This window comes from Phyllostomus hastatus, unplaced genomic scaffold, assembly GCF_019186645.2.
Source record: "Phyllostomus hastatus isolate PE091 unplaced genomic scaffold, TTU_PhHast_1.1 phas_contig_98, whole genome shotgun sequence".
NCBI lineage: Eukaryota > Metazoa > Chordata > Mammalia > Chiroptera > Phyllostomidae > Phyllostomus > Phyllostomus hastatus.
Genome location: NW_025333999.1, coordinates 9,175,330 through 9,292,735, shown reverse-complemented (window position 1 = coordinate 9,292,735; position 117,406 = coordinate 9,175,330). Strand labels below are relative to the sequence as shown.

Sequence of the window (117,406 nt, the reverse complement as noted above, 5' to 3'; positions counted from 1 at the left end):
TTCTGCCCAGAGTTTCTCAAATCCTCACGGTCAGCCTGCCCAGCTCTGCGATCTCTGACAACGTACCCAGACAGAAGTCAACAGATGGGGTGAAGACTCCCTCAGGCTCCCTCTCCTCATTTCCTCCCGGTTTTCCCCCAGTCGGCTTGGCATCTTTGAGGCCATCCTGAGCTCTTGACCCAGTGCAGTAAGACCCGGATTTGCTGGTGCTCAGCCAAGCCTCCTGCCAGTTTGTGCCTGACCCTCAAAGGGGACCTCCACCATCTCCTGCCCGCTCCCATTTTACAGACAGGAAACGAGGCAAAGGGGGAGGCCCGTGAAGAGCCCCGGAAACTCTGGAGTCCAAATCTTCGCTTCCTCCACCTTCTCCTCCTCCTCACCCCATTCTGTTTGTTGCCGCTTCCCACCCCCTCATCTTTCCTATTAGGCCAGCTTCCTTACCATCCGGCCCCACCCGCGAGTCCCAGACGCCCCGCCCCTTAAGGTGAGGGACACTCGCGCCCGGATCTCGCCCCGCCCCCTTCGGGCCGCACTGCGCCTGCGTCACGCGGCGGAGCCCTGGGGTTGGGCAAATCCAAGTTCCGTGCAACTTTCAAGTGAGTTGCAAACTCCGCCCCGAGGCCTGGCGCCTTGGAACCTGGAGAGTCGCAGGAGCGAAGGCCACGACCCGCCCCCGCCCCCAGCCGCCTGGTACCCGCAGCAGCGCCGCAGCGAGGGCCGAACTCCTGGTTCTTCGCGGCAGGAAGCACAGGTCGGAGCTCTAACTGCCCGGGCAGCGCGGCGTGGCGGAAGAGTGCGCCTTCCGGCACCCGCTGAGTCGGGGCCTCAGTGCCCCCGCCTCCTCGCCCGGGTCAGGTGGTCTCATTGCTCTGCGGAGTCAGGGGGGGCGGGCTCCCACTCCGCCACGGGGCAGGACGAGCGCCCGTCTGGTTCCCGTACCTCCGCTGATTACCCCCGTTCCAGCCCCGCGTGAGCGTGTTTCTGGGCGTCTTCTTGGGGGTCACCCTTCGCCCCTGAGGCTGCAGGATGGTGTCCAGGATGATCTGTAGCCTGGTGGTGTGAGTATGACAGCTCTCACCCTCCCCTCTTCTCCCCGGGTGCCAGCCCGTCGCCCCTGGGGTAGAGCCTAGGGACATCTGATGGGAAAGGGGACTTTCTGGGCTCTGTCACACCAGCCCCTCCCCCGCCTCCTCCTTCCAACACTCTCCGCAATAGTTAACGGATCTGTGGGACTGCACGAGGCATCGAGCGCCTCAGGCTTATCGCCCCAGCCCCCAAAACCTCCTTGACTGATAGCGACCCCTCTAGGACTCACACACACTGCAAACAGGTGCGTGGGGTGGAGGACCACAGGCTGGCTCTAAGCCCCTTGGCAAACACAAGGTGTTATGGCATGGTGTGGGCAGAGAATCCAGGTGCCTGCTTCTCATCTGAGTAGTCACATGACTCACCACCCTGGCCTCACCTCCCTACTGTGTCCTACTCATCACCTTTCAATATACTTCAGTACCTGGCTTGCAGATCCCTGTCTGCAGCCTGGCAGTGCCAGATCTGGTGGCCCTGGGCCTGACTGCATGTCCATGGGAGGGGGCAGCCTGGTGCTCTCATCAGCTCAGAGGGCTGCCTCCCGCCCATCCACCTTGTTCAGTGGCTGTGTGTGCTCTTGTACCCATGGGCCACTGGACGGGCCTGGACAGGCTGGGGATGTTTGTAAACAGCAGGGTGGGGAGGTGGCCTCCAGGGCACTGACTCAGATGCAGGTTGTGCAAGCCAAGCGGGAAGAACAGGGTAGGCACTGTCACCTCAAACCCGTGGGGGAGGTAGCCACCTATGTGGGGTAGGGCATGGTGCTCCTGACACTCCCCCTCTGCTTTTCTGCCTGCGCTTCCAGGCTGGTGTTTGGGATGCTGTACCCAGCTTATGCTTCCTACAAGGCTGTGAAGACCAAGAACATTCGTGAATATGTGAGTGTGACATTTGGCTAGGGTGGGGTGGGAGGTATGGTAGGGTATGGTAGGACTTGGGGAGGTGGGGAGGGTCTGAACTGGCCTCCCCCTCCTCCAAGGGCATCATTGGCTGGCAGATCCTGAGTGCGGTGAGTGTGGATGGAGGGCAAGCTATTGAGATGCCTCAGTAGGAACTTGGGGGGTGAAGCCTGCTGGGGCTGGGTGCAGGAATGAGTGGCAGTTTCTCAGAGGCAGCTCTCTAGGGCCATCCAGGTGCCAGGGGAATGCAGCAGGACAGGCTCTCTGGCATCTTGGGGCTGGGTCAACCAAGGACAGGGGAGTTGCTTGGCAGGCTCAGCCTCTGACCTCTCTGCACGACCCCCACCCCAGGTCCGGTGGATGATGTACTGGATCGTCTTTGCACTCTTTCTGGCAGTGGAGACCTTCACAGACATCTTCATTTCCTGGTATGGGTCCAAGGGCTCTGTGGGCCATGGGAGGGGATGCCCCACCCTCACACTGGCTCTCTGGCTGACCTTGTCCCCCTATGCTCTGACAGGTTCCCTTTCTACTACGAGATCAAGATGGCCTTTGTGCTATGGCTGCTCTCACCCCACACCAAAGGGGCCAGCTTGCTTTACCGCAAGTTCGTCCACCCGTCCTTGTCTCTCCATGAGAAGGTACCTAAGGGGATGTGGGGAGAGAAGCACAGGGGTGGGTGTGAGGGAAAGGGCCCTGGAGCTTAAGGCATGGGGGGGGACACCTGGGTTCTAACCCTGGTCTGTGGGATCTCAACAGCCTGTTCTTCTTCCTCTCCTGGGATAAGCACATGTGAATGGCCTTTTGAATATGTGAAAAGTCAGCTAGAAGTTGGTTTGCGAATGGGGGCGGGGCGTGGAACATGGCTGTTCATTGAAGTGTGTGACTTGGGGGGCAAGGGGGCACTGTTCTTGGTGTGGTTGGAAGCCCACTGTGGGTGGGCTGGGAGGCGTGGTACCCAGTGACTTCTATTGGTCTGCAGAGGAGGAGCGACTCAGACTGTCCCCTGAACTCTCTGTGCCCTGCTCCATAGGAGATTGACACCTACATTGTGCAGGCCAAGGAGCGCAGCTATGAAACGATGCTCAGCTTTGGGAAGCGGGGCCTCAACATCGCCGCCACAGCTGCTGTGCAGGCTGCCACCAAGGTACCCTAGGACCCAGACCTCCATCAGACCCCAACCCCAGTGCCTTTTGGGCAAGTCCAGCTCTCTCTGTCAGTGCAGTGGCAGATAACAGCTGTCCATACCAGGGAACAGGGGTAAGAGGTGACAGGTGGGGTGCTGGCAGGAATGTGGAGCTGGAAGTTCACACTTCTCGGGCTCTGACACTGGCTGTGAACAGCTGCTCCCGTTCTCTGGGCTTTAGTTTCCTGTTGTTACCACAAAGACCCAGAGCTAGAAGGTTGCTGAGTCGCTCTCAGTTCTGAAACCTTTGCCCAGTGAATACCTGCAGGTCTACAGCGCTTGACTTCCCTGGGCGGCTGCCCTGGCTAAGGCCTCTTTCTGCTAGGAGCCTGTCCCTCCAGCAGGTGATGCAGCGTCCCCCTTCCTTGCAGAGTCAGGGTGCACTGGCTGGAAGGCTGCGTAGCTTCTCCATGCAGGACCTGCGCTCCATCCCCGACAACCAGGCCCCTACCTATCAGGATCCCCTCTACATGGAGGACCAGATGCCCTGCCACAGACCACCCATTGGTGAGTGAGCAGAGGGACCTAGAGCTGTCCTGAGAGGGCTGGCTTCTTCCACGTGAGCTGTGGCTTCCCCCAGAGTTCAGCCCCAGGCCTGCAGACTGAATGCCCTGCTTTGCCTCCTCTACCTCCTTCTTCTCAGGGTACAGAGCAGGGGGCCTGCCAGGCACTGACACTGAGGATGAGTGCTGGTCAGATACAGAGGTAGTGCCCCAGGGGCCACCCAGGCCCCGAGAGAAGCCTCTGAGCCGCAGCCAGAGCCTGCGAATGATCAAGAAGAAACCACTAGTGCGAGAGGTCAGTGGCAAAGAAGGCACGAGAGGGGGGCTGCCGTGGCCCTTCAGCCTGGACCTCTCATGGTGTGCCCACTCTCTCCCACAGGGCACCTCGCGCTCCCTGAAGGTCCGGACAAGGAAGAAGACAGTGCCCTCAGACATGGGCAGCTAGGGTCTGCACAGCCTGCCCAGCTTTACCTCGTGTCCTGGGGGCTCTGGGACCTGTGGGAGGGGCCCCCTGGCTGCACGTCGGGCCTGCCTGCACCAGCTGCCCAGGCTCTGCCCTGCTGGCACCTGCTGTTGGTTAAGAGCCATGCACAGAGATGACCTGAAATGTACCAAAGCCGGCTGGGCCGAGGGTTCTATTTATTGTCTTTCCCATCCTTCTACCTTTGCAGGCGTGGGACCAGAGCCCTCCCCAGACCCCTGTGAATGAAACCAAAGCCCGCTCGGTTGTGTTCATTCCTTCCTGTCCTTCAAATTACTTGACAGCCTTCTCCAAGGCCTTGTGTGTGTGCCCTGGTTGTGTGTTTTGTGTTGGTGAATGAGGTCAGGTTTGTGCAAGTTTTGATAAATAAATACATGAAAGTATTCTGTTTTCTTCTGGTTTGTATTCCCAGTCCTCACAGCACACATTATTAAACAGCTTAGGTTGAGGGCTAAAGGACAGACTTCCAGAAAGGCCCAGTCTTCAGGGGGGGGACACTCATTGACAAATAAGTGTGATGTGGCAAGTGCTGTCACAGAAAGTTCTTGGGGACCCTTGAGTTTCTGTACACAGGTAACGTGGGGAGCATTGCACATCTGCAGAGTGGCCGCAAGAGGGCAGCAGGTGCCAGGGTCTGGGCTGCCCCCAGCTTCCAGGTCAAGGAGGGCGGGGTTCAGAGAGGCTGGCCAGAGCCAGTGCCCTGCAGGGACCTGGCTGCTGGTTGGCTGGAGGGAAGATAAGGAACTTGGGTCTAGTCTTGGACAGCCCTCCGAGCTGCTTATGGTCATTGGTCCTCAGCCTGCCCCATCCACAGAGTCTCCTGTGTTGGCCTGCGACTCAGGCTCTGTGCCTGGGTTGGCTCCACCCACCTACCCTAATCTTGGGGTAGCCAGTTAGGCTCTGCCCTCTCCTGCCCCTGGATGCTTGTCTCCCTGCAGTGTCCCAGGACTGCTCCCTTCTCCCACCCCTATGCCTGATTTTCTTTTCCTTTTTTGATTAAATGAAGAAGTGGGGAAGAGTGTCAGGTGGACAGGGCTGGGCAGTAACCCGCAGTGACCTGAGGAGCATGGATTAACTTTTGGTGTGGGATTAACTGGGTTTTATTTGGGAAGGCGCTTAATCTTCAGGGGGTGGGGGATGGCTCCTCACATCTTGGTGTTCCCTTGCATCATGGTGTTGCCTTATCTCTTCATTTATTTATTTTTAAAAAAATCTGTATGAAGCATCTACCAGGCACCAGGCACGTTGCTAGATACTGGGGACGCAAACCCAGTAATGGCTAGCGCCTGGGATCCCACCACCCCAGCAGGGGCTGCTCTAAGCCCCCAGTGTGTTAACTTGACCCTCAAAGGAACCCCTGTAGGTACGGGCTATTACTATAATCTCCATTTTACAAATGAGAAACCAGGCACTGAGAGGGCAAGTTAATTTGCCTGAGGCCACACAGCCAGTAAGTGGCAGAACTGGGCTCCAAACCAGGCTGCCTGGCTCCAGAGTCAGTCAGCGTACTGAAAACGCAGTGTGGAACTAAAGCAAATGAGATGCTTCTTGCCTGGGAAGCAAGGAGGAGACTAGGATGTATCGAACACTGGTGTGCCCCTGACCTTGTACTGCACACTTGACAGAGATTACGTCCTTGAATCCTCCTGTCAAGCCCGAGGTCGTAGGTTGCACCGATTTTACAGATGGAAAAACGAAGACTTGGGGAGGTGAAGCCACTTGTGCACATAGTTGTGCTGCCCATGGGTGGGGGTCCCGTGTCCTGAGGCAGGCCTGCCCAGAAGTGGCCTTGGTAGAGGTAGAAGGGCAGGATCCAACTTCTGAGCTGAGGGAGCACAACAGAGGAGCATGTGATGAACAGAGGAAAATGAAGCAAAAAATTCCAAGGGAAGGGGAGCTGGGGGGACCCAAAGTTGTGGGGGCGAGGGAGCTCACATGGGACCTGTCCTTCGCCTGACTCTGTCCCTAGGATGGGGCCTTGGAGTGAGCTGGTGATGCTGTTGAAGTCTCCTTGCCCCACAGCCGGTGGCCCTGGGGCCCCTCAACTCCGGCCCTCGGCCCCTTGCTCCCATTTCCGTGGGTGAGCACACCGAACTCAGCATAGCAAATGCCAGCCTCCAGGCCTTTGCTCCTGCTGCATGGATCGCTGGCCCTCCCAGCAGTCTCTCTTTCCTGGCCTGGCATGACCTTCCTTCCAGCCCTGCTTTTTCTGAGAAGCCTTCCCTGACTTGCCAGCCCTCCTCCAGCTCCTGAGGCTCCCAATCTCGGCCTGCTCACGCTGTCCTGGGCACAGGACGCTGGGGGCTGTGCTGGTGCACCTTTGCCTTCCCCTCCCCTCCTTCCCAGCTGGCCTCCCCTGCACACAGATTGCTCTGAGTCCCCCACCTCTGTCAACCTGGACTGTTGCGTGGCTCCATGCTGTCCCCTCGATGTGCTCTCCCTCCCCCACCCCACTCACTATTCTGTCACTGTTTGCCCTTTGAGGCCCACCCAGTCCTTACTGCCTCCCCCAGGCCCTCTGTAGGCTCTCCCCCACCCCTTGGTCTTGAGTGTGCCTCTGGACCACACCACCTCTGCTCTTGTACTGGCCTCTGTTTTTGCCTTGAGCACATTGTACTTCCCCCCACCCCCACAACACTGTGACTTCATAGAGGAGAATAGGCTGGCATGGTACCTGCTTCTGTATCCCAGCCAAGGACAAATGGCGGTTTAGCCAAAGTGAAGCACCATGAAGTTCCACTTATTCTCCGACGTCTGCGCTTGAGTGTCGCCTCCCTTGGGAAGTTCTGCTGACCTCCCCACGGTGGGACTAGGAGCGTCTTGTAGCCATCAGGTGGGTGTTTGCCGGGAAAGGAGCAAACGCAGGCACTGAGTGTGAGGTCCCCGAGGTCCAGACGGCCTCACTTTTGCCTCTACACCCTGCGTCTCTGCAAGGCCCATCCCCAGAGCCTTGAGAATGCCCGGGTGTCTGTGACACGCGGCTGGCAAACGGCGGCTGCAGTCGCATGGGTTCCAAGACATCTCGGGGCCAGAGGGGAAAGATGAAGAGAATTCCAGGTTCCGGGGCACTTTTGGCCAAGTCCACGAGTGCTCCTGGGACTGGGGTGTGGCGTGTGGGCTGGACTTCCCTCGGAGCCTGTTCCGTTCTCTCTGAGGGTCATTAGACATCTGCCAGCCCTGCCTCCCTCTGCGTGGGGCTCCTGGCCCGTCCTTTGCCCTCTTTGGCCTTGCCCCCAGAGGAGGGCTAGCTAGGCTGCGCTCTGGCCTGCCCATGACCCCCAGCCTTCCGTTACCCAGCAGTCTGCCCACGGCCTCCCCAGGCAGGAGGATTAGGGCTGGGCTGCGCTCCCAACTGGCCTGAAGCACAGATGTGCGGGGCTCCGTGCGGGGCACCAGGTGGGAGGATGCAGCGGCCTAGTTCAGCCCCCTCAGAAGCACACAACTCTGCTTGGCGCAGGTACCAGCCCCGCTGGGTCAGGGTCCTGCCCTTGCTCCCTAGCCTCTTCATCTACCCTGCCTGCCTCTGAGAGCCTCCTCCATTGCCACCCAAGCCCCCAGGCTCAGGAGCCTCTCCCCTTCCTGCCTCCCTAGTGCTTCACCATCCCTTGGACCTTCCGGGTGGCTGCTCTGTCCCCCTGCCTCTCCACCCATCTCTACCTTCATCCCCACCCCGCCCCGTGTCGGTCCCCCTCCCGACTGTGGCCTCCATAGGCATGTCCCCACTGCTGTATTTTCAGCTGCCACTCTGTGTGGTGGCCTTGTGGTTAACCCCTTGTTTCCACACAACTGTGGCCCAGGAGTTGAGTTGGGGAGCCCCGGTTGGCACTGCCCCACCCTTGAGGGGGGTGGGAGAGGAGCACTTAGGCCCTTGCACCTTGTCTCCTTGTCCAGTGCCAAGCATCAAGGGCTGGGACCCCCAAAACTGGGGAGGGACAGAAGTCTGGCAGGAGGCCCAGGAGTTCCTGGGGGACGGAGCTGAAGTTGCTAAGGTCCTGAGCAGGGGCAGACTAAGGTAGCTCTCTCTACCAGGTGGTTAGATTGCCCCAAGGGAAGGTTGGGGGAGAGGGGGAGGGGTGCCGGGGAGGCAAAGACTGGGAAGAGGAATTGGGTCAGGGATGTGGGTGGGTGGGTGAGAGGGGACGCCGGCATCTGTTACAGAGCTTCCTCCTGGCTCCCAAAGCATCACCACACTTCCCTTCCTCTCCCCTCCCCCCAGGTCCTGGGAGAATTCACCCTGGTATTCCCCCTCCCCCATGCCCCCGCCCCAGGCGTTGCCACAAGGGGGGGTGGGGGGTGGGGGGAGGCCAGCCTCAGCTGTCTGAAGGATGGAGGGGCTGGGGAAGTAGGGCTAGGTGCCCAGACGGCCGCGTGTGTGGGAGGGGATGTCCTCAGATGCCCTCCACCCGGCAGTCCCCGCTCTGACGTGGGTGCCCCCCCTCTCCCTGCCCGGATTAGTGGCAGCTTGGCCTGACTCTCCGGGGCTTCTTCCCCCGCCCCCGCCTGCTGCCCTCCCCTTGGCAGGGGGCTGCTCCACCCGAGGGGCACTGTGCTTGCCCAGGTAAGGAGCTCTGGGGACAGTGTGAGGGCAGCTGGCTTGTGAGTGCTGCTGTGCTTGTCAGCATGAATGTGTGTCTCAATGCGTGTGTGCGTGTGTCAGTGTGTGAGGGGTTACCGTGGGGCCGGGTGGGCCCACATGCGTCTGGGTGTGCTGGTCAGCTTGCCTTTGTCCACGAGCCCAGCATTGTGTCCACGCATTGTGTGGCTTTCCCTCTGTGTTTGTGTCTTTTGTATGTCTCCTCAGCTCTGCTCCGTCCTCAGGCACAGAAGAGCCGGCTACCAGGGCTCTGTGGGCCTGTGGCTTGGGCCGTGGAGCAGGATGGGGAGCTGGGTGAGGGTGGAAAGGGGCTCCTTCCCCCACCCCATCCCTCTGACCCCCTGGGCACTTTTGGAGTCCTGACCCCCTGTCCTGAGAGTCCTGGCCTAATCCGGAGTCTGTGACCTGACAAAGCAGACATGACAACTGGGGTGGGGTGGCGGGAGGTGCCCATTCCCGCTCCTCTAGGACAGTCCCCATCCCCTGTAGGGATGGCAGTGACAGGCCCTTAGGGCCCTGGACAGTCCAGGCTCCCACCCTGCCCTGCGCAGCCTCTTCTAGGCCCCGAGCCGCAGGAGCCTCCCCCCAGACTCTCCCACAATCTCCGGCTGCCAGAGGACACAGACGGGGGACCACAGGCACACCCCAGCCCCCATCTGCACCCTGGAGCCAGCTTGGGAGTGGGAGGCCGGGGCCTGGGTCTTGGGATTGCAGTCCGTGGCAGACCCTGCACAACCACTGCCCCTGGCACACTCAGGTCTGGCCACCCCTCAGGGCAACTGGGGGAGGAAGGCAGTGTTAATAACTCAGTCAAGTAAACAACCCCTACCAGCTTGCCCAGCCACAGAATTGGCCTCTGGGGGGAGGTGACGGGCCAGAGGGGATCCGCTCCAACCTGACCCAGGTCCTGCCCAGGGTGGCCCCTTCAGACCTCCTCTTCTCCCGGACCCTGCTCTTTCCCTTAGCTGGTGAGAGGACCCCCAGCTCCCCTCCGGTCTTGTGGAAGGAAGGCTCCCTCCCTCCGGGCTCTCCTGGCTCCCCTCTCCAGGGATGGCGCTGTGACCCGGGACCCAGCTGGGCACCAGAGGACTCCTCCCTGCCACGGGATGGGGTGGGTGGGGTGCCGCTGCCTCAGTCAAGTCACGGGCTGGGTGACAGCAGGCCAGGATAGCTTCCACAGGGAGGCAGGGGAGTCTCGGGGTGGGAGGTGGGCGCCTGAGGGGAAGGGAAGCGCCCGTTGGGCGTGTGGGTTTCTGTGTGTGTCTGAATCTGTCTGTGTGTGTTTGAATCTGTCTGTTTGTGTCTGTGCTCTGGAACCACCCCCGCGGAGGAGCCGGGATGCTTCCTCGGGTGGAGGGTGCCCTGCTTTCCCATTTCCTCTCCTCCTCTCTGCTCCCTCCCAGGAGCCACTCCCATGGGCTCCTCTCCAGGGCTGGGCCCGGAGCACTAGGAACAGGCATGGGGCAGACCCCCAGAATGTGAGGCCAGAGCAGGTGGTGGAGCTCAGCTGGTCCCACCAGACACTTGGTGAAATCCAGGCCCCTAGAGCAGGGACAGGTCAGAGCCCAGGCCTCCTAGAACCGTGAACACGGAAACCGCACCGTTGGGCCTCAGGAGGGGGCTTGGGTCAGAAGGTGAAGAGCAGCTCGCACAGGTGAGGAAGGGGCAGGACGGACACGGCCAGCGAGGTGTGCCCGTGTGCCAGAGCTGGAGAGGACCAGGAGCGAGTGGTCCAGCAGGCACAGGGCCGGCTGGCGTCGGTCAGAGCGCCCATCACTGACCCGTGAGAACCCGACTGCCCCTGCCAGCTCTGGCACTGTCCCCTCCCAGCCGCCTGCTCTAGCACCCCAGGGGGGCACCCCGCCCCACCGTGGCCTGGTCCGGCCCCTCCCGCCCTTTGCTCCAGTTCCCGGGCTTGGCACCTAGAGTGGGGGTGCTGCCCGCCTGCTAGGCTCCGGGGCCGGGCCCACGGGAGGGTGGGGCGGCTGGGAAGCTGGCACGCTGCCCCCGGGGAGCCTCTCTCGGCAGGCGCCCGGGTGCCGCGGGGGGAGGGGGGAACAAAGGGCTCATTCTCCCCGTGCGCAGCCGGTGGCATCGCCGGGGCGTTGGCGGAAGCCCCCGGGGCCTGGGAGGGGGCAGGCCCAGGCGGGGCCGCCGAATCACGGGCTCCTGTTTCCCGCAGGGTGCTGGAGGAGGAAACCGGCGGAGCAGCTTCCCCACTCTCAGTTGCGCGTCTGGCGATGGCGATCAGAGGTCCTGCTGCGCTCTCTCTCCATTAGCAGCGCTGAGACGCTTTGCGCCCTCGCTGGTGCCTCTCTCCTGGGTCCCGGGATCGGCGCCTCCTTCCAGGCACGACCCCCTCCCCCGGCCCCTCGGCCTTTCCCCCACTCGACTGTCTCCGACCCGGGGCGCGTGTTCCCCCCGGCCCGGCTCCCACTCTCCCTCCGGGGACACCGCTCCCTAGCCCCAGCCCGGCCCTCCCCGCGGCGCAGCACGGAGTCTCCGCGTCCCATGGCGCAACCCACGGCCTTGGCCCAGAAGCTGGTGCGGCCGATCCGCGCCGTGTGCCGCATCCTGCAGATCCCGGAATCTGACCCTTCCAACCTGCGGCCCTAGAGCGCCCCCGCCGCCCCGGGGGAGAGAGAGCGCCCCCGCGCTGAGCACGGAGCGCCGGGGAACCAGGCCTCGCCCGCCGGCCGGGAGGCCCCGGAGTCGGCCCATGGGGAGCGGGCGCCCGGTGCCGGCCCCGACGCCTGCCGCCGCCGGAGCCGCACCTGCCTTGTGAAGCCCAGGTAAGTGCCGAGAGGGGGCGCCAGGAGCGCACCTTCGGGCACTCTGAGCTGAACCCGAGCCGCAACAGGGAATGAGCTCACTGTGCTCCTCTAGGCTGGGTTACACATCCGAAAGTTAGGGTGCCGGACGGGGCTGGACCTCGTGGGAGCGGTGGCCCCAGAAAACCACCTGCCTCCTGGGGCTTCGTCTGGTCGGCCCAGGGGGCCGCGAAGAGGGAGTGCTGTGGCTCTGGTGCCACCTGTCATCCTGATCTTGTGCGCGCACGTTCAATTTTCCCTCCTTCGCCTCCCTCCGGGGCGCAGCCCGCTTTCCCCGCCTCCTGCCCTCTCCCCGCCGGCCTGCAGTGACTGCGGGTCGCCGGCGGCCCTGGAACTGCCGGCAGCACGGGGTAGCTTGACCCATCGCAGCTGAGGCCTCTCAGCGCCCCTCTCTGTGCTGGCTCTCTCCTTCCCTTGGGGGCGCGGGGCAGTCCTCTGGGACTCAGCCTCAGAAGCAGAGAAACGGTGGAGCGCTGGGAAGAGGCAGAGATGCGCTGCCCAGGTTTGGGAAGAAATACCAATCCGCAGCCTGGCCCCGTGGTTCCCCGTGACTCCAGCCTGCCCAGCCCATACTTCCCACCACTATAAGCCTGGATGAGACTAGGGTGGTGGTGGGGGCAAGCAGCACCCCCAGAAACAGACTGCAATGTGGGAAGAGGCCTCTGAGACCGCCACATTCCAAGCCCTGTTTTTCACAGTGGCACACTGCAGTCCGGAGGAGTGACATGACTTGCCCAGGGTGACACAGCAGGTGACTGAGTCAGGGCCAGGATCCAGTCTTCTTGTCCCCAGTCCAGCGCCTTCCACCAAGCTCATCTTTTGGGGTCTTGTCCCCATCCTTCCTCATGCCTTGTGACCAGCTTGTAGGCTCTTCAAGCCGTGCCACCCTAGAAACAGCAGTCTCTGCTGAGGGGCTGTTGCCCAGGAAGCTATGGATTCCCAGGTGTCTGGGGAAGAGGTGACCTTTTGCACTTCAGCATCCCACCCAGGCGGGTCCTCAAGCCACATGTGGGCTGGCAGTGTGGAGCCCAGCTGTGGGTTGGCACTTGCCTCACTGGTTTGAGCCGCCTTGATGTTGCCAGGGCGGTGCCCACTCTGTACCAGGCAGTAGGGTGCTTGGGGCAGGTGCCTAAGAGTCTCATGTTTTGGTGGTTATGCTCCAGGGACCCCCTCTGGGAGAGCCCCATGAGGGCAGAAGAGTGATGGAGAGTACGCCCAGCTTCCTGAAGGACAGCCCAGCCTGGGAGAAGACAGCCCCTGAGAACAGCATCGTGGGACGGGAGCCGAATGCCCTGCCACCAGAGGGCCTGCGCCATGGGGCGTTGTGCCTGGGAGAGTCCGCTCCTTTCTGGAGGGGTGTCCTGAGCACCCCAGACTCCTGGCTTCCTCCTGGCTTCCCCCAGGGCCCCAAGGACACACTCCCAACAGTGGAGGGTGAAGGCCCCCGGAATGGGGAGAGCAAGGCCCGCTGGCTGAGCAGCAAGGAGGGGCTGCGCTGGAAAGAGGCAATGCTCACCCACCCGCTGGCATTCTGTGGGTCAGCATGCCCGCCTCGTTATGGCTCCCTGATTCCTGAGCATAGCAGTGACCATGCCAAAAGTGACCCTGTGGCCTTCCGGCCCTTGCACTGCCCCTTCCTTCTGGAGACCAAGATCTTTGAACGAGCTCCCTTCTGGGTGCCCACCTACTTGCCACCCTACCTAGTGTCCAGCCTGCCCCCAGAACGTCCATGTGACTGGCCCCTGGCCCCGCATCCCTGGATGTACTCAGGGGGCCAGCCCAAAGTGCCCTCTGCTTTCGGCTTAGGAAGCAAGGTGAGTGCCGAGCAGGCCATGCAACGCAGCTCACGGGCCCTCAAGCAGCTTTGTCAGGGTCGAGTCACACTGCCCCTCCGTTCTGATGAGAAGACCCAGATGCCGGAGCCTGTCAGCTTAGACAAAGTCAATGCCAAGCAATTCTTCTAGGCCTCCCCTGCCTTCAGGCTGTTTCCAGGGTTGACTCATCCAATGTCCACTCAGAACAAGGCCCTGGGGATTGGGCCTCGGAATATGTGATCTTGTTCTGAGAAAGGGGGACAGACAAAGCCCTCTGTTGGGGAGAAGGATGTGCAGGCAGCCCCGTGGCCCGAGTCCAGGACCCCTCCCCCACAGGCAACTCCCATGCCCAGGGTTGAGCTCTAAACTGCTTTCAAACCAGTGTGGTACAGGGCGTCCAGCAGTCTGGCTGGGTCCTGGCCGCCCATTTGGCAGTGGCAGACAGTACCCCTTCAGTTGCTAGATTGTGGGGAGGTCTAAGAATTCCTGGGGGGTGACCTGGGGGTGACCAGGGCAGGGGGTAGCACGTGGGAGCAATGACTATTAACCAGTATGTGTGTTCTTCCGGATCTTCACAACCCTTAAGGCCACCTGATGGTGGTCAGTTTGCTTGTGTTTTGTTTTGTTTTGTTTTTTTTAAGCACTGGAACCAAAGTCAGCACTAGCTTAATCCTTTTTCCTCTCTTCAGGGTTTTTACCATAAGGATCCGAGTATTCTCAGGCTGGCGAAGGAGCCGTTGGCAACTGTGGAACCAGGGTTGCTAGGCTTAGCCCCTGGTGGGCCTCTCCAAAGAAGTGGGGAGGCAGAGTGCCCCCCACTCCACCAGCGGGATGGAGAGACAGGCCTCGGCCGGCATCAGAATCTTTGCCCCCTTCTCCTGGGACATCCAGACATCGGTCCCCGGGCCCCCTGGCCTACTTGCCCTCCAGGCCTGGTTCATACTCTTGGCAATGTCTGGACTGTACCGGGGAGTGGGGGCCTTGGGTACCAGCTGGGGCCATCAGCCACACCAAGGTGCCCCTCTCCCGGGCCTCTTACTACCCAGAGGGCCTGTTGCTCGTCCCACCCACCTGCTGGAGATGGAGGCCTTGGCCCCTGTGGGAAGTGCCAGGAAGGCCTGGAAGGGGGGAGCAGGGGAGCCAGTGAATCCAACGAGGAAGCAAACAGGGTCTCTGGTCCCAGGGCCTGCCTGCCCAGCCACCACACCAAGCTGAAGAAGACATGGCTCACAAGACACTCTGAGCAGTTTGGGTGCCCTGGTGACTGCCCCGGGGACGAGGAGAGCCCAGCCGCCCCTCTCCGGGCCCACAAGCGGGCAAGCAGCCCTGAGGTCCAGGGAGTGGCGGGCAGCCCCGCTGCCAAGCGCCCCCCTGACCCTTTCCCAAGCAGTGCAGGGCAAAGGGCCAGAGATCAGCAGGATGTCCCGGACTTGTCATTGGGGAACAAGGTGGAGGCCCAACAGCGTGAGGACCACAGAGGTAAGGGGGCAGGGGAGGGGCTGCCGGGGACCTCCTTGGGAGGGGGCAGCTAGTCTGGGAGCTTTGCAAGGAGGTGGGGTCAGCATGTCCTTCAAGAGCGGACTGTTCCAGCATCTGTTGGGAGTTCTTCAGCATCTCCAGGCCAGAGCCTTCAAGCAAGTGGCTTCTATTTCTGTCAGCCTCCTCCCAAGCCATGGTGCAGGCGGCAGTGTAATGACATGGTTCAGAGCCTGGGCTCTGGAGTCCCAGTGCCCGGCTCCTGACTCTGCTGACTGGTGGCTGCATGACCTTGATCTTGGGCTGGTTGCCTCGCCTCTCTGTGCCTCAGTTTCTTCATCTGTAAAAGGAGATAAAGAGGACACCCACGTCATAGACTGCCACAAAGATTAAATGATATCATCCATAGAAAAGGCTTTGAAGAGTTCCTGGCAGGGAACGCCCCATCACCATTCACCTTTACGGTTGTCTACCCCACAAACCCCGCCTGGAGGGCTGCCTCTCCAGAAGGGGCCCTGTCCTGCCTCGGGAACAAACAGCTGCTCTCCTAGCCAGCTGGGTCATGGATGCTCAGTCGGGACTCTGCCAGTGCTAGGGCCGTGGGCACATCCTGTGCCCCTCTGTCACCCTGTGCCCTTTGCAGGGGGTCCTGGCGCTGCAGGCCTTGGCCTTGGTTCTTCGGGATCACCTTAGGTTCTTGGTTCCCCGGAGAGTCCCCTGGACTCTCAGCTCTGGATGCCGACTCACAGCAGCCTTGCCCCAGCACCCTGCACCTGGCTGTGGGTCTGTCCACGCTCCCCTAGGCCTGTGCCTGGACTGGGAAGTTGTTGGTCTCTTAACCGTCTTGGGTTACCGCACCTGTGGCCTATGTTGAAACTCTCCGGCCTTCTCACCTTCTGGTGCCCTCCGTCCACGCTGGGATTGTCTCCTCACATTGTCACACAGCCAGCAGCATTGCTAAGCCCACAGCGGAGCTGTCCAAAGTCTACACTGGCTGGACCCCGCACCTGTGTTAGGACCATCGCCGCTCCTGCCCTGGCCCCGGGCTCAGGGCCCCTGACGCTCCTCGAGGCCTATCAGTCACGTCAGGCTGTTGCCAAGCTCCTCTTGCAGGCTTTTTCTGTGAAGCTTCTAGCTGCCTGGTCCACTCTCACTGGTTCCAAGTCAGGCCTCGTGGGCCTGGATCTAAGGACTGGGCTGGTTCTACATGGGGACAGCTGGGTGCCAAGGCAGGGCCTGGGGTTTAGCATGAGCCCAGGTAGGTCCAGACTCCTGACCAGCTGCCTTGTCCCCTCAGGACCCCGAGAAGGCAGGGCCAACCTCCAGGACTCAGGACATCAGGATGCACCCTGCTCCGCACCCCCTGCAGGCGCTGCCCAATGCCCGAGCTGTGCCCAGGCAGCAGGAGAGGTGGGAAGGTTGGCCAGCCACTCGCGGCAAGTGCCCAGGTGAGCCCTTGCCCGTGGAGGTCCCCGCACCCTCCCACTCAGGGCTCCCTCCTCACCTTCTGCCTCCCTGTCTCCAGATGGTCTCAGGGAGGGGAGCAGCAGCAGGAGGAGGATACGGCAGCGGGCTCCGAGGAGGGAGGAGGATCTGACTCAAAGGCCGGGCTCAGCGTAGGCCTCGCCAAGCACCTGCTGAGTGGTTTAGGGGACCGGCTGTGCCGCCTGCTGCGGAGGGAGCGGGAGGCCCTGGCCTGGGCCCAGAGGGAAGGTGAGCAGCACCCGCAAGGCACTGGGGGCCCTGGTAGAGCCTGCTGCTTTCACAAGGGGCATGGAGACCTCTGAGTGCGAGCCCCTCCCTCCCACCAGCACTGTCGGTCCTGCTTTGCCCTTATCCCGGCTAAGGCTCTCAGGCACCATGTTTTCTGAAGTTTCTGGCTTGGTGGGGAAGGTTGGGAGGGTGTAAAACCTGGTCCAGCCCAGCTGTCTAAGAGCTTCGGGGCTTGATATGAAACAAGACTGAGTGCCTGGTGTCTGTAAGAACACTCGAAGGTGGGGGTGCATAAGGAAGGCCTGCTGGGTGGCAAGGCTCAGGGCCGGGGGCTGCTGGGCTTTGGGCTGCTGTTTGAGACTGCAGAGCCCCTCTGGCCCCAGGCTCTACCTCCTGCATCCATTTCATGGCACCTGGAGGGCAATGTGTTTGGGAAAACACGACCCGTTGTCTGTCCCTCACTTCTGGGTGGAGGCCTATTGGTGGCTCCTTATTGTCCCAGATAGTCCAGTCCCCATCCTCTTCCGTCAGCCCCTGCCACTCCCTGAACCCGGATTCCCGACAGACCACATCAGCGTCCGGCCTGCGCGTCCTTCCCAGCTCACGCGGGCTTGTCCACTCCCTCTGGCCTCGGTGCTCTCTGTTCCTTCTGCCTGGAAGGCCCTTCCCCTCCCTTTCCACCCAGTGAATGAAAACTTACTCATCACTCAGGCCCGTTTGTGGGCCTCACACCCCACCCTCGGCCTTCCGTTTCATTCTCACGCCCCAGCACCCACCCTGTGGTGCTTCGTCGTTGCTGTGTTTATGGGTCCGTCTGCCCTTCGAATGTGAGCGCCGGGTGGGCAAGCCCCAAGTCCCAAGTAGGCTAGCCCAGGACAGGACGTGGTGTTTGTTGAATGAATAAGTGAACATTGGCTCACTGGTATCCTTGGGCCTACCAATAAGAGCCCAGTTGGAAACTCTGGTTGAGGGAAGGCACGACCTTGTAAGCTTTCCTCTCCTGATGCAGAGTCCCCTGAAGAAAGCCAGCTCGGGAGGGACGGGGTGGGTGCAGAAACGTGCTGGATGTGGTGTGGGTTGGTAATTTGGGGTCGGAGGGGAAATCCATGGGGCAGGAACTGGCTAGGCGGGGCCTGCACCTTCCCTGAGAGGCTTGTCTGGACCCAGTGGTGCTTCTGGGAGGTTCTTGACAAGGGCTGTCACATCAGGGGCTATCTGTGAGGGGCCTGGCTCCCTTCTGGGATGGCGCTCAGAGAAACCGCTCCTGCTTCTCGCCAGCCCTGCCTGCAGGCCTGCCACACAAGGACCTCAGATGGGGCCTGTGGCGTGAGCCCTCTCTGACCCTGTTCTCTCCCTGTTCATGGGCAGCAGGCCAGGGGCCAGCCACGACAGAGGACAGCCCAGGCATTCCAGGTTGCTGCAGCCGCTGCCACCATGGACTCTTCAACACCCATTGGAGATGCCCTCGCTGCAGCCACCGGCTATGTGCAGCCTGTGGTCGCATGGCGGGTGCTGGGAGGGCCAGGGAGAAAGCAGGTAGGGAAGGAGCAGGGCCCGAGGGTGGGAGGGCAGGGACTGGGGCTTGGAAGGGCTGCTCTAAGGTCTGTGGCCGTTGCTGGCTGCTTCTCTCCTAGAAAGCCTCCCTCCCCAGCCCCAGCATCAGCGCCCGCCCAGTGCCCCCTAGAGCAGACCTTTCCCTCTCCCCAGATCACAGGGCCACGCCTGTGTCCTTGCCCACCCTTAAACGGAGTCGAGTGCCTACTCTGTGCCTCCCATTCTGTCCGCTTGCACCTCTTTAACCCTTACAGCGCTGTGAGGTGGGTATTTTTGCCTCCATTTTCCAGATAAGAAAACTCAGGGAGGTTAAGTCACTCGTCCAAAGTCACAACTTCCAAGCTTTGGGCTCAAGATTTAGGCTCAGGGCTCCTGATTCCAAGTCCTTTTCTCTTCATGGTTCTCAGGTTTCTCTTCCTTGGCTCTACTGGGCCACCTGAGGGCTTGAAATTTCCCATTGTTCTAATAGACATGGCCAAAAAGAGTTCCAGGGTCAAAACGTTCAGAACACTCTATGTTTCTATGTATTCTACGTTTTGGAGTTTTACAACTCATTTCAGCATATTAAAGTCTTTGCGTTCCACAAGCAAAGGATCCTGTGTCACTTGAACCCACATGTCCCAGAAAGGCCATGTTTTATCGATTGTCAAGCCCCCTGATTAGATATCAGTGCTCTTGCTCTTCTTCCCTGACCTGCCCCTGGGCTTGCCTTGGCTTCCAGACCTTCAACTTTGCCCTTTCTCCCCGCAGGCTCTCCGGAGCAGTGCGCAGAGGAGTGTGCCCCCGAGGCTGGGCACCGTGCCTCTTCCTTGATGCTCGCTCAGTTTGTCTCCAGCCAGGGTGAGCCATCTCGGAGGGCCAGAGGCGAGCAGGGGCAGATCCTGGGGGAGACCAGGTTCCTGCTGGGATGTCCCTCAGTCCAATGTCGTGCCCTCATGAGTGGCAAGCTCAAGCAGCACAGAGCTGCCTCCTGCCTGTGCTCACAGACACACTCCATCTCCCCTCCCACCTCCAGCATTGGCAGAACTGAGCACCGCGATGCACCAGATCTGGGTCAAGTTTGACATCCGGGGCCACTGTCCCTGCCAAGCTGATGCCCAGATGTGGGCCCCTGGAGATGGGAGCCAGCAGGTAAGAAGCATGGGACAGATCACAGAGTACTAGCCCCAGGTGGACTCCAGGATGCAGTGTGTCTGCAAATTCCTCGCCTTGGCGGGGTTTGGCCCCTTTCTTTCCATACAGATGAAACGGGACGTCAGGCTACTTCCCACCCTCCCCTGGGGGTGAGGCTCCACGGCCCAGTGCCAGCATCTGTCCCACTTCCCCCCAGCCTGCATCCTGCCCAGCAGGAGTCCTCACTGTGCCCCGGAGCTCCTACCCGCTTTGTGCGTGTACCAGCCTAGCACCTGCCATGTCATGCTACAGCTGCTTGCTTTCCTGTCCCGTCTCCCCACGTCCCAGGCACATGCCCCTGTCAGTGAAGCGCTGGTTCAGCTTCTCAGTATCCCTGCACCTAACATGTAGCAGGTGCTCAATGTGCATTTTGCAAAACTTTTATGAAGCTCGTGTTTTTGATATACAAGTTAGTTACTCAAGAAATAGTTTGTTGAATGCATTTTACATGCCAGACACCATGCTACGTACCCATGGTGGAAAATTTGGAAAACACAGACAAGTATAAGAAAGAAAAGGACAGTGGCCTATAATGCCACCGTGGTCATTTTGCCATCAGTGGTTTGCCTGCCTGTTCGTTCAAGTCTGTTCTAGTGTACTTTAGACCACACCGCATGTAGAATTCCACGAGCAACTTCTTACCACCTAACGTTCTACCATATAACCTTTTACTCCTTGTAAATGCAATTTAAGACTTACAGGAGCCCATTGTTAATACATGTGTGTTGATTTGGATTGAGTTGCGTTTGCCATTTTTTAATCTCTGGTTGGATTGGGGGTGGTGGATGGCTTTAACAGAAGGAGCCGACAGAGAAAACCACCCCAGCTCCACAACCTTCCTGCAACGGGGACACCAACAGGACCAAGGACATCAAAGAGGGTGAGTGGCCCCCTGCCCCTCTTTCAGCCTGGGTTGGGGGTGCTGGGCCAGGGCGGGGAGCCTCGGAAGAGATTGGGCTTATTTTAACTGCCCCTCTCCCCACATTGCCATCACTTGTCTCAAGGTGTTCCGGAGAAAGTAAGTCTAAATCAGATCTAGGGCAAGCTTCCCAATCTCCCTCCAGCCAGACCCCTTTTCGGGCCCTCTTTTGGAGTGGTTCTGGCTGCCCGAAGGAGAGCTGGGGGTGGGCGTGGGGGAGCACAGTGCATCCAGATTGGGGCGGCCTGGTTGGGAGGAAGCAAGTGTGGCCAGGAGATGGGGGGATGCAGGAGAGCGTCTGGGCCAGAGAGCCTCCAGATGAAGGCCAGCCTGTCCTCTCCTCAACAGAGACCCCGGACTCCACAGAGACCTCTGCAGAGGGCCGAACCAGCCGAGGGTCCCTGCCTTGTCCCTCTCTCTGTGAGCTGCTGGCCTCCACTGCTGTCAAACTCTGCCTGGGGCATGAGCGGATACACATGGCTTTTGCCCCTGTCACTCCAGCCCTGCCCAGTGTGAGCAAGGGTCTGGGGGAGGGGCTGAGGGGTGGGGATGGACAGTGGCTGGGCCGGTCCTCCATGTGAGTCCGCAGGTCCTGAGCCCCTCTGTCCCTGTTGCTCCCTGCCCGCAGGATGACCGGATCACCAACATCTTGGACAGCATCATTGCGCAGGTAGTGGAACGGAAGATCCAGGAGAAAGCTCTGGGGCCTGGCCTGCGGGCGGGGCCGGCCCTGCGAAAGGGTCTGGGCCTGCCCCTCTCGCCAATTCGGTCCAGGCTGCCTCCACCAGGGGCTTTGCTGTGGCTGCAGGAGCCCAGGCCTCGGTGGCGAGGCTTCCACCTGTTCCAGGAGCACTGGAGGCAGGGCCAGGTGAGGCTCTTCCCCTCCCCACTCCCAGCTCTCCCGGCCTTGCTCAGCCTCGGGACTCTATCCCCAGGCCCAGACAGACCTGGCCCGTTGCTTACAGGGGTGGCCTGGCAACCTCTGAGAGACACCCCAGCTCCACTGTGTTGGCAGCCCCTGCATTCTCCTGTGTCCCCGTTTCCCCCCACGACAGCCTGTGCTGGTGTCAGGGATCCAGAGGACGTTGCAAGGCAGCCTGTGGGGCACAGAGGCTCTTGAGGTACTCGGAGGCCAGGTGAAGGTGATGGCCCCCCTCGGGCCCCCTCAGCCCACAAACCTGGGCAGCGCGGCCTTCTGGGATGGATTCTCCCGGCCTGAGAGTAAGTATCTTGGGTGTGGGGTGGAGGGCACTGGGAGCCAGAGCGGGGTGGCGGTGGAGTTCCCAGGAAACTTGGGGGCAGCTGGAAGCAGAGCCTAGGGCAAACACAGGGCTGTGTTGCTGTGCAGGGGGCAGGGCCTCTGGGCAGTGGGCTGTCTGTGTCTCCCCTTAGTTCGACCCAAGTCATCCGAGGGCTCGGTCCTCCTGCTGCACAGAGCTCTGCGGGACGAGGACACCAGCAGGTGTGTGTGGTACCTCAGGCTGGCCCACCCTCCCTCACTCCCACCTGCCACTGGCCCCTCACCACCCCTTCTCTCCCGCTTACCCCCACCTGTGACCGTAGGCACACTGTGCTTGCCTCTGGCAGTTGCCCAGTAGTGGGAGCCTTTGATGGGGTCTCTGGTGCTTGGGTTGAGCCTGCTGGGCATGACCTCCCTCACAGGCTGGAGAACCTGGCTGCCAGTCTGCCCCTTCCAGAGTACTGTGCCCTACACGGGAAACTCAACCTGGCTTCCTACCTCCCACTGGGCCCCGCCCTGTGTGCACTGGAGCCCCAGCTGTGTGCAGCCTACGGTAAGTGTCCCCTCCGCTCCTTCCCATTCCTGCTCCCATTCTCCTCCTCTCTGTGTCTGTACATCTGTGCCAGGGCTCTAGGACCTGTTCCCAGTTGTCCTTTCTCTGCCTCCGTGCAGGTGTGAGCCCACACCGTGGGCACCTGGGGACCAAGAACCTCTGCGTGGAGGTGACAGACCTGGTCAGTGTGCTGGTGCGTGCTGAAGCCCCACTGCCTGCCTGGCATCGTGCACAGAAAGGTGGGCCCTCAGCTCGAAGCAGGGGCGGGGACAAGCTGCAGGTGGGGGGTTCTGTGTCTGCCTGCCCTGGGCACCCCTGAGCCGGCTTTCTCCCTCAGACTTCCTCTCAGGCCTGGATGGGGAAGGGCTCTGGTCTCCTGGCAGCCAGGTCAGCAGCGTGTGGCACGTGTTCCGGGCACAGGACGCCCAGCGCATCCGCCGTTTTCTCCAGATGGTGAGGAGGGAGCCGGGAGCCCGTCCCTTCCCCTGTGCGGGCCCCCTGCTCTCTGGCAGCGGGGACTCCAGCCCCAGACACTCTCCCTGTCTGTGTTCGTCCCCTGCTCCCCACCCCCTCAGGGGAGCAGGCAGGTGCAGAGCAGGGGGGCTGAGGGCCGTGTGGTGGGGCGCATGGCAAGAGGGGGTGTTGGGGAGGAGCCAGTGATGAAACGAAAGTGGGTGTGGCCGTAGGCTGGGCACTGTGCTGGGGCCCTGAAACGAGTTACCTCAGCCAGTCGTCACAACTGCCCCGAGAGGTAGGTTCTGCTGCTTTCTCATTTTTCAGATGGGAAAACTGAGGCTGAGTGGTGGAGCTGGGCCCTGAGCTTCCGGTTGTTCCCACCCCAGACTACCACCGTGTGCTCCTCCCTGGGGCAGGTAGCCTCCCCTTCATGGGCAAAGGGAAGCCCGTCTGAATTGCCTACCTTCTGCTCACCCTTAAGTCATTGACATCTCACGAGCAGTGTTAGCTTCTTGGGGTGTTAGCAAGTAAGGGCTGAGGGAGGCCATGAGTATGGCAGGGAGAGACTGGACCAGGCTGAGGGGCAGGAAGGTCCAGGGGGCTGGGGCCAGTGTTGAGGTTAGGGCGGGTACAGGGCTTCTGAAGTCCAGCTGAGCTCTGATTGTCCTGGGGAAAGATGTCCACCAAGTATCGCCCCTGCTAAGGCACATGTCACACACAGTCATGCAGACGTCAGTGTGGCTGTCACCACTGCCCCACCCACAGGTGCACAGGTCTGTGGATGCACACGCAGGTGCTGGAATGCATCTGCAGAGGGGAGCAAACAGGGGCGCCCCTTCATACACATGTGGCCTCGTCTGGCCTGGGTGTGGCCAGCTCTGGGCAGTCCCATATGGCCACACCCCATGACTCATGGGGAAGGTCTGAGGGATGTATTCTCACTGGGTGGCCTGGGAAACACTCTTCTACCCCCAGGATGGACTTGAACTTCGGGGAGCAAAGGAGCCTTAGCACTTGCCTGGGGCTACCCTTGGGTCCAACAAGGCTCAGCAGCCTCCCCTCTTCCCATGACCGTCTTAGAGCCCTGAGCCCTAAGCCCTGAGCCCAGGGACCATTGCTGGGGTCCTAGCTGGAGGTGGCCAGTTGGAGTGTGATGCTGGCGGTCACCTCAGCAGGTGTGCCCTGGGCATCTCCTTCTCTGGCCTCTGCCAGTCCTTGTCTGTCCACGGAGCTCCCTGCTGTGGTTTAATTGGTAAAGTGCCCCCCACCCCTGCCCCAGCTGTGCCCACCCACACCCACTGGGGATCAGGACTTCTTGTGGTCATGCCTCTTCTGAATCTGGGGTCTTAGAAGAATTTGGAAGGTCTCTCCAGGAACATGCAGCTGCCTAATCACCTACAATTTAGGACACAGTTCAGGATGCTCACTAGAATCCAGCTCTCAGTGTAGGAAGTTCATGAGCTGGACTATGCAGGGTGTCTTCCTGGGTTTTGGAGAAGGGGGTATGTCTGAGGGAGGACGGTGCCCGGGGCCTGGGACACGGGCTCTTCAAGGTTCCTGGCCTCAGGAAAGCAGAGATTTAGATCCCCTGACCTCAGAGCCTTAATCCTTTCCTCTAAGCTCCTTTCAGCCCAGTCTCCAGTCCACCAGCCCCTCACCTCCCAGCCCCTTTCTTTCCCTCCCAGGTCCTCCCCTGCTTGCCCTTCTAGACTTGAACACTCAGCTCTTCCCAGCACCCTCGCAGTTTGGGAAGTCCACACCCCGTCCTACAGCCCTGCTCTCACCACCCCTCACTCACTCACTCCCCTTTCTCTTCTTTGAGGTGTGTCCGGCTGGGGCAGGCAGCCTGGAGCCTGGCAGCCCAGGCAGCTGCTACTTGGATGCAGGGCTGCGGCGGCGCCTGCGGGAGGAGTGGGGTGTGAGCTGCTGGACCCTGCTGCAGGCCCCGGGAGAGGCTGTGCTGGTCCCTGCGGGGGCCCCCCACCAGGTGCTTCCCCGGTGGGCCGCCGGACCCTGTGGAGAGCTCAGTGTCAGGAGCAGCAGGAACAGTAGCACAGTGACACCCATCCCCCCACCTGTTACAGCCTTATTCCTTTCAGGGGACACGGAGAGCTAGGCAGGGCAGGAAGCCACGCTTCCATTGTGGCAGTCTTCTTGAACTGGCTTTGGGTCCCTGGGTGCCAGCTTGGTGCCATCTCTGGCATCCCCTTGGCCTGGTTTTGACCATGCCCTTTGGGATGCTGGTGTTGGATCCAGCTGTTTTCTGAGAGCTGGGTGGGGTCATTATGTGAAGGGCCAAGCTGGGCAGTGGGCAGGGGTGTGATCCCAAGTCTCCACTGACCCTCCTGCTTACCTCCTTCCTGGCACAGGTGCAGGGCCTGGTAAGCACAGTGAGTGTCACTCAGCACTTCTTGTCCCCGGAGACCTCTGCCCTCTCTGCTCAGCTCTGCCACCAGGGACCCAGCCTGTCCCCTGACTGCCGCCTGCTTTATGCCCAGGTGAGTATGAAACTAGCCAGGAAGCCAGTGTGCCCAAGTCCACCCGTGGCACAGGTGGCGTAGCAAAGCAGACCTAGCCTTGCGCTAAGCAAGCAGCTAGGCTTGGCCCGGGAAGGGTGTTCTGGGTGGGGAGAGCCTCCGACTGTGGCTGTGAACTCCTTGTCCTCTCTCTTTCTCCTAGATGGACTGGGCTGTGTTCCAAGCAGTGAAGGTGGCTGTGGGAACATTGCAGGAGGCTAAATAAGGGCATCCCAGGTGTCTGGGGTAGGGGAGGGGGCAGGTAGACCAGGTGCTCAGCTCAGGCACAGCATAAGGAGAGAATGACAATGGGAACTTGGGGACTTTTGGTCAATTCCACAAGCACCACTCTGGGCACTGGCAGGGCACTCTGTTCCCCGCCCCTGGCCTGGGCCCTAAAGCCAACAACCACAGTGCCACCAAAGCTCCCACCTGCCCTTCGCAGGCTGGCATCTGCTCTGCCCTTTTGCCCTTCTTCATAGCACCAGGCCCACGTTGGGGGCGACAGAGTCCCTCCGACCCCTGCTTCTCAGCCCAGGAGACAAACAGCCCTTCCTTGGGGTACTTTGGGAATCACTCTGGCTTAAGCAACACCTTCTGCTGCCTCATCCCCTGCCGTCCCACCTGTGCCAAGCTCTTTTACACCACCCACCTCCTCACACGGCTCTGGGCGCCCACTGCACTGCAGGCCTGCTGGACAAGGGGCCCCTCCGAGCGCCTGCCCTCTTGCCCGAGGGAGAGCCCTGAAGTGTGGGGAGGGGGCGCCTCAGGACGATACCTAGGTTTGGCCAAAGGGAATGACGGGGGTGAGGCCCTGTCGCCGCTGCCTCCGCTCACTTGCTCACGTTCCCATTTTCCATTAAAGTCTGTTGTTTTGTGAAAGCTCCCAGCGTGGTTGGCCCTGCTCTTGCAGGCCCGTGGATTGGGAGGGAAGGGGGACATGCAAGTGGAACCCGGTGGGCAGAACTGGGGCTGTCCCTGAGGGAGTATGCACAAACACCCCGCCCGCTCTTCTTCCCTGGGCCTGGGCCCCTCCCTCGCACTGAGGAGCAGATGAAGCCTTCTGGGGAGCTGCCCCTGAGGATGCTCCTGATGCCACCATGACAGCGAGGCAGAACCCTGAGGCACAGCCACAAGGTGCCTAGAGTCCTAGCCCTCCCCAGAGACCTCTGGGCAACCCGATCTCTCCCGTCTGATCTGACCTGCAGCTCCGGGAGTGTGGTCTGGGAGAGCCCTTGCCCAGGGCATGGCCTGCCACGGAGACAGTTGGCAGCCCCGCCCCCTCCTCAGCCTGCTGGCTGGTTCTGCCCTCACTCCCCTCCCCTGGTGCATCTCGGCCCCAGCATGCTCCTGCTCGTCATACCTAATTTTTCTGCAGTGGTTCGGGAAATGTGTTTTTTTTAATGAAATAAAAATTTTTTAAATAAATTTAATATACTTTCAGAACATTTAGAAAATAAGAAAAGTCACCTGTAAGCCCACCTCCACTCACCCCCAACTCAACCATTGGTAATATTTTGGTGTATTTCCTTCTAGAATTTTCCCCAAGGATCTGTTTTACACATAGTTGAGTTGGTATGCTTTTATTTGTTTTGTTTTCTTTTAACAAGCACTGTTGCGATCATTTTCTGTGTTGCTACCTAACCTTCATTATTAATGACTGCTTATATTTCTTTAAGTGGTTTTGCCGTGATTTACATAGCCACCCCTCATTTTTAAAAAAATTAGATTTCTCCATTGTCTGCAAAACTAGGTTATTTCCATTTTTTCCATGTGATAGAAAAACAAAAACAAAAACAATTAAGACACTCCTACACTTTAGCATGCCACTGTTTGCATGTAAGTGACCTCATTTAACCCCTGATCATGACTTTGAGGGAGCTATTCTTTATTTCCATTCTACGGAAGAGGAAACGGGCAGGCTGGGGGTAAATGAGTCACCCAAGGTCACACTGCAATTTCAGTGGCAGAACTGGGATTCGGACCAAGTGTCCTGACTCCGGCCGCCTCATCTGCATTAGAGTCTTAGGGAGCAACGGCCTCTGCAGACGGCTTTGTTGTCTTCTCTGTGCTCTTCCCAGTATAAGCACTTTATAGCTCCTCCTGTTCCAAGTGGCACTGAGTGACCCTGACTACACTTCACCCTCTATAGCCTTGTCCTGATATCACCCCAGAGCACCCAACACAGGGTCCCTCTTCCAAGAAGACAAGGAAGGAAGGAAGGGGGCCCTGTTGCTGGGCCCCTTTGTTCCCCACAGTCCTTCCCGGCCCTTCCCCCTTCATGGCAGATCCCAGCACCCTCCAGGTGGACCAAATGTCCCAGGTCTGGACCAGGAGTCAGGTCGGTTCAGGTGAGGACTGGTCCTGAGACTTGAGGCACTCGGTGGCCCTCTTCCTCTTGGAGCTCAGCTGGTCCCCCACCTCACTTCGTGCAGCCCTGCCCTTCGGGTGCCTGCTTTTCCCAGCAGCCCCACTGCCCCCCTTTCCCCGCAGCCCCGCTTCCACCCTGACAGCACAGAGGCACACCCTTAGTGTTGGAAGTGACCTTGGGTGTATATATTCAATGTTGCTTTTTTCTTTTTTCTGATGAAGTACATTTTTTAGGCTCATGATTTTGAGATGACTGTAGATTTACAGTCAACTCACAAAGTACAGGCGGTTCCCAGGGACCCTCCAGTGGCTTCCTCTGGTGTCGACATGGTGCACAACCACGACACAGTGATCGGAACTGAACACTATTAAGTAAGCAGTACTCTATGGGGATTCACCAGTGTTCAGTGAATGTCCCTTCTCTGTTTCAGGATCTAGTTATGCCTGCAACTTACTATGACCTAGAGGGTAGATGTGGTTCCCCCAAGGGCACGGCAAGCTGGTGGCAGAGTGCAGGTTGGAACTCCCTACACCTCTCCACACCTGCAGCTACTGCCCTCCTTACCTTTCCCACCGTGACAAGGGACAGGGTTTGCTGCTCTGTGACCAACTCTAGCATCACAGACACCCTTGCCCCAGCCTGCCTGCCTGTCCCTGTTTCCGAGACGGCCCACACTGCCTTTCCACACACAGACTCACAAGCACATGTGGGCCCACATGGCCTGGAATGGCTGGCTCAGGTCTTGCTTCTGTGGCCACTATACTATGTGGACACTCTGGTCCACGCCACTGCACAGCCACCCCCATCAACCAGCTATCTTTCCTCTCTGGAAATGGAGGGAGCAGAGCAAACTTGACGGGTTTCTGTCTCAGCCCTGTGGAGTTCCTCAGCTCTTCCCATTCTGCCTCAGGGCCTTTCCACCTCCATCTGGGGTGTGCTCTCTTCCTCCCAAAGACTACAGAACGTTTGCTTTTGGTTGTCTCCCTCAGCTCTTGGGAAGGGCTGGCACACCTGCCCGTGCGTCCTTCACAGTTGACGGTTGGCTGTCATGTGGGCACATGTACTCCTCATGGCAGGGGTGACTGGATCCACTTCAGGGGAGAGGAGTGCTTTCCCCAGTGGTCATGGGGGAGTGGAGCTGCGGCTGCTTGCAGTCTTCGCTCTGCTAGGTAGTCGGGCCGTCTGGTGTTTATCTTAGGCTGCCTCTGAGGCGCTCAGAGCCTTGCCCAGACATGACCTCATTCTCTCTCAAATCATCCCCGGGAGGCAGAAAGCAGTCTGGGACCAACCCTGTCCCCACTTCACAGATGGGAAAATTAGGGGACACACACACACAGAAACTATGTTGACAAGGTGCTCTGTAGTCCTGGGGTCCTGACTCTGAGCCCCATGAGCTCAGCTGTTTGAGTGGCAAGAGGACTGGGGCTGGGGGCTGCCATGCTTACCACATGTCTCAGAAGATGGTGGGTCCCTGGGAGTCCCCCACAGCCTAACCCTGGGCCCTGCCTTCAGGGATCTTGTCGTTCAGTGTGTGAGAAGGAAGGGCCTCAGCAGGCAGACCTGGTGCGGCTGGGTTTCCTGAGCGTAGTCCAGTTCTACGGCAGCTCTGAAGGCACATTTCATGAGAGTGAGCCTTTGTGTTGTGGCAACAAATGCTGTGGCCAGGGCTGCCCACGGGGGGTTGCTGGGCTGCCTGGGGAGGTGACTTATGCTGACCAACCCACGGAGCTCCTCCCATGATGTTTCACCTCCCAACAACCCTGTGAAGGGAGAGCTGTTGTGAGCCTACCCTACAGATGAGGAAACTGAGGCCCACCACTTATGCAGGGACACAGAACCAGATAGTGAGCAGAGGCCTGGCATCTGGCTCCAAATCCAATGCCCTGTCTGCTCCACCAAGCGACTGTCCCCTAGAAAGGGAGGTACATGAAGCCAGCAGGAGGGAAAGGGGAGGCCTGAGGAGGATCCCAGACTTGGCTGACTTCACAATTTCACTCCAGCTGGCCCTGCCTTCCTGTCCTGAGAGGAGGTCAAAGGAAGCCCTGAGGAGGAAAGGTCAGGCTGGGAGAGAGCCGGGAGCTTGCCAAAACCCACACCCTGCTCTCCGTGCAGCGGGCCCAGCCAGCTGGGTGTGGGGGCAAGAGAGATGACAGAGCAGGACCTGGCCCCTGCCCTCCCAGGGTTCTCAGGACGTGGGATAGAGGGCCTGCAACTGCAGGGGAAATGCTGTGGGCAGGGAGCCGGCACACTGTTCCCAGTGCTCTCTCTGCCCCAAATACCCATCCTCCCATCGCCAGCCGCACCTTGTCATTCCAGATCCTAGCCCTGATCCCTCCCTCCTGTGAGCGCTACTACATCTCCTGTCCAATCAGTTAGCACTTGGCTTATAATCCTGAGTTGACTTTTTATTATAACTTTACTTTCCTAACTAGATCAGAATCTCCTCCACGGCAAGAGCTTGTGTGCCCCTGCTACTGTGACATTCAGTACAGTTCTGGTGAAAAACGAGGTTATTTGGGAAGTGATCATTTCGGGCAATGAACTGGTATGTTTATGACAAAAGCTGGACAATGGGCTTCAGCGGGGGCCCCAGGCCTCCTTGACGTTATCAGGCTTGTTGTGACATCACCGTCGCTGGCCACCGTGGAGCTCCACAGCCTGCAGGCAGGATGACGTAACCGTAAGAACCAGCGCAGGCCTGTGCTCGCTGGAGAAAGTAGAGAGGCTGGCGGCTGCAGAGGGCGAGGAGAAACAGGGAAGCCAAAGCCTGGCGGGTCCAAGTTGCCTGGCGCTGCGTGCGGTCCCCTTAGGGATTGGTCCCGCCTCCGCGGTGACCAGCCAGGCTAGCCAATCCCGACAAGCCGCGGGGACGCGCAGCCTATCAGCGGCCGGGACTCGGCTGGCGCTTCCGTGTTCGCAAGCACGCCCGGTGCGAGTCCTCGGGGGCCAGGCCACGCACCACTGGCTGCCCCACGTCGCATCTTATCTGGCTCGGCGGGTCTGTGGACCACGGCCGCCGCCTTCCAGGGCACCAGATGGCCTCGGAAGGCCTGGAGGGGGAGCTGGCGGCGGTGCTGGGGGGCCAGGGTCTGTGCGTGCACAACTGTGACTCAGAGCCGGCTGGGGAGCTGCTGGCACCCGTGCGGCTACGGAGGAACGTCTGCTACGTAGTGCTGGCCGTGTGTCTCAACGAGCAGGTGAGCGTCCACCCGCCAGCCCCCACCTCGGAACGCGCAACCAGGCCGTGGGGACAGAGGACCTACCGGCAGCTGCCACCAATTATTTGTGGGCGGCGTTTCCCAGTTTTGCAAAGCACTGTCACACTGACATCTGAGCCTGGTGCGCCCAACCCTGTGATTGCCAGATGCACAGAGGAGAAACCCTGTCCAGGAGCCTGTCTGTCTCATCCCACTAGGCCTCAGTTCCTTGTGGGGAGGGCTTACTCCCTCTCCTTTTTCCCAGAATCTAGCTAGCACTGTGCCTGCCTTGGTAGAGTGGTCTCTCTTAAAGATCAGTTAAGCATTGCAGAGACCTACTCTGTGACCCACGGGCAGTGATGGCACAACCTGCACATACACTCAGATTTTCTCACCCCTGTGCAATGCTCTTTTTGATGCTGATTTTAGCACAAGTTGCTGTGACAACAGCTAGAAGGGGCCAAGGGCGTAGGTAGGAGTCTTATGGGGTGGGGGCACATTTCAAAGCCCAGACTCCAGTGTGAGGACAGGCCACAGCACTTTATAAACCACAGGGGAGGTGAGAGATACGGTGACATATGCAGACAAAGCAGAACGCACGGCCCTGACTCGAGGGCCGGATCCCCAGCCCTTGAAGCAGCTCCCAGGATTATTAGCCCCTTTCTGCAATGAAGTCTGAATGCAAAGGGGTACTTTGCAGAGAGGGACAGCTGCAGCTGGCAGCCATGCAAGGGCAGGTCCCCAGGAGAGCTCAACAGTTTGAGGGTGTCCACCAGTAAGGGGGAACTGGGTGACTGTGTTTAATATATGACCTGGCCCCGGGCAAGGAAAGGCTGCCGGCTGTGCCCCCCGCTTTGGAGCTCCCAGCCTGGATGTGTGGGGGTGTGGATCCTCTCTCTCCCCTCAGGATGAGGTGCTGCTGATCCAGGAGGCCAAGAAAGAGTGCCATGGGTCGTGGTACCTGCCGGCAGGGAGAATGGAGCCTGGGGAGACCATCGTGGAGGCACTGCAGCGGGAGGTGAAGGAAGAGGCTGGGCTGCACTGCGAGCCTCTGACTTTGCTGTCTGTGGAGGAGCGGGGCCCCTCCTGGATCCGCTTTACGTTCCTCGCTCGCCCCACAGGTACAGCACACCTAGTGGCAGTGTGGGCAGGCAGCAATTGACACCGCTCCCCCAGCTCGTTTTCAGGCGAGATGAGCCCCTATTCTGGCTGATACAAGCCTGACATCTCCTGATTCCAGCCTGAGTGTCGGGTTAGAAGGCCTGGGTGGCTGTTTCCTTGGCCAGGCCCAGCACTTCTCTCTGTGCAGACCCTTTCCTCACCCCGTCCTCACGTCTCCCCCAGGTGGAGTTCTCAAGACTTCCAAGGAGGCAGATGCAGAGTCCCTGCAAGCTGGCTGGTACCCACGAACCTCCCTGCCCACTCCACTGCGAGCCCATGACATTCTGCACCTGGTGGAGCTGGCCGCCCAGTACCGCCATCAGGCCAGGCATCCCCTCATTCTGCCCCAAGAGCTTCCCTGCAGTCTGGTCTGTCAGCGGCTTGTGGCCACCTTTACCAGTGTCCACACGGTGTGGGTGTTGGTGGGCACAGAGGGGGTGCCTCACTTGCCTATTGCTGCCTGTGGCTTCACCCCCACGGAGCAGAGGGGTGGCATCAAGGTGGCCGTCTTGCGGCTGCTGCAGGAGTGTCTGACTCTGCACCACTTGGCAGTGGAGACCAAGGGGTTGCTTGGACTGCAGCACCTGGGCAAGGACCACATGGATGGCATCTGCCTGAATGTGCTGGTGACAGTGGCTTTTCGGAACCCAGGTATCCAAAATGAGCCCCCAAAGGTTCGGGGTGAGAACTTCTCTTGGTGGAAGGTGATGGAGGAAGACCTACAAAACCAGCTCTTACGGAGGCTCCAGGAAACATCTGTTGTCCCCGTCAATAGATAGGAAGGTGCCATCAGTGGACAAGGAGCTGGCTGTCTGTGCTCCCTACACCGTGGCTTCACCTCCCCCAGGGAGGCAGGAGGCTGGCAACTAGGGGTCTCATTATATTGCAAACAGGGGAAGTCTTCCCATGGGGACTTCCATCTCTCCTCGTCAAGGGGCAGGTCCCTACATTGCACCAAAAGGGACAGTGCCTTTACCAAGGAAGGAGTCCAAAGCTCAAGAACCCAGTTGTCCTGAGGCACAACGAGGGCACTGCTCCCTAAGGGGATGTGAGAACTTTGTGGGCACGACATCTCATCATTTTCAGTGCCGGATTCTTGGGCACCTAGAACATGGAAGGAGTGCTGGGGGAGGTCACTCCACAGGAACGGGCCCCTTGTTGATTAAACAGGTTATTGCTTACTTTGCCTTCTGTCCTAAATGTCTCTGTGGGGGAAAAGTGGGCAGGAAGGGGCAGGGGACTCCACTCAGAAGAGAAGTTCCTGCCCTCATCCCACTGACAGGCACCCAGGCCATCCCAGACAATAGGCTGACACTGCAGAGGCCGGCCTACTGGGTGCTGGGGCCTGGGCAGGCAGGCTCCTACTGTGCTGTCCACTGTAGCCTGTCTCAGGCCCACTAAGAACCTCTTCAACTTGCCTGCCTGGGTAGGATGTGACCATATCCCCTCCAGGTTTTGAGCAGTGAGACCACCAGGGAAGCTTCAGGTAGGCCAGGACTCAAAAGAGCTGCCCTGCCTGGGTTTCCTTCTGTTTGAGCTGATTCCTCCCAGTCACGCTGCCGGCCCCTGGCTCTTGCCTCTGCCCTTTTATAACTCCAGCCCAACCCAAGCCCTTTATTTCCCCTTAGCCCAGCCAAATCATACTGTGTGCTCCTCACTGCCTCTCAAATCCCGATCCGACTCTGAGCTGGGATGATGGGCTTCCCTTCTGAAGTAACTACACTCTGGCACTGAAGGGAAGGACCGGGACCCTCAGAGCCCCCTCCCACCCCAGTACCCTCCACCCCCACCCAGGCCCCTCCTGGCCACTATCCTGTCTTTCTGGCTTTGGGTAGAGAGTCCTCCTGTCTCCCCAGAGGACTAGTGTCCCCTAAATGGTGGAACCAAACCCTTTCACTCTAACTCGCTTCTCTCAGTATACAAGGGATGCCCCAGTCCACAGCCACATCCATGGGCAGTGATCTTTGCTCCCAGTATTTAGCCTGTGGCAGTTTTGAACCCTGGGTGCCCGTCAGGTTTACCCGGAGAGCTTTAGGAATAGTTCTGGGCCACCCCCAGATAGTGATTTAACTCATAGAAGGTGGGGCTGGGGCACTGGTCATTTAAAAAACCACCCAAGCAATTTGAATGTGCACTGAGGTGGGGCACACTGACCAGCCCTCTCAAGCCTTTTGCTTTCCTTGTCCCAGCATGCACTTGGTGACTCCCGCAGAGGATCCACGGCACATGTACATTTAGGGACAAGCGTCTTAAACCAGCAGGCCCACTGTCCACCACTAAAGCAGTCACACAACACACAGCCTAAGCCCCTGACATGAGACCTGCATGCAGATCCTGCAGATGGCTGGCTCCTCGCCGTGTCCTGAGGCGAGCCAGCCCTCAGTCGTGGGCAAGCGGAGCAGAAAGTGTTGCCCAGCCAAGAGAGGCCGTTCCTGGCAGACGCTGAGGAAGGGCAGACGTGCATTGCCAGAGCCTGTCTGTTTACTACCCTCCCCCTCCACTCCAGTGCTGAAAAAGGAACTTAATTTGTCTTCCTTGGGGAGGAAGATGGGCCCAAATTAGCAGTGGAGCCTTGGGCAGAAGGACGTGAAAGGTGGAGAACAGGGCGGCTGTGTCCACGCAACCACACTGTTTATTGCCATGGTGTCTGGGGTGGGGGAACACTGCAGGAGTGCCGAAGTGCATCAAGGAGGGGAGTATCTGTGACTCCTGGACACTTGAACATCTTCAGAATCGGAGAGTCCAGACCTAGTTTGCCCACTGAGCTCTGCTCCCGTCTCACGCTGACACCCATGTGTGCGTGCATGCCTGCACACACACGCCCAGTGTCCTTCACCACAGCAGTTCAGCCCTCTCCAGCTGGGAGGAATGCGGGAGAGGTAGAGGTCACTGAGTTTCCTCCTCTTTCATGTCACCTCTTGGCAACCTGTGGCTGGCTTCTAGAAGCAGCATGGGCAGGAAAAGGAAGCGCAAGGGGCTCTGGCCTGCTCCTCCTTGCCCAGGAGCAAAGCCAGCAACTGCAGTCCTGCTGTGAGGTAATGCCTGGCGCCGCCTGTGTGTTCCTGCAGGTTGAGGCAGATTCGGGCCGGGTGGGGTGGCAGCCCCAGCCTCAGAGGGCACGCAGGGAGAAGAGCGCCGGGGCTGCTGCCTGGACCCCAGCCCCTCCCTGCCAGGCCTCGGGGGGCCTGCCACCAAGTGGGTGCCCAGGCCTCCCCTGTACTCCGAGCTCCCCGGCTCCACTGGGAGAGCGTTCCCTCCAGAACACTGTGGGTTGAGCCTGGGCTCCCCTGGTCTTGAGCCCCTCTGCCCAGGTGTTGTGGACCTGCTGAGACGGGTTCAGAAGGCGCCAGGGAGAAACCAGCTGGAGCTGGAGCCTGGCACCCAGCCCCCAGCTCCCCAGGCCCTCTCCCGCCCTGGTAGAGTTGCATCAAGGTTCTCATTAGCAGCTGCCCCCGCCTGGGCGCGGAGATGCTTTGGCCATTTGCCATGAGGCGGTTTGAGATTTTGCAACAGTCTCCAGGAGGGCCAGGCAAGAAGAGTGGGCTACCCCTGCCACCCAGTAACCCTCCACAAGGGTTAAGTCAAAAAGTGAGGAAAAAAAGTGAAGTCTCAGCAGCATCCATGGTACCTAGTGTGACAGAGACAGGGCTCCCGTGCACTGTCTTTCTGTCCTGCAGTCCTGCCCGGCCTCGGAGCTGTCAGCTTACCTCCCTTGTGTGGCTGGAACTGAGTCACAGGTCTTTGCCCTGGCCATGCATTTCCTGTAGAGGCAGGTGACAGGCACAGAACACAGGAGGGTCTGGGTTCCGATGGTCACCTGGCCATCACCCAGCTCCACTGAGAAGACGCTGGGGACACCATGCTGCCTGGGAGGCCACCCCTTTCGCTCCTTGGCTTCTGGTACCTTGCAGACCCACTTCCTGAAGCCCAGCCTGGTACAGCCAGCACGGGAGGGTCTCCTGGAGGGGACTTGGGAGACACAGAGGCAGAGGTCCCTGGACACAGAAGAGACGGGGCCAGGCCCCCGCCCCGGGAGAAGAGTGGTGGCAGCTGTGCCAGGCAGGAGGCAGCTCCTGGGCAGAGGTGAGGTCAGGAGCCTCCCCTCCCGCCATGCTCCTGGCTCAGATGTGCCCTTCCAGGGGTGGGGAGAGGTGCGGATGAGGACCCTGTGGGGGGAACTTGACGAAGGCAATGGCAGCCAGCTCCTTGCAGAACTCCTCCAGGACAACCACACCCTGGAGGAGGGTCTGATGGTCCAGCCTGAGGGCAAGAGCACAGAGTCATGGCTGGAAGGCCATCGGTGACATCCCAGTGTCCCTGAGGAATAATCCAGTGGCAGACCCTTCTGAGTGAGGACAGAGCTTTGCAACAGGCCCTCTGCACCAAGGCCAGGCACCTCCCCACCCTGGGGTGCTCTGCCCTCTCACCTGGGGCTCTTCCCTAGCACCCAACTCCCTCAGTTACTTACTGCTCCCCAGGAACGTGACCCATCAGCTGCTTGCGCACCAGGAACAGTTTGCCTGGGAACTGGGGTACCCTCTGAATCCTCTGCATCAAGTCCCCGATTACCTGGAGCAAGAACAAGAGAGGACTGAGGTGGGGACCAGCAACACTCAAGCGAGACGCCCTTGCTCTGCTGCACCAGGACATGATGCTTATGCTTCCCTCTGGCACTGACAAGGGTCCTCACACCCGCGGCCCCAGCCCCACCCCGCACCCCTCCCTCCCTGCCCACCACTGACATGCTCCCAGGCACCCTTACCCGGACCAGCACAGAGAACAGGCTCCTGCAGCCCGGAGCCAGGTTGATGTAGGGGTCCAGGAGGTACTCGTGGATGAGGGGGTGGGGGAAAAGGGCGAGCCGGGACAGAACTGAGGTCACTTGCAGGTTTAGGCTGTATGGCTGCAGGGAACGTGGTGGACAAACCAGGGGTTGGCCGGGGCTGGTGAGCATTTTTTCACCCCCCCAGAGAGGTGCCTGGCCAGCATGAACGTGTGCGGGGGTGGGAGACGCACATGATGTGTGTGTGTGTCATGGCTCCCCGGGGCTGAGGGCCAGGCGTGTCAGGGCACGCGGAGCAGAGGCGAGCCGGGCTTCCCGCCTGGGGAAAGGTGGGGTCAGGGGTGGAGCTGCAGAACTGAAGACAACTTGACCCCCTACCTGCCATGGTCAGGCCTGACCATGGAGCTCCCCCAAGGGTTCCAGAGGCACCCACCTGGGGTGCTCCTGTGGGCCCCGCCCTCTGTTTGGGGCCCAGTACTGTTGGCTACCTGCTCCAAAATCCGGGACATGCGGCCAAACAGCATTCGGAGAAAGTGCCCCTCAAAGAAAGGCCGCTCGGGCTCATGGGGGTCCAGGGGTGTGAGAGCCGGGGTCCAGCCCCAGGGGGCGACTCGGGAGCTACACTCCTGGAACTGGACCAGAAGGGAGAGCTGAGAGGAGGCCCCAGGTCAGGAGGCCACAGCGCGGCAGGGCAGGGTGGGGCACATGGGAAGGTGGGCTCAGGGTATCATGGCTGGAGCTGGCAGTGCCCTGGGCAGAGCTCGCAGGGGAGAAGGCAGAGTTATCAACCCCACAGCTCTGGGGGCGAGGAGTGGGTGCCGGCAGCGACCTGGACACTCACCAGTCCGTAGGCATCGTGGACGTAGGTGTCATAGCCAGTCTCCTCCAGGAAGGCTGAGGTCTTGGCCTCCTCAGGAACCAGGCAGAGGAAGCTAAGAGACAGGAGGTTTGGTGTGGCGGGGCGCCCCTCTTGCCCTGCTCCATCTACCCCTGGAGTGAGCACCGTGCCAGGCTGTGCCCCAGTGGGGCTGTGACCAAAGGCAGAACAAACTCAAGTGGCTCAGACTTTCTGACCTGCCCCCTACCTGTTGACAATCTCAGTCACCGCTGTCTTGCCGTCTAGGGAAGTGGCAGGGACTGGGGCAGGCTTGGCAGGGGGCTGAAAGCTGGCATCGAGGAGGCCATCTGTGAAGTAGGGGTCCTCCTCCAGGTCTCTGTGGCCAGAGCACACACGCGTGGCACCAAAGAGCCCATGAAAGAAAAACTGTGGGGATGCTGAGGGCTTGGGTGGGGCCCGGGTGTCCTCACATACTTACAGGGTATCCTCGTAGCTCTCGGGCTCCGGGCAACCCCGGGCCACGTAGGGGCGGCCCTCGAGGTGGCACAGGACCAGCTTTCGGACGATGTGCTCGTGGGGCTTCTGGAGCAGCTCCTCGAACAGCCGCAGCGTGGCGATGCTGATCTGGGGCCAGAAGGGGTCAGCAGGACGCCCCTTCCTGCCCCAGCTTCTGGGTGTGCCTAGGGTTTGCTCACCCAGATGAGAACAGTGTCCCTAGAAGAGGGGTCCCCCGTCCCTGGCAGGTTTTGAAGGGAGTGGGAGAGTGTTGGCCTGGGAATCAGAAGTCTGGCTGGTTCCATTATTAATCTGATGTGATAATAGGCCAGGAAATGGGCTTCTCTGTGCCTCAGTTTCTATGTCTGAAAAATGGAATACTGGCCTCCCTACCGCACAGAGCGGCAATGAGCCTCAAACAAGGCCGATGAGGCGGTCTGACACTATGCAGGGCCAGCACAAGTGCCGTACTTTGCTGTGTGTAATGCGCACTTCTTTGCCCAAATTTTTGAGGGAAAAATAAGGGTGTGCATTATATACAGGTAGCACCAACTCCATATCTATATAAATGTTTTTAATTCTTTTATTTAGGCTTATGAGTTGAAAGTGTTAACTCTAAAAAGCAATAATGACACCCACATGCAAAATACTACCCTGGAATACAATAGTCAGTTTTGTTTCTAAATGTAAATAAATACAAAATTGAATTAAAGAATTAAAATGAAAGATTATTTTCCCTGAAATCTGGGCTAAAAACGTGGGTGCACATGATACACTGCCGCGCGACCACAGACAGCTGCTGCGGGATGCCCGGTGCGTGACGGGAGCAGCCTGGCCCAGTCCCCGCATCACTGCTCTTTTCGGGGGAGGCTTCGCCGTCTCAAAGGCAGAACGGTGAAGATGGGAGACCGAGAGACGCCTTTGGCAGGGGTGGGGTGGGGTGGGAGTGAGTGGAGGACCCTCCCATCTCACCTCATCAGAGAGGTGGTCGCAGTGCCTGATGAGCTGAGCGCACAGAGCGCAGGGGCTGTCCTCAGGGGCTGCAGGCCGCGGGTCGGTGCCCAGGAGGAAGGCCACGGCCTCCTGAAGCAGTGCAGGGGAGCGCAGCCGGCGCAGCAGGGCCGTCAGCAGGGCAGTGGAGGTCAGGACACTCTGCTCAGACCTATGTGGACGGAACAATGAGCCAGGCAGGGGAGGGGAGGCCAGAGGGGCAGGGAGTGGATGAGTCGGGGTGGGGGCAGAGCCCTTTCCTGGTTTCCTAATATCTCAGGCTTGTGTCTCTCTGCTCACTCCCATTCCCCCTGAGGTCATGGAGTCCTAGGGCGGAGGCCTTTGTAGCCCATGGTGGCTCTGAGCCACGTGTGTGTCGGGGGACAGGCCTGGCTCCCATGAACCAATGGAACCCAGACTCATGTGACTCTGGCTGAGGAGGTCCTTGGCTGTAGGATAGGAAGGGGCAGGAGTGGTGGGCACCGGGATCCACACCACAGCTGAGAGGCCTGGACATAGACTCACACATTCAGGAGCTGCGGCTGCAGAATGTCCACAAATAACTTCTCAGCTACGGCCTTCGCCAAGGCATCTGCAACTACCTGGGCACCAAAGAGCACGTGGTAAACACCTTTACCTCCACTGACAGTTTGCCACCAAGAAATAACTGTCCTGGTACAGTGTCCAACACAACAGGCAGAGGGTCCCTGACAACCCGAGGCCTGCCCAGCTCTGAGAGACCCACCCAGTCCTCCAGGGAGAGACGGAGGAGGGCAGCCAGTGGCAGGGAACTCCCTGTCCCCACTCACCGTGTGTGCCTCCTGGATGAGACGGTCGCAGTAATCGAACCAGCCCAGAAAGGCTGCCAAGGCCTCCTTGCCTGGGAAGGGAGCCTCGTCAGATGGGGCACTGGGTACCCTGCGGGACAGTGAGGGGGCGGCTGTGAGGCCTGCCTCAGCTCTGTTCCAGAAGGAAGCAGAGCCCCTCCTCCCGCTGCCAGGGAACCTCTATTGCAGGGCAGGAGGTAGGCAGGGGTGCAGGGTTAGGTGGTCGGTTCAACAGGGGGTTCTTTGGGAAGAAGCAAAAGGGATGCTTCTCTGAAGGGTGAGAAGACCCTTAGGATGGGCTGTAACCGTGGGAAGAAGAAGATGGCCAGCAGGGGTCCCCATCCCTCCCAGAAACAGAGGAACTGGCTATCAGCAGACCTGCAGGGCTTCCAGACCCTGAAGACGCAGCCCCGCCTTCCCTGGCCCAGCGCCTACCTCCAGCTGATGCCCTCGGAAGCGGCAATGTCTGCAGGGTCCAGGAAGGTGGGCATGGACTGGTGCAGCTGGCAAAGGTGCTCGACAATCACAGGGCAAAAGGGGCTGCTCTGGACCAGATGGGTGGCAGCCGCCGTGGGAGCCACGCTGACAAGAATCAGCAGGTTCTCTTGGGCCTTCAGGGCCACACGACCTTTCTAGGGAACAGAGCTACAACTTCAGCACATGCACCTGAGCCCCCGAGGCCCCTCACCCCATAATTCACCCTGTCTGGCCCACGCTGTCTCAGCATCAGGCACCTTGCTCTTGCACAAGCCAACCAGCGAGGTGACCAGGTTGCTCTCCCCAATCCCTCCATCGGGCTCCTGGGTCTCAACAGGCAGCTGTGTGGTCAAAGCCCGGGCGCCACAGGGACCCCTGTCAGAAGCCTCACTGTGGGGGTGGTCCTTGTTCTCGATACTGGCCGTCTCTCCAGGCAAGGCGGTGGGTTCTTTGGATGCCTTTTTCTTAGCGATAGTCTTCTTGCCCTGCAGATGAGGCTGAATGAGGCCAGGTCGTGGTGGAGCCCACTCCCCACACTGTCCCCGGGGAATGTAGGGTGTGGGGACTGTTAGAGCCTCGCACGGGCTGGGGAAAGCTGCTCTGTGCACCTCTGCTTCCTCAGAGGGGCCACGGGGTGGGGCCCGGGGCCTGGGCCCTGCGCTTCTGTGCCCACAGAGGCACTCACTTCCAGGATGTAGGTGAGCAGGGCTGGATCCTGCTGGATCTTGGAGCAGAGGACGGTGGTGAACTGCACCTCCTCCTTTTCTGTGAGTGATCCAGGATCTGTCCCACCGAGCCGGAGGAGTTTCTGGGAGGGGGGCAGCACAGAAGCAGAGGGGAATGGGTGACAGGGAAGAGGGGGCTGCACCCCTACACACCCCTAGGCTTCTCGGCCCCTCACCTGCACAGGCCTGTGGACATTGAGGTAATGCAGAAGTGGGTGCTGAACCTGGGCCAGCACCTTGCTGAAGAACTGGAACACCTGCTGCCGCATGCCCGGGGGGTACTGCAGGTCGGGGGCAGAGTGCCCGTCAGCACAGGAAGTCATGCCCCCCCGCCGGCCCCCGGCATGGCTCCCTACACAGTTCCTCTCTGTCCCCTGCTCAGAGCCCACTTCTCCCAAAGCCTCCCTCCCTCGCCATGGAAACAGGCCTCCTACTCGCCACCAGTGCCCATCCCCACGTGATTTATCTGCATGACTTTGTCATCACTGAACACACATGGGGGCTCCTTTGTCTTAAGCCTGCTGTGTCCTCAGTGCCTAGGACGCAACCTGACACAGGGCTCATCCCCAGCACATCTTTGCTGAATGAATGCCAACCGAAAGAGCAGGGCACCAAGCAGATGAGCACGGGGAGGTGGTGGGTGTGTTGAAGGGCCGGCCGCAGTGGCCCCCACCAGTAGTGTGGGGACTGGGAAAGCACAGGTGGAAGAGCCTGGAACCCAAGGCTTGGCCGGAAGCTTCTGGAGTCAGCGGGGTCCTGCCTACCTCGGCCTTGCCCAGCGTGCACAGGGTCTCTAGGATCTTGTGCTGCAGCAGGTACTCGAGGCAGGGGCCGGCCTCGCCTGCCGCCTGCTGCCTCTCCTCGTACACCAGGATGTCCAGCATCTGCTTCAGCCGCCAGGGGATATCCGTCTTCTTGGCCGGGGTGTTTTCATCTATTTGAGATTCGGGGGAAGAGTGAGTAGGGAGAAGTTGAGCACTCTGGCTCTGTGGGGTCAGGACCCAGGGGCCCGGGGTGGGCGGCGGTGGCTGAGGGCACCCTGGAGAGGCCAGGGTAACAGTCTGTTTCCACAGTTAAAGGCCAGAGGAAATGGAAGTCATAGTCTGTGCCTCCATATGTAAAAGCACAAAAGACCTTCTAGAACAAGGTCCAGAGGGAAGGCCGCCTGCCTGCCCCCACATCCCGGGACCAACACACGGACCTCGGCCGGGGCTGTAGTGAGCCCCGGGTGAGCGGCTGTGGGCCCAGGGTCTCTCAGCAGAATTTAGAAGCTGTCTTCTAGCGGCTTCCCAGCTGATCACCTCCTGGGGACCGTTTATGTCCCTTTGCCACTCACAGAAGGCAGTATTCTATTTTTCAAAAAGCAAGGAAAATCCGAGCCCGACCATAGGTTCAGGCTCTGCTGCACCACACGGAGGGCCCAGTGGAGAAGCTGGTTAGTGGGGCTTTCTTGGAGCTGTGGCGGTAGAATGTGTTTGAAAAAAGGCTTTGGCTCTCGGGGACTGGCCTTGAGCACCCCCTAGCTTTCCATGAGAGCACAGGCTCTTGGGCAAGGCAGCTGCCTCGCCCGCTCCCGGGCCTCTGATACAGGGACTGTTTTGGCAACGAAAGGACTGGGCCCAGGCGAAGCCCCAGGTGGGCCTGAGTCCATCCTGGACCTTTCACTGCTCTCCTGGTGAACTGGGGCTCTCTGTCCAGAGATCTTCAGTCTCTAAAAGGCACAGACTTCCAGTAATAAAATCAGTCCTGGGCTGTGTAATGTGCAGAGTGGTGACTATAGTTAATAAGTGTATTGTATAATTCCCAGTTGCCGAGAGACTATAAAAGCTCTCATCACAAGGAATTGTAACTACGTGTGGTGACAGACGTTAGCTGGATTTATTGTGATCATTTTGCAATCAATCCATGCATTGAATCAATGCTGTACAACTGAAACTAATGTTATATGTCAGTTATATTTCAATGAAAACTAAAGGGATTATCAGTCTAAAGCTGTTGTTCTCAACTGGGGGCAGTTTTTCCGCCCCTCCCCTCCCGCTCCCAGGGGACATTTGGTAATGTCCGGAGAGACATTTACTCTTGTCACATGAGAAGGGGGGGGGGGGGTACTGGCCTCTGATGGGCCAGTAGAGCCCAGAGCTGCTACTAAATACACTGCAGTGCGTTCCACCGCACCCTCCGCACAGAGTGACCCAGTCCAGATGTCCTGAGTGCCAGCAAGAGGAATCCAGTCTAACAGAGGGTTCAGAGGGCCCCTCAGTGTCCAAGGCCACCTTCTAATTTCTGGGGCTAGCTCAGGCTGGACGTGAAGCCTTTAGGACAGGCACAGGCTGGAATCAAACCCCAGTCTGAACTGCAGGAGGTGAAAGCTAGGGACGTAGGACAGGGTTACCTGGCGATCAGTGTGCATCCACCAATGCCAGCACACTGACTGCAAAGCAGCCGATCGGAGCCCGCCTCCCAGTGAGTGAGCCTGCTGGGCCCTGATGCCCAGCCTTCGGCTCCCTGGCGTGTCAGCTTGGGCTCAAGGACCAGGTAGTTACATGCCTTGGTTTTTGTTCTCCTCCTACCCCTCTAAGTTGGCTCAGAGAAAAGAAGAATGTGTTCAATTTCTTTTCTTTTGATCAGTAAGCTCTGGACACAGGCACTTAAAGACAGAAGGCCTGGATGTTCTACCTAGCAGGAAGTCAGGGGCGAGGGGGGCGCAACTCCCAGAGCAGGCCAGTGAAACCCCCAAACTCCTGGTTTCTCACTCCCGCCTCACACAGCTCCTCCCTCGAAAGGGCAGATGTCTCCTTCCACGGGACTCCTGTGTCTCTGAGCTGCACTGTGGCTCTGCCGCACTGTCCTCACAGCTCCCTGAAGGGAAGACCAGGCCTCACCTGTGCTTTCGATGTAATAGTGCGTGATGCCTTTCCAGTGCTCCACGAACGCCTCCAGAAGGTCAAGGGTGGGCTCCCGCTGCGGAGAGAGCAGAAGCATGACCTGAGTGACATGGGCTCCGCCTCGGCCAGGACGTGCAGGGACAGACGTTCCACCACCCTGGGACACGTGTTCTCCAGGTCACATCCGACTGTCAGCAACAATCCGGCACCCCTCCCCAGCCACCCATCCCTGCTGGAAATGCCGTCCTTCCGCCCGCCGCAGGCAGGGTTCCACAGCCTGACTCTGAGGAAGAGCTAATAGTGTCAGAGGGGGACACAGACACAGACACAGATCGTTTCAACACAACACGGTCATGCCACAACAGGGGTGCATGGACGAGAACAGGAGCGCACCCCCGAACAACAAAAGCAAGTGGCACGGAGGGAACACATGTGAGAGACAAAGTTTGCAGGTCCTTCTGAATCTGAGACTTGACGAAATGCTGTGCCAAGGCCACAGCAGGCTCAGTTCAGCCAGATGGCTGACACCAGCATGACATTAAGAAAGGGCCTCACTATGATGCATATACAGCTTTCGTCCAGGCCGCAGGTCATGCAGCCCGAGCTCTTCCCTAGCCAGCTCTGCTCCAGCCACGTCTCCTCCTGAGCCTTCTATTGGCCACGGGGGATTCCGACTCTGTCCCCAGCAAGCCCTAAAGCCTCCCTTTCCAGTGTTCTCTCCACTTCCACAGCCTGGCTGCACCTGGCCTTGAACTGAGAACAACCACTTTCCCTGAAAACTTCTCCCCAAAAAGGGCATTTCTTCTCTTTCCTTGCAGAGTACATGTTTGCAGGAAAAAAAATACATAATTGGGTTCTCTTTCTCTAAAGGTGCTCGCTTCTATGCCGGGTCTTTGCTCAGGCTGCTCCTCTGCCCAGGAGGCCTGGCTGAGGGCCTCCAGCTGCACAAAGCCCTCTCCTGGTTCCTGGATGCATCGCCCTCCAGCCTCATGCTGTACGGCACCACGGAACTGCATGTCTCCTTTTTTAATCTATTCAGGAGCTATCTTCCGAGGGCCTGCTACATATTGGGTTGGCCAAAAAGTTCATTTGCTTATTTCTGTAAGACAGCTCTAGTAGTGCTTAGCTGTCTCTAACTTCATTCAAAACAATTTTGTTAGATTGCATTATGACAGCTGTATATTTTTTTAAAAACTTATCAGAATTGGTGACTTTTTGTGTAGTAATTTTAATATTGAAGATGGAAAAAAATACGCAACATTTTTGGCATGTTATGCTTTACTATTTCAAGAAAGGTAAAAACAACTGAAATGCAAAAAAAGATTTGTGCTGTGTGTAGAGAAGGTGCTATGACTGATTGAATGTGTCAAAAGTGGTTTGCAAAGTTTCATGCTGGAGACTTCTCGCTGGACGATACTCCATGGTCAGGTAGACTAGTTGAAGTTGACGGCAATCAAATTGAGACATTACTTGAGGAAAAAATTAATGTTATACCACGAGGGAGAGAGCTGACATACTCAAAATATCCAAATCACTAAAGTTATTGGTGAAAATGAAAACTGTATTTTATTTTACAGACAAAACCAAATGGACTTTTTGGCCAACCCAATCAAGACATCATGCTAGATGCCACAGGCAACACCAGGGTGCCCAAGACCCAGCGCCCCAAAGAAGAGCGTCTCAGCCCACACTGAATAACTCAGCGACAGGGAGTGGTGGGAGATGAGAACGCAGGAGAGGAGGGAAGTGACCTCTGGGAAAAGAAGGGCCGCTCCCAGTGGGACGAAACAGAGGAGGCTGAGGTCACGCCGGAACTAACACTTGAAGAACAGGGTCAGATTCCAACAACGAGAGGTGAAGGAAGCACATTCCCTGCAGCAGGTACTCTGCAAAGTGTTTCTGGAGCCAGAACGGGCTGATGAGGGCACAGGGCCTTGAATGCCAGGCCAAGAGGTCCGAGGAAATACATATTCAAGTATATGTATCTGCAGGCAATGGGGAGCAGGTCAGGGACACTGGGCTGTGATTTAGGAGGAGGCATCTGGTAGCTGTGTGTGGAAACAAAGGTGAGAAGAATGCTCTGAAGACCATGGCGATGGGGAGGAAATGGTAACACCAAAGCTGAGGCCTTGACACAGCGCCTGCCTTGGCTGCCCAATCTTGTCCTCTTTCAAAATTAGTTGTGGGGACCGTGGCCCCCACCAGACTGGTGTGTCTCCCACAGTTGTTCCAAACACACTGGGTGTGACCACATCTTATCGAGTTCCGTGTGATGCTATCATGGTTGGGTTAGCGGTCGTTTCCTCTACTGGACCGTTGGCACCCAAGTGTCAGGGCTCGTGTTTCAGAATCTGTCTGTCCCTGAAGGGCACACACGCAGTGACTAAGTAACATTTACTGAACAGCTTAGCAAGCTCCCTAAGACACTGCTCCACAGTTCCTTGTCTCTGGGAAGGCCTCTGACCCTTAACCAGCACTCGATGATCTCAGCAGTTTGTGACGGGGGCTCACTGAACCTCAAAACTCGCTTATAGTCTCCAAAACTTTGCCAGCGCTTAAACCAAAATACATAATTAATAATAATAGTAATAGTAATAATGCAGTATGGAAAGTAGAAATGGGAGCATGCAGGTTAGTCAAAACAGACCATTCAAAAGAAGAGAACAGGGGTATCATCTTCACCTGAGACAACTGTTAGCTACTCTCACTCCAGACCACGGAACTGTACCAAATGATTTCTCTTTAAAGGTAACGGTCGCTATTCCGTTCTGTCAGAAGAGGGCAGGAAAGAGCAGCATGCTCCCTCCTTAACCAGGAGTCAGCCAGCAGTCAACTGACTTGCTGGGGTCTTAACCTGAAGGCCCAGGCCTGGGAAGACCTCTGTGCAAGATGTTGGGGTGCGGAGGAAAGAGGGGTTCCCATCTCTCCCAACAATCACACAGGGTCAAACTTCTAGGGGACTAAGAAGATGGCCTGCCTAAAAGTATCTCCCTTGACCACCACTATTTCCTCCAGCCCCTGACTCTGAAATTCCTGCGTTGGAGGCATTAGAAATTCACTTCTTAAGCTAAGGTCTTATCTGCATGTCACCCACCTGCACCTCCACTCCGCCCTCCTCCCCTTTTCGTGGAGCTGTCCTTGAGAGGTATGAGTCGTTTGTCAGGTCACTCTCTAAGGTGACAGCTCTCTTGACTGGGGACAGGGAGGTGGGGAAGGAGAGATCCTACAGAACCCCTCCCAGGTGGGATGGCCTGAGGCCCAGGGAAGTCCAGGGAGGGGAGGGCAGTCCTGGAAGGAGCAGGAGCTTTTCACTTTCTTTACCAGTTTGCTTAAGGCTGGGACTTAAGCAAATTCATAATAAGCTCTGATTTGAAGCGGGGGGAGGGGGATTGTTGGGGAGGCAGGGAGTGGAAACTGAGGTTTTGCTTCTCGCGAGAAAATCTGACACACTAAACTGATCAATTAGGAGAGGGTTTATGCTGAAACAAAAGGAATCATTAACTTCACAGATTCTTGGCAGGGTTACTTTAAGTACAGGGTCTCTGCCTATCCTATCTAAACTATACTTTTATCTTACTGAATGAAGTTAACTCAGTGGGCCGCCTCTGACTAGCATTCGCCCCCAACAGAAAACGCCAAAGGCACAAATTCTGAGAATATAAGAAATCAATAAACTCTTCCCCACAGGTCTGCAGCCCCATGGCGGGCCTCCCCCGATGCAAAGCTGCTGTAATGAGGGAGAATACATGGGAACCTGCAGGAGGCTGCTTCCAGGGCGAGGGCACCCCCACCCCCCGCCCCGACTGTCTGTCCGGACTGTTCACGCTTCCCGGGGACCGGGCAGGCAGGGCCCGCATTCCCGAGTGGAGGGTGAGGGCGCGCTGGGCCTGAAAAGGTCTTAGAGTGGTCGGGGCTCCGAGGGAGGGAAGGGGCAGCTGTTGTTAAGTACAGGGGACAGGAAGAGCGGAGCAAGCGAGAGGAAGGCACACACAGGCCTTCCAACTCTCCAGGAGAGGGAACTTGGGGTTTGGGGAAAGAAACTACCGGGTGACATGGGAGCACTCTGGCACAGAAGAGTTGGGAGCTGGGAGAGACCCGGGAGCCGAAAAAGAAACAGGAAACAGTTTGGGGAGGTGAGTCAAGGAATGGAGCAGTCTGGGAAAGCGGCGCGGTCGGGAAAGGAACCTGGAAGCGGGCTGCGCTGTGCGAGGCCGGGAAGGGCGCCGCGGCCCCGCCGGGGTCCTTCCCCCGGGCGGCCGGCCCCCTCCGCCCGCCGCCAGCTCTGCCCCGGCCGCCGTGGCCGCCGCGCACCCAGGCCTCCCCGCGCCCACGGCCTCACCGCGCCCACGGCCTCCTGCAGCAGCGCCCCGAGCCGGCTCAGCATGATGGCGCCCGGCCCGTTCCGGCTCCGGCTCCCGGATCCCCGGATCCCCGGCTCCCCGGGTCCCCGGCGGCGGCGGCGGCGGCGGCGGCGGCGGGGGCGGGGGCGGCAGAGCTCGGGGCGCAGGGATTGCCCGGCGCGGCGCTGCTCTGCTAGGCGAGGGAGGCGGGGCCCGGTCCGCTCCGCCCCGGCTGGGCTGGGGGCGCTCTCCAGTCGAGCCCCGCAGCCCCCGCCGGGCCCATCCGCCTTGGGAAAGAAAACCGACCCCGGGGAGCGGGAGGGGCGCCGCAGCAGCGGGATGGGTTCAGTCACGCGGGGCGCCCTAGGGAGCCAGGTGGCAGCGAGAGAACGACCCTCCCCTTTGAGGAGTGCGAGTGGGCCCCCGGAGGTTGTTTCCATCAGGAATGAGAAGCTTTGTGGGTTCTGTAGGTCTCCAGATGGCCCAGCCGCCACACACACAAACACACCCCCGCCCGGTCCCCCACAGTAGCCACGGGCCATGTGTAGCTGTAGAGCCCGGAACCACGTGTGTCCTAATTGAGGTGGGCTGAGGGTGAAGTGCATACACCCCGGGCTCTGACCACTTAGTACAAGAATGTAAAATAGCTCACTAATGAGGTTTTATGTGCATTACATATTGAGGTGGTAATATATTATATATATTGGATTAATGTTAAAATTAATTTCACTTGTTGCTTTAAGTGGGTACAGCGCTGGGCCAGAGGTCCCACAGGAAGTAACAAGTGGCTCCACTGTACCCTTTTAGGTGACCCAAGGGAAGAAACAGAAGGTGGGTTTCCCGTATGGACGTCACACCAGGAAAATTACACCCAAGGATTACACAGGCAGAACCCTCAACAAGAGCAGGGGTTCCTGGAACGTCCAAAGCTAGGGCCTTCGGGATGCGCCTTCTACCTGCCAAGTCTGCCAGTTTAAAGCCCATCCCCCCTCCCCACCCCCCTCTCCACTCCTCCAGGAATGGAAAGAGATTTTTAAGGTTCTTTCTGAGGACAGTATCTGGACGTCTGTTCAAAATACATTTCTAAGGAGCATTGCCATCCTACGAAGAGAGGGTAAAGCTTTGAGAGTCCCACTAGAGACCAGGACTGGGAGGTGGGGGTAGCCCCTGTCACAGAACTGTGGGACCTAGAGCTGTGGGGTCCAGGGGCCTCCCTGCCTTTGGGCCCCATTCCCCAGGAGGGCCTGCACAGAGCTGGCTGGGTGCTGTGGAGTGCGGCCTGCAGTCCAGGCTGAGGCAAGGGTTGTTTTGAATCCAGGCTGAGCTACTGTTTGGAGTTCAGTTCTCCTGTGCTGCTTGGGGAAAAAATGATATTTTCTAACAGTTCATCTGCAGATGGGTCTCTTATGAGAAGCCCTTCAAGGAGGCTTTTAAGCCAAAATGTATAAAAGGGAAGAAACCAGCCTGGTTTGTGTATCTAGAAGTGACCTGGAGAGTTGGAGACCTCAGTCCAGCCTGCACTTCTTTTCTGAGCCCATTGCCTCTTGGGTAAAGGAAGCAGCTGGGTGGATTAAATGTTTTCCCCCTCAACACGTGTTAAGGAACTCTAGGGTACAGTGGAAATGTATCAGGAATCTGGAGCCTTTCATTTGGTTTAACTGTTTAGAGTTTACATTTAAAGTTCTAATAAAAGTCAGTGGACTCCCTTATATGTGTTATATGCCAAAAGTGTTAGAGTCACTGATGTGTTTAAATTCTGCTGTCAGGTTAGCTCATTTGGGGAAGACTTTGGATAAAAACCTGTCCTCCTGTCAACTTGAATGAAGGCAGAGGCTGGGGCAGGGTATGCGTTTTAAATGAGCAAGTTGCAAAGCCCCGGATTCAAGGAGACGGGCAGAGCTGCTGTTGCTCGACAGGAAGAGTATGAACGGGTTGGTGTGCACATGGAACCACCACAATGTTGCAACTACTTACCTGTGTGAGTCGGGATTTTCTCCGTACTCTGCAACCAAATACAATAATTGGCTCCTCCTCTTGACAAAGGGCAACTGTCATACATCATCCTGACCTAAACTTTTTATTCATCAAAGCTTACTTTTTATTCCTCATAGCTTCTTTGTTCTCATTTTCATGGTAATCAATCGACTATAAAATTCGACTTCCAAATGTACTCCAGATAGTAGCAGTAAGATCTATTTTTTTAAAGGTTGTTACTAAAAGGTTTGTAACTACTGGACTAAGTAACTGTGAAGGTTTTGCATGTGTGTGCAAGCGCACACACATGCATGCAGGTATGTGTTTTGGGGAGAAGGTGCTGAGAGACTCTGCCTAAGCTTTTCTTCAGTGATGGAGCTGCATGAGTTGCTCTGAATCTCAGGAACTTAAGTCCTGTAGGGTGTTTAACCTGCGGCCCGTGAACCGCATGTGGCCCATGCACCACATGCAGCCCAGGATGGTGATGAATACAGCCCAACACAAAATCGTAAATTTACTTAAAACCTTTTTTTCTTGCTCATAAGTTTTCATTAGTATTTGTGTATTTAATGTGTGGTCCAAGACAACTCTTCTTTTGGCCCAGAGATGCCGAAAGGCTGGGTACCACTGTAGGACCTGCTCTCTCTCTAGGCCCACTGCAAATGTTTCCCCGTGAACTGCGATGAAAGACCCCTGGGCTTGCTGAGTTGCTCAGCAGGCTGGGAGCTGGGTGCCCGTGGCAGCGCCACCCTGCCTACCAGAGCACCCTTGTGCACACATTTGCAGATGCCCCACAGTGGTGTGTGTGTGGAGCCCCTTCCTCACTCTGTGCCTCCTGTTCTGCCCTACGAGAGGCCTCGTCTGTACTGGGCAGGTCCTGGGCTAGCAGTCAAGGAACCCAGGTGTCGGCTCTACTCTCTACTCATGAGTCATGTGGAGCTTCAGGCTTCAGCTGAAACATCTCTATCTCACAATTTTCTCCTTCACTAAACAGATGAAAATGGTTTGCGCTGTTGCCCTCACCGGTGTACTGAAAGGATAAAACAGTGTTCTGAATGTAAAAGAACTCTGGCAATTAAATACCATCACCCATGGTCCTGGCTGGCGTAGCTCAGTGGCTTGAGCGCGGGCTTCGAACCAAAACATTGCAGGTTCGATTCCCAGTCAGGGCACATGCCTGAGTTGCAGGCCACAGCCCCCAGCAACCGCACATTGATGTTTCTCTCTCCCTTTCTCCCTCCCTTCCCTCTCTAAAAATAAATAAATAAAACATTAAAAAATAATAAAATACTGTTTCTTTAAAAAAACAAACAAAAATCCATCACCCACATTAGTCATTCTTAGCCACTTTGTTTTCGTCTCCACCCAAGGGGCTAGAAACTCATCCCGGGATGAGGGACGATGCAGGTCCCAGCTCCAGCCCTAGGTTCACATTGGCCTCCCCGCCCCACCAACTCACCTAATCTTTGACCAACACATGCCTCTTCACATTCAGTTCCAGCCAGGTGAGGCCAGCTGCTTGATCCTCGAATACCCCCACTCAAGTCCTGCCTCTGACCTTCCAATCAAATCCTCGCCCCCCCTCCCCCACTTCAACACCCAGCTCCGTGTCTATTGGCCCCAGAACACCTTGCCAAGTCAACCCAGACCAAATCACCCTTCTCCTGGGGCCCCCACTTGACCCTTGCTCCTGCTGGAGTGCGCTTGTCCTTTCTCCATCCCTTGGTATTCTCTGCCTGATCCGTGACATCAGTCACCGCCTCCTCAACCCCGCTGACCTGTGCTGTGTCTGGCCTCCCCACTGCACTGTCAGGATCTCAGGCGCTGGAGGATGTGGCCACGTCAGTGGTTGATGAGCTTGCCTGCTGAGGGGGCATTCGGGGCATTCGGGGCATTCGGGGCAGGCTTTCCTCCTAGCTGGCTCTCCGCCGTCTCCACCGCGCAGCCCCTGAATGGACGTGGCAGGTGGGAGCCTGCTGCACAGACCGCTCTGGCAGCCCCCGGTGGGGAAGGGAGTGTGTGTCAACCCCCTGTCTCCCCCGCTGTGTGTGCCCATCTGAACCTTCACCCCGTGGTGTCCCTCAGCCTGGTGTCACCTGTCCCTCTCACCCAGATCTGGCGGCTCATAAAGAACAAGTGAATTTGGGGACCCAATGCAACCTTTTAATTCCAAGCAGAGCTCCCCTCCCCCAGCATCACACGCACACACACGGTGGAAAGGGACGCCAGCATCCGGGCAGGAACACAACCCAGACCTGGGCAAAAATATATATATAATTATATACACGTGTGGATTCGTAGAGAAGGGAAGCTGGGGACGTGATCAGGTAGGGCAGAGAGTTGGGTGAGGAAAGCAGCTGGGGGTGCCCCAATAAATTACATTCTTTAGAGAGCATGGTGGGGGATGGTGGGGATGGTGGGGATGTTGGGACGTGGGGGCAGGGGGCCAGGACACCCAGCCTGGCCTCTTAATTCTACCCAAGGGAGCCTGAAGGCCTGGCTCTGCCTAGGACCTGGGTGGCAGAAGGTAGGATTCTAGCTCACTTTGCCTGGAGGCCGATGGGGGGCTGGGGTTCAGTATAGGCAGCATCTCCACTCTAAGCCAAGGCTTCTGGGGAAGCCAAGGGGCTGAGCATGAGGCTTCAAAGCATAGGATTTGCAAGGAGAGAACAGGGTAAGCTGGAGGGCCCCTGCCTGGAGGCTGAGCTCCATCCTGCTTCCGCCCGCTGGGTCAGGCAGGGAGGCCCAGGTGCAAGAGAAGCTGTCTGAGGTGAGGCGAGGCAAGGAGGAGTGCCGGGCACACCCAGGGTCCGGGTGCCACCCCCACCTGCCTGCTGCTTCCTGCCCCCACACCCTGCTGCCAGGCTCGAGGGTGCTAGCTGCCCATTGGTCTGGATATTAACAGACCTGACCACCAAGTGCCACGTTCATGTCTCCCCACTCTCACCCTTCTGGGGACCTCTCCATAGGGTGGGGACAGGGAGAGGGTGCAGACATTAACTCTGGGATGCTGGAGTCCGGCCTGGGTTTGCCCTGTGCGGTGAGGGCCAGGGATGTGGGGTGGCCCCCGGCCCCTCACAGGAAGAACGTCCATGTTCCACACCCCAGCACTGAAAGGAGCCTGGGCTCCTCGTGACCCCGCATGCGCGTGGAGCCGGCCCCACCTCTGGCCACCTCCTGCTCCCCCAAGAGATGATGCTTTAGGGCTTAGGGACCCAGCTCCAGAGAACAGCTAGGGTGAGGGGCAGTCACGGAGTGTGGGCGCAGTCAGAACAGGGAGGCCTTCTTCTTGAGTTCGTTCCGCTTCCACAGAGCCAGCCTGCTAAACTCTTCAGGGGACATGGCAAATACCCTGGAGAAGTCCTCGGCTGACAGGTGCCTCTGCGGGGGGACACAGCAAGGCTGCTTAGGGAAGGGACGGTGGGGCTGGGCAGAGCGACCAAGGGGCACCCAGACCAAGAGGCCGAGGTCTTCCTCACCAGGGCGGGGAGGCTGCCCGCCCCCCAGGAGCCCCTGCTCCACCCAGCACACCTTCCCTTCGTACCTCCAGCCTCATCCGGTCCACGCCTGGAGGCAACTTGTTCCGCCCCTTGTTGGTCACCACCAGCATCTCATAGGGATAGATCTGGGGGGCAGGGGCAGTCTTAGGGCCATAGCATTCCCTGTTGCTGTAACCCCTCAACTCCCCAGACCCCTCATCAGCCTGCAGGGGCCATTGGGTTCATGCTGTGTTGCATCCATCTGCCCCAGCTTCCCTGCTGCCCCCCATCAGCAACTTCAGGGGGACCCCCTAGCGCATTCACTGCCCTGGCTTCTCCGCAAGCTGCCCCCCTCTGTAGATGCTTCTGCCCCCTGCCCACCACCCCCTGGCTCTGCCGCTGCCCCTCACCTTCTGCTCCAGCACACAGGGCAGGGAGTTCCCCCGGTCCATCCTCCCCCTCTGGCCCTCTCCGTTCTGGGGAGACCAAAGCCGCAGTGAGCCAGAGCGGGGCAGGGAGGCCTCCCCAGCCTTACCCTGGGCTTCTCATATACTCCCCAGGCCCCTCTGTGACCCAACACCCCCTCCCCCAACACTGCTCGTCTCTCATCCACAGCTTCTGGTGCTCCACGTGTTCCCCTCCAGAAAGCACTCACCTGCACACCTGTGGGAGAGAGGGGTCACTGTTCAGAGGCGGCTCAGAGGTTGGGAAGCATTCAAATCTGCCAGCTTCGCCTCCCAGACCTCCAGCCACATGGCCCAGCCCATGCCACAGACCAGCTGCCCCGGGGGGCTGCAGGAACCCTTTTCCCAGCTTGCCTGACCCTGCCTCTCACCTGGGCTTCCAGTCTCGCTCCCAGATGGGCTGAAGTCTGTGGACTGTAGCTAGAAAGGACATGAAGGGTCAGAAGGTAGCTGACATATTCCTCATCAGTCCCCTTCCAAGCAGCTCAGTCCCTCAGAGGACCCCACATGCACATGCCTCCCTTGCAGTCTGGGACCTTACCCGGCTCAGGGTGGGCCTGCCATAGGCCGGGAGCGACGATGACTTAGAGGTTCCACCGTGCAAGGCTAGAAGAGAGCGAGAGGCCCGTTCAGTCCCTCCGGCCTGACAGTCATTTCTGAGAGGGCCCCCTCTCTGGCCTGCTTGGCCGGGGGCTGGGCAGTGAAGGGAAGACCCAGGGGAACCTGGCAGGCCTCTGTCGGCTTCTGGCTCTTGCCCATAACCTTTGGGGAGCGACATCGTGCTGGTGCCTCTGGACTGTCCCTCATGCCTTCCCTCCCTCTCTAACAGAAGTGCCCTGACAGCTCATTCGGGCTGAAGCCTGCGAGTTAAAATCCATGGCTGGCCAGACATGGTCAGAGGGCGAGGCTCACCATTGAAAATTGGACCTCTGGCACACAAAAATAAATCGGACATCTTGTGAGAATAACCAGTTGTTAGAATTTTATTATGAGCGACTCTAGTAACCAAATCTCAAGCATCTGACGTTATCATACACGACAAGGATGCTCTCCGCAGGCTGAGCTGCCGGACTGCGCCAAGTCGGCGCCCTTCGAGGCAGCCGACTGGCGGTCACTGCCAGCTTGCACGTGGGACAAGGGCACTGACCTCTCAAGCACCGCAGACTGTAACTCAGGAAAATTGGTTTTTAGTGGTAGGTTTTCTGAGAAAAACTTTGTGCCTAAGATTCTTGGTTTGGGAAGATCTCAAAACTCCTTCACCTCCAATGACTAGAAATTGCCGGCACTCTACAGCAATATTTTCACATTTGTTTAAATGTTTAGCCTGGTCAGACTCACAACTATACGGAGCTGTCTTTTCAAAACATTCTTATAAATTCCTTACTTGGAAGTTTAATTGGTGAGAACAAAATGTGCTTTGGGGAACTTGTTTTTTCCCCTTAACACTTCACTTTGAAGATACTTAATAGTTACTTTTGTGTAGAAAATTACCTTTCACAATATCATTACCGGAGCATTTTAGTTTTGTAATAAGTATACATTTCTACTTTACCTGCCTGATAAAATTTCAGTCCACAAGGCTCGTGAGACAGCTCTCACTCCAGATTATGTGTGTGTGTTTGTTTACGTTTGGAAGTGGCCGTTCGGCGTCACCATGAAGTCAGAGTGACACGCCCGCCCACGGTTCTGAGACCGTGAAGGGGGTTAGCGGCCCTGGGGCCCACGCAACCCTAGGACCTTGCAGCACAGACACATTCAGACAAGTTCGGGGAACTGAGACAACGGTGGTGGGAACAGCGGGCTCGCCCACTGGGCCAGGCCAGGCGGGAAGTTAAGGAGCCGACCTGACTGAGAGCAAACTCCAGTGGAATGTGGATATGGAGTTCGACCTTCAACCTTTGACCTTCGGAGCATCCCTCTGTCTCCTCCTTCAGGCCTCCAGTATTCATTCCAAGCTCTCTAAACACGCCTCTGTTCACATGTCCCACCCATCCTGAAATATCACCCTGGTCTTCTGGTGACCCCATGGATGTCCTAGCCACATATGCACCCTAGGGTCCCTTGCCCCTGCCCTTGCCGGCCACACCGGCTTCACCCTGACGTTTGCAGCCTGGGTGTCCCACTTTGTGGCCACAGCGCCTTTCTTTGTTTGCAGCCTCCTTCAGCCTTGCTCCTAGCACATCTGCTTGTTGGTCTCATGGGGCCCTCCCTGTCCTTCGGCCTATAGTTGGGCTCAAAACTGCTTTTGCCAGCACTCAGCAGCTCACCTGGCCCCTCATCTCACAGCACCTGGCTCAGACATCACTGCCTGGAGCAGCCCACGGCCCCCCCTGGTGGGCGGCCCGTGGAGGTGGAGCCTGCAGCGCGTAGATTGTCATCGCTGCAGATGGATGGCCTTTGAGGCAGCCCCCTTCCCTGCAGAGCTGTTCCAAATCTTCCCACATCTCAGTGAGACTTGCCCTTCTTTCACTCGGCAGACTGCGTCCACTTCTAATGTGGCCTCTCCCAGATCGAGTCCCCAAACCTCAGAGAGAGAGGCTTCTCCTGGGCAGCCCCCACTCCGAGGCTGGATCCCTCCCTGGCCTCCTCTCTTAACATGCGTGGTCGCCAGGGGCCATCCCTGCCTTCCCTTCTCTTCTCTCCGTGCAGTTGCCTCTTTCTCAAGGCCTCGCTACTGCCTGTCGTCATCGGGAGACCCTCCCCGAGGCCTGACTCACCCCTCAAGCTCCCAACTCAGGCAAACTCGCACCCCAAACCCAACGTGCCCCAAACCTGGCTCTGCACCTCGGCCCCCAGACCCGCCTCTCTCAGGATCTCAGCTCTGGGTTTGTAATCCCCCAGCACCCAAGAAAGACCAACGCGCCTCTCCCTCACCTCCCTGGCCCCGGGCCCGTCAGCGTGGAGTCCTGTCGATCCCGTCTGCTCTGCTTCTCACACCCGTTCTCTCTTCTCTGGGCCTGTGTGCATTTTATCCCTCACCCAGACTGCAGGGAGTGTGGCCGCTTATCTCCAAAGATGGCCCTCGACCCCATCCCCAGTGCCTTCGTGTGGTTTGCCACCTCTCCCCCACCCGGAGTCTGCGCTGTCAGCGAGCTGCTCTGACCCGGGGACGCAGTGAAAGCGACGCTGTGTGGCTTCTGAGGCCAGACTTTCAGGGGCCTTGTAACTCCAGCTCTGGGTTCCAGACCTCCCCTCTCCTCTCTGGCTGCCACCTCTGAGGCAGTCCCGGCCGGACTCTGGTGACTCCAGGCATGGTGATGTCCAAAGCGCTGGCCACCCGGCCTCTCTGGTGTCAGTCCCGCCACCTCGGGGTGCACTCTGGGCTCTGTGACTCCAGGCTGCTCCAGGCTCTCTCCCCTGGCCAGGAGGTTTCTTCTTCCTGGCCTGTGTCCCCACTGTCCCCAGTGTCTGCAGTGCCTCCCCTCGCCCCCCGCTGCTGGCTTTGTCTCACCCTTCAAGCCTCTGCTCGCCCACACCCCCGACCCCAGGCCCTGTCACTGGAGGCACTGTGCACTCGGTCACATCACAGTCCCTGCTGCACAGGCCAAAGGCCCTGTCTCCACGTCCATTTTCCCAAAGCTTGGAAGCCACTGAAGGACAGGACTGTTTTTTCACTCTTTACAATTGCCGGTGCCTAGCACACGGTGGACACTCAACAGATGTTGGCTAAATTAAACAAGTTGGCTAATTCTGCTTAGATGACACTATCTTTTATCACCTGGTCTTGTTCCATTCCCGGGATTCTTGCTCTGAGGAGGCACCAGCACCTTGAGCCAGTGACTGGTCTACGTCCCCGCGCCCCGAAGCAGCCCGGGGCCAGGCGGAGGACGGACACACCGAACTGACTGCGCACTTCCGGCCGCAGGGTCTGGCCAGGCGAGTCAAGCCCCCTTGTGGCACTCACAGGCGTGGAAGGGTGTCCGGTCGGGCAGAGAGCGGGTCTTCCTCCGGATAGGCAGCGACTTTTCCATCTCTTCTTTCAAGATCATCTTTCCCAAGTTGGAAGTAACCTAGGGAGGGAGAAAGGGAGGTGGATCCAAGACTCTGATCCTGGTTTCTCGTCTCCAGAAGGTTCAGAGTTGGGCGTATTGCAGGCAGGAGTGGGGACAGGTTCGCCTGTGGCTGGGCTGGGCCCGGGAACCCATGGAGCCTATCCTGCTGGTCTGATGCACTGCCACACCGGGTCTGGCCACCCTAGGGAGCAAGGAAGCAGAGCCGCTCAGGGTAACTCCACCCCGGTGGCCTACTATCCCAGGTCACGATGGCCCAGAGCACAAGCCCTTGTCACTGTGAGCGGCCTTTGTGTGACTCCCAACACCGTCTCTTCGGCTCTGGAGCCCAGCGGCCTGCTCTCTCCCTTCACCTCTTCCCATGAGCTGCTCAGCCTGCTGAAGCCTGGCCCTGCTGGGACCACCCTTCCTAATACTAACTCATGTTCCCCCAGAAGCAGCGTGAAGGCCTGGCGCCCCTTCCAAAGCAGCAACTGAAGTCCTGGGAAGGAAGGGGGGTTCCTCACATGCTCCAGCCAGGACCCCTTCCAGGCACGAACCCGTTTGGAACAGGAAAGCTGTACAACCAGAACTCTGGTCCCCAAGAAGACACAGGGAGGTTGGGTTGAGGCTACGAGATGCTCACCTTACTGAGTTCCTCTCTCTGACGCTCCCTGAGAGCCTTCATCTCCTCCCCAGAGTCATCATCTTCCTCCTCCTCCTCCTCCTCCACCCCTTTCCGAGATGCTTTCCGCTTCCTCCATTCTGTTTCTGGGAAACACAGGCAGAAGCAAGTGCATCAACCAACCATGTGCCCAGCAAGTGTTTGCCAGGTGCTGGCGGTGTGCATCGCACTGGGCTGCACCTGAAAGCACACACTACAAATTAGTTTTAAAAAATAAAATAAAATAACAGCTCTGGCTGTTGTGGCTCAGTGGACTGAGTGCCAGTCTGCAAACTGAAAGGTCCCTGGTTCTATTCCCAGTCAGGGCTCCTGCCTGGGTTGTGGGCTAGGTCCCTGGCTGGGGGTGCGAGAAGCAACCAATCGATGTATCTCACCCACACTGATGTTTCTCTCCTCTCTTTCTTCCTCCCTCCCTCACCTCCCTCTAAAAATAAATGAATAAGCTCTTTTTAAAAATTTAAAAATAAGCCCTGGCTGGTGTGGCTCAGTGGATTGAGTGCCAGCCTGTGAACCAAGGGGTCACCAGTTTGATTCCCAGTCAGGGCACATGCCTGGATTGCAGGCCAGGTCCCCAGTGGTGAGGGTGGTGGTGAGAGGCAACCACACATTGATGTTTCTCTCCCTCTCTTTCTCCCACCCTTCCCTTCTCTCTAAAAATAAACAAATAAAATCTTTAAAAAATTAAAAACAAATAAAACACAAGTAACGGCTGCCTCACAGTGGGGCTGGGCAGGAACCACACTCCCCTGACTTGAGCTCACTGGGGATGAGACCGTGTCTCATCTCTCCCTCTCCCAGAGCTCCGACCGCAGAGCCTGGGACACAGCAGACACTTGACAGATGTCTGTTGACTGGTCAAATAAGTGACTGGAAAGTGATGCGTAACAATAGGGCACTGACACTGGGAGCTACAGGAGTGGGTGGCCAAAGCGCCTGCAGGGTTCACGGAGGACACGGGGCGGGGGTGGGGGGGCTCTCGGGCATCAACAGGGGCCCTGAGGCAGTGGCCTGGCCTGCCTTTCCCCTCTCCAGCAGTTTCTCTCACCCACAACGGCCAGTGACGGTGGGCATGGCCAGTAGTCGGTTTCGATCTTGGCGGGCTGGTTGGGGTCAGGGGGCTGGGCTGCAGGGAACTTGGATGACTCAATGATGAAGTCCTCAATCAGGTGCTTGCTCTGGGGGCTGCCTCCAGTGGACTCTGCCGGCGGAGGTCAGGGTCAGCCCGTGCACGTCGCCAGCCCCTCACCTCTCCCCCGTACACCCGTGAGATTGTGGGTGTTGAAACAAGGCACAAGGAGAACACAGAGCACAGGGCGCGTGCCGTGCCAGCGAGGACGGTCATCCTCCTGCCCACTCCCCGCCCTCGGTGTGGCCTCCCGGCAGGCAGGCCAGGTCAATCAGGGGAACCTCACCTCTCTGCTTGTAGATGGGTGGCTTCTTGTAGATGTTGGAATCTGGGCGGGTGGTCTCTGTAGGGAGCGAAAGAGGGTGAGGACGACTGTGTGTTGGCGGTGGGGGAGGCTGGGCCAGTGATGAAAACGGAGACAGTGGGACAGGAGAAGACAGGAAATCCATGGGCTCCCCTCCAGAGCCCAGACAGGACCAGGGCTCCTGGGACTGCCCCTCTGGGGACTGGGGCTTTCTGCACTTTTCTGGTTGGGTGGGAGGGGGGCGAGGCAGGGTCCACAGTCTTTGGGAGCTCTGCCTGGGGTCTGGCCTTGGGGGCCTGGCCAGTCTGGTGGGGAGCATTACCCCAGACGGCGGGGGGCTGAGAGCAAGGGGCTCGGATTCCTGAAGGAGAAGAGAGACCCCAGGAAAAGGGTGCAGCCAGGCCGACAGGGAAACCTACCAGGATGGTGGAAATGGGGCAGGCTGGTTCGGGGGGTCCCGGTGGTTCTTGGGGCTGAAACCTGAGAGATGGTTCCAGGGGACCGGCTGCCCACCCACACCTGCAGAGCAGAAGTGAGGTTCACTGCGGCCCCCAGGCCCCCCACTCTACCCGCTCCAGCCCATGTAGCCGTGACTTCGCCTTTCTCTGCCATCTCTATCCTCCCACCAGCAGCCTGTGAGGCCCCAACCCCAGGGCAGAGGAAGGTATCCGAGGACTCAACCTGCTGCTGGGGCCTGGCCCAGGGAGAAAAGGTTACTTGAGGTCCTGGGTCAGACAGACAGACAGACAGACAGAGTTGGCCAGTGGCAGCATGAGACCAGTGACTCTGCTGTCCCCTGGGCTCTGCAGAGCCCTGTCTGGAGGCCCATGGGGGAGGAGTGGGGCCTGTCGGAGCAGGGCTGGGTGACACTCACCTCTGGGGACGGTGGGGGGGATGTGGATTTGGGTGACAGTGAGCGCTGCGAAGGAGAGGAGCTGGTCAGAGCCATAGGGTGGGATTAAACCCTCGTCCCTAGCCCCCAGAGGGACTACTTCATCCCCCACCCAACTCTGCATCCTTCCCGGCCAGTGTCTGGGCCGCCTCTTCTCTACTGACCTCCCAGTTCCCAGTGCGGGCCCTCCCTCCTCCTCCCTCCTAGGGCTCTCCTGAGAGACCTGTCTGTCCCTAGGATGCACCCAGAAGCCACAGACCCTGGAGTGGTGCGCTTGTGCTCAGATGGCCAACCAAGGGTGGCTGTGGCACTGTTCTCAGGGCCAGACCCACAAGCAACCGTGAGGGAACCTGGGCTCCCGGCTGGGTGTTTAAGTCTCCCCAGCCTGGTCCCATGTCACTGCTCAGCCACAGCACTACCCTTTTCTGAAACACCATTTACAAAGCACCTGCCATGTGTGCTTTATCTCGTGCACTTGACTACCTGGCAAGGGGGATAGGGGATGAAGGTATCACCTCTATTAAACAGGAAGGGACACTGAGACCACAGTCACGCCGGTCACTCAGCCAGGACTTCCAGCCTCTGAGTTCGGTACTCCTGCGTGCTTTCCACAAACCTGCTATTGTTCTGCCCACTCCCACCCTCCTCCCACCTGACCTTTGGTGTCGCTGCCACTGCACCGGGCGACCCCAGCTCCCCCACGGGCCCCTCTGGCCCATTTTTGCTTGCTGTCCACCGACACTCGGTTACCGAAGGTCGATTCCTGCACTCAGTTCCCCTTCTTGTTTTGGAGTCCGGCCTCCAGGAAAGAAAGCACGACAGGGACCCTGCCACCCATCCAGCATGGCCTGGGGGAGCCCTTCCCCTACACCCTGTCCAAGAGGAACCTTTCCTCCATTCACCTCCCGGCTTCTGGGCAGCTCCACATGCTCCAGGAGAGAGTAGGTAAAGTGGGGCTCGTAGATCATGAGGTCAGGCCGCTCGATGTCCAGGATGGCCTTGTCCTTGGGGATGGCAGCCAAGTCCTTGTAGCCCAGCACCTGATTGTCCATCTTGGCCTGAAGGGAAATGGTGGCAATGGAACAGATGTGACCAAAGGCTCCCCTGGCATCCCGGTCTTATGAGCCAGACTTGCAATCGGAAGAAAACGGACGGCCGTTTTAGATGTCAGCTCCTGTAAGTTAATGGTTCCATTGTTTAAGAGTTCAGAGAGTAGTCCTTCACCTAGAACCCTGAGTGGGGGAAACTTCTCTGAATCTGGGGGTCCTTTCTGCCCATCAGCCCTGGCAGAACCACCGTCATGGAGGCTGAGTAAAGCTGCCCAGCATGGAGCGTGGCCCAGCCCTGCCCTCCTCCCGGCCTGAGGGTGCTGGTGGCCAAGAGGTACTCACCACAATGCCGGAGGGAGAGCCGGGAACACTGGAGTCGCGGGAGGAGCTCACGCTCCCAGGGGAGGTGAGTGGTTGCTGGGGAGAGTGAGAAGGAGGGCGTGGGAATGTGCGTGCGGGCGAGGGCCGCGCCAAAGGCGCAGGACCGGCCCCAAGACTATGGGCCAAGGCAGAGAGGGCTTCCTAGGTCTCTAGGACCTCAAGGTGCGGCGCTGCGGACAACCACCAGGTGGCACCATCGACCCCCCGACTTGACCCTGGGCTGGAAGCAAGGCTCCACCCACCCGGAGCACTAGGCCTCCAACTGCCCAGGTTTGGGTGCAGCCCGGCGCACCTTCTGCAGCCGGTCCATGCAGTAGGGAGATTGCCAGTCGGGTCACTCGCAGATCCCTGTGCGCGACGGGAGACGACAGGGCGTCAAGCTCGGCCCGGCTCTTGGGCGCTGCGCACTTGCGGCAGCGAGGGCAGAAAGGGCGTCCCACCGGGCTGTAGCGTCCTCATCCCTCGGCGACTCTCCAGGCTGGTAGCCGAGTGCAGGGCCTGGAAGGGGAGCGAGAGCGTGCCAGCCAGGCTGTAGGGCCGGGATCTCAGCCGGCTGGGGCAGCGGCTGGGACTGGGCAGCCCCTAGCGTTGGGCCTGCGCTCCGGCGAGCAGGGCGGAAGGGCGCCGGGTTCAGGCTTTCCATTCGCTCAGCCTAGGGAAGCCAGCGCGACTGTGGCCCCGGAGGCGGGAAAGTGGAGGGCTGCGCCTGTTTTTGAGCCATTGTTCTCTGGCTAGAAAGGAAATGACGGCAGGGTTTAGCCATCCCGCTGCAGCAGCTTGGTCCCACCTGCCCTGCATCGGGCTACAGGCCAGTTTCAGGCCCAGGTCCTCACGCCCCTCTTTCCTTGACTCTGCGCTGGCCGCTAGTCCCACTCCCCCTCCAGGTGCTGTCCCCTGTGCCACTAGCTCTCCCACCCCAGGAAGGGTGAACTCAGAGGAACTTAGCCATGCCTGTGCTGTGGACCCATGGGGAGGAGAGGACAGGGTACCAAGCAAACTTGGGGAACAGTGGTCAGGTCATTCGCTGGGGGCTGCCACTCTGCCGCTGCCTCAGGTTCCAACCCCTTCGAGGAAGGGAGAGGGGTTGGAGGCAGCCCGTATCTCCGTACAGGCTGCCTCTGCACAGGCTGCCTCTGCACAGGACTCACTTGCAGAGTAAAGCACCCTTGGGGCCAGGGCCCAGCGCCTGCCCACAGCCTTCTTAGGGGCCTGTGCTGAGACCGCTCTCTGAAGAGCGACTTCCCTGCTGGCCAGGGTCCCCCGGCCAGGGCACTGCTGTCCTTGAGTCCTAGGTGGTTAGGTCCTGTCTGCTGCAGTAGAGTAAGAAGGAGTTCGCTGCAGCCACAGACTGTGTCCTCTCCTTGCTCAGTGACTCCCTTAGCAACACTCCCATCCCTCCTCCCCGTAACACACAGGCCGGTACTGGACACATAATAACCATCAGTGAATGCCTGGTTGAGTTTCCAGTGTGGTGATGGTGGTGGGACTGTCTTTCTGTCTGCTGGCAGTAAGCCACAGAGTGAAGAGAACTGATGGCTACAGAGGCCAGGGAGGAGGCAGCATAGTGTGGGGGTTAGGGCGTGAACTAGCTGGATGGGAGAGAGCCTGGGGGTGAGGACAAAAGTCAGCTACTCAGAAGCTGTGTGACCTTGGGCAAATTACCCTCTGTGCCTCACGTTTCTCATCTGTAAAATGGAAGATGGTGTCACGGGGTTGCTCTGAGTATCCGATAAATTACAACATGTGAAATACGCAAAATATTACGAATTCTATGTAGTGTTAGCTATTATTATTTCTATCTCTGTTACCGAAGACAGTCTGTCAGAGCACCGGGGAGTCTCCCCATTGGCTGAGATGGCGGCAGGGGCAGGTTCTTGCACAGAGTGCACCAAAGCTAGAAAGATGGATGGATAGGGCCCTGAGCTTGTCAAAAACAAGAAAGATAATTGGATAGGAAAAAAGCCCCTCCCTCCTCCTCCCTGTAAGAATCTGGACTTGAGCAGGAAGATCAATCTGGGGTATCCAACCCAGGGCCCAGGATGGCCGTGAACGTAGCCCAACATGAAATTGTAAATGCACTTAAAACATGATGAGATTTTTTGTGATTACGTGTCACAATGTATTTAATGTGTGGCCCAAGACAACTCTCCTTCCATTGTGGCCCAGAGATGCCAACAGGTCAGACAGACCTGACTGAGAAGTTCCCTGAGACGGGGTCCACCCCTCTCCCGGGGCCTGCAGCACTGGAATTAAAAACCTCTTTCCTCCTGCACCAGCACCTGCCTCATGAGTCTGGCTTTTGTTGGGGCCGGCAGCCGGACCTGCGTTTTGTTTGGTTACCTCTCCGCAAGGACTAAGGAGCTTCGGCATTTTTCCTGTGGCCGTCCTTTGCAACCAAGGTCCGTGAAAGGCTGAGGTCACTGGCACTCCCGATCTCATCTCCCATTGCGTCATATCAGGTCACTTTCCTGCTCACTGTCTCTCCACCACAAAGCCACCTGCTTGCTGCACAGCAGCCCTCACGCCCACTCCCCTGCTCTTGCACGTGCCCTTTCACTATTCTCCATCCGCCTCGCCTGCCAGATCCCACCCGCCTTCAGGGTTAGCCCTAAACCCTCCTCTCCTGGGAGGCCTCCCTGACCATTCTAGTCCTCAGCCTTCCCTCAATTCCAGTGGGACTTAACAAGAGAACTGTGTAACTTAGTCCTGGATTTTACGTTGCCTGACATGGGAGCATGTTTGTTTTGCTAAGTACAATGGCTGCTAACTTCTGGAGGGCAAAACAACGACAATAATAACCACTGTATTTTATGTGCTTGTGCTGGGCACAGTGGTACCTCGGCACTCATCCTGAATCCGTGCCGGAGCTCTGGACGAGCGCCGAAACCAACGAGTGCTGAGCAAGAGACCGCTGATAAGGCGTTTCCTCTTGTGGGGCAGCGTTCTCTTGCTGTGTCCCGAGCAAGTGCTGTTGCTGAAACATTTGTTCTTGTCAAAATGCGACAAGTAGTGATTTTGATAGGGTCTGAAGCCAACAAATGCCTCGGTGTGACTGCACCTTGATAAGCACTTTACGAAGATTATTTGGTTTCATCCCCCAGCAGCGCTGTAAGGTAGGCCCATTTTGCACATGAGGAAACTGAGGCCCAGAGAGAGAGGTTAAAAACTTGTCTGGGGTTGTGGAACTGCAAATGACCAAATCTTAGGCATTGGCGTCGTTCAGGGTGCCTGCCTAGTACTGTGTCAGGGGCGTCGTGAGGATAGACTCCCCTCAGAATCTGCCACATTTCCCAGGTCTTTTTGGAATTCTAGAGCCGGAGCTTCTCCAAGACCAGACTCTGACCTCAGAGTCGTACCAGGTACATGGTGCCCATGGGAAGACTCTGTTCCACAGCCTTATGGTTTCCCTCCCTTCTTAGCTCACTTGGCAATGCTTTTAACTAGATGTCTGAGGACCAGAATAAACTCTAGTACATATGCAAGAAACCGTTAGCTCCCTCTCACTCTTTCAAATCTTTAACAGCCATTGTCAGACTAGCAATACGCTTGGTTTAGCCCTAGAGGCAAACACTTATTCATCCATCAGTCCATTCATCCACCCACCCATCTACCCACTGATCCATCCATCCATCCATTCACCCCCCACCCAGTCATGTATTGTTTTATCCATCCATTCACCAAATACTTTCTCGGAACCTATTCTGCAATGACCACAGAGCTGCACCCCATGACATGTCTTCTGGGGAACACGAAGGTGAATCAGAGGAGTGAGCTGGCCCTCTAGCAGTGAGGCGTGTACACAGATGACTCCCATGCCGAGCAGAACATCAAGGTGCCGGAAAGACAGTGGAAGGGGCTGTGAGTGGTGAGGGGAGAGAGGATCACTCCTCCTGGGGTGTCAAGAGGGGAAAATGAAAGAGATTTCTTAGAGGAGGAGGAGGTGTGTGAGACAAGTCTTGGAGGATGCCGTTTGAGATCATGTAAAGATGAAAAAGGGATTTGCGAGAGAGAGAGCAGCAGGAGTGAAAGTAGGTCTGCCTGTGGAACAGCGTGGAGGGCTGAACTGTGGAGTTTATGAGGCTGAGATATGTTTGGGGCAGGTTGTGGGGGCCAGACTGTGGGGGCCTTGACCCCAGACTATGGGACTGAGATTGTGTTCTGTGGGCAGCAGGGACCACGGATATGCTTAGAAACTTGTTTTGAACAAAGGAGTGGCAGATCCAAGCAGAGCTTCAGGAAATGAATCGGGCTGTAGCCTGGGAGATGGACAGACAGAAAGAAGCCGTCGGAGAGAAACTAGCCAGGAAGCTACAGCAGCAGCACAGGTGGGGGGATCTTGAGGGTCTCGACTGGGCCGGGGGCCAAAGATGGAAAGGAGCAAATGGGAGACAGCCCAGAGGCGGGGTGCGCAAAACAGGACTTGATCTGGAGAGCTGCTGGGGAGAGGCAGTTAGCAAGCCTGAGAGACAGAAGGGAGAGCGATGGGTTCATTTGTGCCAGGTGGAGGTTGAGGTGGGTGCAGTAGTGAACAGGTGGGGAGGTCCAGGGAGTTGAGGGAGGGGTGGGCTAGCAATAGGGATTTGGGAGGTTGAGCCAGCAGGGGTGGTCTGCACCTGAGGTCTGCCAAGGGAGAAAGAAGGTCAAAGAAGGTCCTCTGGGAAACACCCGGGGACTCGAAGCAACAGCCAGAGACAGTGTGAATGGGGGGAGCAGGCTTACACGGCCGGCTCCTTTGAGGGTGGGGAGAGTGTCTAGTGATTCCTTGCACAGGGTCCGGTGGCAGTAGCACCTGCTTGCGGGTGATTGGTAGACTAATAACATGGGTGTAATAATTTATAGTTTTAATTTAAACATTTCACCTAAAATGTCATACAGTGTGCTTGATGTGATATTGTTATGTTACAGAATGGCATGCTTATGATTTTGTAATAAAAGATTTTGTAACAAAAGAGTGGCATGATTTGTGCCGGACCCTGTATTTTCAGCAAAGGGCCTGATACACAGTAAGTGCAATCAACACCTAGGGAAAGGATGGGGGTGGGGCGGGGGAGGGGCCGAGAAAGGAGGGCAGCAACTGGAGAAGGCCAGAGTGATGGAAGGGGTGACAGCTCCCCCCTGTGTGGGTATCGAGGCCTGGTGGCCCTGAGAGTGCCTCCCAAGGAGGGGTCTTGAGGCTGCCTTGCTAGGGACCACAGGAGGGCGGGTCTGGCCAGGACCCCTGGGGGGTTGCTTCTCAGAAGTGTAGGGGACGGCAGGAGGGAGCTAGGGAGAGTGACTTTGGAGGAGGCAAGACGGGCCACAGGTTTTTAGGAAACGGGGAGACTTGAGCACGCTTGCAGGCGGAGGGAAGGATGAAGAGGAAGAGGTGGCACCGCGGGAGCAGGGTTCCAGCAGGGGGAAGGGCGTCCAGGCCAAGGACCAGCTTCGAAAGGGAAGCACTTGCTTCCCTGAAAGGAGAGGGCGGGGTAAGAAGCAGGGTAACCCTGTACAGTGGCCTTTGGATGGGCCAACCCAATCTGATGGCTTTTATTAAAAACGAGAGATTGGAAAATAAAAAATAAAGAAGCCCTGACCAGTGTGGCTCATTTGGTTGGTGGTCATCCTGCAAGGTGAAAGGCTGCGGGTTTGACCCCAGTTGGGGTGCCTTAAGGGAGGCAGCCCATAAACGTTTCTCTCACACATCAATGTTTCTTCCCCTCTCTTTCTCCCTCCCTTCCCTCCCTCTAAAGATAAGTAAATAAAAGTTTAAAAAAGAAGGGAGAGACAAGGCCCTGTGCAGCTCTCAGGCCAGTTAGGCAGAGGTTTCAGAGAGCAGAGGAGGTTTGCCGGGGTCCCTGGCCATGCGAGAGCAGGGAGTGGGGGCGCTGAGCGGGCTGGGGGGCTTGGAGGCCCAGGCTGCACCCAAGTGGCCCTGGCGCCCTCCCATTGAGCAACCATTTGAGGGGACACCACCGAGTGGGGCGATGGCTGTCCACCTGTGGTAACGGTGCAGGCAAGGAGGCAGGGGCGGGGCCGAGGTGAGCTGTGTCCCAGGAAGCAGGGCTGTGCTGAGGCCCACGCGCCCACGTGCACGACGTCCTACAGGCGCCATTCAGAAACGCGGCTCCAGGTACTGATGTCTCTGTTCTGCACCCCCAGGCCCCGCTAATCCGCAGCTGTCCACAGCCCCTCCCCCCATCGCCTCGGGGTTTCCTCCCTGGCCCCGAGGCACATGTCTCCAGGACCCTCACACCAGTATCCTCCAGCATGTTTGAAAGCACCTCGGTTACTTGTTAATATTTTGCCCTTTGGTGCGGTTTAGTTTTTAATTTGGGTTAGTTTTATGTCTTATACTGTGAGATGTTACTGGTGAAATTTTAAGGGGGGGCAGAAATGTTTTGGGGTGGAGGAGTGTGCGGGAGGGGGCTGAGAGAAAGAAAGAAGAGTGGGGAGAGAGGGCCTGGCTTCCGTCCAATCGCACCACAAAGACAACTGCTTACTCCACCCACATGTAGCCCCTCCCACAAAGCTCCTTTCCCCCAAGTCCACACCCCACTCCCTCGGCTGCCTCCGGCTCGGCTCCACCCTCTCCCACCGTGCACCTCACTGTTGTGTACTCCCTAGGTTCCCGCAACTTGTCCTGGAGGCCGCAAGGGCAGGCTGCAGCAGGAAGGTAGGGCAGGATGGAAGGAAGGCAAGCCCAGGGTGCGGAAGGGACACCTCAGCAGAGCTGGCTCTGATCAGACACTGTCGGGCTCCTCATCCTTCCCTGTCCGCCCCACCCTCCTCGGACTGTGCAGCCTGCCTTATCTGAGCCGCCAGCCAGCCCCACCTCACACTGCCCACCCCAATCTCCAGGACAACGAGAGCCTCTCTGCTCCCGGATGGGGCGATAACACCCGCCCACCCAAACAGCTGGCTCTTGCTCCAGGTAGGGGCTGACCTGACAGTGGCTCTCTGAGCCTGCAGAAATGAAGGCCCAACCAGCAGACCCACAGCCTGGGCGTCTGGTCCAGTTTCTGCTCCTTTCCTAAGCCAGCCACCACATGCTGTGCGCCGGTCACTGGGCCAGGCACTCTCCTTTCTGCATTTACACCAGTCAGTGCCCTCCCCATTTAGAGATGAAGAAACCCTGGCTGAGAGGTTGGCTTGCCGGAGGCCACCAGATAGAAGCCAGGCTAGAATTCCTGCCCAGGTCAAAGTCAGTGAATACTCTTTTCAGTGGGTCCCCAACGATCCCACTTGGCTTGAACTTGGAACTTTAGATCCCATGTGTTGACCTCACACGGTGGAGCCGTCCTGAACCCTGCTCACTGGCCTGGACCGTCGACGGCGAGCGGGGACCTGTGGGGACTTGCCAGGCAGGGCCAAGCTGAGGGGCCCACAGTAAACAGGTTACGAAATGAGGCCAGCGTCCAAGTGGGCTGGGGTCAGGGCGGGCAGGAGCTGGGCCCTCCCCGTTTTCTCCGTCTCCTTCGCAGTGTGACTGAGGCCCCGCTCTGGCCTGGCTCAGTCTGCTTTCCTTTTTCTTTACTTTCTTCATCCTTCCTCCCTTCCTTCCTGGTTTGTTTCCCTTTCACCCCCTCCAGCTCCCGGCCCCACCCCCCAGAGTTACTGTGGCAACAACTCAATGCCAGAAATAAAGGCAGGATCCAGCTAGGTCACCAGTTCCCAAAACAGCATCCGAGTGCAGAAAGGGGAAGGGCCCAAGGCCTAGGGCATCACATCAGGAGCAGGGAGTCCAGGCCTGCGCCGAGGCTGGGCTCTGTGCCCGGGGTGGGGGGGGCAACCCACGCTCCCCCAGAAGGGACGTGAGGGAGCAGGAGAGGGCTCCCTGTTCTGGGCAAGTGGGTCCATCAGAGCATCCCTTCCCTCTGCCCATCCTGAGGCCTGAGCCTTTTCTAAGACTGGCCAAGCCCTAACCCTAACCCTCTTCCCTCCCATTCTGCTTCCCCCACTGCCTTTTGAAAGCCCTGTTCTAGCTGCTGGGACTAGGGTCAGGGCCCCTCTAATGCCGACCCCAGCACCCTCCAGCACCCTTTCCTACTCTGGGAACTATCTGGCAGCAGCAGGTGGGCCCAGAATCTGGGATTCGGTCGGAAAACCTACCTGCTCCAGGCCCCTACCCCCTCTTCTTCCCCTCCCGCCCCACGTGGATGCACATCTATTCATCTGATTTCTTTTAGATCTCTCACTTGGGTCTCCGTATCCTCTCTCTATATCCTCCTTCTGAGGAGCCCCTCTTTCTGTGTCCCTGCAGCCCCGTAGGCTTGCTTGGTCCTCAGCATGTTCCCACTCGGGCCTCTATTTATAGTGGGCCCTGTGGGTGGATTGTGCTGTCACTTGTACAAGCTGGTTCGATAGGGCCAGGGGAGATGCAAGGGTCTTGCACCCCAAATTTAGCCTTCTGAATTATGGCCCACCCCTATTCTTGTCTCGACACACACACATGAGCTCCAAAAGAGGAGTCCTGACCTCCTGCACCCCCAGGTGGCCAGCCTGCTCCAGGTGCTTGGCACCTGGCCACGGGGAGGCCGGCAGCGCCCAGGCAAGCCCCTCATGTGGGCACAGGCAGGAGAGCCCATGCTGAAACAGTTGTAAAACTCATGCACCTGCTTGCCAGATCTCACCCCCACTCTCCCAGAGAGGCCCCCACACAATGACACACTGTGCTGTGGACGCCCACGGGTACCCACCCACCAATCCTCCCCTTCACAGCCACTTGCACCACATGCTGATACCCCCTCCCCAAGCTGTGTACATGCACAGCGACACACACAGAGCACCCCATCTACCCATTGCCTGGGGCCTTCCTGTGCCACCCATTCCCAAAGCATGGCTGCCTCTGTCTTCCAGGCCGGCCCCTGCTCCCCTGACTCTGGCACCTGTCAACACAGCCCCCGGGTGCCTCTGCCCAGGAAAGGGCATTTGGCCTGTGGGGCTGAGGCAGGGCCGTTGGCAGGGGCAGCTCTGGGTCCTGCTGGGCCTGCGTGTCTGCTCAGCCCTCAGCACCTTCAAGTACATCAACAGCCAGCAGCAGGAGACAGCTGGGGTCAGGCCTTCGGCCACACCCTACCACTCAACCTCATTCTGCACTCAGCCCTCTCCCAGCCTGGCCAGCCAAGGGCTAGAAGGGCCTCCCCCACCAACTCCCACCCCATCAACAGCATTCAGGCCTCTGCGTGAACTGCTACCCCCACCAGGGGGAGGCTGGCCAACCCTCTCTCTCCCTTCCCTGTCACTGAGCAAAGGGGGAACACTCCCCTGCCCACCCTGGACCTTGCCATCACTGGGACTCCCAGCCCACACTGCCAGCGAAGTGAAGGGGCATTGGGGCGACACCACGGAACACCCCAGCCCCTCTTCCCTAAACCAGAAGGCAGTTGGATCAGACCAAACCCAGCTACTCCAGGGCCTGGCCACAGGACCCGGTCTCCCACTGAACAAGGGATCACAGCTGACCCTCCTCGGGCGCTCCTTGCCACCACCCAGAGCCTCTCTCCCAGACTGGTGCTGTGGCCCAAAGTGTCCACAGAGGGCCAGAGAGTGGGAGCCCCTGCCACCTACCTGTTCCCGGACAGACGCTCTGAGCCGGAGGCCGGGCAGGGACAGGCGCAGGCCCCGGCCCCAGGCTGCTGCTTTTCCTCTGAGCCTAGGTAGCAGGCCTCTCTTCCAGGAACCCAGCTGTGTCTCCCCAGAGCACAAATAACAGGAAAAAAACTGCCTGGGGTGTGGTGGTGGGGAGCTGGAGAAGGAGGGGACCTACCCCCCTAGGCCCCCACCTCTCTGGCCCCCACCCCACTCCTCCACAAGCCTGGAGCTCGGATCCGGAGCTGAGCGGGCTGGGGCGTCTGCGCCTGTCGGGCAGGGCCACTGGCTCCCCCACACCCGCACCACCCCACCTCCCACTGATAGCGTGTGGCCAGCCCAGGGTGTGTGTGTATGTGTCTGCTCTTCCACCTCACTCGCTGGCTCACTGGCGGTACTCAATCCATTTCAAACAAGAGGAGCATTAAGCCGGCATCATGACAAAGCAGAATCGGAAGCAGCCTGGGCCGGCCACTGGCCTTTTTCCCTTTCCCACACCCCAACCTCACAACGCTTGCTCCTGCTCGCCGATACACACAGCCCCTCCAGCCTCCTCCTAAACAGCCAGACAGGGCTCGACCCACAGCCCAGGGTGACAGCCCCTGGCTTCTCCAAGAGCCTGTACCTCCTGCTCAGCACCTAACAGCAACCACAGAGGCCTCTGGGGTCCCTGCTCCCTGGCTGCCAAGGGCACAGGTGCCGGACTCCATCACCCGAGGATGGACCCTCTCCTGGGAGGACGGACAGGAAGACTGGGAAAAGCAGGTTTTCGGCGCCAGAGACTGGGTTAGCCCTGCGGAGGCCAGAGCCCCCCCGAAGGGCCACAGAGCACAGCAGTGGTGGTGTGAGTGAGAAGGGCCCCGTGTCCTGCCAGGGCAGCTTCGCTGGAAGGGAACTAACTTCCTGCCAGGCGACGCCCAGGTCCCAGCATGGAATCCCAGGGATGTGTCTTCCCCGACTCTAGGAAGACCCCCACCACTCCAAGGCCCAGCCACGGTCCTTTGGGGTTCCTCTGAGCTCAGAGCAGAGCCCAGCTCCTGTGTGACCCCCAGAGGCGGGCAGGGGGCGGAGCCCAGATAGCTGACCCTGGCCCTGGCCTCCTCTCTACCTCTTCGGGCAACACCTGCCTACCTAGGCAGCCTGCACTGTTGCCCTGGTAACCACTGCCCACAGCCGGTCAGCTGACATATCAGCTGTCGGAAATCTGGAAACGGGGGAGGGGGCTTGGGATACTGAATGGAAAATCACAGGGAAGGTTCTTGGTGGGGGGGTACAAGTGAGAATGTGCCCTGGGGACTTTTCCTCTAAGAGAAGAGAACAGGAGGGGACAGGTGGGGACAGGTAGGGACCAGAGGGGAGGCATGTGTCTGGGTTAGTGGAATACAGAGCAGAATGAACCCTAAAGAATGGGCTCTAGAGAGAAAGGAGAAGTACAGAAGGCAGGTAGCTGAGTGGCTGGGGCAGAGTGGACAAAGTCCAGGCTCAGCCGCTGGGTGCAGGTGGGGGGAGAGGGCCCCACGGAGAGGTGTGAGGATGCTGGGAATGGGAGTGGAAACAGGATCAATCCAGCCAGGAAAAAAAGGCCAGGAGAGGATGCAGGAGGGGGGGCGCCTCTGATGCCACAGGAGGGACTGCATCCTTGGGGGAGGGCACAAGGCTTTCCTGGGGAACAAGCCTGGGCCCAGAGCCTCTCTGTTGTCTCTCCCTACCACCCCCCTTACCATCCTGGCCCCACCCCAGGCCTGCACAGCCTCCCTCCGCATCCACCCGCCCCTGCCCCCACCCCAGAGACCCAGTGACAGGCCCAGCCAGCCTCTGCCTTCAGGACCTCTGATCTTCCTACTGCCTCGGGCACTCCCCGCCTCTCACTCTCCCTCAGCAGACCCCACCCCAGGAGGTCTGTCTTCCTGCTCAGAGCCCCGAGAGGTAAGGCTGGAATCAGCCGTTGCCTGCCTGCCTGCCTGCCTGCCTGCCAGGAAGGGCCTGAAGCAAGGTGGCTCAGGAGGCATGGGTAGCAGTCTGCCGGGGAGGAGGAAGCATTCTCATCGGAGAAACAAGCACATCCAATGAGGGGGTCAAGGGGAAGGAAGGGAAGGACTGGGTGGGGGGAGCGGGGAGGGCTGTCGGTACCTTCAAGGGCCTGGGGCGTGGGGCAGGAGCCGGGCAGCTTCCTCGGTGACATACACCTCCATCCCTCAGCGCATCTCCTCTCCGCCTCCCGTTGCCAAGACAACCTGCCGGCTCAGCCGAGGAGGAGGCGGCGGCAGGGAGTGGGGAGGAGGGGGCTGTGGCTCGTACTGCCTGTTCTTCAGCGACAGAGGAAGGAGGCCTGAGGCCGGCCCCTCTGCTGGGGTGGGTGGGGAAGCCTCAAGACCCAGCCCCGGCACGGTCCCCTCCCCCCTTCCACAGGGCTCTGGGATTGGCTACTGGGGCGGCCTCAGGAGAACCTTAATTCAGGGCCCACAGCAGGTCTGTCCTGGAGAAGGAGGGCTCTGGGCAGTGCCGTCCCCCTACCCACACCTCCCAACTGCAGAAAGCTCAGTGTGGAGTTGGGAAAAGGCGGCAGGGACAGGGAGGGGTAGTCTGTGTTGAAGGGCCAGGGGGTGGTTTTCAGCCCGATTGGGAGGCCCAGGGCAGAGCTGGGCAGGTAGACACACAGTTTTGGGCCCAGAGGCCTGACCCCGTCTGACCTCTGTGTGTCCCTGACCACCTGCCCCAGTCCCGACCCTCTCACTGCCCTGGACCTACATGAGCGACCGGGCCCAGGACAGTGCTCTCCCACCCTACCCCACCCCCGCCCCCCAGGGCCCATCCCACCGCCCAATCGGCAGGGCTTCCCTGGGCAGGGAAGGTTCTCAGCTAGCCAGCCCTGAACCTGGGGGATGGTGGACTTAGGGCTCCCTCTGCCGGCCCGAGATGCGTGGCAGCCATCAAGGTCATCACTTGCTGAGAGTGATCTTGGAGTGCGCCTTGGTGGGGCTGGGGTCCCCAGGGCACAGGCAAGACAGCAGACCCTCTCCAGCCCCCCAGCTCTGCCTCCTGCTCCTCCTCATGGGAGGCCCCAGACTCCCCATGGCCCACTGAACGGTCTGCCCCCCACCCCCCATTGCTTGCTGCCTCCCCCTCAGGCAGGGATGAGAGGGGAGGCAAAAACCTCTGCCAGCAGCAGGCAGCACTGAACACCAGGCGCCTGCTAGCCGGGCCGCGTGGCGGGCCTTCTGGGCACCACCTGGCCATACCCAAAAGGCTGATCACAGGCCTAGCATACCTTTAAGCTCAAGAGTGCCCGAGGTCTTGGGGACGGTGATGGACCCACAACAGGGGCCAGAGCTCCTGCCCCTCCCAGACAGGCCACCCCAGGCCCAGTACCTAGTTCTCAATTTCTGTTGCCAGCAAGGTGGCTGGTGCCAAATGTCCTGAGTGAACTCGGGGCCCGCCGCCTGTCCCCTCCCCAGGGCCTGTGCAGCAGGCCCTCTGTCCTTTCTCTTCGTCTCACTCCAGTGCTCCTTGCCCCGCCTCGTGCGTGGACCTGTGGGGGAGGGAGAGCCCCAGGGATGCCCCCCTGAGCCTATGCCATGTAAACATTAACCCAAGAGGTTGACTGGCACACCTGGCCCCTCGGGAGAAGGGAGAGTTGACGGAGAACCGGGCGGGGGAAGGAAAGGGAGGATGAGGACCTAGATGGGACCTTTTCTCATCAGAGTTCGGACACCATGTCCCCCACCTCCAATCACCAGACCCTCTGCCTCCTGGACCTCAGAGCCTTGGCCCCCAGCATGCTGCCATGGGGCCAGCCTCGCTCCCCAACCCTCGCCTCGCAATGGCACCTGCTCACTCCCTTTCTCAGAGCCCACTGCCTCCTCCTGCCAAAGCAGGGAGACCAAGATCTGTGAAGTGTGACCCGGCCACCTCTTGCTGCTGCTCTGGGTGACCTTCTGGCCACACCCGACTCTCACCATCCCCTGGAGAGGCCTTCCTTCTCCAGCTGCTCTCTCAGTGTCCCCCTCACCTGTCTGCTCTGCTGGTCGCAGTCTTGCTTGTTCTTAAAGACCACGCCAACCATGGACCCTGCCGGCAGCTCCACCCTGTGCTGGCTTCCACCCAAGAGCCCCGTGTCCTTGTGGAGAACACTCCCCTCGAGGCACCGATGGTCCCCTTCCAGGACAGGCTCTGAGTTCCAGGGCTCGCTAGCGGTGACCTCGGGAGGGCCTGTGTTTGAGCTCGCCCACACATGACATGGGAATGATCTGTCCCCCACACTCGGGGCTCCGTGCGCTGCCAGGCGCATCGCCAGGGCTCTGCGCACTCTGGGTCCTCATCACCCCTCGCTCCTGCCTCCTATTTCACACTTTTGGGACAACCAAATGCTGCCTTGCTATTGTAGGTGTGAGAGAGAGATTTCCGAAAGTCCTGTGAACCAACTGCCTTTTTATGGGCTTATCCCCCCAATTAAACTTCAGGTGTCTTGAGAACTTGACGGGGGCTGATGCAATGTCTTGCCCATCTTTTTAATTCACTGAAGGGCTAGAACAGTGCTGTACATTGTAGAGAGCAGATAAATATGGGGTTAACTGCTTAGGACCGCTCCCCATCCACTCCCACCTAAGGATGGAGGGTAGAGGCCGGATTCTGGCTCCTTGTCCTGCCTCCACCTCGAAGGACAGCAGGGCACTGGGCCAGTGACACCTTCCTGGGCTTTCTGGTGGTTTATTCCCCCAGTAGGTCCTTACTCTGTGTGATACACTGTGCTGGGTGCGAACGGGGCAGGGGGCGAACATGGACTGTTTCTGCGCCCGAGGCCCTTGCTGCCTAGCAGGCCCATGGCAAGGGTAAAGGAGCACGGCCTGCACCAGCTGTGGTGTGCGCCATCTGATAAGGGTGTGCGGCAGAGGACCAGAGCCATGGAGACTGCTGCTCCCCCCAGGAGCGCAGAAAGTCCACGGGGCAGGCGAGATGGCTGTGGTCCGGACACAAAAGCCCTCCGGAGGAGGGCACGCTGGGCAGGGGGACCCTCACGAACACAGAGGGACAAGCGTGCTTGCTGAAGGGTGTGGGTGGCAGTTCTGGCAGCACCCTGCTCTGAAAGGGCCTCTGTAGGGACGGGGCGGCGAAGGGCCTTCAGTCAGGCCTGTGCTGGAGCCTGGAAAACCATGCTAAGCTTCCCAGTGTTCCGGAGATGCAGACAGAACCCTGGTGGGTGGCAGGTAAGGCGAGCTGAATAAACTGGTATCCCAGAGTAGGGTGGGTGGTGGCGTGAGGAGGCAGAGAGGCCGTGTAGAAAGCTTTGCAGGGATTGAGACATCCCAGTGAGGCCTTGCCACGGCACTCCAGAGCTTGCAAGAAAAAGCGGTCATGGGCAAGGGGGTGAGAGTTGAGATGCTGGTTTGCTCGGAGACAGACAGCCTGAAGAGCAGGTGAGAAGAGAAGGGCAGAAATCTTAGGGGGCCAGGCAGGGAAAGAACTGGAGAGTGAAGAATGGACAGATGGCCTGTGGCAGGCGGTGGGGAGGAAAGAGCATCGGAAAGGGCTGGTCCCCGGTGGTGTCCAGGGCTGAGGACACCAAGGGCTGAGGCAAGGCTTTTTGGCTTGGCGACTGGAAAGTACCACCACTGGACTCCAAGGGACAGGGCTGAACGGAATGACATAAGTAGAAGCCAGCCTGAAAGGACCAAAAAGAGTGGGTTCCCTCTCTGACTTTCTGCTTTGGCTCCCCTCTGCCTTGCCTGGCTATTTGGAGGATGGGACAGGGAAGGGGGATCGATAGGGAGGCTATTCTTAGGTAGCTAGTGCTCTTGGGAATCCTAAACAGGAGCAGGATGTGCGTGAGGCCTGCTGACACTGCTGCCCTCGCCTTGTCACATCCCCACCCCCACCCCCACGGACAGGTTCATCCTGCCCTAAGTCTTCCCCTGCTGCATTCTCCCTCCCCCATCTGCACCCTTGCTCAGCAACTTCACACACCCCAGGAGCAACCAGGGTGCTGGAGCCCACTGCGGGCCTGTCTGAGGCCCTGGGGAAGCCCCTTTCCTACCGCACATTCATACAGTTTACACCCCTCCGAGGTCCCCTGATTAGAGTCCTCCTGAGCACTATTAGCATCTCCGGTCGCCAGTTCAGAAGGAATGAGCTGAAGGGACTTCCCCAGAGCATGAAGAGGCACTAAATCGCGGGGCGAGCCAGGGACCAAGGCGGCCAGCAGGCGGGAGCCCCGCCGGGCTTGGGCTTGGCGTGGGGCGCGGGCACTCGGACACGGCACGGGCTCCCAGCTCCCTTCCCTCGCTGTTCCCCAAAGTGTCCCTCTCGGCCAGGTCTCACCTCAGAAAGCAAGAAAGAAAACAGTGAGGGCTTTCTGGAGCCGGCCCCCAGAGGCCTGTCTGTGTTGGGGAGGTCGGGCGGGGGGGGGCGGCCCAGAAAGGCGGAGAAGAAAGCAGAGGCGGGACAAAGGGCCCCGTCCACCTTTGAAGCTGTTTCTAACCCAAGCTGGGGAAGGTGGGGGTGGGCCGGAGAGCTGGGCTGGGGGAGGTAGTCTAGAGTTTTAAAGAATGTCTCAGATTCCTTTGGAAATCAGAGGGATTGTGAGAGCTGCCCCTCCCCAACACACTTCCTTCCCAGCCCCCCAAGTCCAGTCCTCCACACCTGGGGGCCCCAACCCTTTGTCCTCAGGTAATTGCTGGGCTTCGCCCCTGAGTTTAAAATCCCATTGATCTCACCAGTTATCAGCTTCGGCTCCAGACCACCCTCCCTACACCCCCCCAGAAAATGACGCTCAACACCCCCCCTCCCCCACCCCGCAGTCCTCCCTGGGATTAAGGTTCTTTGTGACTGGGGGTGGGGGGGGTGAGAAAAGCGACCCGGTGGAAACCAATTATGACAAACCGGAGGGAGAACGGCCTGGGGCCTGGGGACCTCCCTCTTGGCTGCTGCTGTCTAAAGGCGGGGGCTGGGGGTGGCTGCTGGGGCTCCAGCCCCTCCAAGGGAGAGGGGTGTGACCCCCTCCCCCTCCACAAACACGGGGCTTTGCGCTCCTCCCATTGGGACTAAACCAGGCCGCCTTCGACTCCCCATCCTGCCCTCATTTTTAGGCCATTCTTAGGAGAAGCGACGCCTTTCGTCCTTTTTCTTCTCTTCCCATAACCCCCTTCCCTGCTGTAAGCTCAGAAAAGGGGGAGACAGAGCCTGGGGGTCCATCCACGGAAGGCAGGACTCAGGCAGGGTGTGTCCCCCAAACAGACTGGGGTTGGGGGAGCGACCCGCAGGGCAGGGCCTCCCCCTGGACAGGATTAGAAGCCAGAGTGAAGGGGCGAAGAGGTGGGTTTTAGGGCCCCTGAGGCCCACCCTGAGGTGCGCACCTCGGGGCGCTGGGAAGGCCCACCAGAGCCGCTCAGGTTGGGCCGCGGCCGCTCCTGGGTCCTTTCCCCTAGGCCGGCCTCTGAGGTCCCCTCAGGTGTGCCTCCCCACGCCCCGCCTCCCGCCCCCAACGCCCCGCAGCGGACCCGGGATGACGAGGGGACACTTTCTCATCCTCCCACCCTCTTCCGCCCGCCCCGACCCTCCTCACCGGAAAGATGGGATCCTGCTCCCGGCCAAGCGGTTTCAGCGGCGGAGCGCCAGGCCTGCTGCCCGGCTGGCCGCCCGCCCGACCCGGCCCGGCCCGGCCGGCCCCAGGGTGTGGGTTCTCCGCGCCCCACAGGTAGCACGGGACTTGCCGGAGAGTCAGGAAACCGGAGCTCTCGGAGGGAGGGAGGGGCGCCCTGGGCTCCCGCGGACGGACGCGCAGCCCGGGCCACCCGGGCCACCCGGGCCACCCGGGCCTGGTGCGGCCCCTCGAGGACGCCCCGCCCCGCCCCGCCCCGCCCCGCGCGGCCCTGCACCTGCAGGAGCCCAGGCCCGCGCTGCGCGTCCTCGCGCCTCTGCGAGAAGCCAGTTTGTTGCCAGTGGATGTTGGTGTCGGATCCCTCCACCCTTCGCCCCCTTCAAATGCCAGTTTGCAGGAAAATGGTTTTATTCCGGGGCTGGGAGCGGTGAGGGGGGTGGGGTGCAGGCCTGGGGAGTGGAATATGAAGAATGGTCAACCCTCTTTTTTTCCTGAAACAAAAAACGGAAGTCCCTTCCTACAATCTGGCTAGGAGGAGCTGGAGGCCAGGGGCAGGCTGAGTGGGTCACCTCCCAACAGTGCCTGCCAGGCCTTGAACCTGCCAACCTTGCTCCTCCGTTCAGTGCGTCTGGGTCCAGGGGACACTACGGCTCCTCTCCTGGGGCCTGGCCCACCCTTGGGGGCCTAGTCTGGCGCGGGGTCCAGGAAATGGCCTGGAGGGGTGGCCAGTCCTGCCCCTCTGCAGCCTGGGGCGCTGATGCTTGTTGGTCCTCAGGACACTCCTGGGGGTCCTGGCTCCCCTCCCTCCACCCCAGCCCCATCTTTGGATTCGGAAGGGAAGGGGATGGGAGGGCTGGTGAGGGGCAGCTGCCCCGCCCCTGTGTTCCTGACTATGTCAGGGGCTGCGGCCTCCGAGTGCGCTTGGTCCGGCGGGTGGGGGCTGAGCCCACAAACTCGAACTGCTTCTGCCTCTCCACTTGGTTGGGAAAGGGCAGCTGGCCCTCGTAGAGGCGCTTGATGAAGTGAGCCTCGCGCTGGTTCTGACGGCTGCGTGAGGCCTGGCGGGGCCGGCCCTGCCGCGTGAAGGCCATGAACCAGCCCTCGTGCCTGGCGTTCTGGAAAGCTGTGTAGTTGTTTTCCAGCACGATCTCCGTGAACACACAGTCTTTGCTTTTCCCGCTGGGCTGTGGGGGAAGGAAGGAGAGGAGGCAAGTGGGTCCACACACCCTTTCTGGCTTCTCAGCTTTATGGGCCTATCTTAAGGCTGAGGAGGGGCTGGGACCCCAAGGATTTCTGCCTGGAGACGGTGCCCTTGCTGGAGAGACAAAGGTGGGGGAAAGCAACGAGCTTCTCTCGGAGTCAGATCTGAACTTAATACAGACTTGCCATTTGGAAGTCGCACACCCCGATCAAGGTGTTTGTGATGCTGAGCTTCACTTTACCGAGATGTGGCACAAAGATCTAGGTAAGTGTGCGGCTCGTGCACCACCAGTGGGCCCTGTGCACGACAAGGGTCGCAGTCTGGTGGGGGGTGTGGTGGGTGGAGGAGGGGGACACCAGTCTCTGAAGAAAAGAAGGGGCAAACATTTATAGACACCGACCATGTCCAGAGCCACACGGGCACCCCTCTGACCCTGTGGGTGACCCTGACTCTGTGCCCACCTTTGTAGATGGGCAGCCTGAGGCTCAACAAAAATAAGCAAATGTTGGGTGAGAAGCACCAGAATTAGAAGTCAGGATTGACCAATGTTGAGGGAAATGGAATTCTCCCTGCGCGACAGCAAGTAGGAGGTCACACTAGGCAGCGGTCACACTCGTAGATGGCTACACTAGCACCTGGTGACACTAGCAGGCAGTCAGTGTGTGTCTTGCTAGTTGGATCCCTCAGAGCCCACTGACCTCAGGGGAGCTTATGACCTTGCACAAATGCCTACTTTCAACCCCAGTTAGTGCTCAACCCTCAATGCAGGGGCTGCAACACCAAGTAGGTGCTGGAATCCTTGCTCACGGATGCGGGGAACCACCTGGTGAGTCTGTGCCCCAGGCCCTGTGGGCCGTCAGTACCCTCACAGAGCTTGTGGACGCAGAGGGACTCACTGAGATGGGAGTGCAGAAGTGACGTGGTGGGTGAGAGCGGAAGAGTTGCATCCCGGCTGCCCCACAGGATGCAGGGAGCAGGATGTGGGTGGGTCCTTGGTGCTCCACCCCAATGAGACTCAGTCAAGCACCTGCTCTGTCTTCTGGGCCTCACCTTCCCAATGAGCTTGCCCCTCTTGTTCATGCAGATGTATTTCTCACTCTCAGCCCCCTTGATGCGCACCCGGCTCCCAAAGGTGTCTGTCTCCACGATGAGCTTGGCTGTGATGGAGAGGGAGACCTCTGTCCATGAGGGTCGCTGGCCCAGGGGGCTGCAGGGGCCCCCCAAGCAGCCTGACCTCCAAACCCAGGTGCGGCACGTGGGAGGCTCCCGACACCAGATCTGGGGATGAACCAGGTGAGGCTGGCCGGGGCTACGGGTGGCCTCAGGTGAGGGCTGGGTCTCACCGAACTTGTTGCCGTCCTCAGCGGTGGCGGAGATACGACGCCCGGTGACCTGCACGTGCTTGCCGCTGGTCCGGCTGTAGAGCTGGTACTCACGGATCTGCCGCCTGCTCAGCTGGTCGGTCATCGCACCCTGGTCCCTCACGTACTGGTTAAAATTAGGAGACGGGTGATTCTCCCCCTTTGCGGTTACCAAGGGAAAAATAGTGTCAATTTGCTTTGGGCAACACCACTGCGGGTCCCTCCAGGGGAGAGGGGTGCAGAGGGGAGTGGGGTGGGCCAGCCAGCTGTCCTAGGGAGGAAAGGTGCAAGGTGAAGGGGGCAGAGGGCCATGACCTTGTCAGGCCAGTGGGTGAGCCAGTCATGACCTCTTGGCTCCCTTTCCAGTCTGCAGCAGAGAGCTGGAGGCTGCCCAAGCCTGGGTACACTTGGTGGAAGAGTGCACACTTGGAATCATGACTCCGGGAGCTGGAAGGAACCTTCAGAGTTGTGGTGTCTGATCCCCAAATTCTGTGGAGGAGGTGTGCAGGTGGCACAGCTGGTTAGGGGAAGGACCCCTGTCCTGTCTATGGCATTGGAGCTTGTCACCTCTCCAGAACTCTGGGGTCTTGGCTCTGTTGCCAGGACAACCAGATTTTCTCTCCATCCTCTCCACTAGCCTTGAAGGACCCTACCCTCAGCACATGTGCACATGCATGTGTGCATGCATGCATGCGCACACAGCAGCTCATCTGTTAGGGTCACTGGAGAGCATTATGGGGGCTCTGAGAGCCTTGTCTCTAGGCTTCTGTGCGGCCCCTGGAGAGCATTTCTTTGTTGCATTAGGAATCCCAAGCTACACCCAGCTGCCCTGCCTCTCCCCCCGGGTGCTCAGGGCCCTCCAAGAAGCCAGACTCCCTGCCAGATCTCCTCTCTCCTATGTGGGTGGGGGGGCCTCCTTATGGGGGGTGGTGAAAGCAGCTGCGGGAGGCGCTATCGGCCTGGGCCCAGGGCTGCTCCCTCGAGGCCACCTGCCTGTGCCACAGCAAAACGGAGGCTGGTGGCCAGCGCCGCCACCACCCCACTCACTCCTCCAGGAGGCTTGAAGGACTCTGGGCGCCTGCACGACAGGGCGGACAAAGGCAGGATAAGTACTTGTCCAGGCTGGTCTCCCCTCACCTATTGGCAGCACTGAGCCAGAGACAGGTCATGCCTGGCCCCTCTCTCCGGCCAGGTGCAGCCTGGATGGCGGCTCCCAGCTGCGGGCCGCAGCCTCGGATCCCGCACCAACATGTTCCTCTCCCCACCTGGCCCCTGTGGCCTGTGCTGAGACAGCCCTTCCCTGTCCCCAGTCCCTAAGCCCGGCCATCTGGACGGAGCCAGACCTAGATCAGCATCTGTGAGGGCCACTCTCTGCTGGAGGGAGGGGTGCGAAGTGTCCGATGGAGGAAGGGAGGTGAGGGAGCAGCTGGAGGCCCACGGCACAGCCTGCCTGGGTTAACCCTTCCTGTCACCACTCATTTCCAACTTCAGCGCAGCCCAGGCCAGGAGCCTGGCCAGGGCGGCTGCCCGGGAGACCCCAGCCCAGACTACGCCCCTCCCTGGGAGAACCTGAGGCCCAAGTTTGGGATGGGGGACCTGCCTCCCTGCCAGGGGGTGGGGTCTGGCTGGCCCGGACCCTCGATGGGGTCCGCCTGTCCCCAGCCCCAGTCGCCTGGCCCAGGTTCAGGCCCTCCGCCCTTCTTGGCGGGCAGCCTCCTTCAGGCTGTCTGTTCCAGGTCGGGAGCAGAGAGGCCCCCCCCAAAGCCCCCTCCTCTCCTCATCCCCCTTCAAGCCCTGCACAAAAGCAGCCCCACGCCCCCCCACAGCCCACAGCCCACAAGCCGCTCTCCCCGCGGGACCTTGCCTGTCCCTTTCATGTCCCCGCTGCGGGGGACCTCCCCTTCCACTGCACAGACAGCTGCTTGTCAGCCGGCCCCTCAAGCATGGCTGTGGTCCGGCCTGCCGGCCCCCCCTCCGTGGGGGGCGAGGGGGCACTTCAAGGGGGAAAGGACAGCTTTGCCACCTTCCCTGAGTCCTGAATGGGGCCTCAGCCAGGCCATAACCGCCAGGCCAGCCACACCATTGTGCTGACTCCCCTTCCAGAGCAGGTCGGGCCCACCCCCAGGCCCCTCCCGGCCAGGCTGGGGGGCTTTCTTCTTGCCCTCCCTGGATGTGTGAAGCAAAAGGCCTGGAACGGGGGCTTGAGCAAAAGGGGGAAGGAAAAGGGGGGTGTCTCCCTCTCTCTCTCTCTCTCTCCCACCCCCCCACTGCTTCAAAGGCAGCCCCTTTCCCTCTCCCAGAGAAAAGGCGTTTACCTTCAAAAAAAGTCCCCACTGGATATGAAGAGAAGCGGCCTCTGGCCTGGGAAAGCCAAGCACTCTCCCCAGCGCGGTTCTGGACCAGTGCATTTTAATAGCTGCACTTTTATGGAGGATCACAAAAAGGGACCAAGCCCAGCGCTGGGGCTGTGCTGGGGCCGGGGGGAGGTGGGCATGGGGGGCCGGCCTCCAGTGGGGGGAGCGTGGAGAAGCAAACCCCGAGTCTTGTCTCAAGCAACCTCTTTGGGCTTGACCTCATTGCCTGTAGGTAAGGAGTCCCGGCCCTGGCTGGCCCCCAGGACGCCCCCGCTCCCACAGGACATCTGTGTTGGTGGGAGGGGGTCACGAGAGGAACACACAGGTGGTTTTACATGGACACCTGTCCCTTCAGGTACAAACCTCACCTGAGCCATTATCTCCACCCTCTTCCAGCCACACTGGCCTCGATCCCTCGAGTCTGTGCTGCCTGTGCACTTAGCCTTGGGGTGACCCAGTGTGGAGGGATGGAGGGAGGGTAATGGGAGGGAGGACAGGTAAACACCTGTCAGTCCCCAAACCTGCAACAGCCCCTTCTCCTACCCCCTCCAAAGGCTGAGCCCCTCGAACATCAGAGAGGCCAGAACCTGCCTCTGTGCAGCGAAAGGAGACTGCCCCCTGCCCCTTTGGGTGGGGTAGGAGGGACGGGGAGAAGCTGGTGGGGCAGGGCGCCTACCTGAGTTTGACAGCAGAGAACCAGTAGCTGCAGACACCTGTGTGGGGACGCGAGGCAGAGCCAGGTGTGGGTGTCAGCGGCCAGGGCACACCGGGCGCTGCCCCCGCCCCCCACCCCCACCTCACCCACCAGTCCGTGGGGGAGTCCCGCTAAGACTAGGGCTGCCCGAGGCTGGAGGTGGCGGCAGAACTGCAGCGGGAGAGGCCGCGCACTTACAGAGCGAAGCTGGGCAGCAGGCGGGCGGCTTCCATCGCCGGAGAGCTTTCTTGGGGCAGTGGCCCCCCTGCCCCCAAACTCAGGAGATGTGGGCAGTCCCTGGGGGTAGAGTCCCACAGAAGCCAAGGTCTCTTCCAGCCACAGGTTTTCAGGGGGGAGAGGAGAGAGAGGGGCGGAGGAGGAGAGGGAAGAGCTGGGAGGAGATGGAGGAGGGGAGGAGGGCGTAATGGGGAGACTGAGGTGTGAGGTGTCCACCTTCTCAGCCAGAGAGACTGCAAAGCCGCCACTGGCGGGGCTGCCAACCTCTCTCTCCTGGGCTCCAGGCGCAGAGGACGGCGCTGCTGGGGCCTGCTCGATGGGAGGCTGGCCCGTGGTCCCCAGCTACCCCGACCCTCACGGCCCGGGGCAGTGCCCCTCCTCCCCTCGCGGCCGGCCTCAGGTTCGGTGCCCCACTCCCGCGGGTGAGCGGCAAGTGTCTATCTGGGGTCGCTGGGGCTGGCTGGGGACGGAAATTCCCAGAAGCAGCCTTAAAAGGAGGAGCCTCCCTGCAGGGGGCAGGAGGTGGGCTTGGCCGGACAGCACTTCCACCGCTCTGTGCCCCCAGAGTCCCTGGTCTGCACTCCGGCCACTGGGGAGGAGGGGTTATGACTGTCCCAATTGGCAGCGAATAGCGGGCGCCACGGCTTGGGGGCCCGGGGTGAGGAGGAAGGGGCGGCTGGGGCCGTGGAGGACCCCCGTGGAGTCCCAAAAGCCGGCCTGAGGCGGGGCCTCAGCAGCTTCCTCCGAGAGATGGGCAGGAGTGCCCAGGATGCCGGAGGACCCAGAGACAGCTGGCTGTCCTTAGTGGGCGGCCGGCCGGAGGGCTGCCTTCTAAGGCCTCACTCGCTGCCCTGGAGCCTCGAGGACCCCTCCCCACGTCCCCAGGTCCCCTCACAGCTGCCGGGGAGGAAGGGCCCATCAGCCTGTTCATGTGAGCTCTGGTTCCGCAAGGCTCTGTCCCAGGCCAGTGGTGACCCACGCCTGCCGCAGGCGAGGAAACCCAGGCGCACCAGCGGACAGTTAGCTCAAATCAGCCCCACTAGCGAATGAGTGCAGGACCAGGTCTTCAAAGTTCCAGCTCTTCCCGTTCCTCTCGGGTTGTGTCTGGGGTCTTTCTGCTGTGCCCACACCCTTAGGGTCCAGCACGGCAGGTAGCCACAGTCAAGGTCTCCATCCCTCCAGAAGGTGGGTGGTGGTGGGCTCTGGGGGGAGCTGGTCCTGGGAGACCTCTAAGGGAAAGCCCACCTTCACTTGGGAAGCTCACCCCTCAGCTCAGCTCTGGGGGTGGGGGCGGGGGCGGGGTGTGTGTGTCTCCGTGTCCCCAGGAAGGGAAGGGGAAATGCTGACTGTGGATTGATTTACCTGCAGAGATAAGGGGGAGGGCCCAGCTCTCACCCCAGGCCTGCTTCTCACCTTCCTGAGCCGGGTGAATCCACAAAGTTGTCTGCCATGTCCCCACCCCAGACACCTCTGCCCCCTCTGCTGCGGCTGGCCCTGGAGCTGGCCTGTGCACCTGGCTCCCAGCCCCTGGGCTCCCCAGGCCATCCACGGTGGGGGGGGGGAGGGGGGCTCAGGAGCCCGAGCTGGCCTGGGAAGGGCGGTGTTGGCCCCAGCCCTGCATAGCTGGGGGAGTCCAGGGTGGGAATTGAATGGAAAAACATCAGCACTAGGAGGGTCTCAGCTTCAAGAATGAGGGTCTCATAGCTGCTTGGTGACATGGCTGGGACAAGGTACCGATGCCTGGACTTGAGGCCAGGGCTGGCCCCTCTCAGAACACACCGTGCCCACCCACTGGCCCTGATGCTTTGACCGGGGCGCCCCCCACCAGGATCTCGCTTTCCCACGGTCCTTGCCTCACCGGGGCCCCACTGAGACTCTGCCTCCTCCGTAGACACCCCCCGCCCACATACTTCCTTGCTGTGCTTGGTGCTGGTTCTGCTCTGTGACCTGGGGCCCACACCCCGCCAGCCTCTAGCCCCCAGGTAGGTCAATGGAGGCTACCTTCTCCTGACCTTCATCTTGCGGTCACAGGTGAGAGCAGAGGTGCAGGGAGGAGATAGCCCAGGCTTGGACCTTGGGTGGGGATGTGGAGGGTGGGGACAGAGGTGTCCTAAGGTGAGGCAAGGGTGGGACATTCCGCCTGGGACCAAGGCCTCTGGGCCTGAGTTCTGTTGGTGGGAGAAGGGCCCGCATCACTGGCCAGCCTCTAGCCCAGGCTGGGTCCCCATGGTAACAGATGCTAGCGGTCAAGCCTGGCCTTGGGGTGCAGCCAGGGGACTGGTGCCAGGGGGCTCTGGTGCACGGCTTGTTTCATGGTGTGACATCTTCTGCTCCTTGTCCCTTCCCATTCTGCACCTGCAGGCTTGGCCTCAGATGGGGCTTGCTCCCTCATCCCCTGGACAGGCCAGCGGTGGCCCCACGGGGGGAGGCAATCTGGAGAGTTCTGGTCCTGTGCCCTGGGCCTGGCTGCGACAGGCTGTGTGACCTGTGTGAGTCCCCTCACTCCTCTAGCCTCGGCTTCCCAATGCAGAAAAAGGAAATGACCACTGTTGGAAATGTCAGAGCTGCCACAGTGTCACTGAGATGAAGGACACTCCCTGAGAAGTGTCAGATACCCGGCAAGAAAGGGGGAAGGGGTCAAAGACCCTCTTCTGTGGTCTGGCCTCGGTTCACCTAAACTTTGACTGACTTTCCAGGGATGAGGATGGCAGGAGGTGATAGGGAAGTGAGAAGTAGCCCTGGCTGCACGGTGGCTAATCCCCACCCCCTAGTGAGAAGTTCGATACCCCCCAACTGGGCTGTCTGACGCCTGCTCTCCCTGAAAGCCCAGCTGGTGCAGACAGACTCACGGAGCCCACCTGTGGACTCGCCACTTGCCACCACCTGCTTTGATGCCAGCCCACCTTTTTCCTGTTGAGAGGCAGGAGAGCCAGGGCTGAGGGAGGGGGACAGCAAAGGGCCTCTCAGCAATGCAGGCAGAGCCCCGTTTTTGTCATTGGCCCCTGCTGGCTGCCAGCACAGGGAAATAAAATTAGCCGCCAGCACTGAGGAGGGCGGGCGCTTGCTGGGGCCGGCCAAGTGTGGCTTTGCTGTGACCGGGCTCCGGGGCTGCCCCCCTAGGCCCCAGCGAGGCAGGGACTCCAGACCCAGTTCTAACACCTGCTGTCAGGGTACGAGACTTTTGAGCGCCCGCTGCTGCTTGCCTCTCCCTCACTCTCTACACAGTGGTTAAGAACAAGGGTTCTGGGGCCCAACTACCTGGGAGTGAATCCTGGCTTCTCCACTAGCTGTGCAACCTTGGGGGCAAGTGGTTCACCCTCTCTGTGCCTCCCTCTCCACATCTGAGAGCTAGGGCTGGAAATGCTCCCCACCCCGGCAAGGTTATGGGGGTAACAGGGCAAGTCCGTGCATGGGTGCAGAGGGGTGCCCGGGCGCAGCATTGCCACGGCAATCACACCAGCCTTCCTCCCTCCAAACCTCCAAGCTTGCTCTGCCTCAAGCCCTTTGCGCCCTCTGTTCCTGCTCCCGGAAAGGTCCTGCCAGCTCTTCTCGTAGCTGCTTCCCCTGAGAAACCTTCCCAGATCCTACTAAACAGCACTTCACACCCTGAAAATGAGCCCATTTCACTTCCTCTGAAGCCCTAGAAAGTTACTGGAATTATGGTGTTGGCTTCTGTGTTTCCACCAGGCTGTAGGTGACTTGAAGGTGAGGACTCGTCTTGTCCACCTGTAATCACTGCGCAGGAAGCCGCGGTGAATGCCAGCTGCCTCCCTGGGGCCAGACCCCAGCTGGTGTGCCTTTGCACTCTCTGATTAGCCCGAGGTCAGTGGCCTTGTCCTCCTGTGGTGGAGGTGGGCAGGGCTCACTTCATCCTGTGGGTGAGGGTGGGGGGTGGGGGGCTGGGGGGTGGAAAGCAGGCAGCAGGGATGCCAGATGTAGCTGGGTGGGAGACCCAAGCCCAGTGCCGACCTGTAGTGTCCAAGGCTGTCCTTCTGGGACCCAGACCTGGGGTCCTGGGAGAGGGAAGGCCAGCTCCCCATCAGCCCACTTCAGGCCTGGCCAGGAGGAGCCCAGCTGTGGCCCCACAAGTCTAACCCGAGCTGGGGGCCAGCCATGTGCCACCATGGAGGAACCAGCTCCGAAGGGGCTCTGCAGGCCTGGGAAAGGGCAGGGCCTCCACCCCTTTCCCGCCCTCTGCTGGCCTCATCCCAACAATTCCCTGAGCCCAGGCTCAGTTGGTTGGATTGTGTCCCAAGACCAAAAGGTCAAGTGTTCCATTCCCGGTCCAGGCACACACCGGGTTGCGAGTTCCATCCTTGGTCGGGGTGTGCACCAATCAATGTTTCTCTCTCAAATCTCTCTCTCCCTCCCTCTCCCCCTCTAGAAGTAATGAAAAAATGTCCTTGGGTGAGGCTGAATCAGAAGCAGGATTAGCCTGTGCCCCAAGGTTCCAACGGATGCACCTCATGTTGGACCCACAGGGTCGAGGCCCTTCAGTTCTGCACCTAAAACACAGGGCCTTGTGGGGAGAGAGTGTAGATGCAGGAAGACCCACAGCAGTTCTAACTCCCTCCCTCACTTAGGGCAGAAGGTAGACGCTGGGTGAGGGGCTGGGGCACTTGGTTCTTCCTCCAAAGAGGGGCAGTGAGGGTACCAGGAGAGGGAGATGATAAAGCCAGCAGGCAGGGCCTGGCCTGCGGCCGCCCTCTGCCGGACACAATGGCTCACTGCAGCCGGCAACGCGTATGGGTAGCGGAACAGATGCAGAAACAACGTACTGGCAAAACAAATTTTATTGTGTCCCTGAGGTTGGGACTCTTCCCTCCAGGTGCTGCTCAATCCGGAGACTTGCGATAGGGGGCTCTTGTGTTGCGCCCCCCATACCTCCATCACCTTCAGCCTCAGGTGGAGGGCCCCAGGGAGCAGGTGTGGGTCCACAGTGTATCCCGTGAAAGCCCACTCTGCATGGTGGCGTGGCCTGGCCAGCCCTCCCACGGTCACTGGGGCCAGGCCGCTCCTGGCTCCTCATTTCTTGAATGCCGGCTTTTTGGCTCTGGGTGTGGCTTTGGCCTATGGAGAGAAGGGAGGGCTCCAGGTCCCTGATCCATCCCAGAGGCCACCCCCCACCCTGGGGACAGCCCCTTCTGTGGACCCACCTTCCTTGCAGGGCTCTTGTCTTTCAGGCTGGGTCTGGAGCAGGGGTGAGGGATGAGGCGTGGAGAGAGGGGGGGAGAGAAAAAGCGCTCAGCTCTCTCTCTGGGAAGCAGGGCCCTGGGCATTTTGGGGAGACGGGGGCTGGGCCCAGAGAGGGGAGGCTCAGAGTTCACCTCTGCACCTGTGGCCCATCTGCCACGGGCCACTCTGACTCTCGTGTGAGACACAAGATGGCTTTTCTCGGGCTTCCGCTTTCTTGCATTTGCCACCCGTGTTTCCTTTTCATTAGACAAGTGATGCCACTCACTTTGCACAAAACAGAGCAACTAGAGAACAGGGCAAATTCCTATGTCATTTCCCTCCCAATAATATTAACGTTTTGATGTATTTTCTCTCAGTATCTTTCTTTGTTTGTTTTCTTCTAACAGCATATAAAATAAAATGAGTAAGATTTAATATCCTGTTATTTTTAATTCCATGAAACCTTTCCAGGTTGCCATCTTTTTCATGTGCCTATGTGAGAACCACGGAGAACATGTGACCTAGTTTAATCTCCTGTTACACTGGTAGACATTTAGAATGCCTCCATTTGAGTAATGCAGTGACGGGTCTCTTAGTGCATATAATTCTCCCATAATTTGGATGAACCTCTTGGAAAGGAATTGCCACAAGTAGAGTTAGCTCAGGAGATAAGAAAAGTTTAATGCTTTTCAAAAAGGCTGTGCAGCCTACCATGGCAGCACACTGAGTGCCCTGTGTGCACACACATGCATGTGCCAGGCACACCATACTCTCTGCAAAACCTTTGCCCAAAGAGTTTGGTCAAGTTAAGAGATGGAAAGAGTTACCTCATCACTTCCTCTTCTTTCTCCACCTTCTTTTTCTGGGAACCAAACACAAGCATCCCCAGGGCAGTTAGGGCGAGGGCCTGAACAGCCCCACTGCACCCTGGCAGGGTTCCTGCCTCCTGCACGCTCAGCTCTGGGGGCCTGGCCCAGGGTGCTGAGGAGCCTCGGCAGGGTCCCCTCCCTCACCTTGGCAACGCTGGTCTGCCTCTGGGAAATCAGCCTCTTGCCTGGTTTGGCAGGAGTTTCCTCTAGGGACATATCCACATCGTCATCCTCATCCTCGTCATCCTCATCCTCATCTTCCTCCTCATCTTCCTCCTCCTCTTCCTCCTCCTCCTCTTCCTCCAAGATGTCATCTGCAATGCATGGCAGAGGGGCAGGGCCTCTGAGCACAGGGTCTCAGCCTGGCTCCCACCCCATCTGCCAGCTTGAGAGGTGCCCTGGGGGTCCCAGCACGGAGGTGAAAGTGTCCGCTTGTCCACCTGGCGAGCCCCTCCTGGCCTGCCTGACAAAGTAGAGGTGGGGCGTGGTGAGAGTTCAAGGCCGCCCCAGCGGGTGGAGGGTGGTTGAAGGAGGCAGGAAGGGTGAGCTGGGGTCTGGCTGGGTAGGGGGTGTGGCAGGGGAAGGAGGAGAAGGTGGGGAGGAACCGGAAACAGCAGCTCAGGACTTCAGGTCTTATCCTAAGGGAAGTGGCCCCTGCTAGAGTTTGGGGGCATGAGGGTACCCTGACGGGAGAGGCACACCTGGATGGAGAAGAGGGCCAGTTAAGGGGGTCGTGGAATAGTCAACAGCACAGTGACTCACTAGGGTCCCTGTGACGACCACAGCAGAGTCCTCCCCTTGAAGCTGACCCTGTCAGTGTGCACTAGCGCTGGGCGCTGTGCTCACTGCTTTTCCCGAACATCCCTGTTATTCCTCACAACTGCGCTTTGATCTGAAGCCAAGTACACCCCTACCCTCAGGCCACAGGGGCGGGGTGGGGCCTGCAGTGATGGACCCATGCCTGTGGCCTTCTAGTCCGGGCTACTGGCAATGGTGTTGCCTTTGGGGTTTTTCTCTAATCCTTTAAGAATCCCTCAAGGGTCAGAGTATTTATTCTGCCCGTGCATGGCCTGAGCTAGGCACTGCGCTCTCAGACCTTGCAGGGTCTGAGCCGTGACTCACCGTGACATTCCTGGCCGCTGAGGAACACGGGCCCAGAGCCAGCCCGCAGCTGAAAGGTGACTGGAGGAGAAAGCTCCAGGCCCATCATGACCTGCAGGGCAGGGGTGTGGGGGCAAGAGCAGAGCAGACGCGTGGGCCGGGCTCCTGCAGAAGCCCTCCCGTTTGCTCCCCACACCCCGACCACATACACGCTCCCCGCTCCCCAGGCCGCAGGGCGCTCTCCGCTGCCCTGCCCCGGGCCTTTCTGCCTGCTGAGGGGGCTGGGTGGGAGGACGTGCGAGTTTGATCATCTGGTTCTTGCTCAGATTGCAGACGGGCTTCCCTGAGGACGGCTGTTGGACAGAGAAATCTTACTGCTCCAGACTAAACCTTGCCTCTCCAATCCTCAGGTTGAAGCCCAGTCTCTGGTGTCTGGAGAGGGGGATTCTGGGCGGGGATTAGGGTTAGACGCAGTCAGGAGAGTCACCACGGGATTACTGTCCTCGAGAGGAAACCAGAGAGCCCGCCCCACGTGACCACACAGAGAAGGCATAGTTTACAAGCCGGGAAGAAGTCCCTGGCTGAGCCCTGCCCAAGGGGCACGCTGGCCTCAGGCAGACTACACTAGGGACCCAGCGAAAAGGCAGATGCAAACCTGTATGTACAGAGTGACTTTTGTCTTACGAGTAATGTGCAGATATGCTTATGAATAAAGATTGGAAATATATTAAAGTGCTAACCATAATTTTCTTTCAATAGCTAGTTTAGTATGTATTTTCTTTATATTTTTCTAGATATTCCAAAGTTTCTAGAGTAACAACGACGATACTCTTATTTATTGAGTTCCTACCACGTGCCAGGCCGCACACTGAGCGTTTTATCTGCTTTACCTCCTTTAACTCCTCACCTGTGAAGGAGGCACTGTTACTTTACAGAGGAGGACACTGGGGCTCGGAGTGGTTCCCTTAGAGCTTCTGGTTCAGACAGGGAGTGAATAAGCGGAAACAAAGTGCAGCCACAGACACCTAAGAGGCTGGATAAAATGTAAAGCAATGGCCCTGGCTGGGGTGGCTCAGTGGACTGAGTGCTGGCCTGCGAGGAGAGCAGTCCCAGGTCGGTTCCCAGTCAGGGCACATGCCCGGGTAGTGGGCCAGGTCCTAGAACCAGGAGAGGGCACTCAAGAGATAACCACACACTGATGTTTCTCTCCCTCTCTCCTTCCCTTCCCCTCTCTCTAAAAATAAATAAATAAAATCTTTAAAAAGCTGTAACGCAACATTTTTTGTGTGTGGCTGAATAGGAAGAGAGGAAGGAGGGTCCCCATGTGCTGAGGAAGCCTGTGCAAGCGCTGTTGCTGTAGCTGCTGAAGGGAAACGCACTTGAACTAACGTGCACGTAGGGACAGGAGACAGACCTTGGTTCAGGACAGCAGAGTTGTCCAGAGCCCACTGCACAGAAGCCAGGACCCTCCAAGGGCTGCGCCTCAGTGAGAGGCCCCAGGGTGAAGCACGAGGAGAGGCGGCTAAGAACCCCAAACTAACAACTGGAAACTACACACCACTAGAAAAGGGGAAGGGACTGAGAAGTACAGGTTGGCGGTTACAGGACAGTCACGGGGATGTAGAGCGCGGCACAGGGAACACGGTCAGCACTGTAATACTGTGCATGGGGCCTGCTGGGCACTTTGTAAAGTGTGTACTTGTCTAACCCCTATGCTGGACACCCAAAGTGAACACAAAATAACATTAAATGTCAACTATAATTGAAAAATAAAAATTTTTAAAAGGTGGTGGCTTGGCCATTTTGGAGAGTTACTCAGTTTTCCTGGGTCTCTCCCAGGTGCACAGGAGGTACACACATTATTGAACTTCTGTTTTCAAAGAACAAAGATAAAAAATAATGAAAGAAAAAGACACTGCACAGACAGGTAGCAAGGAAACGGGAGTGGGGCAGAAGTGCCCTGCGACCTGGCGCCTGTGTGGAGCCTGCGTGTGCTGGGTGGACACTGCCAGGCCAAGAAATCCGGATCCAGTCCCAGCTTGCGACATGCCTGGGGCAAATGGCAGACACACACCCCAAACCACTCTCCATTCTTTCCACACAGCATTCTTTTAGAGGAAACAAAACCCTGAAGACAATTCGCCACCTAAAATTAATCAATGTACAAGAAGGAAGCCTGCGGTCAGCAGAAGGCAACAAATGACTGCCTAAGGCAAAATCTAATGCAGGTTCGTTGCTCTATTTGCTCAGTCATTTGGAATGCAACGGCCACACAGCACATATGCTCACTCAGTGGCGTCTACCGCCTCTGACTAGTTCAGTGAAGTCCTCATGGTTTACACATGCGCATTCCAGTCCACTCATCTTGACTGCCAGGTTACATCGATGTCATGCAAACTGTTCTCATTATATTAACAATAGCTGGACTTTTCCTGGATGGACCTTGTATAAGCATTGAAATAAACTGAGTGATTCAAAAGCAGAGTAAGCCCAATGAAGCAAGAATCTGTCAACTGGAACACTGCTGTGAAGAAATCACCCAGAGTGCACCACAGGGAGGTAGGTTAACAAAACATGAAGGAGAAGCTGAGCCATGGAGGCCAGGACAAGAAGGCTCAACAGGCATCCCATCAGAGTAGGGGACTGCACAGAATGGGGTCAGTGTATGCAAAGTGAAACCCACCAAGGTTTTCCAGAAACGAGCCAAGCTACAGATTCTCATATCTAGGAGACCGAAATCCCAGACAGATAAAACATGATATTAATTCTGTACTTGAACATGCCAAGGTGAAATGGTAGATCATAAGAATAAAGAGATTATCTTATGATAAACCAAAGGAAAGACAGATGTCTAAAATAAAAAAGGCACAAGAATCAGACAGACTGAAGGTTTTAACATCGAAAGCCAGAACAGGCCCTGGCTGGCGTAGCTCAGTGGATTGAGCTCGGGCTGCGAACCAAAGTGTCGCAGGTTCGATTCCCAGTCAGGGTACATGCCTGGGTTGCAGGCCATGACCCCCAGCAACCGCACATTGATGTTTCTCTCTCTCTCTTTATCTCCCTCCCTTCCTCTCTAAAAATAAATAAATAAAATCTTTAAAAAAATAAAAAATAATAAAAAAAAGAAAGCTGAACAGAATAACATCTTCAAAGTTTTGAGGGTAACTACCTCTCCACCTAGAATTATACAGAAACAATCTATCATGAAGAAATGAAGGGAAAATAGAAGTATTTCCAGGCAAAGCCCAAGTAAGTTCACTACTCCCAGGCTGACTAGAGGGTGTTTCAAGAGGATGACAATGAGATTGAGAAGGAAGCAGCGGATGCAAGAAGCAGTGGTGAGCAGGCGAGTCAGTAAGCAAAGAGAAACTTTAAGCATTGCTGTAAAATGAGATAGTACTGGTGGTGACTAGTACTGAGTGGGTTTAAAACAACTTGAAGCTAAAACACTGCAGGAGAGCAACATGTAAATGAAGAAGAGGGTAATTAGAAAAGCTCCCTGGATGGTTTGGGAGGAATGAAAACATTCATTTTAGACTTTAATTATGCATGATTGTTAAAAAATTAGGGACCACCAATAAAAATTAGAATGAGGTACTATAGCTTCCAAACCAGTAGAAAAAAAAGAGGGTGGGGAGAAAGTGTAGTCCATCAAAGATGAAAAAGGAGAAACAACAAAAAAAATATATAAAAGAGTGAGGAAAGTAGGAATACAAAGGGCATGATACAAATAAAACCAAGCATATTAGCAAGCGAAATAAACACAAAAAGACTATGCAGGACAGATTAAAGCCAAGTCTAGCTACATGCTGCTTATAAGATACATATCTAAAACGTAAGGTCAGGAACACCGAAGTACAGAGATGGAGGTATCTGCCCAGATGTGGTAGGGACGTCCAGTTGCTTAGCCAATATAACAGCGCCCTGATATCATTCAAATATTGCACCCAGCCAAAGACTGCATCCCCTAGTCTGCTCTGCAGTTACCTATGACCACGTTACTAATTTCTGGACCAACAAGTAGTAAGCAGAATTTAGTGGGTAGTACTTGGGCAATGATGCCTTAAAAGGTGGACAGAGAACAGAAGAAAGCCCCTTTGGTCTTCCTTTGCTTCTTCTTGCCTACTCCCACAAATACAGAAGTGAGGGCTGGAGCTGTAACAGCCTTCCTGGACTGTGAGGTCATCTTGAGGCTGGAAGATCTGCACTAAGAATAGGAGAGAGAGAAGAGGAGACTGGCTTTTGGTGCCCAAGGAGCCATCTCACTAGCCCTAGACTGCCCATCTCTGGCCTCCTATGCAAAACAGAAATACCTCTCAGATTGGCTGAAGCCCCTGGGCAGGGTTCCCGAGGCTGCTGCCACACCTACCAAGAATGATGACAACGCTGGCTGTGCTGTGTGGTATGTGGTATGGACAACGGGGAACTCTATGGGTGTCGGGTGGGCAATGTTTGAGAGATCTCTGTACCTTCCTCTCAGTTTCATCACAGTCCTGAAGCTGCTCTAACATACAACATAATGTCCTTAACAAATGAACTACTTGTATTTGTTAGGGCGAGGTTTGGTGTCAGGTGATGGAAAACTCAGCAACAACAGCTGCCACAAGCTAGAAAGAAGCTTATTTCTTTGTCATACGAACTAAGCCCAGATGTAAGCAGCTGCCAGCACGCTGCCCCTCCATCTCCAGGGCCCAGGCTCTGTGTGTGGTGTGGCTTCCCATCCTCAAATGTATGGCTTCTGCCTTCTGGCCAGATGGCTGCTCAGAGTTTAGCCATCACCTCCACATTCCAGCTGGCAGGAAGGAGAAGGAAACAAGAAATGATCACATTGCAGATGGAAAAGAAACCACTTCTGCTCGCATTCCATTGTCCAGAGCTTCCTGGCCATGCCTGATGGAGAAGGAATCCAGTTTTTACTCACTGTGGCCTGGTGGCCAGCTAAAAGTCATGAATTCCGCTGCTAAAGAATAAAGGAATAATGGATATTGAGGGACAACTGAGAAACAAAGTAATGCCATATGATTTAGGCTTTAATTCAATAAGCATTTTAGGAATAAAGATGGCTCCACCTATTGACTGATAAAAGCTCAGTTGATAAGGATAATGACTCTGTAAATCATTTGCACCAACCACACAGGGCAAACATACAAAAAGCTGTGGCTGCAATAATCCAGACAGTGTGCTGCCACAAGGACAGCCACGGAGCAGTGGAGCAGAAGGCCTAGAAGCAGACCCACACAAATGTGTGTGACCGATTTCTGACAAAGGCACAGAATCAGTTAAGTGAAGGAAGGATAGCTTTTTCAACAAACGGTGTTGAGCGTCCATAGGCAACAAAATCAGCTTTGATCTACAGCTTATACAACAGTAAACTCAAAATGGATCACAGACTTAAATATAAAGCATCAAACTGTGAGGCTTCTGGATAGAAGAAATAGATCATCTTCATGGTCTCAGATGAGGCAAAATGGACCTCATCAAAATTTAAAAAACTTTTGTTCTGGAAAACTCCCATGAAGAGGATGAAAAGATAAGTTATAGATTGGGGAGAAAATATTTGCAAACCATATATTTGACAAAGGAGTAGTATCTAGGATATATAAAGAATTAGCAAAACTCAACAGTAACAAAACAAACAATCCAATTAAGAAATGGGCCAAAGCCATGACCAGACATTTTTCTGAATATACAGATAGCAAATAAACTCATGAAAAAATGTGCAACCTCATTAGCCATCAGGAAATGCAAATAAATAGCAGAATGGCTATAATAAGGAAAAGTGACAAGCTGAAACGTCAGTGAGAATGCAGAAAAACTCGACCACTCATGCATTGCAGGTGGAAATGTAAAATGGTATAGTCACTTTGGGAAAAAGTGTGGCGGTCTAAGGAAGTAAACACACAGCTACCAAAGTAAATAAACAAACTGCACGCCTGGGCATTTATTCCAGATAAATTAAAACTTACACTTACACAAAGACCTTTACACAAATGTCCCTAGCAGGTTATTCATAGTACTTCCAAACTGGAACCAACCCAGCTTTCCCACAGATGAATGGTTGAGCTGTAGTATACCTATACCAGGGAATACTTCTCAGCAATACAAAGAATACACACAACTCAGATGAATTTCCAGGGAATTATGCCGAGTGAAAAGAAGCTAGTTCCAAAGAGGTTACATATGTATGAGCTTATTTCTACAGCCAAATTTTAGAAAATGGAGACAGACTGGTAGTTGCCCGGGGATCAGGGCGGGGAGAGAGCAGGAGGGAGGCGGGTGGAGGTGCACGAGATCCCTGTGGTGTCGAGCTGCTCGGTACCTCGCCGTGGTGGAGGACATATGAACTGAGGTGGTAAAATTGTGTGGAACCAGAGCCCTAGATTGTATCGGTGTCAGTATTCTGGATTCCATATAATATTATAGTTTTGCAAAATGTTACCATTGAGGACAAGTGGGCAAAATGTACAGGGGTCTCTCTGTTTTATTTCTTACAGCTGAAAGTGAATCTACAATTATCTATGAAAATTCAATTAGCCCTGGCTGGTGTGGCTCAGTGGATTGAGTGCCGGCCTGTGAACCAAAGGTCGCTGGTTTGATTCTCAGGCAGGGCACATGCCTGGGTTGCAGGCCAAGTCTGCGAGAGGTAACTGACTGATGTTTCTCTTCCTCTCTTTCACCTCCCTCCCCCTCTCTCTAAAAAGAAATAAAAATCTTTTAAAAATTCAATTAAAAACATATATAAAGTAAACAGTAAAATTATAAGAATCCACTAAAAATCCACAATCATAATAGGTAATTTCAACACATTTCTTTTGGTAATTGATAGATAAGGAGACGGAAATATATAGATCTGAACACAATTAATAGGCTTGATTCAATGGATGAGATGCACCTAGAATTCTGTAATGCTGCCATGCAGCAGGCTACAATTCAAGTTTCAAAGAACTGATATATATAAAGACCATACTTTTGGTTGCAGTTCCATTGAGAAAAAGAGTGACAACTCAACCCACCCATACATTTGAAAATTTAAAAATTCTAGCCCTGGCTGGCGTAGCTCAGTGGATTGAGCATGGGCTGTGAACCAAAGTGTCCCAGGTTCAATTCCCAGCCAGGGTACATGCCTGGGTTGCAGGCCATAACCCCCAGCAACCACACATTGATGTTTCTCTCTCTCTCTCTCTCTCTCTCTCTCTCCCCCCACTTCCCTCTCTAAAAATAAATAAATAAAATCTTTAAAAAAAAAAGAAAATTTAAAAATTCTAAGTAACTCATGCATCATGTAAGTCATAATGACATTAGAAAATAGTTAAACTGAAATAAAATGAAAATACTATGAAACAAATTGAGAGCCACAGCTAAAAAAAAATCTTCAGAGGGAAATTTATGGTATTCAAAGTAAATAAATAAAATTTACTTGGAAAAATAAGCTAGAACATGAATGGCCTAAATAACTCAGGAAGTTAAAAAAAAAGCAACAAAGAAAGCAGAAAATATCAGATAACAAGAGAAATTAATAAAATAAAAAATAAGGCAGTAATAGAAATACCAATGAAACCAAAAGCTGGTTCTTTGGGGAAAACAAACAAACAAACAAACAAACAAACCCAACTAGACTAATCTGCAGTGATTGAAATTAACAGGGTGGGGGTAGGAAAGGTAATAAACAATACTGGGAACTTAAAAGTAGCAGACACAGTAGTGATGAAAACAATTATCACCAAATAGTATATAAGTAATATTATGAAAAAAAATAATGAAATAACTCAGAGGAGACCTTTGGTTCCAGCCCAGTAAATAACAGGGGATGAATTTATCTTTCCACTTGAAATAACAAAAAAGAGAAAAACAAATATAATATAGGAAAAATGGCATTAGACATCAGTCAAGGAAGAACACTCAGCCCAGAGAGCTGGGACACAAATGAGATGAGCCCTATGACTGTCCAAACGTCCTTCCTGGACAGTGTAGGGGGTGGGGGAGACACAGGCAGAGCCCAGAGAGCTCCCTGAAGTGAGAAAATGAACCTGAGAACCTGGGGAAGCCAAGACACCTGGAGCTCATAGAGAATACAGGAGAGGAGAGAGCTGCTAAGCAGAGCTCCAGAGATTTGGAGAAAGTCCCCTTTGGGTATTCAGTCTGGGAGCGGTCAGCACACGCATGTGAGGAAACTGTGTGGGGCTGGGGAAGAGCTCCCACAGGGTCAGAGATAGTGCCTGTTCCAGCTGCTGGAGTGGAAAATCTCCCAACTTACGGACCACCTGCTGGAGGGCTGTGCAAGGTCTTGCCACAGCAGCGGGTATGTGGGGGGATGAACTCAGTTTTAGTGCCCCCAAACTGAGCTTAAAAACAAGGCCCAACAGGATCAAATGGTATTTAAGTAACTTGAGTACATCCCAGAATACAACTATAAAAATGTCCAGAATTCAACAAGGTAAAATTCATGTCTAGCATCAAATTAAAAATTACCAGACATGCAAAGAAACAGGAAGCCACAACTCATAATGAAGAAAAAAATTCAATCAAAACTGATACAAATGATACAATTAGTAGACAAGAATATTAAAATAATTATTATGACTATAGTCCATATGTTCAAGAAACTAGAGGTAAACAAATTAGCCACGGGGATGTAAAGTACAGCCCAGGGAATGCAGTCAATAATATTGTAATAACTATGCATGGGGCCAGGTAGGTGCTGGAGATATAGGAGGGATCACTTTGTAAAGTGATTATCTAACCAGTATACTGTACACCTGAAACTAATACAAAATAATATTGAATGTCAACAGTAATTGAAAAATAAAATTAAATAAAAGAAACTATTCCCTGGCTGTGGTGGCTCAGTGGATTGAGTGTCAGCCTGCAAACCAAGAGGTCACAGGTTTGATTCCCAGTAGGGCACATGCCTGGGTTGCATGCTAGGTCCCCAGTTGGGGGCGTGCAAGAGACAACTGATTGATGTTTCTCTTGCATATCCATGTTTCTTTCCCTCTCTTTCTCTCTCCCTTCTCCTCTCTCTAAAAGTAAATAAAAATTTTTGAAAAAAAAATTTTTCCTTAAAAAAAAAAAAAGAAGAGAAACTAGATAGAGGTAAGACTGAAAATTTTGAGACAAGAAAGAGTCAAAATTTCTAGAGATGAAAACTACAATATCTGAGATGAAAATATACTGACAAGATTAACAGAAAATGAGATACCAAAAAAGAAAACAGTAATAATACTGAATAAAGATTATCCAAAATGAAATACCTGGAGGAAAAATATTTTTAGAAAGTGGACAGAACATCAACAAACTTTGGGACAACTTTAAGTAGCCAAGTACATATGGGATTGAATTCTCGGGTCGAGATGAGAAAGGTGGAGCAGAAAAAATAGTTGAATTAATGGCCAAAAATTTTCCAAATTTGGTGAAAGCAATAAGCCCATGTACCTAAGAAGTTCAATAAACGCTTTGAATATTTCATAATGAAATTGCTCAAAACCAGCAATAAGGAGAAATATCTTAAGAGCAGCCAGAGGAAGAAAGACATTATACACAGAGGAGTGAAGACAAAGATGCTAGTAGATTTCTCCAAATTGTACACGCTCTGTTTGGAGAAATCTAGCAATGTTTTCAAGTGTGGAAAGAAAAAAGCTCAACCTGGAGTTTTCTACCCAGTGAAATACCTTTCAAAACGAAAGTGAAATAAGGGCTTTCCAGACATACAAAAGCTGAAAGAATTCATCACAAGCAGACCTACATTACTAGAAATGTTTAAGTCCTTCCAGCAGAAGGAAAATGATACCAAGTGGAAACTTGAATCTACACAAAGGCATGAAGAATACCAGAAATGATAGATATAAAATGCTTCACTCTAATTCCTAATCTCTTTAAAACAGAGACTGTTTAAAGCACAGACAAAAACAGTATAGTATGGGATGCATAGCATATGTAGAAGCAAAAGTTATTACCACAATGGTACAAAGGAGGGGAAGTGAGACAGAAGTATTCATAGTGAGATACTCATAGATGAAGTGGTGTAATAGTATTCGAATGTGGACTGCTGTAAGTTTAAGATACATACAGAATGTCTAGAGTAACCACTAAAAATTAGCAAAAAGGTGAGGTACAAATCAATGGTAGAAATGAGAATGTAATGACAAAAAACAGTTATTCTAAAAGAAGATCAGAAAAGAGGGAAAAATGGAGCACAGATGGGACCAATAGGAACACAAATAGCAAGACGATCCATTTAAACCCAGCCTTGTTGGTAATTCAGTAAATGTTAATGGTTACTCTAAGAGGCAGAGATTATGAGTTTTGATAAAAGAGCAAGACCCAGTTATATAGTATCTAGAAGAAATCTACTTTATATATAAAGGTACAGAGATTAAAAGTAAAATAACAAAATTGGAAAACCAGGAACAAATGCCACATGAATACTAATAAAAAGAGGGCTGTATTGACCATATTCATCAGGCTAAGTGGACTTCAGAATACCCACCAGGGATAAAGAGGGACAATTCATCACGACAAAGGGACCAACTACCCAACAGGATACAGCAGTCTTCGAAGTGTGTGTGCCTAACAGGAGCTTCACAATACAGGAAGAAAAAACTGACAGCTGAAAGGAGAAACAGACAAAACACAATTATTGTTGAAGACTTCAGCATTCCTCTCTCAGTAATTAATAGATCAAATAGACAGATAATGAGTAAGAACATAGAAGACTCCAACAAAACTACCAACCAACTTGATGTAATTGAAATTTATAGAGCAACACACCCAGCAAAAGGAGAACACACCTTCAAGTGCAAATGAAATATTCACTAAAGTAGAACACATTATGACTCACAAAACAAGTCACAACACGATTTTAATTGAGCGCAGGCTCAATTAAAGAATCTTAGAAAATCCCCATTACTTGAAAACATTTTTTTAAAGATTTTATTTATTTATTTTTAGAGGGAGGGCAAGGGAGGGAAAAAGATAAAGAAAAAACCATTGATGTGAGAGAGAAACACTGATGGGTTGCTTCTCTCCCTAACGAGGGACCGAACCCACAACCTAGGCATGAGCCCTGACGGGGAATTGAATCTGCAACCTTTGGCTTTGCAGACTGATGCCCAACTGACTGGTCAGGGCTAAAGCTGTATTAAAAAAAGAGATTTATTTATTTTTACACAGAGGGGAGGGAGGGAAAAAGAGAGGGAGAGAAGCATCAATATTTGGCTGCCTCTCACACACCCCCTACTGGGAACCTGGCCTGCAACCCAGGCATGTGCCCCGACCTGACAGCCCCGTGGTTCACAAGCCAGTGCTCAATTCACTGAGCCACACCAGCCAGGGCTAAAACTGTATTTTTTTAAGAAGATGGAAACATATGTATTTAGCACTTTTTTTTCCAACTACAGTTTATATTCAATATTATTTTGTATTAGTTTCAGGTATACAGCATAGTGGTTAGACAATCATATACTTTATAACTCCCCCATGGCCAGTGTGGCTCAGTTGGTTGGACCGTTGACCCACAACCAAAAGGTTGTGGGTTCAATTCCCCATCAGGGCACATACCTAGGTTGTGGGTTCAGTTCCTGTTCTGGGCGTGTACAACCCCCAGTTCGGTCCCCGTTCTGGGTGTGTACAGGAGGCAACCAATCAATGCTTCTCTCTCGCACTGATGTTTTGCTCCCCACTTTCCCCTCTCTCTAAAAAGCAGTGAGAAAATGTCCTTGGGTGGATAAAATATAATTAAAAACTATAGCTCAATAAGTAAAAATTATTATTTTTTTAATTTTTATGTATTTATTTTTAGAGAGGGAAGAGAGGGAGAAAGAGAGAGAGAGAGAGAAACATCAATGTGCGGCCGCTGGGAGCTGTGGCCCGCAACCCAGGTATGTGGCCTGACTGGGAATCGAACCTGCGACACTTTGGTTCGCAGCCCGCGCAAAATTAATTTAAAATGGGTAAAATAATTGAAACAGGCATTTTTGCAAAAGGAGATATACAAATGACCCCCCCCCCAAAAATACCCCAAACAAAAAAAATGGCCTGCATTATTGGTCATAAAGGAAATGTAAATTTAAAGAAATCACAGCCTTGGCTGGCGTAGCTCAGTGGATTGAGCTCGGGCTGCGAACCAAAGTGTTGCAAGTTTGATTCCCAGTCAGGGTACATGCCTGGGTTGCAGGCCATGACCCCCAGCAACTGCATATTGATGTTTCTCTCTCTCTATCTCCCTCCCTTCCTTCTCTAAAAAGAAATAAATAAAATCTTAAAAAAAAAAGAAATCACAATGAGATACCACTATATAGGCACTGGAGTGACTAAAATTAAGATTGACAATGCAAAGCAATGGTGAGGATGTGGAGCAACTATAATTCTCATGCATTGCTGATAGGAAAGCAATTTGGAAAATAGTTTGGCAGTTTTGTACAAAGTTTAACATACATTTGCTATATGATACAGCAATTCCACCCTAGGTATTTTTACTCAGGAGGAATGAAAAATATGCCCATACAAATGCTTAGACTATTTATTGAGTTCTGGCTAAGATGGAGGCGTAGAAACCCTTTGTTTCTTGGCACAACCAAAAGGAGGATAACAACCAATCTAAAAACAATAAATAACCGGAAGTGCCAGAAAATCAAACTGCATGGAACTCCAGCAACCAAGGAATTAAAGAAACAGCCAACCAGACCATCCAGACCAATAGCACCACAATGCAGCAAAGAGGGCTGCCCTGCCCTGGAGAATACATTAGGTCCAGACCCCTAACAATGTAACAGGTGAGCCGAGACAAAGAAATATGGCCAAAATGAAAGAACAGAGCAAAACCCCAGTAAAAGAACTCAGTGATGAGAGATAGCCAACCTATCTGATGCAGAGTTCAAAACACTGGTGATCAGGATGCTCACAGAACTGACTGAGCTTGGTCACAAAATGAAGGAACAAATGAAGGATACCTGAAGTGAAATAAAGCAAAGTATTCAGGGAATCAACAGTGACAGGAAGGAAGCTAGGGCTCATATCAATGATTTGGAACAAAAGGAAGAAGTAAACATCCAACTGGAACAGAATGAAGAAACAAGAATTCAAAAAAAAAAAAAATGAAGAGAGGCTTAGGATCCTCTGGGATAACTTTAAACGTTTCCAATATCTGAATTATAGTGGTGCCAGAAGGTGAAGAACAAGAACAAGAAATGGAAAACTTATTTGAACATTTGTTTCCTTCATTTTCCAATGAAGGAAAACTTCCTGAATCTGGCAAAGGAAATAGACTTCCAGGAAGTCCAGGAAGCCCAGAGAATCCCAAAGAAGTTGGACCCAAAGAGGAACACGCCAAGGCACATTATCATTAAGTTATTCAAGATTAAAGATAAAGAGAGAATATTAAAATCAACAAGAGGAAAGGAGACAGTTACCTACAAAGGAGTTCCCATAAAGCTATCAGCTGATTTATCAAAAGAAATCTTATAGGCAAGAAGGGGCTGGAAAGAAGTATTCAAAGTCATGAAAGGCAAGGACCTACATCCAAGATTACTCTATCCAGCAAAACTGTCATTTACAACGGAAGGGCAGATAAAGTGCTTCCCAGGTAAGTTCAAGTTCAAGGAGTTCATCATCACCAAGCCCTTATTATATGAAATGTTAAAGGGACTTATCTAAGAAGTTGAAGAAGATAAAAAACTATGAATAGTAAAATGACAACAAACTTACAACTATCAACAAATGAACCTAAAAAAACCCCCAACAATGCAAACAACTAGAACAGGAACAGGATCAGAGAAATGGACATCACACAGAGGGAGTTCAGTGGGGAGGGGGAAGGGAGGAATGCGGGGGAAAAGGTACAGGAAAGAAGCAGCATAATGGGTAGGCATAAAATAGATGGGGAGAGGTTAAGAATGGTATAGGAAACAGAGAAGTCAAAGAACTTGTATATATAACCCATGGACATGAACTAAGGGGGGCGGAAATGCTGGAGGGTTGGGGGGTGCAGGATGGAGTGGGGATAAAGGGAGAAAAACTGGGAAAACTGTAATAGCATAATCAATAAAATGTACTTAAAATACTTACACTTAAATGTTCATAGCTGCTTTATTCATAGTAGTATAAAACTGGAAACTATCCAAATGTACATTAATAAGTGAATGAGTGAACAATCTTTATATAAGTATATATTCACAGAACGGATATTGCTCATGTATAAGAGCACATTATTATCTTGCCAATAACATGGATAAATCTTGAAAGCATTATGCTAAGTGGAAAAAGCTGAGCACAAGAGACTATGCGTTGCATGCTTCTGTTTGAATGAATTCTAGAGAAGGTAAGACTATAGTGACAGGAAGTAGGCCAGTGGTGCCGAGGCTGTGAGGTGGCAGGGGAGGACAGCAAAGAGGCTTCACTGCGGTGGTGGTTACACAATTACATACACTTGTCAAATGTAGCAAGTTGTACATTGAACATTGGTGAGTCTTGTTCTAAATCACATCTCAATAGAGCTGGTAAAAACCCAAATAGGAACATCTGAGTAGATCAAAAACTATTAAATAAATCACAATAACTTGAAACTGAACCAGTCCCACATAATCCGTCTGCTTATTGACTCACTCCTTCATTGCATATTGAGGTCCTGCAGTTTACCAACACTGCTCTGCAGGCAGTGTGGAGAATGCAGCGAGCGAAACAGGCCAGGTCCTAGTCCTCACTCTCTTGGAGCTTATATTCTGGTTAGGGAGAAAGAGTGCACCAATGACATGCCGGTGGATGGGTTCTACGCAGGCAGGGAAAAGTGATTACGGGTTGGGGAGCTGGAGGGGACCCTGTGGGTGGCCAGGGAAGACCTCTTCAATGAGATGACATTTGAACAAAGACCAGATAGAAGTGGGCGACAAGTGTGTCCCTGACATGGGGAACAATAAATGCAAGGGCTCCGAAGATGGGTATGTTGGGAGTTGTCAAGGTAGAGTCAGGGAAGCCAGTGGGGTTGCGGAAGGGTCAGGGAGGGGAGAGCAGCATGGGTGGAGGTTGGAGAGGGTGCTCAGGGCGGGAAATGGGAAGCCATTGACCTAACCAGAGGAGCAACACAGCCTGACATTTGTTTAACAGAGCCTTTCTGTCAGCTGTGCACAGAGTAGACTAGAGATTGGGAAACTTTTTCTGTAAAGACCAGATGGTAACTATTTTAGGTCTGTAAATCATATGGTCTCTGTGGAGAATACTCAACTCTGCTATTACTGAGTGAAAACAGCCATGGATGATATGTAAATGAAAGAGTGCGGCTGTGTTTCAATAAAATTTTATTGACAAAAAAAGGCAGCGGGCTGGATTAACTCTGTAGTTTGTCAACCCCTGGACTAGACTGTAGGGGACCAAGGGTTAGGGCAGGTAGACCGGTCAGGAGGCCCTGCGCTAAAACTGGGCAAGAAGCAACGGTCATCTGGGTCAGGGTGCAGCACGGAGGTGTTGAGCTGAGGTCAGATTGGGATTTGCTGGCTGTTGCAGAAGGAGGTTTCATCCTGATTGAACAACTATTTACTAGGAGGGGATCAGGTTGGGGTAAGGAAGGAGATTATAGATAAAAATCAAGAATTTGAATTTAGATTTGTGAAGTCTGAGATATCTCTTAAATATGTTCTGCTGAATAGAAGAGCTGGAGCACAGGAGACAGGTTGGGTTCATAGAACTAAATTGCAGAATATTCATTTTGTATAGATGGTCTCTAACACCATGGAACAAACCCTAGCTAGTGTGGCTTAGTGAACTAAGTGCCAGCCTGTGAACCACAGGGTCACCAGCTTAATTCCCAGTCAGGGCACATGCCTGGGTTGTGGGCCAGGCCCCCAATAGTGGGGACATGAGAGGCAACCACACATGGATGTGTATCTCCCTCTCTATCTCTCTCCTCCCCCTCTCTAAAAATAAATAAAATCTTTAAAAAAAAATCCAATTGCCTTTAAAAAAATAAAACTACGGGAATGAATGAGCTTCCAGGGAGATCTCAGAGAGAAAAAATAGGTTTGAGGGCCCTTTTACAAGGTCAGTCTCCCAGATTTTCAAGGGCAGACAGTCCTAGTCTCATATTCGCAGTTCCACCACGGAGGAGAGAGCACTCCGGCCCTCAGTTCACACGGCTGGTGTGCCTTGGTGCCCAGATAAGGAATTTACAGGGCAACCTCACTAATGAGTATATAAAAATTTAAAAAGTCTTAATATATTAGTAGAACAAATTTAGAAGTTTATAATATGATCAAGTAGTGTTTATCTCAGGAATGCAAAGTTGGCTGAATATTATTCAATTACTATAACTTACCACTTAATATGTTAAAGAAGAAAAGAGCCCAAGATCATGTGAATAGAAAAGCATTTGATAGCCATTTATGTTCAAAAAGAGGAAACCCCGATTGTAAGAGCAGAGTAGGACTGGATGGGGACTTCCAAAGCTGACAGACGGTGTCTGCCAACCCTGTCACGCTTGGTGGGGGAACATTAGAGGCGCTCCTGTGAGAAGTCAGGACTGAAATGACGGCACTTATCACTGCCGTTCTACCTGATGTTATGCTGCGGCCCTAGGCAGGGAGGGTAGGATTTTAAAAAAGACACACAAACCGCCATTATTCACAATGATGACTTCATAGAAACCTCAAGAGGTAAATTATTAGAAATAAGAGAATTTCTGGACACGCAATCAGTATGCAAGCCATCAACAGTGTCCTGCCACCACCAGTAAACAGTTAGAAATGTGGTTTTGCCCTGGCTGGTGTGGCTCAGTGGATTGAGTGACGGCCTACAAACCAAAAGTCACCGGGTTGATTCCCACTCAGGGCACAAGCCTGGGTTGCAGGCTAGGTCCCCATCTGGGAGTGTGCAAGAGGCAAGAAATCGATTTATCCCTCACACATTGATGTTTCTCTCCCTCTCTTTCTCCCTCCCTTCCCCACTGTCTAAAAATAAATAAAGTATATTTTTTAAAAATGTGATTTAGAAGAGAAATTACCTAACTTACTCAAGCTCTCAAACCTAGTAAAGGGCAGGCTGATTTGGAAGCAGGGCTGAGTTGGGGCCTTTAGTCAGGGGCTACATCACCTCCCTGCATGGCTGTCCCAAGCAAGATGGCCACCCTGTGCCCACCCAAGGGCTAAGCCGCAGAGCTCTGGGCCTGCAGGGAAAGGCTCACCGTGGGCAGGACTGAGGCTTGCAGTGAGGCGATGGTGATGGGCTTTGGCCTCTTGTCCTCCTGGCTTGCTGGGGCCAGGATCTCCACGAGGTTCATCTCCTCCTTGGCTTTCTCCCCCAAGCAAATCTGAGAGGGTTGACAACGGCAGGGCACCCCATCACCCCAGGGCCAGAGACTCTCCGACCCCTTCCTCTGTAGCTGGCTCAGTCCTTGCTCCGGGCCTTGGGGGACACCCACCGTGCTCAGCAGCACCTTACAGTCCTGCTTCCCCTCCTTCTGCGGTTTGAAGGTCCAGGTCCGCTTCTCCTGGTTTAGCTCACAGCCTAGGGGGAGGGGCAGGTGGGTTCAGGGAAGGCTCCCCTTCCTCCAGGTAGTCCTTACCCCAGGTAGTCCTTACCCCCGGGACGCGCCACTATGGTCTCGGTGCTCACTCACCCCAAAGCATGGCTGTCGCTGCCCTGTCGGCGGTGCTGGTGACCCGGCTGCGATGCATGGCGCGGTGGGAGCGGGGGTGCGCTGCGGAGGGGCTCGGTGAGGCCAGGCCGCCCGGAGCTCGGCTAGAATCCGGGCAGAGGCCTCGGGGAGGGTTAGGCGCGGCCGCCCACTGCCCGTCCCGCACCCTGCCCGTCCCGCACCCAGGGAGGCGCGCTCCGTGCTCTCCAGGTCCCCCTTACCCTGGGCCCGGCTGCCCTTACCGTGGCTGCTCGGCGGGTGCAGGTCACGCTCTGAGCCCTTCCTCGGAGCACTCCCTCTGGGTTCTCAAGGCAGCCTCATCCCGTCTCCCGGGCCGCCCTCCGCAGCTGTTAAGAGGCCTACGAAGGGCACGGATGGTGTCTCATCAGCCCTAAAGGAGAGGCTCTTCTCTCCCGCCCTTCTGCCATCACGTCCTCCTGTGGGTCTCGGAAGCACCTGGAGCGCCTGTTGCACCTGGAGCATCTGGAAGCACCGCGAGCACGCCCTACGGGTCCCCCGCCAGTTTCCCATTGAGCAGGCCTGGCTGCGGCCAAGCGCATTTGCATTTCTAACGGTTCCCAGGTGAGGTGGATGATGCGGGGCCGGGAGCACACCGGGACTTAACCGGGATCTACCGCAGCGAGCTGTCCAGCTTGGAGTGGCTTTGCGCCCAGGAGGAAGCCGTAATATTCGCACTTCTTTGTGCCCATCGCCTTTCTTCCTGTCTTCTCCCTCCCCCTGAATGTGCGCCCCAGGACTGTGGTCCCCTGACGGCAGAGCCCTGTTTCCAGAAGGAGGCTTTGTCCCACGGCCAGCAAGGGGTGGGCACGAGGAAGGTGACCGGGGAGGCGGCTCCACCAGCTGGTGCGGAGTCGACAGTGAGGTGACTTGACCAGGGCCAGTCGCGTACCAAACAGCGGTGCAGAGTCAGAGACGGCCAGGCACCTCTGTCCCCCGCACCCGCCTCCTTCATTCCTGTCCCAGAAACTTCTCACCTACATTGAGTTTCACTGATTCTCAACACAGGTGTGAAGGTACTCAACGGGGAAACGATAGTCTTCTCCGCCATGGGTGCTGGACGGTGTGACTGGATAGGTCCCTCTGAAACCCTGACTGGATCTGGTGCTAAGCAGGAATCAGCTTTTTTTTTTACATGTCAACTTTGTTGCAAAATAATTTATATGAAAAAGTGAACTCATTTGAAGTGTATCATTGGACGGATTCTGACAAACATGCACACCTGTGTAGTCATGGCCACAGTCATTTCCATCACTTCCCCAAGTTCTCTTGTTTCCTTTAAAGCCAGTCTCCTCCCTTTATTGATGCCCAGCTGGCATTAGGCAAACGCCAGCGCCCTGACACTGCAGATTAGCTCCCACTATTCGAGAACTTCACACTACAAGTAGAACCATAGGGTCTTTTTGTCTGCCCTCTTTTGCTGAATAAAATGTGTTTGAGATTTGTTTATCCCTATTGTTGCTTGTATCAGGTTTTTTTCCCTGTTTATTGTGGAGTAGTATTCCACAATTTGTATATCCAGTCACCTGCTGGTCAGCTGTCAACTTGGCTAGGTTATTGTACCCAATTACTCAACCAAATGCTAATGTAGGTGTGTCTGTAAAGGTATTCTGTAGACGTGCTTAACACCACAATGGGTTGCCTTTATGCAAATATTGGGCCTGATTCAATCAGTTCAAAGGCCATAAGAGCAGAACTAAGATTTCCATGAAGTTCTGTGGACTGCAGCTTCAGCTCTTGCTAGAGAGCTTTCTGAGGACCCACCCTATGGATTTCAGACCTGCCTAACTAGCCCTAATTGGTTCATTGCATAAACCAGTTCCTTGTAATACATGCCTGATTGATGCACCTGTTCATGGACATTTGCGTAATCCAGATTTAGACTGTTCTAGTTTAAAAAGCTATGAACATTTGAAAGCAAGTCTTGGCATGGACTATGTTTTAGTTTTTCTTGGATAAATACCTAGGAGTGGAATTGCTGGATCATTTCATAAGCACACACTGAACTTTATGTGAAAATATGAAACTACTTTACCGTACATTCTGCATTTCTACCAGCAATGTATCAGAATTCCAGTTGCTCTGCATCTTCAACACTTGGAATTGTCAGTCTTCCTAATTTTATTTATTCATTTTAAAAGATTTTATTTATTTAGCCCTGGCTGGTGTAGCTCAGTGGACTGAGCATGGGCTGTGAACCAAAGCATCGCAGGTTCGATTCCCAGTCAGGGCACATGCCTGGGTTGCAGGCATGTGAGTGGGGCCACGTGAGAGGCAACTACATATTGATGTTTCTCTCTCTCTCTTTCTCCCTCACTTCCCCTCTCTAAAAATAAAAAAAAAAATAAGCTCTTTAAAAAAGATTTTATTTATTTATTTTTAGAGAGGGGAAGTGAGGGAGAGAAATACCAATGTGTGGCTGCCTCTTGAGCACCCCCAATGGGGACTCAGTCCGCAACTCAGGCATGTGCTCTGACTGGGAATCAAACTGGCAACCCTTTGGTTTGTAGGTTGACACTCAATCCACTGAGCCACACCAGCCAGGGCCAGTCTTCCTAATTTTAGCCATTCTTTTCTTGTCTTTCTTCCTTCCCTTTTATTTATTTATTTGCTTGTTTATTATTGTTATTCTATTATAGTTTCCCGTTTTTACCCCCTTTGCCCTTTGGTGCCCAGCCCATCCCCCATTCCCACAGTCAGTCCCCATACTGTTGTCCATGCCCAAGGGTCATTTATATTTGTTCTTTGACTAATCCCTTCCCCTTCTTTCCACCATTGTCCCTCTACCCCCTTTCCTTTGGCTGCTGCCAGTCTGCCCCATGTTCCCATGCCTCTGGTTCTATTTTGCTTATTAGTTTACTTTGTTCATTAGATTCCTCTTATAAGTGAGATTATATGGTATTTGTCTTTCACTGACTGGTTTATTTCACTTAGTGTAATATTCTCCAGTTCTGTCCATGCCTTTACAAAAAGTAGGAGTTCGTTCCTTCTTTCTTTCTTTCTTTCTTTCTTTCTTTCTTTCTTTCTTTCTTTCTTTCTTTCTTTCTTTCTTTCATGTAATATTCCATTGTATAAATGTACCACAGTTGTTTTATCCACTCACCTACTGTTGGACATATAGGCTGTTTCCACCACTTGACTATTGTAAATAATGCTACTGTGAACATAGGGGTGTATAAGTTGTTTTGAATTGGTATTTTGGGATCCTTAGGGTATAATCCAGCAGTGGAATCACTGGGTTAAAAGGCAGTTCTGTTCTTTAATTTTTTGAGGTAACTCAACACTGCTTTCCACAGTGGCTGCACCAGTCTGCATTCCCACCAACAGTGCAGTAGGATTCCCTTTTCTCCACTTCGTCACCAGCACTAGTTGTTTGTTGATGTATTAGTGATAACCATTCTGACGGGTTATATCTCATTGTGGTTTTAATTTGCATCTCTCTGATGGTTAGTGATGCTGAGCATCTTTTCAAGTCTCTGGGCCCTCTGTATGCCCTCCTTGGAGAAGTGTCTATTCATGTCCTTTGCCCGGTTTTAATTGGATTGTTTGTCTCCCTGGTGTTGAGTCAAATGAATTCTTTATATATTTTGGAGATTGAACCCTTGTCCCAGGTATCATTGGCAAATATGTTCTTCCATACAGCCGGTTCCCTTTTCATTTTGATGATGGTTTCTTTAGCCATGCAGAAGCTTTATAATTTGATGTAATCCTATTTATTCATTTTTCCTTTATTTCCTTTGCCCTAGGAGATATATTGGCAAAAATATTCCCATGTGGGATATCTGAAATTTTATAAGCTATGCTTTCTGCTAGGACTTTTATGGTATCATGACTTGTATTTAAACCTTTTATCCATTCTGAGTTTATTGTGGTGTATGGTGTAGGTTGGTGGCCTAGTTTCTTTCTTTCTTTCTTTTTTTTTTTTTGCATGTACCAGTTTTGTTCTCCCAACACCATTTATTGAAGAGACTATTTTTTACTTCACTATATGCTACTGTACCCTTTGTCAAATATTAATTGGCCAGAGAGACATGGGTTTATTTCTGGGCTCTCTATTACATTTTTTTTTTAGGTTCAGTTGTTGATAATTGTGAGTTTGTTGTCATTTTACTGTTCATAGTTTTCATCATCTTCTTTTTCTTGGATAAGTCTCTTTAACATTTCATAGAATAAGAGCTTGGTGATGATGAACTCCTTTAACTTGACCTTATCTGAGAAGCACTTTATCTGCCCTTCCATTCTAAATGATAGCTTTGCTGGGTAGAGTAATCTTGGATGTAGGTCCTTGCCTTTCATGACTTGGAATACTTCTTTCCAGCCTCTCCTTACCTGTAAGATTTCTTTTGAGAAATCAGCTGATGGTCTTATGGGAACTCCTTTGTAGGTAACTGTCTCTTTTCCTCTTGCTGACTTTATGATTTTCTTATCTTTAATCTTGGGTAATGTAATTAGGATGTGCCTTGGTGTGTGCTTCCTTGGGTCTAAATTCTTTGGGACTCTCTGGACTTCCTGGAAGTCTATTTCCTTTGCCAGATTGGGGAAGTTTTCCTTCATCATTTTTTCAAATAAGTTTTCAATTTCTTGCTCTTCCTCTTCTCCTTCTGGCACCCCTATGATTTGGATATTGGAACATTTAAAGGTGTCCTGGTGGTTTCTAAGCCTTTCCTCATTTTTTTGAATTCTTGTTTTTTCATTCTGTTCTGATTGAATGTTTACTTTTTCCTTCTGCTCTAAATTGTTGATTTGAGTCCCGGTTTCTTTTCCATCACTGTTGATTCCCTGTACATTTTTCTTTATTTCACTTTGCATAGCCTTCACTTTTTCCTCTATTTTGCAACCATATTCAACCAATTCTGTGAGCATCCTGATTACCAGTGTTTTGAACTCTGCATCTGATAGGTTGGCTATTTCTTTATCACTTGGGTGGTTTTCTGGAGTTTTGATCTGTTCTTTCATTTGGGCCATATCTCTTTGTCTTAACACACCTGTTACATTGTAAGGGGTGGAGCCTTATGTACTCACCAGGGCTGGGCAACCCACACCGCTGCATTGTGGAGTGGTCTGGATGAATATTTCTTCTATAATTCCTTGATTTGTCGGACTTCCATACAGTTCGATTTTCTGGCTTTTTTTTTTAACTTGTCCTTCTTTTGGTTGTGTGAAGAGGCAAAGTGTATTTACGTACACCTCCATCTTGGCCAGATCTCCTGTTTTTTATCTGATGATAAGTGATGTTGAGTATCTTTTCAAGTGCTTATTAGTCATCTGTATATCTTCTTTTGAAAAATTCCTGATCAAATATATTTTCCATTTTTAAATTGGGTTGTTCTTATTGAGTTGTAGGGGTTCTTTATATATCTTGGATACCTGTTTTGTGTCAAATATATGTGTATATATAATTATATATATAAATATATATAAAATAGATCTTCACTACTTTCTATAGCTTTTCATTTTTTAAAATATCTTTTAAACAGCAGAAATTTAAAAAATTCAATGAAGTCCAATATTGTTTTTCTTTTATAACTTATGCTTTTGAAATTTAAAAAATCTTTGCCTAATCTAAGGTTGTGAAAGTTTTCTCCTAATTTTCTTCTAGAAATCTTGTAGTTTTAGCTTTTACTTTTTCCATCAGTAATCCATTTTAAATTAATTATTGTGATGGTGTTAGGCAAGGGTTAGGGTTAATTTTTTCCTCCCTAAATGGACAACCAGTTTTTCTAACACCATTTTGGGAAAAAGACTACACTTTTTTTTTTACTGAATTACCTTGGCATTTTTGTCAAAAATCAATTAACCATGTATGTGTGTCCCTGAACTTCATATTGTTTATTAATCTGTCTACCCTCATGTCATTACCACACTGTGTTGATTACAGTTGCATTATAGTAAATCTTGAAATCAGGTAGTTTAGTTATCCAACTCTGTTCTTTTAAAAAAGCATTTTGGCTATTCCAGATTCTTTTCATTTTTATATAAACCTTAGAATCAGATTGCCAATTTCTACAAAAAAAGCCTTTTGGGATTTTTATTGGGATTTTTTTGAACACATAGTTCAATTTGGGGAGAATTGACATCACAATTTTGAGTCATTCTAATCTGTTGGGAACTGCCCTGCCTGGTTTCAGAAGCTGTAACCCCCATGGCTAAGGCTGAATGAGGGACCTTGGAACCATAAACCACTAAGGAGACAGAGCTTATCTCCCTGTCAGGGGCACTGCCTCTCCTACTTTTACTTCACCCTGCCTGGCCTGAGCCTGACTGGTTAGCCAATGATGGGTAAGATTCCTCAAGGGAGGGACAACCTAAGACAGGCATAGTCATGAAGGGTCCCCCAGGGAAGGACTTGAGGGGGCTACAGAAAAAGGGGATGATGGACTCTTGCCCCTCAGCTTTGACATAGTCTGAGTCCTCATTCTGTCTGCAAGAAGTCTTCTAATCTCTTGGCTGCCTTACTGCCCCTGCCTGATCTAAGCCTGACACAATGACAGAGAGCGGTGCAGTCTTGTGTTGGAAGAAGCGGGTTCCCCAGGGCAATCAGGCCTAAGAAAGAATTCATAAAATCCTGTGAAACCTGCTTTGCTAAGTATGCTCTCAATTTTCTGATAAGGGCCAAGCATGAAATGTTTGTTTCCCAAAGTTTTATAGCCATTTAGCTAACTGACCCTAACTCAGAATAAACCCTCATAGTTCTTTGTATGTTATCTATTGTTTGATCTTCACGGCCTGCAATGATAGATGAACTTTATCTGTATTCCTGTGCCAATTGAACCCAATAAAAGTCCATTGAGGAAAAGGCTCCTGGCGCTTCTCCTAAGAGATCTGCCACCTTTCCTCCCCAAGCAGGTCATGTCTTAGTAGACTTATGCTCATTTGTGGCAGATGGGGGACTCTGCAGGCAAAGGTCCCCACACTAATCCATGAACATGTTACAACCTCTCCATTTATTTAGATTTTTTAAGAAAGATTTTATTTATTTATTTTTAGAGAGGGAAGGGAGGGAGATAGAGAGAGAAACATCAATGTGCGGTTGCTGGGGGTCATGGCCTGCAACCCAGGCATGTACCCTGACTGGGAATCAAACCTGCGACACTTTGGTTCGCAGCCCGCGCTCAATCCCCTGAGCTACGCCAGCCAGGGCATTTATTTAGATTTTTAAACATTTTCCTCAGCAATGTTTTATAAATTTTAG

General features: G+C 55.7%; 8 protein-coding genes across 24 annotated transcripts; 4 read left to right on the top strand and 4 right to left on the bottom strand.

Moving 5' to 3' along the window:
• Window positions 1-614: 614 nt before the first annotated feature.
• On the top strand, window positions 615-4,266 carry REEP4 (receptor accessory protein 4). Its single transcript, XM_045853645.1, has 8 exons — window positions 615-1,058; window positions 1,892-1,964; window positions 2,337-2,413; window positions 2,506-2,626; window positions 3,019-3,132; window positions 3,543-3,678; window positions 3,815-3,969; window positions 4,054-4,266. Exons 1-8 carry the CDS (start codon window positions 1,027-1,029, stop codon window positions 4,117-4,119), a joined length of 774 nt encoding a protein of 257 aa, XP_045709601.1. The 5' UTR covers window positions 615-1,026; the 3' UTR covers window positions 4,120-4,266.
• Window positions 4,267-8,588: 4,322 nt separating this feature from the next.
• HRURF (HR upstream open reading frame) lies at window positions 8,589-11,369 on the top strand. Of its 4 annotated transcripts, none has more exons than XM_045853214.1 (2): window positions 8,589-8,713; window positions 10,932-11,369. In XM_045853214.1, the coding sequence occupies exon 2, from the start codon at window positions 11,261-11,263 to the stop codon at window positions 11,363-11,365; it is 105 nt and encodes a 34-aa protein (XP_045709170.1). In that variant the 5' UTR covers window positions 8,589-8,713; window positions 10,932-11,260; the 3' UTR covers window positions 11,366-11,369. The 4 variants fall into 4 exon arrangements, with proteins under 4 accessions (XP_045709170.1, XP_045709171.1, XP_045709173.1 ...); XM_045853215.1 differs by lacking the exon at window positions 8,589-8,713 and adding an exon at window positions 9,634-9,717; XM_045853217.1 differs by lacking the exon at window positions 8,589-8,713 and adding an exon at window positions 9,732-9,860.
• An 11-nt stretch (window positions 11,370-11,380) lies between these two features.
• On the top strand, window positions 11,381-25,879 carry HR (HR lysine demethylase and nuclear receptor corepressor). Of its 3 annotated transcripts, none has more exons than XM_045853210.1 (19): window positions 11,381-11,541; window positions 12,729-13,394; window positions 14,084-14,873; window positions 16,168-16,318; window positions 16,396-16,583; window positions 17,952-18,119; window positions 18,888-18,977; window positions 19,153-19,268; window positions 20,109-20,190; window positions 20,578-20,741; window positions 20,858-21,097; window positions 21,285-21,450; window positions 21,622-21,691; window positions 21,892-22,022; window positions 22,142-22,261; window positions 22,360-22,475; window positions 24,301-24,465; window positions 24,848-24,976; window positions 25,158-25,879. In XM_045853210.1, exons 2-19 carry the CDS (start codon window positions 12,735-12,737, stop codon window positions 25,218-25,220), a joined length of 3,609 nt encoding a protein of 1,202 aa, XP_045709166.1. In that variant the 5' UTR covers window positions 11,381-11,541; window positions 12,729-12,734; the 3' UTR covers window positions 25,221-25,879. The 3 variants fall into 3 exon arrangements, with proteins under 3 accessions (XP_045709166.1, XP_045709168.1, XP_045709167.1); XM_045853212.1 differs by having other exon boundaries at window positions 11,382-11,541; window positions 12,744-13,394; XM_045853211.1 differs by having other exon boundaries at window positions 11,427-11,541; window positions 17,955-18,119.
• Window positions 25,880-30,286: 4,407 nt separating this feature from the next.
• Window positions 30,287-32,904, top strand: NUDT18 (nudix hydrolase 18). The gene is made up of 3 exons (XM_045853209.1): window positions 30,287-30,562; window positions 31,470-31,683; window positions 31,907-32,904. Exons 1-3 carry the CDS (start codon window positions 30,401-30,403, stop codon window positions 32,500-32,502), a joined length of 972 nt encoding a protein of 323 aa, XP_045709165.1. The 5' UTR covers window positions 30,287-30,400; the 3' UTR covers window positions 32,503-32,904.
• A 1,429-nt stretch (window positions 32,905-34,333) lies between these two features.
• On the bottom strand, window positions 34,334-48,250 carry FHIP2B (FHF complex subunit HOOK interacting protein 2B). Of its 2 annotated transcripts, XR_006787463.1 has the most exons (18): window positions 48,083-48,250; window positions 43,741-43,819; window positions 41,623-41,792; window positions 41,035-41,139; window positions 40,819-40,941; window positions 40,391-40,618; window positions 40,092-40,288; window positions 39,639-39,747; window positions 39,355-39,431; window positions 38,812-39,001; window positions 37,823-37,968; window positions 37,592-37,720; window positions 37,348-37,438; window positions 36,995-37,138; window positions 36,486-36,626; window positions 36,192-36,292; window positions 35,628-35,983; window positions 34,334-35,484 (listed from the first exon to the last, which is right to left on the bottom strand). XR_006787463.1 is itself a non-coding variant. In XM_045853371.1 (17 exons), exons 1-17 carry the CDS (start codon window positions 48,125-48,127, stop codon window positions 35,845-35,847), a joined length of 2,214 nt encoding a protein of 737 aa, XP_045709327.1. In that variant the 5' UTR covers window positions 48,128-48,250; the 3' UTR covers window positions 34,334-35,844. The 2 variants fall into 2 exon arrangements, 1 of the variants encoding a protein (XP_045709327.1); XM_045853371.1 differs by having other exon boundaries at window positions 34,334-35,983.
• A 3,948-nt stretch (window positions 48,251-52,198) lies between these two features.
• DMTN (dematin actin binding protein) lies at window positions 52,199-79,819 on the bottom strand. 10 transcript variants are annotated; one of them, XM_045853433.1, is made up of 16 exons: window positions 79,552-79,819; window positions 62,719-62,924; window positions 62,388-62,462; window positions 61,899-62,054; window positions 60,979-61,023; window positions 60,524-60,623; window positions 60,087-60,143; window positions 59,720-59,872; window positions 58,636-58,760; window positions 57,905-58,010; window positions 54,542-54,606; window positions 54,372-54,420; window positions 54,192-54,199; window positions 53,947-54,012; window positions 53,602-53,682; window positions 52,199-53,438 (listed from the first exon to the last, which is right to left on the bottom strand). In XM_045853433.1, the coding sequence occupies exons 2-16, from the start codon at window positions 62,734-62,736 to the stop codon at window positions 53,325-53,327; spliced, it is 1,218 nt and encodes a 405-aa protein (XP_045709389.1). In that variant the 5' UTR covers window positions 62,737-62,924; window positions 79,552-79,819; the 3' UTR covers window positions 52,199-53,324. The 10 variants fall into 10 exon arrangements, with proteins under 10 accessions (XP_045709389.1, XP_045709390.1, XP_045709391.1 ...); XM_045853434.1 differs by lacking the exon at window positions 79,552-79,819 and adding an exon at window positions 74,124-74,280; XM_045853435.1 differs by lacking the exon at window positions 79,552-79,819 and adding an exon at window positions 71,973-72,155.
• A 658-nt stretch (window positions 79,820-80,477) lies between these two features.
• On the bottom strand, window positions 80,478-85,430 carry FGF17 (fibroblast growth factor 17). 2 transcript variants are annotated; one of them, XM_045853465.1, is made up of 5 exons: window positions 85,396-85,430; window positions 85,180-85,216; window positions 82,132-82,309; window positions 81,839-81,945; window positions 80,478-80,771 (listed from the first exon to the last, which is right to left on the bottom strand). In XM_045853465.1, the coding sequence occupies exons 1-5, from the start codon at window positions 85,428-85,430 to the stop codon at window positions 80,478-80,480; spliced, it is 651 nt and encodes a 216-aa protein (XP_045709421.1). The 2 variants fall into 2 exon arrangements, with proteins under 2 accessions (XP_045709421.1, XP_045709422.1); XM_045853466.1 differs by having other exon boundaries at window positions 82,132-82,276.
• Window positions 85,431-90,269: 4,839 nt separating this feature from the next.
• NPM2 (nucleophosmin/nucleoplasmin 2) lies at window positions 90,270-110,236 on the bottom strand. Its single transcript, XM_045853524.1, has 9 exons — window positions 110,179-110,236; window positions 109,981-110,066; window positions 109,744-109,869; window positions 92,601-92,691; window positions 92,027-92,032; window positions 91,623-91,792; window positions 91,437-91,471; window positions 90,591-90,624; window positions 90,270-90,504 (listed from the first exon to the last, which is right to left on the bottom strand). The coding sequence occupies exons 1-9, from the start codon at window positions 110,234-110,236 to the stop codon at window positions 90,460-90,462; spliced, it is 651 nt and encodes a 216-aa protein (XP_045709480.1). The 3' UTR covers window positions 90,270-90,459.
• Between the last annotated feature and the right edge of the window lie 7,170 nt (window positions 110,237-117,406).

Excerpts from the sequence above, each read along its gene's own strand:
- FGF17 (XM_045853465.1), bottom strand. The coding sequence starts at position 85,430 with ATGGAAGCCGCCCGCCTGCTGCCCAGCTTCGCTCT. Across the intron at positions 85,217-85,395 it reads CTGCTGCCCAGCTTCGCTCT|GTGTCTGCAGCTACTGGTTC; the intron begins GTAAGTGCGCGG and ends GTCCCCACACAG. Across the intron at positions 80,772-81,838 it reads GGGGCAAGCTCATTGGGAAG|CCCAGCGGGAAAAGCAAAGA; the intron begins GTGAGGCCCAGA and ends CTTCCCCCACAG.
- REEP4 (XM_045853645.1), top strand. The coding sequence starts at position 1,027 with ATGGTGTCCAGGATGATCTGTAGCCTGGTGGT. Across the intron at positions 2,627-3,018 it reads CCTTGTCTCTCCATGAGAAG|GAGATTGACACCTACATTGT; the intron begins GTACCTAAGGGG and ends CCTGCTCCATAG. Across the intron at positions 3,970-4,053 it reads AGAAACCACTAGTGCGAGAG|GGCACCTCGCGCTCCCTGAA; the intron begins GTCAGTGGCAAA and ends TCTCTCCCACAG.
- HRURF (XM_045853214.1), top strand. The coding sequence starts at position 11,261 with ATGGCGCAACCCACGGCCTTGGCCCAGAAGCTGGTGCGGCCGATCCGC.
- DMTN (XM_045853433.1), bottom strand. Across the intron at positions 60,624-60,978 it reads CCCCCCCACCGTCCCCAGAG|GTGTGGGTGGGCAGCCGGTC; the intron begins GTGAGTGTCACC and ends TCTGCTCTGCAG. Across the intron at positions 58,761-59,719 it reads ACCGTCACTGGCCGTTGTGG|AAACAGAATGGAGGAAGCGG; the intron begins GTGAGAGAAACT and ends TGTGTTTCCCAG.
- NUDT18 (XM_045853209.1), top strand. The coding sequence starts at position 30,401 with ATGGCCTCGGAAGGCCTGGAGGGGGAGCTGGCGGCGGTGCTGGGGGGC. Across the intron at positions 30,563-31,469 it reads CCGTGTGTCTCAACGAGCAG|GATGAGGTGCTGCTGATCCA; the intron begins GTGAGCGTCCAC and ends CTCTCCCCTCAG. Across the intron at positions 31,684-31,906 it reads GTTCCTCGCTCGCCCCACAG|GTGGAGTTCTCAAGACTTCC; the intron begins GTACAGCACACC and ends CGTCTCCCCCAG.
- HR (XM_045853210.1), top strand. The coding sequence starts at position 12,735 with ATGCTCCAGGGACCCCCTCTGGGAGAGCCCCATGAGGGCAGAAGAGTG. Across the intron at positions 21,098-21,284 it reads AGCACTGGAGGCAGGGCCAG|CCTGTGCTGGTGTCAGGGAT; the intron begins GTGAGGCTCTTC and ends CCCCCACGACAG. Across the intron at positions 24,466-24,847 it reads CTGCGGGGGCCCCCCACCAG|GTGCAGGGCCTGGTAAGCAC; the intron begins GTGCTTCCCCGG and ends TTCCTGGCACAG.
- FHIP2B (XM_045853371.1), bottom strand. The coding sequence starts at position 48,127 with ATGCTGAGCCGGCTCGGGGCGCTGCTGCAGGAGGCCGTGGGCGCG. Across the intron at positions 40,942-41,034 it reads ATGTCCACAGGCCTGTGCAG|AAACTCCTCCGGCTCGGTGG; the intron begins GTGAGGGGCCGA and ends CCCCCCTCCCAG. Across the intron at positions 37,721-37,822 it reads GAGAGCTACGAGGATACCCT|AGACCTGGAGGAGGACCCCT; the intron begins GTAAGTATGTGA and ends CTCTGGCCACAG.
- NPM2 (XM_045853524.1), bottom strand. The coding sequence starts at position 110,236 with ATGCATCGCAGCCGGGTCACCAGCACCGCCGACAGGGCAGCGACAGCC. Across the intron at positions 92,692-109,743 it reads AAGCCTCAGTCCTGCCCACG|GTCATGATGGGCCTGGAGCT; the intron begins GTGAGCCTTTCC and ends CCTGCCCTGCAG. Across the intron at positions 90,625-91,436 it reads AAAGAAGAGGAAGTGATGAG|ACCCAGCCTGAAAGACAAGA; the intron begins GTAACTCTTTCC and ends CCCCTGCTCCAG.